This window comes from Nomia melanderi, chromosome 9, assembly GCF_051020985.1.
Source record: "Nomia melanderi isolate GNS246 chromosome 9, iyNomMela1, whole genome shotgun sequence".
Lineage (NCBI taxonomy): Eukaryota > Metazoa > Arthropoda > Insecta > Hymenoptera > Halictidae > Nomia > Nomia melanderi.
The window spans coordinates 8873424-9014690 of record NC_135007.1 but is presented as its reverse complement, the minus strand read 5'-3'; the positions used below and the strand labels follow the sequence as shown (position 1 = coordinate 9014690).

The window sequence follows — 141267 nt, the reverse complement described above, 5'->3', positions numbered from 1 at the left end:
CGGTGATGGTCAATTGTCCTTGATCAAAGATGAAACGTTGCTTCGCAGGGCCTAGCGCAAAGATGAACCGAACACCCTGGACCCTGGTCCCGGTCAGGGATCACGGTGACACAGGTGAAGGCGAGAGCCAGGAACCGTTGCAGAACTGAACCTCGGCGAAGGATGACGGTTATCCTTCCGAGGACGTGCAGCCACCGCGGTACCACACGAGCGATCCTGGGGCCCCGCGCCTTGCGTCCTATGTCTTGGTGTCTACGTTCGCCGTTCTACCTCGTGGAGCGTGCAGCAGGAGGCGTGCTGTCCCGGACTGGACTAGCCTGGGCCCCTGGAGTAGAGAGGGCCGGTCGCGCTTCACCTCCGCTTCACCGGCCTCCCTCCACACCGGCAGCGGCACTCCGGCCTCTCTCTTTCTCTCTTTCTCCACCTGGCCTACGTTCCTTCCTAAGCCTCGAACGGAGCACCGAGGCTTACCTGTCTCTGCCTCCCCCTTCTACCGCGACCTCTCGCGATATCAGTGGGCCGAGGGGGAGAGCGCACGGCCCGGGGAGAACGTACCGAACGCGACAGAGAGGGAGCGAGCCGGCTATGACGCGGATAGACGGAGAGACTCCGTCTAGGGCCGCACGAGGGACGGGGAGAGGCACAATGAAAACGGGCCCTCTCTTGAAACTTTCTTGAAGTCCTTTGGCGGACGGTCGCACCGAGACGCCCCCGCAGTGTACCGAGGTGTCGAGAGACTGAATCGCGACCTGCTGCGACTTTGATATCGATTAAGCGACGAGGAGATCGAACACTGCACTGATCTGGTATCGATTTTAGGGGTCTTTGAGTAGAAACATGAAGCGTGTATTTTCGATTGATAGGTGATAAGGGAGTTTTGACAATCGAGATGTAGAAACTGAGAATATATGAAGAACACTTTTCACAAACATAAAAATGATGATTATTCTCCTGAAGTTTGTAGGAATATAAAGCTTCAATCTATTCAAATTAAAGGAAAAGCGGTGAAGAAGATTTAACCGAAGATCTTGGAAAAATTGGAAACTCAAATAAGTTAATAACGTTTTCCAGAGCTTCAAAGTAGAGCACGTATCCTTGATACACGTGTGCCATACAAATTCAAATGATCATGTCGGGTTATCCTATTTGATGAAAACATATAATTTCGTGGTATCTTGAAGGTTTCCTCAGCTAAATAACTGGAGCGACATCTTGTCATCGGAGTCGACTAGTTTCTTCTTCCAATTAATCAAGCATCCAGTCAACACGTGTCTGACCAATGACGGAAAGAGGTCTCTGGCCGAAATTCCACGAGGATTCCGAGGTCCACGCGGAGTTGTTCACACCGTCACCGTTATGGGCGGAACCAAGCGGAACCACGCTTCCTGCACAGAACAAAACCGCCCTCCCTCCACGGTTAAATTGGACTTTGGGCAAAGTCGCTGCTTCTCGTTTATATTCCTGCACTTGGCTATAAATCAACGCGCTCGCCCATCGAGCCTAACGAAGCGCGTGGGCGTGTGAAACAGATCGAACGGAAGGCCATTGAATTTTTGTATAAATTTCTCCGTTCCGTCGGACGGATATGACTGGTGGCTGTTCGATGGCGGAAGAACAATATACTCTGACGAAACTCTTCCACGATACAATTAAGAATCGAGTTACTATGGAAATACTGTTTGGACACGTCAACTTGAAGCATTGGTCGGTCAACGACGCCGCCATTTTGATTATGAACGACGCGAAGCTAATGGAGTCCTTGCATTTTTCCTTACCTTTAAGAAGCGGAGAATATTTTTATATGTTTAAAAAGATTTTAAAGAATCTACTGTATGTCACAAAACGAGAACATACTAAACATTTATTACTAAAATATCAAACGAAGTGATAGGGTATACAAAAAATTACAGGATTTAAAGTATAACCATTACGATCAAACTTCATAACCTCCAAACTTTAGAATGTGTAACAAATTTAACTTCTAAATTATGTAATTCACTAACATATAATTTTAGAATTACAGTAAAAGAATTTTTGTCGGCATTATTAACAGCCAAGACTTCTACACATTACAATGATAAGACACATCTCAACTAAACATAAGTCAGACATTGCCACAATAATGATACGAAAAATTCATAAAAGTATACAAAACCGTAGCATGTTGAAGCCAACGATTAATTTTTCAACTACACAACCAATTTACTTGTGAAGTTCGGTTCTCCTTTTTAGGAACCCTTTAGATCAGCCTATCATCAAACGTGTCAAAGGATCAAAGGATCGTTTAGCCGTCCCAGTATCCATCACCGATCCCCTTATCACCGGCTGGTATCTCGCACAAGCACGACACGAAAGGCAGAGGCTACCGGACTTGGCTCGAACGACCCGGCGACGTGATCGTGACGAAAAGGTTCGAGAAGGGCCCCGCCCCTGGTAGGGCCCAACTCGTTACAAGGCGTCAGGTGCCCGGGACCGTTGACGCGGCCGTTACTACCATCCCCGTAATAATGTATGCCATTAATAAGAACACCGGCGAAGGAGGAACGTGCGTGTCTTCGAGGAGCCCGGGCCCTTCCCTGTGCGGGCCATGTGCTCACCTTCGCGAAGGGTGAAGGGCGTTTAACGGTCGAACGATGCACGAGTTCTTCATATCGGCGACGAACACCAGCTGATCCGCATTTCACCCCACGATCGTTTTAGGCCATGTGTTTCCCGCACTTTTTTTCTTGAGACTAGGCATTACCTAATGCCGCCATTTTCCCCTTTGTTCACTGCGTAATACCTTAAGGTTCTTAATCGGTGATCGAGTCCTGAGCTTTCAGATCGTTTACCGTGGTCCATATAGGATAATGTGTAATAATTTCTGTAATTTACAATGTTTCCTATACACATAGGTCTCATTTTTCTCATGGAAGATTATTAGTATCTAAGAATACGGCTGTTGTCAAGGCAACTGTGAAAGAAATCCTGAGGTACAGGGCTAAATAAATATTTGATGAATATTGATTGGTTTCGTTTAACCGTTGCAGTGAAGTACAATTGTTTACATTCAATGTAACAACGGAATATTTTCTTAAGGAAGAAACTTCTCTTTAAAACTCTGTCTTCTCTCCGCATTAACCCCTTAAGGTCTAAAGTCTCTTCACTTCATCCACCCTATTCGATTCAGTATATATTCTACTTGCAAGTAACATGAACAGCCGTTACAAACTACGCCGTATATCAATAAGGTACAAAAGAAAAGTATAATCGATAGCCTAACAAACGTTTAACCTTCTAATTTCTGCGCCCATCTATCATCGACAGTTAGCCATCATCAGGTCCTCTCCGGAAGCAATATTCCAATCGCCCTGCACGAATGTCCGAAGGAAAAGAAAGCGCCGGCAAAAAGTCTTGGAGGGGTGGAACGCAGGGTTGCCATTAACCTCCGGACCAATGATCTATTCCGGTCGGACATTACAGGGTCAGGCGAGTGGGAACGCGACGGGACCGTGCGGGACAGTTCAAGGGAACGTTGCACCTTACACGCCACCAGCCGGGAACAGGTGCCACAGCTGTTTCAGCAAGTGCAACGAACGGCGCGGATAGACATTGGGCTCGGCTATTAGAACTGTTGCCTGCCGCCCCTGCCAGGGCAAAAGGGGTGCATAAGCTATTCGGGCCGCGCACGGGACTAAGGTGTTGCGCGGTATACACCTTTTTATGGCACGACCGTTGAACCAGCCGGACAGGATGCCGCGCGCTCGACTTTTCATCTGCTATCGTTAAATAGCTTCCCCGGGACGCCTTAATATTCCTACACGGTTAAACAGTTCCGCGTAACGAACGGCGCTTGGGTTTGGGGCGAAATGAGGCCAGTGTTTCCTTGAATATGTTAAGAGTTAATTACGTCCGAGGCTTTCGAAGAGAGCCTCGTGAGAGAGTTATGGCGGCCAGACATGGAAACGGCCGGGACCTGGTAGCTTGACGAATATTTCTCGATTTCTTTCCCGATATTCGGAAATGGAGTACGCTGTGTCGCTGATAGTTGATTGAGACTTTTCACGATGACTATTGAACAGAGATCGTTTCAATTTGATCTGATTTGCGATACTAGAAGAATTGATTAGATTAAACAGGTAATTAAATGTGCGTCTGTGAATTCGTAATGAAAGAAATGCTATTGAAATAGTTCTCTCGATGTTTATGCAACGAAGAAATGTGTAACTAGTTTTTTATCTCCTATTGATTATTGGGATCTCCATCGATAGATAATGCATTTGATTAGCTTCGGTATTCATCTGATTGACTTGTTAATTATAGCAGTTATGCAAGGGGAATTACACATTTACAAAAACTATTTAGTTCTAGATGAGCACAAAAAAAAACAAAACGTTAAGTTCCTCCACGTTTTTAAACGTAACAATTTAAGAATACCGAACTTGTCCAAGTTCGTAATGTGTATACCTTTCAAATTCGAAGCTTCCGAAGATGAATTTAGAATTTATCATCACTTAGAATCACTTTCATAGCGGTTTAAACTCGCCTTCTAACAACACCCCTCAAAGAATGCTCTTTGGTTTGAAGAAACAAACAGGGAACAACATACAAACACTTATCACGCAATGTATACTTGGCCGATTCGCAGCCCTAACCCGATTCCCAACAAAGTATAAATCTTCCCGGCCGGAGTAATGGAATGAATCGGCGTGCGCGCACAGATACCGAATTAACCAGTTAGGCGTATCCATTAAACGGCCACATCGCGAGGATAATTCGCGGGGAGAAGGTAATTCTCTCTTCGACTCCGGTGGATAGGCTGAAGGGATCGATCCTCGTAGCGGAGGATCGAAATAAACGCCCGCAGCGGAGCGGGTAAGTGTGAATTGGTAGCCGTGAGCGGATCTTCCCTGCCCGCAACCGAATGAGATGAGAATGGCGATGCGAATTGGATACCGTAAAAGAAGAAAAGGACGGTCTAGGGACGTGAAGCATGTTGCTCCGATCGTGAACATGGAAATTGTCCGACCGATAACGTAAATAAAGATCTTAGAGGCCGTCGTATAATGAAAAATCCCTGCCTACCTTATATGTTTCGATTGCCATCATTGAATCGATCATAAGGGAAGCGTCGCGATCGCGATTAGAGGTGGAAGACGATGAAGCCTTATAAATGAAGCTTATAATTTGCGCCCATGGCGGTCGACGGCTTGAGTTACATGCCAAGGAATAGAAAATGGAAGAACAAGATGGAGTGAAAGCAGGACATTTTGTTTTCTACAAGGTATCTATAGTTTTAATACTGAAACTACGAGGAGAGTCAAAATGACCCATACCTCGTTTCCTCATTTTGTAATTATTAAACAGATTACAAATGTTTATCTGAGAATTTATTAAAGAAATTGAGTTAACAATGTGCGAACTGAATTATAAATCAGTTGAATTCTCAATAGATGCACTCTTGAAGTTTCTTTAGAGGAATTTCAAACAGTCGATTTAACTGCTCGATAGTTTTAGTGTTAATTACTGTGTGACAAAATACGTGTTATCAACTTTCTTTGCAACTAACTTTGACGAGGCTGACTGAAGCGCGTGATATTCATTTATTTATATGTCGTTCGATATGTGAAATATTGCAGAATTATGGACGTAAAATTAAGAGATTGTAATTATTAAGGTATTCATAGATTATTTATTACAATTTCACTATTAACATATTGTTAAAATGAAAAACGAAAGTTGACAAAGAAAATAACACAATAGAAAAGTTTCTAATGAAACTTCCAAAGATAAGAATATTGAAAATACGAATATAAGGTTGAAGCTACGAATCATTAGAAACCAATTCTATCCAAAGAAAGAACTCAATTTGGGGATGAATCCAATTTTACCCTGCATTCACTATCACAAGTCAGGTTTGTCATTACGCGTCCTGATATAATAACTGATGACAAGTCCGACTTCTGACATAGCTCGAATGATTAACATCCAATTAACTCTGAGGTACATAGGGATACTTCAGCAAACACACGTTTGTACCTGTAAATTATATGAACACACCTATTCTTTCATGCTATTCTTAAGAAGCATCCAAACAAGATCTTATTATTCTTCTGTGAACAGTAGAACAAGAGATACAAGAACAAGATATTTTATAAAACCTTCGTTAAAGTTTTCATTTCATCGTATTCGTCGCAATCTCAATATCCAATCCTAACTATAATAGAGCAAAGGGAAACGTCGAGTACCTGAAACGTTTGGTATTCTGGTAGGAACGATAAGAAGGTTAGAATTACGCGAAAATTCCCGTGAGAGGTGATCAGCAGAAAATAGATCATCATCGAGAATTCTAAGCCAACAGATAGGTATCATCCGGCTGGGAAACGATTCTACAGCAAACGTCGATGTAATCGTAGGTCAGCAAATGTAGCACCGCCAGCAGGTGCAGGTTTCCTTCAGCCCCGCCGGACGTAGGGTAGGTAATGTCTTTCAGGCCAGCTCCGTTTCCAACCCGCTCTCTCCCCTCCATTCTTTTTTTCTGCCTCCGAGACGCGCGTGTTCATTACGTCTACCGCCGCGCGAGAACCTTATCCCATAATCTTAGGGGCTCTCCGGGCCCCGTTTATTAATTATACTTGTTTCACGGCATAATTTGGTTAGCCCTGATAATTGGACGCTGATACGGCCGTGAATATAAATTTCAGCGGTGCACCGTGTTTAATTGAGACGCGAGCGTCGATTTTTCGTGTCGACGATTGAATTCGGATAGCCTTGATGCAGGCGCTACTAGCAGAAGAAATTACCGTGCGCTCGATTCAACTTAAATCGTGAAATTTGAATCGGCAGTTTCGTAATGCGAATTGCTTCGCGTACAGTTCATTTGTGTAGGATCCTTTTTCCGTCTAATCGGTCTGGCAGATTACTTCATTTTGATGAAGAGGGGAACGAGGAAGTGACTTTAGATTTACACAAATCAATTTCAACTTATTGCTAGTTACAAAAGTAGTGTTTACTTTTGTAATAAAATTATAACTTTTCTTTACTTCAATTGTAGATTTTCTGTTACTAGTTCATATTCAAGCTGCAATGGACTTTCCTTTACTTCAATTGTATGTTTTCTATTGTTAGTTTATATTCAAGCTGCAATGGACGAAGAAATCATTTCAGAAATTAAATGTTATTACTTATCTTTACGTAACTAATTAGACATCTATACAGTAGACGATCGCATTGTTTCATTTGTTACTTCTAAGTCCACCGTAATTTCGGAAGATCGATTCACCTCGAGAATATGGAAAGGCATAATGAAACGATAATGCGGCCGCGGAATTTCGAAAGTTCGATTGATAAGACCCGTTCAAACGAGAAAACTTTCCTTCGGGCAAGAATTTACCAGAACATATCGGCAATCGGCCGCATAGTCCTTTCATGCTTCCATCCGACGGTACGCTACTTATCGTTTCAACGCCTTCATTGGTATCTTTCGGCACCGGATTACGCAGCCGGCGGCAACATCCCATCTTCATCGTGCCGTTGAATGTAATGAGAAAATAACACGAAATTACACACTCCGACCGAGCGTGCCCCGACCGGTCTGCCACGTTTGGTCTTCGATTCGAACCGCCACAGCGACCAGGAGGAAGTTGAGGAAGGTCAAATGGACCCACAGCAGCAGATTCTACTTTGACCGTCATTAGTGAATCGTAAAAGTTACCGTAACATTTGAACGCGTAAGCTTTTTTCATCTTCGTCGGGCACTACCGAGTTGTTTTTAACCTACCCGTAAATGCGTTTCAGAATTAGTTTCAACGTGAAATTATTTGACAATTTAAACGTTGCCACGTGTGAAATAGGAGGTATGAAGGCATCGAAGTGTATTAAATATTGTTTATAGAATTATCAGAGATTCCAGTAATACAGTCGTTTTAATATGTAATTACTAGAATCAGATTTCTGTGTTACGCAAAGATTTTTGTTTTTCGGTTTTCAAAACCTTAACGTAACAAACCCAAGGAAGCAGGGATAACGCGGTAATCTGTACAACGATTCATTTTCTTGATTACACCGGAACGAATCAGTGAGCCGTTCTCAGTGAGAGATGAAACTTAATTATAGGAAGAAGTCCAGTGCATTTGTAAGAATTAATTTCTTTATACTCGGAATTAATTATCACACGGACGTTACAGATAAAATTACACGATAACGCGCTTCTGTGTTTGTTAGAAACCAGAATAATTAGTAAATGTCCCTTGAAGAATTTTAAAGCGATGTTTCGAAACTGGAAGAGAAACGAGTACAAAAGATAAAATAATATTGATCTCGAACGGTATTGACTAAAAGGGTTCATAAGAAATACCTTGTTCGATTCTGAATAATTTATCGATAACAGAGCTTTAATAACATCTTGTTTGAATATTCGTTAACATATCAAACGCGAAGACGTTGTTAGCCTCTTAACAGCTACTCAACCGGTCTATCTCTTCACCGCATCATCCAAACACACGAGAGCTTCTCGCCCGCAGCTACGTTTATAGTTGACACTGCCAGTGATCTTGGGTGCTTCGCAAGATGACACGACGTAAACGAACACGCGTGCGTCTTCATCTAACCATCTTCAAACAGCACCTTATTCAGGTATGCACTTCATATTAGCATCAAAACCCGGATCTCCTATCAGAATAAATATACCATATCAACTTTTTTGTGATAATTTGCAAACAGTAATCAATACAAAGTAAACATTGCAATATTGTTAATTATTCAAATGTCTGTAAACATGATAGCTTTGAAATTAGAAAGACGGAGTAAATGAACATCCGAAGATTAAATATTAGCTGATTATTTCCTTACAAATTTCTCCATCTATTTACTCCTTTCAATAAGACACCTTTATTTTGCAGAAACCTCAAGCGTCAAAAAACATCTCCAAGACTCTATCCCATTAGACTCTACAGCAGCATACACCTTTAGTACAAAATAAAACTTATTCAAACCATATTTACGCCACTAATCATTACAAAAAATCAGTTCTCATCATTCCATATAAAAAACAGTAACCTATTTTCCCACGTACATCTTCCAATTCCAACATTCATACCAAGAAATCCCCAATCCAAAAAGAATCAAAAAAGCTACAGAAACATTGCCCATTCATCAAAACCGATCCCAATCCCAAACACGCTCGCGCAAGCCATCTTCTGCTATGCCCGATAGTCACAGAGCGCCAAGCCAGGAGAGCCGGTTGACCATATCATCAGCGGGAGGTAGCGGACAGGCTCGTTTGTCGCGTGGCTAGACCGAGATCGGTCGGAAGGTAGCCGAGAGGAAACAGATCGGGTTCGCGACCCGGCCGGTGACCGTCGCGGCTCCGTTGGCCGCCGGTGGTGGGGTCATTCGAGTGCCCGGACCCGAGAGGTAGCTGGAGGGGTCCCGAACGTCGGCTGAGAGAGAGGGAAGAGGGCCCGGAGGGGCCCGAGAGCTACGGCGGACACGGCCGCGGGTGATTACGTCGCCTGTCGGCGCGGAACTGTCTCCTCCTACCCGCGGCGCCCACCGCGCTCCGATTGGCCGGGCTCCCTGCCGAGGACACGCAGCTCTCTCTCTCCTCTCCTCTCAACTCCTCTCCGCCGACGGGCCCCCTGCCCCCTCCCCGTTCTCCGTCTCGCTTTTTCGAATCGCCTCTTCCCCTCCATTCCCCTTTTTTCTCTGCCCCCCCCCCACCCTCCTTTAATTTTTTTCTCTTCTTTTCGCTCACCGACGCACCGCCGTTCGTCGGCTATCGGCGTCCTCTGCTCGCCACCGACGCAGACGGTTTTTCTGCTTTCCTTCCGACGCGACGCGACGCACGCCTCGTTTCGTTCACCTTGGCTCCCTTTCGTCAGGGCCCCGACATTCGGACCCCGCTAGCATGGCCGCCCTTCGCTTCCGCTTCGTGGTTTTGGTTGAAAGACTGAATTCTTCGATTTTGACGTTTGGGGATTTTATTGAACGTTGTTGTTACCTGTTGGAATGATTCTATTAGAGGATTTTCTTGGTTTGTTGGGTCGCTCGTAACGTATGTTGTTTGATAGATATATTATCTGTTTGTTTAACTTTTGGCTATGGGAGTAAATGGCTTTTAAGCGTTTGTAAGTATTAAATTTGAGTTTACTTTACTTGCGAGATACAGTCTGGAAGAGTTTACATTTACCGCGGCAAATTAGCAATTTCAATGTTCCGATAAGACGATTCAGCTTCCTCCTAGTAAGTGAGATAAATCGCAGTACAGATAAACCGGATTTCAAGGATTCCCTGTAGACCAGAGAGATACATTCTTTGTTAGTACATCTTCCTTTCAACGGAACAAGCACTAATAACCCTTTTCAAAATAAAAGCCGATCCAGCAAAATGCGTACAGGATCTATCGCAGTAAACATATGAATGAGAATTTCAAATCCCATTAATAATATACCCGTGGTTCGTTCTTAGACGCGTACGATCTTACCGTGACTAATAACTAGACTGCGGATTCTATGAATTTCAAACAAATTCAAGATTTCAAGAACGATCGGCTGAAATCACCGTGGATGCTTAATTAAGCATCCTCTTTAATACTTAACTTCACGGAGACCCCAGTTTACATCGGGAATAGAAAATGGGATTCTCCAATTCCGGTGTCGATGAGTCCGCGTAAATGATCCTGGATTGTGAAACGCATCCTTAAGTGCAGGATTAAGTACAATAGAACGCGCCGGTGAAAATAATAAAATTCACTCCATATGCAACGATCTAATAAATAAAAATATATTCGATAGACTGTACGTGAAATTGCGTCCGGTCGGCTCGTTCGCGTGCTCGTGTTACGGCACACGCACGCGTCCCGACGGATTTATCGGGTCGCATCGCGACTCTTTCGCACGCGATTCCGTGGAATGGTCGGCGCATGCAAACGGAATTTCACTCCCGTAACGAAGTGAAAATTACGCGGTCGCGAGCGCCTCCGTTTCTGTATAAATGATAGCTCCTCCGTTAGAGCATCACCCTACTTTCGTTTCAGGCGGAAGCGCGCAAACCCGCGGAGAACGGGCACCGGCCGCGAATTTTTTCGCAGCCTGTCGGCCGCCGCGTTTCCTGTCCCGTCTCCCCTACCGCCTGAAAAATATGCGAGGCCGCCCGCGCGGAATTTTCGCGCGTTTCGTAACGAGAGAGAAACGAAATCCACTCGACGCAACGGTCGGTCCTCTTACGATGATCGAATTCCTCAGAGATATTTTTATATGTTTTTCTGAATCCAATAGTATTTCGCGTTCTGATTTTATATTTAATAACGCGTGTAATAAATAAAACGTGGATATTCATGTATTTGTTAGATGTGCAGATTTTGTGACGGATGTAGAAGTGCTGGGTGAAATAATGCAGATTTTAAGCATTGATAATATAAATTATTTTATATACGAAGTAAAATAAAAGTTTCCGATTACTTTGTTGAGTTAATTTTCTTTTCTGCTTTTTTAGAGTGTATCGAGAAGTTATCGTCGTTACATTATGTTCTGTTTATTACAATTACAAAGCCTACCACTGTACATAGTTTATACGATATACAAAAATGTCAATTTTCATAATAATTCAGAGCAATATAAAGCATCCTTAATAATTCCTTTACAATTTGCGAAATGTCATAACAGTTTCCCCTTATATTTCGCGATTAATATGTCCAACGACTTAATCAGTGAAATCTACCCTGAAGGAACTCGTGCAACTTTATTCCTTCTTTCAGACGAACAACTTCTGGCGCGTTATAATTCTCATGCCGGCAGCGTTCGAAGCCTCTCACTATTGTTTCGACAACAATACTTCGATAAAGTCGTATCGATTGTGACTGATTAATTTCTCGGAATGACGACAGATTGACTATTCTATCCTTTCCGGTTCGAGGGCCCGACAACTTCGGAACACAATCGGCGCTGTTTTCATCGATTTCGTCGAGCGTTAAACGTTTTCTTGGTCAAGTGACCGTGACACAGCTTGCCCGTCCAGCGGGTACTCGCGAAGGATCGCTTTACCCGGAGCGATTTCTCTCGTGGCGATCGGGATCGTGCGATTCTCCCACGGCGGCGACGGCGGTGGCGGGCAGGACTTAGCGAATTGTAATTCCTCTAACGGATGATGACCGCGACAAACCGGTAAACAATGATGCAAAACCGGCCGTTCGGTTATGGTTGTACCGAGAAATTGACAATTCGCATTATTGCCTATCTCCTCGCCCCGAGAAAATCGCTTAAGACCGGCCGGAACCAACCTGACTGGTGAAATTGGTCCCGCGAGGGGATCGTTCTGCTAGGAAAATCGTTTATTAAGATTAGACCCGAGAGCCATGGATATTAATGGCTCATTCCCGTAAATTCGAACTCTTCGGTGTTCCCAGGTTACTTCGTTGCGCTCAGTAATGAACCAATCAGGTTACCATTTTGTGAGAATCGTTGCAGTGCGCATTACCGATGAAATCTTTAGAACGTCCATCTGTTTCTCAGTATTAAGGGCAAGTCCTGTTAAATTACATTTGCAAAATGTTCCTTCAAACTGTGATATTTAGTGTGATATAAGCTATAGACAGATTGTATCGAAGCACAATATTCTTAACCTAGTAATAGCAATAAGAAATTTCATAAATTCTCTGAAATCCAAGCATATATTTCATTCGAGTCCGTGTAAGTGATACAATTAACGTTCATTTGCTCTGAATTTATCTTCAGTTTACTCCTCCGTCATACCTATAAAACTACGTCTAAAGATCACGTTGATATTTGAATAGCTACTAAATTCATAAAACAATGACAAAGACCAAAGTAACGTTTAACTAGTTATTAAATTCATAAGACAACGACAAAGGCCAAATTAATATTTAACTAGCTGCGAAATTCATAAAACGATGGGCAAAGTACTAAATACATAAGCGAGCGATCGTATAACGTTCGAGATGCAACAACTTCAACGAAAAGCGCCAGCGCCCCACTAACTTCTTTTACAAGACCAAATTTATCGGGAAAGGGTGCATCGAGGATCGCCGCGGTAGATAAGGCCAGAGCTATTGCAACAAAATACAGATAGCGATCGATCCGATCCGGCGGCGGTCCGGCCCCGAACGAGATAAAGTTTAGAAACGAGCGCATCGTCGGCACGCTTCCGAAAAAGCGTTGCACCTGGTCGCACCTGCCTATCGATACGATCTGACCACGTCAACGGCGCTCCCGGAGAAAGCAATTTCACAGAAAGAGATGTATTTGCTTAGCGGGTTGAACGATACCATCGAATCCGGAGATTTCCAATGTCTGCGAGACCGCGAGGCTCGCCCGGTAGCGGTTCCATTGTGTGGAGATCGAGCAGATGTCGATCGCCGCCTATCCCAGATAGTCCGTTCGCTTTTAATTTATGCTCGCGGAATAATAACTCCGAACGCGACATTATCCGCTCGGATAATGCCGGGTTTTATGGCTAACGCGGCCGCTACCGATTTGTATCGATCAATCAGTCGGATGAATGTCTCGTAAATTTTGCGCCGGCGCGTAGCATTGTGTTCCCGATGATATTTCTTGGAAGATTCGTATCTAAGCTCCACGATTAGCGTACCTATAAAATCTGTTTTATTAACGTACTGCACTTTTTCGATGTTAATCTGTGGTTTTTGTTTGACGAACGTAGGCCAAGTGGAACTATGGACTTTTTGCCTTTTAGACTTAAATCCTAATTTCCATAGTTAATGAACGTGATCGTGAGTCTACATATTATGACAAATGTGACTGCAATAATAAAGTTACTATAAATTATCATTACCGAAGAAACTCCTGGATCAGCGATCTTTAGTCAACCTAAAATTTATTTCTCTTCTTATTACAAACACAAAGTTGCGTGTCTTGTAAAGCGTTCTTGCACGATACTCAAAATACAATACTCCTAAATGGAATGCAAGACACTTGAAACATATAAAACATATTTATGAAGGAGACATCTCTGTAATATATGAAAGTATATAGAGAATGCTAAAATATTCAAATAAAAAGCGAGGATCTCTCCGTACGTTCTTTTTTAACGAACCTTTAATGAACCTTTAACGAACCCCGCTTGAAATACTGCGGCCACTGATGCCGGAGGCAGATAATACGCGTGACGTTTACGGCGATCACGCCTCCGTTGATTAAAAAGACGCGCGATCGAGCCGTGGAAATCCACGGAAAAGGAGATTTATCCGCAGGTGGCAACGATATCGGCGGTTTCCAGTGGCTCGCAGTGTCGGCAGGACGATAAAGACTGAAACGAAAGTGTCTGGCGCGGCGCACCTGGTCGCACCTGTCTCGCGTCGCGCTCCGCTTCGAGTGAACCTCTTTAGTTTCGTGGGCACAGGCGTGAGCGCCGGGGGTTGTGATCCCTGGACCGTGACGAACCGCTCGCTCTCCGCGTATTTCTACGTAAACGTCGTCGACGTTGTGATCCTACCCTGCGAAAAGGAGAACGATCGATCGCGTGGGCTTGCTCGCTCGATCGTTCCTGCCGCGCCTCGGATCCCCGAACAATGGCCACGCCATAGTAGCTTCCTCGGGAGGGCTGTAAAAGGGTGGTTTTATCTGAATTCCGAGAAATTTCGTATCTTCCTTGGAGGAGTGAACAACGGAAATTTTGCGGATTAACATTAGTACCGCGCCCGTCAAAGCGACGAGTTGCAATTTCCTTGTTTCGCGATTATTGGTATTCAGAAAATATTAAATGTGTGGAACGATTTTAAAAGTAAAGAGTTTTAATCGAATGTTATAATGGATGCATGAAGAAACCGATGGAAATTTATTGTTACGATTTTTATAAAGTATTTATATTGAACATAGTTCTAGTATTAATGATAACTGTTGTATGTTCGTGAATTGTTAAATTAATTATGTGAATTTTGACATCGATTTTGATTGATGCAAGTATCTACGCGAATATATAGCCTAATCTTCTGTTTTTAAATGTTCGTAAATATAGTGTTAAGGAATGTGTTAATGTTTTAAAAGTTTTAAAAGATTTTTGTAGAAATGATTCTTGCGTATGTTGAATTATATTAGTTGTCTGAGAAAAAGGTCTGATAAATTTATCTCTGATGTAGGAACTACAAAAAAGATATTTTTGTATTCGTTAATCTACACAGCCTAATCGATTACTTTTTAATTGAATTCTATTTTCTAGACTTCTTTCGGCGATTGCTCGGTTATATCTCTATTTCACCATGAAATTAGCTTGAAGTCTCACGGCACCGTTGTCTGATCATCCAGAAAATCAACTTAAAAGCCTTAGCAATTAAAAATTCTTAGATGAAGTTGTCTCAACTTCCATTCGTTCTACTATTCCTGAAAATAATGGAATACAAATAATAATACAGTCTATGAAGTCAATGCACGACTCGAGTCATGCTTTTTTTATTTCTTCACACATACGTAACATAAATGCAATCGAGACATAAAGACAATTAACTCAAACCTCCAAAAACCACAAAACACAAAATAATTCTCTAATTCTTCAACTAGATCGATAGTAACAAAAACAAACTCGTAACCAAATCCTCTTACACCTACACTCAAATACCTCACCATGATTTAACAGAACCTCTCATCTTCGTCCCCTCCTCTACCAAAGATAATCGCTCGCCATTTAATTCGTAGAAATTTAAATCGTACACGAACATCCTTGCTCCGTCAAGGACGTTATCAAGTCTCAAGCAAAATGAAAGCGTTCGATTTTATTAAACTTCCTACCGGCCATTTCGTACAAATGTATAAAATCCACCGTACGTTTATAGGTAACATCATATTCAATATCAATTACACAAATGTGATTTATGATTTATATACAGAGCCACTGGAACGGAGAACGATAAATATCACGGGTTTTCCGTAACGAAAAGCCTGACTCGATCTCGCGTGTTCATTCAACGCGTTTCTTCTCTTATGAATGAGCTCGGAGATCTGTCATTAGCATAGTCACGACCCACGGCGACACCGCCGCGTCCTCTCGTACCGTTATCCCCGTTGCCTTGCCACCGGCTAAACGGCTTCCCGATGTAAATTGCCCCGCTACAAATTGCATAATCATCTTTAACGGATCGACTCCCGATCGTATCGGTACGCGGGATGCGACCGCTGAATCCCCGACGCCCACCAGAAAAAAATCGTCCACGGGAAAATTATAATATTTCTTTCCTCGTGAAAGAACTCTACCCGCGATCCCCGGCATTCCGCATGTTCCAGCGTAATTGAATACATTAAAGGCGATTTCGCGGCCGATATTCAGATCAATATTTAATAAGCACCTCCGCTACAGGGTAGGAAGAAATATAATTGGCCCTGTTTTCCCTCAACCTGTCGCCATTTTTCTCATAGCGGTCGTGATGTATCACGTGATAAGCTTCCCTCGCTGTCCACCAGGGAACGTAGTGCCCGCTAAGAAGGATCGTAAAGTTCAGAGTAATTGACAGTTATAAGACGATGTCTTAATAATTTGATACTGTCCTGAACCGTCACAACCCGGTGCTGGCTTAGTTTTTTAATATCCAGCGTGGTTAGTTTCAACGTTCTTGTGTAAAATGATCGAGATGGTACGAGTTTTAAAATTCTTTATCGAGATCTATAAATTACAGCGCTACTGCCTTTTCTATTTCCGTATGAATAAACCGTAAAAATCGGATTTATATTGCCTGTAATGGTAGATCATAGAAAATTCAGTGATGTCTATCAGAAACTCTTTTTTCCTGGAAATAATCATTTTTCCGTTCTTCTAATTACTGTTGTTTTACAGCTGGATACACGACTTCTATCGAACGGATTATTTAATGACGGCGAAGAGACGTCGACGGTTCAACAGGTGTTTGGTACGAGGCAATCGTTCCCCGCGACGCGTCGCGTCGACTTACTTCTGTTTTCTTGCCGGGGGAGCCAGTAAAAAGAGTGTAGTGAATCGGTGGCCGATAATTAAAGCGACGATCAAAGGAACCACATTTTCGGCCGTGAAAACGAGGAGTCCAGCATGATTAAACGGTCTTATGTCACAGGGTGGTTCGGCAACCTTGACGAACCTTATGATGATCGTGAATTCCTCTTTGCATCACTTTTTATACACCTCTGATACGCACTTTTCGCGTGGATTCATTCACTTTTATCCGCGAAATTGCGGATAAATAAGAAAATTTAGATGACGCGCAAAACATCTGTTCGTAATTGATATCATTTTTATAGACGTTAATCTTAAAAAGTCGTTATTCGATCGAATCAACTTCGAAGGTAATTTGCCTGATTTTATTCTGTACACATTTGCCTCGGCTATTGTTAATATCTTCATAATAAATTAATTAATACAGTATGATCTTAAAACATTACAATATTTTACATCTTGAAAACAACCAATTCATCCTACAAGAATAAGCATTAACAAACACAAATTCTTTAATAAAACAACTCATACCGAGTATATCAATAAACAATTTCCTCTTCAAGAACACCACGATGGGCACATTTTTAAATGCACCGACTGCATTCAATTCGTTACACGTCTAGGCAAGAATTCAACAAAAACAAGTATTCAGCAAAACACTCGAAGGATTGACTCGCAAGCCAAAAATCCCATCGAACAACTTAAAAACGTTCTTCCGCTGCGTTTTGCTGCGCACAAAATCGATTACTTATCGGTGCATCTAATACATCACGCGTCCCAGTTGTAAATTGCAAGCTCCGCTCGGACGCATCATCAAAAGTAGCAAAGGGAAGGAGAGTAGAAGCAGAAGTGCCCGTTGCAAAAAGCAACCGAAATCGACCGAGAAAAAAGGGCGGGCTGCTGATCGAATCACGAAACGCACGGCCAGGCCGAAAGTGATTTTCAGGTGTGAGATGTTCGTCCGGATCCTCGTCGGTATAATTCGGGGCGCTACTATGAGCCGACCGTAATGTCGGTATTAGCATCCACCCGCCCCGGTGTATTATTTACACGTGTAGATGATCCTCGAGCTCTGTGGTCGTGGCTCGAGTAATCGCCACTGTGCCGGGGGACTCCGGGAGAGATTAAATTGGGACAGGTAGCTGCGAGGTGAAGCGAAGAGTATCGGAGTCACGTGCGGCCCCCGCGCGACCGGAAATACGGTATAAAAGATCGAGGAGCGATCCTAAAGGCCCTCCGCAGCCTTCGCGTAACTTTTTCGTGGAAGCACCTCGCTGTCGAAGTGCGATGGATACATCGGATCAACGAATGTCTTTTTAATCCTTTGCACACGAAACTTTTTCCTCTAGGTTTATTCACTAATTTTTAATAATGCTGATTAAATCATTCCTATTAAATAGAAATAATATACGGATAGGTGGACGGAATTTTATTCCTACATTTCGTGTTTAACACGTTCCGTGCCACGGAAATTTCGGTTATTTTTTGTTTATGTACTGTATTGATTTTTTAAATAAAATATTGTTATATTCAAGTTTTTGGTAATTTTTATATATTTTGATATTGTCTCTCTATGTTTTCGGTGCTTTGAAACGTATACCGCTATTCTTGAGCATGTGTCCCATGTGACGTGTACCATATGTACTACATGTGGCACTGAACATGTTAATTATGTTGTATGATATTGAATATTGAATTTTATAGTTTTGTTACGCCGAAGCGAACAAGTAGTCACTAGACGTATGAATTACTAATTAATCGGTGGATTATTAAATTTCTCAATATTCAATGTATAATGATTAGATTATACGTGTCGATGCAAATGATTCTTAGATTTATTGAGAAGATTGAAAATTAAATGAGAATCTTTATTATATATGCATGCGTATGCTATGTATTGAACGTTGTATTAAACCAGAAAAGGAACAAGGTAAAAATGTTGAGAAAGTGGAAGGAGTTAGGTTGGTAATCAATGAACTGTGAATTTAATGGATTGACGAAGTATTTGAATTTCCGAGTGTTTATCAATCTGAAATTGTTTTTCGCGTATAAATTAACGACGCGCGAAATAAAACGCTAAGGTAAATTATAATTTTAGTGCCATCAAAGTTGCTCGCGTAAAACCCTTTGATTGGACTCACCTGATACCTCGTGGAACATCGAAGTGCCACGTCCATCGTGCGGCCGATGAAAATTATAATCTTACGCATTATTAACCGCCGATTAACGTGTCGCGGTGTCGAACGGCGTCCATCCAGGGAACAAGATGAAATCTATGTTACAAAACAACAGGTAACGCGAACAAGACGTGTTCGGGTGTAGAGCAATTACGACCAACATGGAAAGTGGTTCTCCCCGATAAAGGAAAAAATGGCCAGCTTAATGTTACTTTGTATAAAAAATAATATCGCGATACCGTCGCGATTGCGGCCGCTGTCAAAAAAGAACGGACGAAGGAAAACTGGATCGGATCCAGTTTGATGGAGCCACCTTCGGTAAAAACGTTTCGCCGTAAATGACATCCGCGTTGCAACTTAAATGTCACGCTGAAATTCATGGTACACATATACTTGGCTAACAAATTGGAGGCATTAGACATTTAATTAGTTATAATAAGGCCGGGATTTTTACCAACGATTAGCGTTCCGGGACTTTTACACCCCTTTCAATTAGATTGTAAAAGTATACAGCTTCTACTATCATGCTACTTTCCTGTAAACTATTGATTTACCACCGTTTTAATTTAAAAATTAATTCCAGCCAAACGAGCCAAACGATTTTCTTACGTTACACCTTGCAGCTTCTTTATATACAAAACGACTATTGCAATCAAAAGATTACGATACAAGTTTACATTCCATTTAATCAAATCGAAGTTCTATCCATCAGATCAATTATGTTCTATTATTCTTAGTAAAACGCTGTCTATGACACTGCAACACTTCATTCCCATGTCTACACATCAACGATGTTTATTAAAATCCTCCTTCCTCGTCGACATAACGCGAAGAAGTAACCAATTAAACAAAACTGTACTCTCCCAATTAATACATTCTAAACGTCACGCGAACAAAAAGACCAGTCCAAACTACAGTAACGTAAAAATCACGGTCGAGTTTTTACGTTGTAAGAATTTACGTTACATTTATTGCTGTATTAAAATGCGATTCGGATTGCAAAAATACCGAGGGAAACTGGGCACAATCGCGTCCGTCGGAAACGAGCTAGAAAAAGGTCCCGGGTTTTTCGATTCTGTCACCAGAGTTATTCCCACTATCGTCATTCGCGTAGCTTCCGCAAGAAGCTCTTCCAATAATTTCTTTGGAATCCGGTTAATTTTTCCGACAGGACGGAACACTCCGATCGTTCCAACGTCCACGTAATCCCGTGGCCGGGCTTCTTCCTGTAGCCATCGGAATCGGGCGTCCCCGCCTTTCATCTCGCCACTTTCTTGCGTGCATTCCGCCGGACAGGGGCGCGACGATCGGCAAAACCGATCTCAGCGAGGCCGAACCCGCATCGCGGATGCATACCAGCGTGACTCGTCGCGCGAGGTGTCGTCCGAATAAAAAAAAAATCAATCGAAAACCATCGGAACGCGTAAAGGCAACTAAAATCCGCCGCCTGTTTCATGATGTAAACACGTCTAATATGGAACACCACGATATTGTGGAACATGAGTAGCTACGTTCGCTACCAGCACTTATTTTGATGAGGGTCTTTTCAATTATATTTTCTGCAATCTAATAAATCTAAGCAAAATATTAGAAAAATGAAACTGAAACGGGTCATTAAATACCTAAATATAATGTTGTAGTTTATAATCTCCAATATTTATAGGATTAACTTAATTTTCATTATGTAAAATATAGGATTACGACTGTCACAAATATGTGACGCTGGTAGCGAACGTGTTAACCGTCGGAGTGGCAAGGATTTTTGCAAAAACCCGGTCGAAAAGTGCCAAGCTGCGCGATCACACTTCTTTCATTTCAATTCAGAAACTGAATTACACTTTTCTATTTTTACAGCAGAAGATTGTAGATAACGTGATCGTTTCGTTTTTTCTATTTCTAAGCGGGTAATAACAAAAATAAAAATAAATAATTAAAAGGAAGACAAATAAATAAAGTTAATTTGATTCTACGAACCGATAGAGTGACACTTTTAGACAGTGTAATCGACAAGCGCGATCACGCCGCTTGCTATTCAAACGGTTAATGTGTCAGTTACCATGAGAAACACTTAAATAGTAATAGAAAACAATCATGTTAATAGTTGGACATCAATTAAGAATTTGTCATTGATGATGAATTTGTCAATGCGAAGCATTATTGTGTTTGGTGGTACGTTAAATTTTCTGAAAGACAAGTTAAGCAGTCAAATTTCTTAATATAGAAAGGCCAACAAATTTGATTTTTTCATGATTTATCATTGAACATGTCTGTTTTTCATTATTCAAAAGCAATTTGCTGGAAATTCATTTTCTTTATAGAATAGATATTATTTTTCTATCGGAACACGCGGGTTCCTGATATGGAACCATGTTAGGTGCACATTCTTTGAACAAAACGAAGGAAACGATAATAATATTGACATTTCAGAAAACAAAAATATATTTTATTCAGTGTTACTAAATTCAGATCGCGCATGAAATAGTGTTCTAATTTACCGCCTAAAAGAAGTCCTCGTAAATCGAGGGTCAGGTGTAGATCCCAATGAATTATTGAAATCGATCTAGTCTGCTCGTGTTATACCGGTTTTCCCGGGAATATTGACGAAACTCGTTCCACGCCCTGTTAAATTGATAACACTGGGATGGAGTGATAACTGCGTCGTCCTTGCATAGGCTGGCTCGGATTACTTCGTTTTTGGCTTGGAAAATATTGCGGGGATTTATACTTCAAGCGTTTTGTAGGATCGTAAATTCGATCAACATAGAAGGAAATGTTTCTTCGTGTTTCTTTTGGAATTGTTGAATGCCATTTTTCTTGGTATATTCATTTATATCTTTTTTCTGCTCTTTTAAGTTTCGATGGAATTTGATAAAGTTTTATTATATTGGTAGATCGCAATGAATTTTACATTATCGGAAAGAAAATTTAGACTGAACTGACTTGTTTCAGATAATGGTCTTGGTTACGTTTTTTACTGTTCGTATTGATTACTAAGGTGCCATTTGTCATTTTATTTGAAATTGTTATTGTATTATCACTGAGAATACAACATAGTAACAAACATCTACGTTTTATATTTATTTCTCCTACCATTGTACGAAAGTAATTACAAAGAGATTATTTCCAATGTTGACGCTTTAATTATTGTAATTCACGCATCCGACATTCCTGTTGTCCTTTTATTTGTCACTGAATATATTTAAACTTTTCCGGTTCTGAAATCGCAGAGTAACACGTTGTGCCGCGAACGTCATCCGCAGCAAGTTATCTGTGTCAACTCGAAGCTCTGCGAGCATTGATACAGCCTGATAGTTCAGCTCTGATTCGCAGTGGTTCTCGGCGCACCAGCGGTACGCTGACTCCGCAGGAGGCTGCATACACTTTCTCTTAATTTATAATACAAAGAGGACTGATAAGAGCACTAGCTCGGCCGGAGGATATGCGCACGCTGCGTTTTCAGTTTGTCAAACGTTTTACGAATCGAAAGCAAGAGTCGATCGAGTAGCCATTGATCTACATCCCGGCTACCAAACCAATATTCTCGAGAGTTACCTGCGAGACGTCGACATTTGACACGGCGAGTTATGAATTTTGATGCCAATAACGCAATGATGTCATTCGTATGCGGTATCAATCAGTTCCGACCTGGTATAGGTTTCTTTTATTACCTTGAAGAAATACGGGAGCTAAAATTATCCGACACGTTGAATTTAAAATACAAAATTAAGAACTCGTTTTGCTAGAAATTCAGACAAAGGCGTTTTTATATATTTTATGAATTGAAATCTTATTTTGCCTCTTTGCATCTTCGCTCTAAATGTGACGCTGATGTTATAAATCAAAGATGCTCAACTGAAAGTCTTTCAAGCTTTTGATTGAAATTAGTTTGCTCCGATCGATATAGTCGAGTAACAGATAGACAATTAAAAGTTATTGTATGCAGATTATTCAGCGTTAATGCTGTAAATCGGTTAAAATCGTCAACATAAGGGATGACTGAGTTCTCTGTAATAATTTGATTCATTTTGAATGATTCTATTAAGTGTTGATTTATATAAGAACGCAGTCATCGTTTATCTCAAAATTCATAAATCAATTTCCCATGGAAACGTTCGAACGAGAGAACCATTTCTTCTACGCGCAACAACAATACGAAGTCGTTCGAGTGAACAACCAGAGAGAAACCATCGCCGTAAAGTACCAACGACAAGCATTAAGGTATCGTAAAAGCGATAATTCAGGGACTTTATCAACCGCTGCCGAACACGGTCGCACACTGTCTTTACGACTGATCGATATTAATGCCCATTGTTAAAAACAAGCAGCGATACCGATCAACGAGCCTGAACACAAGTTGCCGGGACACCGTTCCCGCGTTTCGACTCGAATTAATATGGCGTCATGGTTGACCGTCCCCTGAATGGGTGCAAATAATCGCGGCTATCAACGGTTATCGACAACGGCCCGAACGCGTTTCCTTTTTCATTTCCCCATTTCACGCATTAGGAATTTCACTGCGCTTGAGTTTCATGGCTGCGTCGAGGATTCCCTGAAGTATTCGAATTTTTATTACAACTCAAAATAATATTTTACTTTCTTAATTGCTGATGCACCCTTAACAAATTCTAGCGTACGATGCTGAGAAAGATTTCAACTTAAATAATATAAAATTTATTAAACTACCAACCGAAGATATCGTTTCTTTCATTTTATTCTGAGTTTAATCTTCGTACATTTTTAATTAGATGCACACACACATTAAAACCAATTGTTTAACGCAAGTACTATCCACTGTGCCTTCTATTCCTGAATTTTCAAAACTGTCCAAGAATATTCAATCTTTTTATAACAATAGTATTTCCTCTTTAACAGGTTCGCTACAAGCGCTTACTTTGATGATGGTCTCTTCAATTATAATATTTTCCTCAATCCAATAAATCTAAACAAAATATTAGAAAAATGAAACTGAAACGAGTCGTTAAATACCTAAATATAATGTTGTAGTTTATAATCTCCAATATTTATAGGATTAATTTAATTTTCATTATGTAAAATATAAGATTACGGCCGTCACAAATATGTGACGCTGATAGCGAACGTGTTAGCACTAAACATACCGCGATAGGTCGAATGACCGGATGTAAAATTCAATCAAAATCACCCATTCAATTTCATTCAATCATCCATTCAACTTTATACCAATTCCCACACTATTCGATGAACTAGTTTTCCAATGTTTGTCTTTCCTTCTATTTACGTTCCCATTAAGAAAAATCGATCATCTAACTTTACTCTTATTCCATTCGACTGGTTACTTTAATAATATTGTAATTATGTACAAAACTTTGATCCGTTACAAGTTAATTAAACTCTTCAGTCCACATCTAAACTGAGAACCACACGAAATCTCTTACATAATGCGTCTCTGGAAATCTCGAGGAGCCCGCGACTCGTTCCGCCAAAGTCACGCGAAAATCACACATTTCTTGTTTTGATCGGTCTCGGATCGAACCGCGTAATAATAACTCAGTGCCCCAACCCCCATTGCGAACAAGCAGTGAAAGCTAGGTGTGGAATAAGAGGCGTGACAAATCGTAGAATTAGGTCGATCAATGTACGAGCCGCGTAAGTGCGTCGAGCACAGGCGCGAAATTGCAGTGTCGCGGAACACGGACACGGCGTTGTCTCTATACGTACCCGTGTCTTGCATCTTGTCTGTCCTCTGTATCCCCGTGGCCGAGGTCCGTGTGTTGGAGGGATCGCGAGCGTGTCCGTGTGCCGTGCATGGACCAGCACGAGTCGCTGTCGGTGATTAATCCCCGTACACACGCCCATAATTCGCCCCTGAATTGCCTCGTAAACGGGCCGGCTGGGCGGATTAAATAAGAGCTTTTCAATACAGCTTCTGGTCTTATCTAGCCGATTCTATGTTATTAGCTCTGACATAAATTGATGTATACTCGTCCCCGTAGACTGGTTTCCGCGACCGTATTATATAGAATATTTCTTTACCATCTTTTTTTCTCTTCGATTTCCTTCCCTTATTCTGCCTTCTTTTTTTCTCGCGCCTCCGGCCGTTGCGGTTTCCTCCGAGACGGTCGCCCGGAGATCTGAGATTCAGAGCGAGATTTACTTGTCTCCCATGATTCGATTGTTCAGCTGCTCACCTATGCTGTTGTATGTTTTTATTTGGCTCAGTTGCGGAGTATAGATGTTTCTTCTGAATTCTTGTTCTTGCGAGGTGATTCGGAAGATTGGGAATTAAATGAGTTGTTTTAGAAATGAACCGTTTTTTTAACGGGTTTTTTGAAAGAAGCGTCGGCAAGTGTTTTGTTTAGTAAAGCAATGGAGGATTCCTTTAGTTTATGCAAAAGTATTGATGTTCTATTATTGATAATGCCTTTCAATGCATCGATGTATGTTAGAAAATCTGAAGTGGTTATAAATGATTACGGGAATTCTCATTCTTGTGAGTTGATTGGAAATTCAATGATCAATTGTTCTTACGAATGAAGTATCTTTGAAACAAGTGTTTAAAAGAAGTGTCGGCAAATGGTAAATGAATTTTCATTTTCTTACGTTGAATTCTCGTGTGTTAGCGAATATTTCATCATCGGTAAATCAGATATTTTGTTATTACTATCATAAACCTGTGAAATATACTTTTCTGTACCTTCGAAGCAAGAAACACACGAAGATTGGCATGTTAAACGAATGGTATCAAGTGCGATTTAAAATAGAACAACTCCCATATACGTTCATTTGTCAAGGGAGGTGGTTTCAGGAGCGCGACTTTACCCTGAAAATGCATTTCAACCACGACCATACTATAGCCAGCACGAGTGGCGCATTGTGGTGCACATCATAGACAAAGCCGGATTATTTTTCACGGTTGCAAAGGAAGCGTGCAGTGGCATTGTGCCAGTACCTGGTAACAGGAACTAGTAACAATGGTTGTGCTTTTTGCCTTCGTTCTTCGTGTTACACTGGTTTGACTAGAACTCCTAAGAGAACGGCCTATACGCGAGATGAAGGATGGCCGCTGAAGGTGCAGCCGTCAGATTAAGCAAATTTACGTCGCTCCGTCGTTTGTTAGATAACGCTTGTGAATCGCTTACTCTCCTCTCCGTAGTTACTGCTTCTTGGTAGAATCCCTTGAAAAACTAACAAGATTTCACTACGTTTCTTACTGTGTACAATATAGAAAATAAAATAAAAACGAACGTAGTTCATTGAGATTTCCTTTCTCTTCAACTTGAAAGATCTTTTAACCCTTTGCACTCGGAAGTCTCGTCTCAAGGGACATTTCGAATGGACTATTGAAATTTCCGAGTGCAAAATGATAATAAACCACTAATAGAATTTATTACTTTTATAAATTTAACACTAGAATTACCGAGCATTTAATAAGACTAATATGTAATCCCTATAAAAATTGTAACGATAGATTATTTTTAGTTTCTTTGGAAACTCATTGTAGTATTCAAGTGAGACTATTTATTTTCAAAATCATTTCAAATATTCCATGCTTTTAAGGTATCAATAATTGTGAAACAAAAAATCGAAACCAGTCATTTTGACTGGTACGGTAGTGCTAGTTTCTGATTTACATCGTTATAATGTAATACTTAATTGTAAACATTATTAACAATATAATGTTAATAACACACTATTTTCATTGTATATACCAGATTCAAGTCAGCCGCTGCGAATCTCGACCCAAATAAGGAAACTATTGAAATCGCTGGGAATAGTAAAAAGAGTGAAATGGAAAAAGTCGAAAAAGAAAGTGGAACAGAAGCAATCTGTCTGGCTGGAGCAGCACAGTCTGCTCCGTGATAGTTGCTTGGTCAACCATCGCATTCGTCTTCGCTCTTTTCACCCTCGAAATTCCTCACCCTGCCGATTCCTGCGCAGTACATTGCTTTCGAGTTTCGCCGCGGGTTCTAACGAGAGAGAACGATGGCGCACATAACGAATGCTCGTCGATGTGCATCGACGTACGTGAAAACTCGCGTCCGGATTGCACCTGACGCGACGTTATTAATTCGGTCGTGGCGCGCGCCGCTTGATATAAACACTGTAATTCATTACTGGCGAGTCACCCCGATGCTATCAAACGACGCTACCAATTCAATCGATTGCAAAAACATTGTTTTACGTTTGTCATTTGAGTGATTAACGATTCCTTAATTTCTAAAACGATTTATCACGAATCTAATTATCAAAATCATCTGTTCAATACTATTTTATTTAGTAAAGTAGTGAAAAACGTTTTTAGTTTTTACAAATCTCTTTACCTCCTTCCATTATTAATAACTTTTAATGCATTGATTTATACTAGAAAATCTGTCGTTAATTCTTAAATAATTTTCGAAAATTTAGAGTTCTTGAATATTTTTAACGATATTATTCTTGATAAAAAATCTTTTACTCATGGAAAACAGATTTATTTTTGATAATAATAAGAATCTGTGGTAGCAAGTAAGACAATTACACAGTATCTGCGTTAAATAAAAGTATATTAGATATTCTGTATAAATTATATCCTAATATATTTAATATGAAATTATCTAATATGTCTCTCACGTTGTATCTTTAATTAGATAAAATCCAGTTCAATAGATCGCTTCAACAATGGGGGAATGGAAATTAATTACGTTGTGCCTTAACTTCTTTGGTGTTGCTCGATGTGAATCCGTACTATTAATCTCGTTCTGGGGGAGAACAAAGATTTCTACGCCTAGGAAATCGCACCTGCTTTCGATTCACCGTGAAGCGAGCAAAAAAAGCTAGTGACTCAGCTCCGCAAAGAGAAATCAGGCGACAAATCGATCGGTGAACTTAATTCTATGGTTTCGTACACCTGCTACCACGATCCGTTTTCTCTGTTGCGATTTGCTGTGATTATTGATTAATATATTTCGTCAATCGCAATAATCATCAGAATTCCATTGATAAAATAAATAATTCACTTAACGATAGACTTTTAGTACAAAGTATGCATAAGTCGCGATTTAAAATACGGCCAGCGCGTAATTGAAAGAAAAAATAATTGTAAAAGAGAAAAAGGCTGATTAATGAACTGCAAAGATAAACGTATCATTAATACTCGAAAATGTTAGCTATAATATGTATAAAATATACGCCACATAAACTTATGTTACAGATCCAATTACTTTTATCTATTTTCCCGAACTGGACAGGTTCGACTGGTATTGAGAAATAGATACCGAATGTAAAAAGCTTGAAAGTACTTGGAGATTTTCGTTAGCTGCCTCTCGTTCGCGGGCCATTAATTCTTAAATAAATATATAAACAAATAACTTCGGGAGTAATACGTACAGCCGTAATATACAAAACAACATTTTCACGAATAGCAAAGAATAAACATTCGACAATGAATCGATCCTCCTCTAAGTTCAAGAAAAATTGAATCCGTTTGTTTAAAGTAAGAATCTCAATTTTACACCTTTTTGTCACTTGTGTATATATGTGTGACAGTAATCCGCTTCTTTCAACAAAGTTACGACAACTTAGGTGGGCAGGGGCGAAACAATTTTACGAATTTCACGGCTCGTTTTTTCCTCGGCTGCGAGCACACGGTTTTTGTCGCGATTAGACGAGCCCGCTGATACCCATGCCGAATCTGGTCTTCCTGTCCCACTATTTTGTATTAACTCGGCAGAAAAGTCCCGTTTCTGGTACCCCTACGACAGTTGCCCGTTCTAATGCCTCCCTTTCACTTCTAAATCTCTCTACATTGTTACGTAATATATATTGTATAACCGGTTATCCAACGTGCGCAGAATTATGAATATTAATCGGCGATGGCTCATTTGCGAAAAAATTAAATTACGCGCCAAAATGATCGTCCCGTGATTACGCGTGCCGCATGACTGGCCAAATTGCGCCTTGCTCTTACAAGATATCGGCAGCCTAGTGCAGGGACCACGAAATCCTTTCCTGAAGCACACATTTAAATAATATTTACTTTATTCAGTGAAGAAATTAATAGCGACAGATATCGTTGTAATGATTGCCTTCGAATTACATAAATTTTGCTTTCCAAGATGGCTACCTTTCCATTGCTTTAAGTACGGTACTTGTAGTCAGTGCTAAAATCCAGTATTTCTGTTACAGTCATTCATCGCTAAGAAAATTACGCGAATTACAATGGAAATGCTAATTGAAATGCTGATTGTCATTATTTCATTTAATTATTTTCATCGTATGTTTCTCATAAATGCCTACGTCCATCCTCGTATTATTCAATTCGTATCAGTTTTAACGAAATAGGTTGTAACCGAACGAAAACTAGAATCATCCGTTTGTTCTCAAAGAGAATTCGTCCCTGAAAAGTTTAATCGCGTTACAGAGGGCTCTGCTGTACAACTTCCGGGACCATCGACCAACACCAAAGCCCTCGACCCACGAAACGTAGCGGAAGCAAGAAGAAAAGAGATAGAGTGGGGAGTCAGCAAAGAACGAGGAGAATCACGAAATCGGCCCACGGATACGTCGACCGACGGGGTCAAGCTGGCCGGAGGAAAAGAATGGCAGCATTTAAACAGGGCTTAAAGTCATCGCGGACGTAATCGGCCTTCTCGATCTTCGGTGGTCCTCTCCCGGTGCCATAATCCAGGCCAAAGGAACGCGTCGTCCTGGGTCCTCTCGACGCTGGCCAGCATTGATCATTGTACTTCACGCGATCGGCTCATAATAGGCCACGTCGTTTCCATCGTTGCCCCATTGCCGATACCGAAGAATAAAGAGGCCGGGCCCGAGGGGGCCCACGGACCCCGTTTCTCGCCTCTTTGCTCGCGCCGTCTCGCTTCTGCACGCTCATTGTGTCCACCGATCGTGGATCACCGGCTACGTGTGGAACGCTCGCACCGCGTTTCCTCGTCATCCAGCGCCTTGCAACACCCGGCACCGGGGATGGTTGGTCCCTGATAAGATCGTGATCGATGGTACGCGAGATCGATATTTCGTCTGTCTTCGGTCGGCGGATTTGTCGGCCCCGAGACCCGGGGCAGCACGCTTTTCGGGACAACGATCTCTGGGATACCTCGATGAAACGTAATGCTCTCGTTAAAAAGAGTTGTCCTCTTTTCGTGATCGACCCTTCAGCGTCGGGGCACGGGATGTTTCAACAGAGGATCTAACAGTTTCAGAGGGTCTTTCGACGCTTGGACTGATTAGTATCTTTTTTTTTTTGACTGTAACGTTGAATACAATATCTTTTTCTATGGAATTTTGTTCACTTACGACTTATGAGATAGAAGGTTTTTAATGTAATGGTGTTATACTTTTTACTTCGATTCGTTTACTGGCTTTCGTACCCCGGAATTGCTAATTTAGGGGATCAAAGAAAGTGATCTGCTTATTCGATCTTGACACTATTAAAAATTTACCATCGATAGGATTTCATGTAATTTCTAAAAGTGCATATGCTACGCAAGTTTATATACAATAGTTTAATATTGTAACTGTAATTAAAATACTCGAGCAGGACTCGTTACAGCTATTCAAAACTGTTTGCTGGTCCACAGATATTAACACATGAACTGCCACGAGAATTTAGGGTATTCTGTATAACCTTACTTATCGTATCAAAACGAATGGTATTAGAATTAATTAGCAACGATTTGGTACCATAGCTGCCTACGTAACTAAATATTGCGATACATTCTTGTAACTGTTTCCAAGTAATTCCGGTCATCGATGAATTAACGAGTTCCGCTTGATCCGAAAACAAAGAAAGATCCGCAGGTTTGCTGATAATTATATTTTCAAACTACGGCGGTTGGAAAAGATTCCGCTCCGTGCGATTCCGAAGCATTCGACGCGGCACGGTTTTTGCGCAACGGCTGGACACCAGACAATTTCAAGACCGGCTGGGCTGGGAAAAGGCGAAACGCGGGGTGCACACCGTCCGATTAGCTGTCGCAACCGAGTCCGAGGGCTGAATCTAGGAAAAGCCGTGTAACGCGAAAGGAGACGGTGCCGCAGGATGTCTGGATAATACACATTATAGGCCAGCCATTATTACGCAGAAGCTCCGACTGTTTCTATACAGACGCAACGCGAGCCGGAAGGCCGACTCCCGCGTGTCTGCTTTTCCTGCATGAATGAAATGTAATTTAAGCTTACTCAAGTACCCGTATTTCCATTCATCCCACGAAGTGAACGTGCACGAGACGAGACTCCTACGGTCTGTCTGTCCGATCGTGTCCCCATGGGGGACGCATTGACGGGAACTTCGCGGACTCTGGACGTCCACTTTTCTTTGTTACGTCGATCAGAAATACGAAAGCCAGGCCCGTGATGAGTAAACCGGCTGTAATCGCTGGTACAACCGGGAAGCGGATAATTCTACGTGGAACGACAAGTCGAAAATGTGGAGTGAAATTTCGTCATTTGAGACATGGTTTTTGAAAAAATCAAAGGAGATAGTTGATAGAGAACACGTAACACTTGATTAGCCGATTGAATAATAGATGCGTAATATGAGGCTTGTCTCATAGATAATAGTATGGTAGATCCTCATGTAACACTTGCATACCGGTTACTGAAGATTTGCATTCTCATAAACGTAGGATCTAATCGCTGAATAAATGGGAGGGATGAAAGAAAATCGAATGATATTATATTTTCTATTAATAGTCAAATCTATTAATAATAATTAATAGACAAAGATAACCGCGGTAAACTATTTGTTACATTTTGTACTCAAAGCCAACGAGGAAATATGTAAATCATATTATGCTTAACACGTTACAATTTACTATCACCAACTGGAAAAAACTAAAATGTAATATCTAACATAATATATAAATACAAAATCTTCGGAGCACCACCAACATCTCAAATCACAAATGTTTTTTCCGGCGTGTCGCCGCAAAAGAGAGTATCACGTAACAGGACTATAAAGACAGTAAGAGTGGACGGTGGGCTGCGGTTCGTACCAAAACTGTATCGCCGGTGAAAGTGGGCGCATCCTTTGCGAAACACGAATTCTGAAAACCTCTGCGGGCTTTAATCGTGAGCCATCGAGTCGGCGTGTTTGAAATGGGGGAGCGTGGCGCAGGGGACAGGAAAGGGGTAAAAATCGGTGAGGAGGAATCATGGCTGGATGCACTCCCTCCCTATGTTCACGCACTTTTACCGCCGGCCAGCATCGGCGTCGCTTCACCATTTTTCGAACCAGGGGAACCGACGCGACGCGACGACCTGTTGAGCCCGTTGTGTTCCACCGACAAGAATCGCGTGAATCGGCTCGATACATTATAATGCAAACGCGAATGTATCCGAGGTAATTATACTGCGTACCTTTACGTAAATTTAACCCCTTGCGACTCGGGAGGCGACTCTTGTTCACCACTTGATTTCATGTAATAAAATTAGAAAATCTTGTGTGCAGGGTGTTGATTTTAACTGGAGCATCTAAATTATTTCCGCTGTTATTGAAAGTAAGAAAAATTGACTAAATAGGATGTACGTGGTTTTAAGGTGCCCATTTGATGGTGTTCAAAATCCTGTGAAGGTAATTTTATTTAATAATTTTTTCTTACTTTCAGTAATAACGGGAATAATTTAGGTGTTTGAGTTAAAATCAATATCTTGTATAATATTAAACTTTGTATGATGCATCAATACGTGAAATATTTAGACAAAATGGTTTTTTTTATTAATTTATATATGTTTTCTCATTATTTTGCTTCAATGAATGTCAGTGACAAATTTTCGAGTGCGAAGAGTTATATTTTTAAGAATAGAATTAATCCTTGCGTTGGAAAGACGTAGTACGCACGTTGAGATATTGAGATATCGTACTGTATGAATTCCGTGCAAGTTTGCATTCTGAAATTTCCCATGAATGCATAAAAATCCGTCGCCTATAACGTCTGCGCGAACGTTCGACGTTTACAACGAAAGCAAGAATTCGAGGGGGATATTTCAGAAAATTTATTCGCAACTATAACGGACCCGCAGATGTTCATGCAAATTCGTGATTTTCAGACACGGTAATCACTGATTCATTTCCATTATTATGGCGTTATTTAATTGAATATGTAGAAGACCATTAGCTACAGGTTACGCACGTTTACATTTTAATGTGTTCAGCGAATCCAGTTTCGCCGCGGCCTCATTAAATGCGTTGTCAAATGATTAATCGAACTGATAGAGACCTCATTACCTTTAATAAGGACGTTATCGGAATGAAGATCGGATTGAAAATTAATAAACCACGTTGGAGTTCCTGTACGCAGTTTCACTTACGTTCGAAAATATTTAGATATGTTTTTTACTTAGTTTCATAATTATATATTTACATATTATTAAATATTATAAAACCAAAAAGAAGTATGTCCCTGGTAAATTCTCCATAGAAAGTACAGTTAAGCTCATAAATCTACAATTATCAGAATAGAATGGTCCCCCTGTCAAAATTACGAAAAACTATCCATCGCAAGAGTTTTATCGAACATTTCTACTTAGAATTTTTCGCCATTGCAATATTTATTTCCTGCAAGAGTGTTTCAGCAAAGTACAAAGTCGCAGCAACGTTTGCACTTTCACGTGGCTGCAGTTTTCCACGGCGAAAGGGGGGAAGCTACGCGCAGACGTAGAAACGTGAAAATCAAAGTGATCCACGAAACAGTATACTTTCCTGCGGGTGCGTCACGCTGCTCCACTTTCCCTTCTGTCTTTTCATTTTAATGACACGCATCAGAATGATTCGTAATGATTGGTGCGTGGCCGCACGACAAATTACATTTTGCATAACGTCCCTGCGCGATCCTCAGCCACTCCACGGTTGCAGCGGTATAAAAAGAGAAAATCGGCGGTCCCGTGGCCGACAGTTTCACCCGATGGGACGTCCAAGGATGACGATACTCGGGGCGATCGCGATCGTCCTTCTAGCTGGCGGCGTCCCGCGATCGCTGGGCATCGATCGCGAGAACGATCCTTTCGGATTGATCGAGAGGAAGACACGAGAAGCGCCAGGTGAACGAAACCATTGCCGATAGCAATGGGAGATTCCATCTTTCATTAAACCCTTGCTTTATAACAACGTGTTAGACTCTTAGTGAAGATTTCCAACATGATTCAACAAACATAGATATTACTCAATCCATTCGAATTCAACGTAAATATTATTCTTCTACGATCAATTATTATACTTGAGATCAAACATAGACAGAATATACTTACAATTTTTCTCTTCTTCCGATAAATTATTAATGACAAAGTAGTTGCATCGATCAGAATTGAGAAAGGAATCACAGGGCAAGGGGTTAACTCTAGAACTACCGAGCATTTGATACGATTGATGTGTAATCCGGACAAAAATTGTAACCATAGATTCTTCTTGGTTTCTTTAGACATTCGTTATAGTATTCAAATGAAACTATGTATTTTTATAATCATTTCGAATATTCAGTGTTTTTAAGATATCAATAATTGCGAAACAAGAACGGAACCAGTCATTTGGACTGGTATGGTAGTTCTAGTGTTAAATCTCGCGAAACTTGTCACGTGCTACTACGTTCTTTAAAACTGATAAATGCATCGTGTAGAAGTTCCGTCGCTGATTTCTTTGGAAACAAATATTAGATTTGATAGAGTTGAAAGGATTCGTTAATGTGTGTAATATCAGTATCAATATAAAAGGATCTTAGTGGAAAGATATTATTTTAAAGTACTTTGATTCTATATTCAATCATTTGTAAAAATTTTAGAAGAAATTTGACGTATTGCAACTATTGAGACAAACGTTAGTTAACACGTTGACCGCCACGATGGTCTCCGATGACTCGTTCAAATTATTCGAAAATAATTACAAAAAGAAAACTGATGTCGTATCAAAATATTTAGTTACGTACGTAGCTAAATAATAGTATAACTTAAGAATTATGGTACCAAATCATTAATAACTAATTCTAATACCACTTGCCTCTATTCTAATAATATATGATAATATAATGTTACACGAAACGCTCTAAATTCTCGTAACAGTCAACGTGTTAACCTTTTTTTAGTTTTATAGTTGAAAATACTAGCCGATGGAACATTAGCAGGGCTAAACAGTCGAGAGAATTTTCCGTGAAAAGGTACTTTATTCCTTTTCGAATACTTGAAGTTTATTTTCTGTTCTCTTTGTTTAAGTACTGCGAGTAGGTTACACGACATTAAACATTTCTGCGTTCAGAATAATTTTACCTTTAATTACATTGCAACCATCGGACAGTACCATTACAAGTGGACTATTAAATTCTGTGGATATGGTATTCATGAAAATTCTTGAAATTCAAACGAACATGCATCAGCTGCAATTTTCTGCTTGACCTGTGCTCCAGGCGTTGCGGACGAGGCCATCAAAGGGATTTTCCGCGTTATCTCGAGCGGTAAGTCCACCGAGAAGGACGACGAGCGGTTAGTGAACCTCGTTAAAGAAGAGATAGTTCGTACGGCGCAGAGTATCAAAACACCGACGGGCTCGATCGAGGCGGCCGCCAGGAGAGCGCAACGATTGGTCACTGAACTGACAGTCGCGTATACGACCATCATTTACAAGTCGAAAACCTCTGAGGAAGCCAGAACGAATTTCACGCGGTTCCAGACCACCGTGCAGAAGATCGTGGACTTTATAAAACGCGGACAGTTCGTTGTCTGAAATGTTACTGAACCTTGACGCGACTCTTCAGTCAAGATTTCAATGTTACCACCATTGTTGATTATTATTAAAACCTGGACATATTGTTTAAAGTATTCTTCGATTTCTTTTTAACCATTCTCAGCTCTATTGCGAGTTTGTGGAATATTTTAATCGAATAGTAATGTTATTTTCTTAAACAGAATTTCGATGTTACTACCTATTAGTATTTATTATTAAAACAGATAATATTGTTTAAAATGTTCTTCGATTTCCTTTTAACCATCCTCGGCTCTATTGCGAGTTTGTGGAATATTTTAATCGAATAGTAATGTTATTTTCTTAAACAGAATTTCGATGTTACTACCTATTAGTATTTATTATTAAAACAGAAAATATTGTTTAAAATGTTCTTCGATTTCTTTTCAACGATTTTCAGTTCTATCATGAATTTATGAAATATTTTCATCGACTAATTTTATTTCCTCAAGCAAGATTTCCCAAATTTGAAATGAACATAAAACAGTTGTTACTAATGCGTGTATCTTGTTGTCTTTCGATTCACACGAAATATTCGATTATATTGAAGGAGGCAGGCAGGCTTAATAGAGCGAATCCGTAGAAGATATATTAAGGCAACAAAATGAAGTTGACTAATGCAACATGGGCAAGCGGTACAGAGACATGAACCTGTTCTCTATTAATATGAGCCTGATCCATGAGAAAATCTTGCTTTGCCACTTGATATTTGCAACATAGAAACACGATTTAACTAGCGATCCTACGTTAATTACTCGGGCGTTTTGCGTTTCGCCGAAAGGAAAACGCGAGGTAGAAAGTAAGGAAAATTGAACGCCATATTTTTTCCTCGTGACACTTAAGACGCCGCTCATAAAATTTCTCGTCGTAATTTTCGTGTCATACTTACCAAACATTCTCAAATGTTGGAGCATAGATCCGTTTTCTTAAAATATCACTACACACAACGAGTACATAAATTTTCCACTGCTCCTGCTTAACTGTCAAACGTAAAGTTTACCTCGGCAAAAAACGTCGCCAGAAATAATATATCATTTAAATACTCGACGCATTAACACCCGATCGCAAAACAGTGAAATACCAGCCGGCGAGTTACGCGCGATATTTCGTAGCTGAGATATATTATCAAGCGGCCGGTGGTGCGCGACAAGAAGCGGGCTTCGAAAGAAAAGCTCGTTTAAAAATCACTGGAAGCAGGGATTTTAATCGGCTCCAGCAAATCGTAAACTGTTAACGACCCTCCGGTACGTTCACCGTTTTGCAATTAGCATATGAGTTAATTAAGGAAACCCCGGTATATCTCACGCATCCTAGACGCACACGATCTTCGCTTCGGCCGACGGCGGCGGCGAGGGACGAGACGAGAGAAAAAAAGAAAAGAACAACAACCAGACGGAGTAAAAAGGAATTAGAAAAGCTTGAGAGTCCATTGTCCGAGTAGGTGAAAGCGAGCCGTTTCCAGATTTGATCTCCGATTAGCCTTGGCACGATTCGATGGAAATCAACGGGCGTGTACCCTCTTCGTCCCTGCTGGCCCCCTTCCCTCTCCGCCAATCACCCCACTTCTAATTGCGCTGCTTTTTCCTCGCTTTTTATCTCTGGCCGGTGAAAAAGGAAAAAGAAAGACGGAGGGGCGGTTTTCTTATTTCCATGAAAATCGGCCAGGCCCCGATTTCAACGACAATGGCCGGCCCCGGGCGTTTTAAATGCAAATCCGCGAAAGGAAAAACCGTAAGGGCATTATAATTTATATTACTACATGTGGCAGCGGCACTTCCGGCGAGAGAGCATAGGCGCAGTTCCGGTCAGCTCGGCCTGGAGATCCTACATCGCCAGATTATGAGCCCATGCCGCTTTTACAATGGATCGTCTGCCTGACTCATACGTCAGCCGGAATAATTTCGTTGCCGCGCTCGACGCTGTCGACGGGAGAGGAGGAACAAAAAAAAAACGAACAAACAAGTCGGATTCCTCGACCGATAGGGGCGGATTTCCTTGCCACGCGCTCGATCCACGCGATTCGGCCCGATGACATCGATGATTGATACGGCTCCCCGTAGGACATCACCGAGGATGAATCATGTTTGCCTTGGAAGGAAAAAATTTGGGAGATGCAACGGTGTATCTGGGGTGATTGGAAATTTTATTTTAAATACAGAGAACAATGTGAATCGGTTCTGAAGAATGCGATTTATTTAGTTTGTGGGGGAGTGTTTACGAAAATCTATATTTTGTTCTGGTCTGTAAAAGTTAATATTGGTTATTGCATGCATGTAATATATAGATGATTTTAGTCATTAATTGCAAAATTATTTCATTTCTTTCATTTAAGAACTGAGGAACAATGTAGGACTTTATCGGTTATTAAAATAACTTTCCGAAAACATTTAGAATCGCTGATAAATTTATTGAAAAAATCGAATCACAAAAAATGTAGTATTCTCGTTGGAAAAAAGATTGGCATACGAGTGGAAGGGGTTAAACTATGTAAATATCTAATTAATCTATCAATTAACACTAAAGTTACCAGACGACTCAAAATGACCCATTCCTGATTTCTTCTTTTTGCGATTATTGAAAAGATAACAGATGTTTCTCTGAAAAATTATTCAAGAATATAATTTAGCAATACAGAAACTGAATTGTAAATCAACTAAGGTCTCAATAGATGCGTTCTTACAGTTTCTATATTACAACAGTTTCGAAATTACTAAAAGTCCATTTAATTGCTCGGTAGTTTTAGTGTTAAGAGTCTCATTGTCCCAACGATTCCAAAGTAAAGATCGAAGCAAGATCCGATTTTCCGAGGATTGAGCTCGATCGTCCAAGTTCCAGGATTCGCCAAGGACATCACCTAGGGTATCGTCGGGTCGTGCCTCCTTTGAAGTTACGACGGAACATCGGCGTCCGTGGATTTTATATGGGAAACTGATTCGACCACGAAGCGGAGGATAATATAACACCGGGGCATTTTGTTTTGTTGCGCAAGAGGATAATAAACATCGTTCGGGCCTGCTACCGTGCCGACTAGATAGCCTACGACGATGAAACAATGCGGCATTGTCCAGGCAGCCTGAACCGCCAAAGCACAGCCGAACCCAAGCACCGTGTTAAGTCATGAACGGCGTTACACACGGGCTTAGAAACGTCGTACTGCGCCGGCTAACCGAAGACCTGACCCTCGAAACTATGGTCCCGCTGGAAAAAGTCCCGATACTGGATTCTATTCAGAGGGAACGTACGATACTGCTCCTCAGGCTACCACTCGATACATTAGTCATGAAAGGGGATGCTAAACGATCTTTAAACTACGACAACGCCGTTGCGCTCTCCTCGTTAACTGGAAAGTTTCCGGAATCCTTTGTTCGTTCATTAGCTGCTCCAATTTACATTTAGAAAAGAAAAACTGAATTATTCCTTATTCTTTTCGCTGGTTCAATGCGGAGAGAGGAAACATAGATGACGAGCTGAGATCTCGGGAAAGAAACAGATTATTATCATTATATATCTTACGTTAGTATTTTTACCGTGAATAACATGGACCATTTAATGTGAAATATTTGAGAAGGAAAGATAATTTATATTTTCACGTTTGCTTGTAATGAAGATTCGAGTTTCCTCATTTTCATCCGATTCTTAAGTGAAAGTGTACTCTACGGGAATATGATTGACCAAAATAACATTGTATATTTGTCAAGTGAATTTAATTCATGAATACAATTAATTTCAATTAATTATGAATGAAGTATGAATAGCTTCTCGTGACGGATGGTAAATTTATTTTTTCCTTGAATAAGAAAGAATTGATAAAGGTGCGCTTAATAAATCGAACTTAATAAATCGAAGGATCGAAAAAAAGGGGAGTGAACGAGACTAAGCACACCGTACGCTGAAACTGCGTTTAGCCACAACACCAAAAGAAGCGGGAGCAGCAGCATTCCGCAGGGCATAACTTAAGCGAGCCCCGAGCTCACGAAGAGAAGAGACGGGTCACGACGCCATGTGTGCGGCCTACCAACCACACCCACCACCTATTTATTTATGTCTACCTCACGGCTTTTTGTTCGTACTATCGAGCTTTCATTGCGCCGTTCCACCGCGAACAATCGGGGAGCCGCCTGCTCCACCGGAAAAATCTCTTCCCGAAGGAATCGTCCTTCAGGCCTCTACGTTACGAATTATTTGTAAAGGGAGAGAGCTTCGCCCCTAGCTTTGGTACGTGAACACCGAGATAAAAGAGGAAGCCGACGTTTTTCTTTGTTTTTATGGTAACGAGTTTTTAACAGCGAGAACTTGTTTCGTCAATGTGTTTATAGTGTAATACAGGATTGCATATCGAAGATTTATACAGATATTGTTCACTACGGAAGTATGAATTGGGTTTCAAAATAAAAGAATTAATTGCTTAACACGTTTGCTACCAGCGTCACAGATTTGTGAAGATCGTAATCCTATTTTTTACATAACGAAAATGAAATTAATCCTATGGATATTGTTATTAGAAATTATAAACTACGACATTATATTTAGGAACTCAATGACTCGTTTCAGTTTCATTTTTCTAATATTTAGAAATAAACGCTGATAGCGAACGTGTTAACCACTTGCCTTATGATTCCTTTCTCAACTGTGATTGACGCAAGTACATAAGTACTTTGTCGTTAATAATTTATTGGAAAAGAAGAGAAATTCTAGGCATATCTTGTCGCTAAGTTTGTTCTAAACTATAACAATTGATCAAAGAATAATAGGAATAGTAATAATTCTAAAGAATTGAATAATATTCATGTTTGTTAAATCTTCTTTGAAGTTTTTAGTGTGACATGATATTATACGATGAGGGGTTAATGTAAGTGTTATGTATAAGTAATTTTAAGTGAACTGTAAAAGTATTCGTATAATGTCTTTGTGGGCTGGATTGCTCGAGGTAAGTTCATTATTTGAATAATTTCATTGATACTTTTATGGAAAGATTTTTCAGTACTTGTCAGCAGTAATGAGTATTTAAGTTAGTGAATTTTCCGAAGTTTTCATGGGAATTTCTCTCCTCTTCCGGAAGAAACACGGAATGTGTAAAAATGTATCGCGCGTTTCTGTCGAAATCGTGAGGACGATGGCGGGCCTGATAAACTTTGAACGAAACGCAGGGGAACTTTATAGACAGAAATGCGGATGCGTAATGCTCCGGAGCATATAAAACCATTCGTTGATTATCTGAATCGCTTTTGTCCTTTCAAGCTGACCCTTACCTTCGTGGGAACACTACATTCCCATTTCCCAACAGTCACAAATAGTTATTTATCATTTTAATTAACAAAACATCGATATCCCTTTAAAAATAGCTCTATATTCAAATACGTATTACAACGACAAAATGATACAACATTATTTAATAAAAAACATTGCGAAAACCACTTGGCAATTATCAAGCATTATACCCTATGAAACTATTTTCACCTTTTACCTACCCAGAAGCATCGACTCGCTAATTCAACTGATAAATCACAATAAAACAATAGATTTCACAGGAATCGAAGAAAAAGGTTATTTAATAGCTACTTATAACCCAGGCCAGCCTATCATACCGATAACATCTTACTCGACGCTGGCCCCGTCTCCGACACGTCTCGCCGCTTATCAATAAAACCATTCATCTTGCTCGCAATTATTGCAACGAAAAATCTATCGAGCCGCTCCTCGCTCGCCATTAATTGCTCGTGCGCGAGCGTTAAGGCTGGAAAAGGCATCCAGTTAACAGGTGCGCGGTGCTGCTGCCACAGCGTAACGAGCTAAACCCGAGGAACGTTACTGGTGGACGGAGGGCAACAGAACTCGGGAGCCGGGATGCTCTCGATTTTATGGTCCAGTTGAAACGATGGTGCTACAATGTTGCAGTTTTAGACAGTTCGCGCGGTATTTAACGGTTTCACGGCAAATCACGGATCCGTTGCCGTATTTGTGTACATACGGAGCACCGGCACTAACGGTAAAACAAACACGAGCAAAATTCTATGGCCAGCGATAATTAACACTAAAACTACCAAAATGACCGTTTCTGATTTCTTCTTTTAATTGTCAAAAAGATAATAAATGTTCCTCTGAGAAATTATTAAAGACGTTGATTTATACGCAAACTGAACGGTAAATTAATTGAAATCTTAATAGATCCTCTCTTGGAGTTTCCACAGAGAAATTTCCAAAAGTCAATTTAACTGCTCGGTAATTTAGTGTTATACGCGCAACGTCGGGTCAACCGCGCGAGCTTTTACCTCTTTCGTTTCAGCTCCCCTCTGCGAAAGATTAACTGGCCCGATGATCTCGCACTGCCTCTGGCCAGCTCTGTCCCCTTTTAAAATTCACATTTTACTTAATTGGATTAGCCGGCGCGCTGATTTCCTCGTCGGACGCCACACGGATCTCCACTTCCGGCAGACGATTTACTTCGGCCATATTGCGGCCGCGACCGGACCGTGCGCGATAGGTTTCTCACTGTCAACGGCCGGCGAAAGGGCGAGCGTTGATGTATGCATTCTTGTAATTGACGTTTAGAACGATATTTGATAGGCTATTGAACCGTCCCGGCCGAGATTCTTTTCTCGCGGCCGGCAAGCGCGGAGTAGGTGATGTTAACGACGACGCATAAATTATTCGCGCAGTTCTTCGAGCGGATCTTCCATTCGTCTCTAATTTATAATATAACGGACAGGCCGCGGTACCGTTGCCGTGTATTTTGAAGCCGGCCCCGCATCTCCTTCGCCACGGTATCCGGAAAAAAATTACGGAACCGGCATTCTTAGGTCGAAATGAAAACTGAACGCGGAACGCGGTGACTCGGAGAGATTTCAATTGAAACTTGAGAATCGTTTGCGCGCCATTTTAAAACGATTTTTTGTTACTTGCGAGAGCTGAATGAATGTAACCTTGAATAACTGTTCTTCTATTGTTTTAATCCTGTAATTGACTTGATTTGTGAAGTATTGAAATAGGGAAAACTTCGATTGATGCTTACTTTATAGTAATGAAAGTTGTTTTACTGTAAGAGCTTGAAATAAGGTGATTCAGAACTGGGGGATCATAATAACATCATTCTTCCTACTTCCAAGTCTCTCTTGAAAATACTTATTGTTCGCCATTTCATTCTAATTTAGGTATATACGATAACATTGATACTTCGACTGCCACGTCACCTGAATTCGGGTGACACCATTTCTTAGATAAACTGAAAATTAATTTTCTTAGAAACGTATCAGACAAATCGGATTTTGTTGTATGTATGAGATATAAGAAAGATAGAGTTATATAGAATCTTGACTTTTTAGTTTCTAGTTTATTAAGAAAACTGTGTCGATTGCGTGCAAGTTTTCATGCATTGATGAATGATCTTATTTGGCAGTCAACTTGTTAATATTTATGTGTCCTCCATATTTCTGCTATGAGCTCTGGACACATTTCTTTCCTTCCAAGAAACCGTACATTATAAAGAATTATTTTCAAACTGAAGAATATCTAGAGTACTGATCCTACATCGAGGGTCGGCGTCTCCAGTTTCCCACGATGAAACCTCGCGCGTCCATCCACCCCTTCCCCATCCCATTCCGTGATATCCAATCATTGATTTCATAATTACAGAAAACCTTCGATGCTCGTTACCTCTTTCCAGGATCCCCTCTTCGCTGCTAATTTTCATCTAGTTAGACGCCGGTGTTCGAGCCTCCCTCTCCATCACTCTTTCACTCCCTGTTCCTCCCGCCCCCGGCTTCAGCGTCGGCTTCGCCGGTAACCACCGTTCTCCTCCGCCCCGGTTGCTATTCCTTCATCTAGCTCGAACGACGATCCTCCGTGCCGCAATGTGTAACAACGACTCGTCACACTCTGCTTGCCGGCGCACACGATAATTGCCCTCATTATAGTTATTTAAAAAGCGCTGCCGCCTCCTGCGCGTCGATCGAGCCGCGATAGAAAGACGCGAGCGTGTGCTAGCTAGCGCGAGCGCGCGTCAGCGCGAATTAATAAGGATAAAGGGGAGCCGGTGAAGAAAGAGGGGAGAAAAGGAGAGAAAGAGCGAGAAGCAGAGTATAGGAAAGAAAAAAGGTAGTAGTAGAGGAGAAAAAAAATTGTGTACGGTCGCGCGCCTTCGTTTCGCGATCGTAACTCTGTCGCGTTACCATACGCAGTTTCAGCACTCCGTTCTTCTCTCCCCTTTCCACCCCCACCGCCGACGCAGTCATCTTCTTCTTCTTCTTCTTCTTCTTCTTCTCCTACGTCTTCTCTTGGTTCGTTTTCTTCCCCTTCGTGTCTTTTTTTCATTATCCGGTTGGCCATTGTTCCGGTTTGGAGGTTTCGAACGAACACAACCGGCGATTGTCGGCTCTTGCCGTCGACCGACCGCCTCGAGATAAGGACGTGATTCCTTTATTAATCTACTCTTTTTTTCCTCGCCGAGGCGTTCCTCGAAACGGGGATGATTCAACGGCAGCTACTACGTAATAAGAGATTAATGGCGTTTAATTAGCGGCCAGTTCCGTAATTATCATGTGTAATGAAAATTTTCCCGTAATTGGGGAATTAAACGCGCCGCGAGATAAATTGAGGCTGATTATAGGGGTTGGGGCTTTTCCGTCGCGGACGCACGAGCCAGTTGGATTGCGATAGATACCCGTCATTTCGTTCTATTTCTTTCTCGCTTCTTCTCTGGTGTTTTTTTCTATCCTGTACCCCTAATAGCGACGCGAGTCACGAACGACTAATTAAACCGATGCTTTGGGTGTGAGGGGTTCGAATGTTTTTGTTCTAATGACCGATGAGAGCTTCCAACGAATAATCGTGATCGATAATGTCCTTAACTCTATCGTGGACGATCTTTAACCAAAGATCAAACGTTTCGATAAGATTTTTTTCTGCGTTTGACCGGTTTTACTTCGATTCTCATCGTTCAAAAGCTAGGTGTATAATCCAGAAAACGTAGACTGTACAAAATCTCACAGTTCCACAGAAAACTTTTCAAGGGAAACAACGTCTACATAACTTCATTACAAACTTCAGTTAACAACATATTCATGCGTCAACATATTATCGCAAGTATCTATGAAACAAAACCGTTTTCACCGTCAATTTCTACAGTGCTCCTCGCAACCGTGAAACAATGGAACAAGAAAAACAAATGGAATAGAAATCCAAAGATCATTCCGATGAAGGAACATTCGGTCAAGCGTCAGTAAAAAAGTCCGCCGACGAAGTCTAGCCAACAAAATGGTGGCCGCGGAGAGAAAGAAGGACCGGCGGATTGAATAATCAAAGAAGAAAAAATATTAGAAAGACCGTAGGCTCGGGAGGGGTAGAGGAGGAGGAAGTGACGGCGGAGGAGAGGCGAGGAGGTGAATCGGAGGAAAGAGGAGAGACAGGCAGCGCGTGGCAGGCCTCTCCCCCATTCGACCCTCTCCTCCTCCGGCAACTAATGCCTCCATCCATGCAACCACCTCCGCCAGCCGAAGCCTTAACTACTTTCTTATTCGCTCGTTTCAGGCCAGCCTTACGGGGCCCGTGCATAATGCCCCAGCGCTCCTTACGCATGCTGAACGCCAAACACACCCCTTCCTCCGCTTCGCCTCTCGCGCCATCTTCCTCCCCCTCCTCCTCCTTCTCCTCCTCCTGTTCCTCCACCTCCGCTTCCCCGGAAGACTGTACCCCGAGAGGAACTGCGGGTCAGAGACTGCGAGGCATATTCGACGCAGACTCGTGGCTCGTGCCTAGATCCATTGGCGTCCGACTCGCAAAATCTGGCTGAAATATTCTTCGAGGGAATCGCGCGATGTTCAACGTTTATCGAAACAGTTTCAGAGAGTTTTTCGATTGTAGTTTGAAAATGGGAAATTGGGCTGCAAATGTTCTGTGGTATAATATTGCAGGTAAATAGTATACTACAGATTCTGTTGAACACTGTAGGGAATTCTAAGAGTAATGTTAATTTCTAATTTGTATCTCGTAGCTTTATTATTTTCTGGCTCTTCAGAAAATTATAGCAGTTTTATATAATAGTGTTCTATAATCGGTAAAACTAAGATAATATAAATCAGAGTGAAGCTAATAGAACTATACCGAATTACTTTTACCTGTTGAAGCTACATCACACAAATCATCATCTTAACAATAACATTCTATACCCTTCTAAAAACACATCTCCCTTTAATAACTAAGAATCCTTATATAAATTAAATTCCTATAAGTATCCTTTGAAAGTACTCTATCTTTTCTAAATTTAATCATTAAAATCACTCTCTACCCAATATTTATAAAGCTGCTCCTAACGAAGATCCTTCAGTCGTTTAGTAACATTTGACAGAGTTCTCTGTCGAAAGGACCTGTACGGTCCACGAAAGAAAAATCTACGACAAAGGGGAACGGGGATGCCCGGCTTTATTCGGGCGACGCCGATGCACTAATATAACAAGAAACGTGGCGGCTGTTGCGCGGAGCGTACGGGAGCGAAGTAGCCTCGCTTATGGTCCGGTGGTGCTCGAGGAGCATAACAGCTCGCGGAGCATAACGCCACGAGCCATCATATCCTCCTTCCAGAAACCCTCCGCGGTGGTGTTCCTCCTACCCCGTTCTCCTTCGTTCCAGCAACAGCTCCCTGCCTCCTGCCCCACCGGTTGCCGCGATAGAGCACGAGTCTTTTCTGAGCGTACACGTCACGCGTGTCCGTGCCGCGATCTCGGCGTGTGGGGGTGTACTCTAGGAAGTGGAAAGCACGCATGCAAACAGCGATCCACAATGAGACAGTGCTGCGAAAGAGAAGGAAAAAAAGGAACCGAAAAATTAAGCGAACGGTGACCGAGGCATTCAATGGAAGAGGATTTATCATATGGATGAGCCTCGGCTACGAGATTGCCTTTGGAAATATTAAACCCCCACGGTACAATTTTTCTTTTCACGGGTCTGCCCTCTGAAACTGCATTATTCTGAATATTTCCCTGAAACAATAGGTGCTTACGCGTTGTATTAAATTGAAATATAAATAGCGTTTTCCATAGATAGTGGAAAATTATGGAGCAATAATTATATCATGATGATTGTATATAAATTAAATAACCGCCGGTGAAATTGATAATAATTGAAAATCCGCCATCCTTCAAGATTTAGCTTGTGTGTAAATCAACGTTAACGGTACTTTCCAATCTAATTGCGGATCTTTTTTGTTCTTCAGTTCTTTCAATGACTTTTACTGTTCCTACGGAAGACTTTTTTGAGATTACGATACTTTCAGAAGATAGTTATTATCTTAAAAGTTGCGAAAGCTACTCATATTGAAAATAATAATAATAAAATACTGTTTACATTTCATTTTGCTTGCTTCAAATACAGAAAAATTCTAAAATGAAGCCTTGGTAACTGTAACCACCCTTATTGGGAACACATAAAGATCACGTAAAAGATATAGAAAAGCATTTTCAAGATAACAGTATCTACTTGAAGTGCACAAAATTCACAGTCACGAAAAGATTACGGCTAGCTACGCCCCGATAGGGTGAATCAAAGGGAACAGGAAGAAGAGGAGTAGGAGGCGGAGAGAAAGAGCAGCAACGGCTCGCATGCACATGGACGGGATGCTTATGGAGGGTGCATCTGTGTTGGGGCGAACGTTCGAGCGCGTGCACGTACGTTTATGCACAGGTATTGCCGGCTTCCGCGAACTAGATCGGCCGAGCAGATATTAGGAGCGCGTCTGCCCCGTTGCCATTGCGGCAAGTGCTGGTCATTGTCCACCGGCGGACACAGGAAGTCGACGGCGACCGACAGCGCGAGGGGGAAGGCAGAAAAACAGAGAAAGAGATTTTTCGGTAGGATAATCGCGGAGAAACTATGAGGTGCTGATTATCGCGCCCGTTGCGACGACAGGATGATGACTCTTGATATTTGTTCGGACTTAAACCCCGCTTGACTTGGGTAACAAATTCAATAATCGAACCTCTCTCGAGTTGAACTGATCAACCCCTTATTTTAACACGTTGACGACTATGACGGTCACCGATGACCGGAGCGTCCAAATTACTAGAAAACAATTACAAGAAGAAAACTGATATTGAATTAAAATGTTTCGTAACACGAGTAACGGAATAATAGTATAACTTAAGAACTATGATACCAAACTATTGATATTTTTATAACTTATTAATATTGTTCGTAACAATACGGTTAGTCGAATTTTGAGGTATTTCCTAATTTATATTCTCGTAACAGCATACGAAACGCTGAGGAAACAGGAAAACGATTGAATCGAACTGATCAATCCCTTACTTTGCGATGACGAATCGAGTTCATTCTGAACGTTTCGGATTGAATTTAATAATTGTGAATGATGTTCGTTTCATGTGAATTAAAATGGAGTACGTTTTCACTATTATCGATGTTCAATTTCACGAGAAAAGTTTGAAACGAAATTGCTGCACACTTCCTTATGTTTCGGTAGAAAATCAAAGTTTGAAACAAAATCGCTTTACGCTTTTTACGTTTTAGATGAACATGACTTATCGGTAAGACCTGTAACTAAAATGGCGCTGCATTTCTACGAAGGTGCGAATAAGAATCGCTGCACAAATCGTCACAGTGGAAAGCTATCCTTTCCTTCTATTCTTTTTTCCTTTTCGAAGAATTTACGGCGCTGTTGCGACAAATAATCGCTGCCCGTCGCGGGCAGGAAGCTGACGAGGAGGTTGGCCACGAAGAGATTTTCGGTACGATAATCGTAGGGAAACTCCGGACGCCCATTGTGACAATGGCCTCCCGAGGCGGCGCGATAATTACGACGGTAATAACACGGCAAAATAGAAAGAAGCGCTGGCTATCTTCTTCCTGACGTTGGCTATCGAATGTTTCTCTGCTGACCGTTGCTATTAATTACTTTCCTGCAGTTCGTCGTCTTCGTTTCGGACGAGCGGCGTAATTGTGACGATTAAAAATTATTATTACATCTCTGCCTTATCCTTTTTACTATCTTCATTCCTATTTTCCTTTTAGCGTTAATTTCTTTCAATTAACATCAATTCTCCGACATCATGCAACTTGCTGCAAGATGATTGTACCTATATCAATCTTGCGGCAGCAATTCTGATTTGACTATTCAAAAAGAATTTCTTTTACAATAATGAATTGATAACACAAAAAATCCTGTTTTTCAATGAATGAAAGCTGAGAACCTAAAATGCTTTTTATTCGCAGTTCTACTGTCCTCTATATTAAACCGATTGAACCGTCAGACAAAGGTAACAATCAACAACAAAATGGCAGGTCACGATTCTTAAATCTTTATCAACATTTCTACTATCTTTAGTCACTGTCTTTCTCCACTATGCATTACAGCACAAGCTTCTCACGCGAGCCCAACGCTAGGGCTAAAAGTTTCAAGGACAAGGTGTTCGGAAATTACTAGTTTTCCACCTTTATCCTCCTTTCGCCGCAGTTCCTCGATCTAGAAGGTATTAATTTCCTGCTTTTTTCCTATTTTTATTACGCGCAGACAAAGGCCACTTTCGAGGAAGAGTTCGAAGGGAGGACCAAGCAAGAAGGGTAAAAGTAAGTGAATGAGTGGATCGAAATGGAAGTTGGAAGGAGACGGATCGTCAGGGCGGCACCTGACCGGAAAGCGTCACAGTCACCGCATTCAGCCTCGTTCTTTCCTTTCCCTTCTCCTCGAGGTTCGCCTCTTTCGTCGACCTTCTTCCTCCTTCGATGAAGGGTTGCTCGTCCCTTATGGCTCCTGAACCGAAAGCCTTCGAACCAAAACAATCCTACGACTGCAAGTGAACTTTCAGTTCATCGTTCTAGCACATCGTCGTTACTACACGACAGACCGTAAATCGTTTACACTTTTGGAATTGTTTTATAGATTTACAAGTTTTCCTGTAAATACTGTTTCTCCTTAACATTCATGCTTCACGTATTGAAAATATCGTATTAAGACATTCTTATTTAATATTATTATGGGAATCATTGTACGAAAATTAGAAATTAAGCATGCATCATTTGTTCATCAGAGTTGCTGATAATTATAGGAGAAGACATTAAAGTAAAAAGAAGGAATTGAATAGCAGATAATCGGTAAGTTCATGGTACATCGACAATTTTCAAAATAGAAAATACTAGAATATAAGTGATTCGAGGAAAATGATTACTTACTAGAAAGGAAGAAGATTTAGTTCGAATCTTCCAAATTTATTAGAGGCTGGAGAATAATAGAGAAATTTAAGGAACAACGTGGCATTTCTTTTTTCATCTTCCTCCTACCTTTTAAATTTGTCGAAAGAAAGTTATCCGCATCGTGTATGCTAATTAAATTATCATTACCAGGGATTATAAGTGGGCACAGAAAATTACATTTTACCAAAATAACGACTGACTCTCTACATAATTGAACAACGATCTGGAACATCAACAGCTGCTACCGCACCTTGCTTCTTCCGATCCGCTAAAAAGGAAAGTTCGAAGACAGCAATCACACCGAACTAATCGCTACTTTTCACTTATAACTATAATTTCCATCGTAAAGAAACTTGACGAGTCACCGATATAACGGCAGAAGACCGGTCTCGGACCGAACATCGATCTATAAAAATGTATGACGGTAGCCAAACGGTAGCTCTACGAAGGGAGGAGACAAAGAATGAAAAAGAAAGAGAGAGAGAGAGAGTGAGTAAGTGAGAAGGGCGTAGAGGGGGAAGGGAGAGAAATTAGAGAGAGACAAGGATGGAACGAGTAGGTAAGGACACATAATAGCAGGATGTTACAACGCCCGTGTCCGGTACATAAGTATCTGGTTTCATAAATGAAAGTGTCTTCATTCATAGATACATATTTCCATACAATTGCCGCTATTGGTTTGTATCTTATGATATCGTCATTATGTGTGGGCCGGCGCATTACATATGTACATAGCACCATTATATACAAATTCCTAGTAATGCGGCACTACTGCTGCATTAATGATAAAGTTGTCCCGATATTGTGATGTTACAGGGACATCCGTGGTCCAGCTCAAGCGGAAAAGCGGGAAAAGCGTCGGCACCATCTTTCTTTCAGGCTTGTCAAGTATGTTGATACACTTGCAGAATGATAAAACATCTTGAAGATTGGTTTGGCGGGCGTTTAATGCCATGTATATTGGAAGAAGCAATAATTAAATAATAGGAAGATTAATAGTATTGTAATATTCTATAATTTTAAGGTAAATTGGTTTGATATTAGAAGTCACAGCGCCATCTTGGTTTGAGTCTTGTTAAGATTAATAATAAAACAATGTGGAGGTTAGGTATGTCAATTTTCAAATAGTATTACGCGATGATGGGATTTTAATTGGAATCGATTATAAAACACATGCTGTAATCAAGTAAACAAAGTAAACGAAGCTACTAATTCTGTTTTCTTGGTAATAACGTGTGAATCCTCTCATGCATACCTACAAGCTCCTAAATTAAAATTACGTTAGTTACCCAGCAAAATAATGGAAAGTAGTTTAATAGTTTAATATAACAAAAGGTCTGTTTCATTTAATTTTGAATAGTTCTCCTGGAAAGGTTCGTATCGAAATAATTGTCAATCGCAAAAAAATTTTATCATAGTACGAATGCATTTTATATTACGATTCGTCTTTGCATTTAAAAATACGGCCTGTAATAATAAATTGATGGTTGTAATCATAGCTACCGTTGAAACATGTGTTGTGTACAGTTTATGAGGAGGGTACAATTCAAATGAACTTTCTTTGTTAATTAATGCAAGAGAAACTGCGATGCGGTGGATTAAACTGAATTCAATTTCGTGTGTGAGCGGTGTAATTAAAAATGAGAAATGAATTCAGTACTGCATAGAAATGTAGCAGAAATTGTTAAGTGTGATTAAATTGCAGTTATGTATGAAAAAGGAAGAAGAATAAAAACGCACGCATTAGGTTGCTCCGAGAGGTGTAATCCGCGATAAAAGTACACCAGATATAAACTCGATTTAACAAATAGGATTTTGTATTCAGAATCATAGAGTATATTTTCCAGCACGCACATTACATTACCGTTGCTAAACATATGCTTATAGGTACGCATTGCTATAATAATTAATAGGTATTACTAAAAACAATTCCTTAGGAAACATGAGATTCTTCTTTCTTCCGCGGTAACCTACTTCAAGAATCTTGATGTTAAGAGTTAATAGAATGAAGAAGTGTATAGTATACTTAAAAATGGTACGTGCTAAGAAAACTATTAAGTGTAATAAAATAACAGTAGTAGAATATTTATTGCTTTATAACTACTTCGTTTAATCAATGTAATTTCCATTGACTTATACACATCTCTTCTGACGAGGAATTAATCTATAATCCCTTAGATAATAAAAATCGATTTCTTTAAAAAGTTACTCAAACCTTTTAGCAACTGGAATTGTTCTGGGAACCAGTTTGCTGAATAGAGAAAATCAAATGTAACTCGGTACTAACATCAACGATATAATCCTTACAATTTTTACAGGTTATTTCTGTAAAATTATTATACACCATCAATCTTACAAACCGGTATTAGTAATTGTTAGAATACCTACTATATCCTCATTCTAAACAAGGAAACTTCGGCTCGGATACCAATAATTTATAGCAATGTGTCCAAGGTAGTTCTTGAAAATCTATATATGTGTTCCTAGACATCCGCAATTCATTAATCGGACCGAGATAAATTCAAGACGAGGCAAGTCGAGCGCGTGCTGCTCGAAGAGGGGACGACACAGGAATCCTGTTACGCGTTCCCTCGTTATATCGAATAAATCTACCTCGATGACGCCACCGCGCACGATGGACGCGCCCTGTGCGCTAGGTAGGAAGTCATCCTTCCTAGCATCCAGAGTCCACACAGGAAATCTCAGACGCACCCACCGAAACAGGCCCGCCCCCTCCGTCGGGGCCGATTTAATGTTTCGTTTCCTCTGCGACGATAAGGGGCTACAATTTTATAGAACCAACCGCCCCGCGCGCACCGACTCCAAAATAAATGGAAGACGTCGCGTACGGATTTGCAATTAGACCCTCGTCAACAGCTCGCCCTAGGTAGATGCAGATAGTCGAAGCGAGAAATCGGTCAAATCTCGTTCGAGCTGCGATGACGATGCTGGAAATAACAAAATCATTCTGGAGAATGTTTTATTGAGTGTATTAATGGAGAATCATTCAGTCCCTGAACTCTGATGATCAAAGTCGGGCGGCTAGTCAAGGTTTTTTTGGCAGAATAGAGGCTGTAGGGGGGGCAGAACTGGCGTGTTTATCGTGGAAAAGGTATCTTTGGAATAAAATATTTTCAAAAAACACTGTTAATGGACGACGTGTAGAAAAAAATATGTAGGAAAAGATGTCTTTACTGCTTTTGTAAGACATTTTAAGGCATGTTTAAAAATGCAATGCTTTTTAAGACTCTTTTGTAGTTTAAAACAGACGTGGTTAAAAAGAAGCAATAGAACGCAAAAGATTAATTAAAGAACGCTTTAATTAGCTCATTATTTCGTTACACTTTAGTATTAAATAGACATGTACAATTCAATGAACAAAAATTGGAATCAAGTGCAGAAATGTTTATTCTATTAAGTAGTATCTCATCGATCTTCTCTTCAATCTTCGTCATCTCTACTGTATCTCCGTTTTCAACCGCAAGCAATCTATTTACAACAATATCGTTCGTCGAATTTTGAAGAATTCCCCAATTTATATTCTCGCAACAGCATATGAAACGCTGAAAGAACAGAAAAACAATATGTCAGTAGCCTTAACATCAAGAAATATCTCACTAAACAATAAGTCCAAACATCATCGTAACGAAATGTGATAGGCGGAACAATCTAAAAATAGTAAACTAACAATTTCTGCAGTAATGGCGGACATGGACACTGAAAGATATCTGAGGCGAATCGGTTCAGTTCAGATTCGACAGCGAAAAACTAATAGTTAAAACTTAGAGTCGACATTGTTCTTTACAGATTTTTAATAAATAGACATTCAGCTTCATTATAAGTAAAAAAAATGTTGAAAAACTTAAAAACCTTCGTCTTATAAACGGAAAACTAAACGAGAAATCGATCTGAGAAAGATCCGATTCGCCCCAAATCTACCCTAATACCTGAACACAGTAGTAAATTTTATAAAACAGTGTCATCTATAAGACTGTACGTTAAAAACTATTGGAACCAAATATAATAAGCGCAACGAACTAAAAGAAATGAGCTACCAATTTCCGCAGTAATGGCGGACACCGGACACTAGAGGATAACTCTAAAAGTGTTGCTTTTCGCGAAGGCACATCTGCCATGGGGTCTCGTTAACGAGAATGGACGACGGAAAGGCACATAATACCTGGCCGCAATAGTAAATTTTATAAAATAATACCTTGTATGGGGCTGCATATTCATTTTTCCGGAGGGTCCTCCCTGCGGTTCCCGGTGTCCGGCCTGAGTCCGTCTACATATGTATGAGCTTCTGGTGGACTCGCTGGTCATGCCTCGGCGAATGCGAGCTTTCTGCCCTTTATTTTTGCCGGCCGTGTCTACCCCCTGTTCCACGGGAACAAACAACAGGGTTGACCCCGAAAAAAGGGTGGGCAAACCGGATGATTAGCACTCCTCGCCTTTCTTCCTTCCTTCCATGTGCAAGCTGCATAACGATGCTTGAGTTCGAATTACTTCGAACGCTCGTATTTCTGCTCGCGGCGACACCGAAGGAATTCTCGAACACGTAAACGATAGAAAGAACGCGGACGATTATTCCTAACACGATTAGAAATCGTTGAACGTTTAATAATCAACGCAATTTGCATGCCTGGGGGTACCTGCCTGGCGGAATTTCACATTTAAAACAGATCCCACCCCCTTTCGATCGCCCTCATAACCAGTTGAATAACTTTGTAAGAGTAATTTCCGACTTTATCGAAGTTTTCGTTCTCACGCTTCGAATAAGTGATATATTCACGCTTTAGTCGACGTGGGATATCGGTTGGTAGACTGTGGACTTTATGCTAATCGATGTTTTTATATTTTAATTGCTAATTACTGAAATTGAACCGAAGCTCATTTACTTTTTCAACAGCTTTTGTAAGCATATATTTCATTGCGATTTTTACCATTACACATAATATAAACGTGCAATATTTTTTTATTCCTCTCTGCAGAGGACATTTTGAACTCCAATCTTCTCGCAACATCACCAATATATCATGTTCCCTTTGTTTAGCAATCATACATAATCATTTCACATTGTCATCACATTATTTCGAACTCTCTATTTTAATAGTACATAACGTTCTACCATAATTTCATCATTTTCTTTCCAGGTTTCTTTCAGTTCGCCTTATCGGACAATTGCTGAAAACCTGGATCTATTCCTGGAAAGCCCGAAATCAGGTTTAGGGGCAACGTTATCGATCGCAGTAAAACCGGCGATTCCGTTTCTTTCGGCGTCCAGTTTTCCTCGGCGTCTAAGAAAAGCAACGCGCTCGCTCGCTCGCTCGCTCGCTTGCATTAAAGAGCAATTAGCCGCGGTTCGCGAGCACGCTGATGCCCGGAAGCGATAGAAGCGGGCCGCGCGTGCCACCCTTACCTTTTCTTCGTCTACTGCGAGCACGTACGGGTACCTGTTCGTGTCCGCAACACATCCGCGCGTCCCTGCCGAGGCGTCTTACCTGCAGACTCGCATCGCAGGTACCAAGACTTATCCTGCTGCCTTGAAGCCAGCTCGTGGAATTATTCACCGGCGTTGCCAGCAACGTATGCGACGAGAGAAGAAACGGTTGTCACGTGCTACAGACGATATCAATCCCGCTAACGAACTCAAAAATGAACTACATCTGATCCTCGATTTACGCGAAAATCCGTTCGACGTGGATTTGTTTTACGCGACTGAAAATCCCGCAAATAGAGTCTGTACAAGAGAAAACAAAATATTAAAAAGAAAAGCTGGTATAAGTTTCGGAGATATATGTGTATTTCACATAGTCAAACAACAGGAAAAATAATAATGACATTTCAGGAAACAAGTGCATTCTATTCGGTGTTACTAAATTCAGATCGCGCGTAAAAACTACAGTATAAATAATGTTCTAATTTACCGCGTGAATTGAGGAACGAGTGGACGTAAGGAATTCACTAAATTCATTAAATCGGCAAGTGGAGAAGACGAGTTGAATACTCGTAGCTCTTAACTGTTTCGCGCACCAATTGCTAATGCAATTTTCGCTCGATTACCTGGTACGCGAATCCCTCGGCAAAATGGTGAAGAATATTGCAGAACAGGAATAAGTATTCCTTAGTAATCAAAAGCAGCTGTTTTCTTTCGAAAAGAAACTAAAGAAAATCTCTACTGGTATACCGTTGTTCACGGTTGATTTTTAAGCAGAAACAAGGAATTCTCATCTACCTTGATAATATCAAATTACTGGTTACGTCGATTTCATGTGACATCGAAAGTTCTGTCAACAGGATTTTAATGAAAATAATTGGTAGAAAATGACTTTATTATAATTGCCACGACGTGAACGAACAACGATGAATGAAGACACAGAAGAGGGGGGATTGTGAAAATTCGAAAGATCGCAGCGCACTCTTCTTTATTCTTATACAATACTCCCTTTGCTTGTCAGCGTAACAGCTCGCTCAATTACCGTCGCAGATAATCATTATCACGGAAACTGCATCGCCGGGCCTCATTGCCCCAATCCTTAATTAACCGGCAGCCAGACGATAATTGGTGTACGGGCCGGTGTACGACACCCGATCCATTGGCGAGAACGAAGGGCACGTGGTGAATAACATGTACCCCGGCCAACGGGTATACGCACATTCTTCTTTTTGGCCTTCTTTATGCGTACATGCGCAACGATGGAATTTTAAGCAATCCCAGATAAGAAATTGCTGGCCACCTTTTCCGCGTGTATCACGTACGATTACGTGCTGCCCTTTGTAACGCGTTCGCTTTACACCGAGCGAGGTTGTATAGTGTCTATAATTGTACGATTAATATGTAATCATACATAATGCTTGAGCAGGTGATAAGAACGGTAGTCGAGACAAATTTAATCCTCCGAGGCGGGACCATATCGCGATTCCGGAAGTATACGTTTCTTGTAATTCTGACTTTCACGCGAGGACCTTCATCATTCTAATGAATTTCAAACTTCCGTTCTTTATAAAATAAACATAGGTAATTTAATGTTTCAAGAATCTTGGGTTCTTCGCGCGTTTCATGTTACACGTGAGAATCGTCATTACACTTCGCTGGATATCGATTCATCCTAATTCTATAACATTTCATTTCATGTAAAAGTATAATCGTAATCGTAATTGAGTTACGAAATCTCAAAGGTTACAGAATCGATACCGTGGCACTATAACTATCTAAAAGTTCAACGTAACTGCTCCATTACGGTAAAAATACCGATCTTTACACATGGGTACATACATACGTAGCTCCGCAATCAATTTCAAAATCGGAACTGAACAAAAGGGCAAACGAGCAATCGCAATTACAGTCGTCGTCCACCTAAAGCACCCCTAACTAATGATAACTGTTCGCCGAAACTGGTTTAATTTTTCAGTGGTAAACTGGACATCGTAAATCGAACATTTTGAAATTCCCTTTCACAGAAATTACACGTTACCGGGGGAGGTCCCGCCGCGCCGTATGCAAATCGGATCGTAATAATCGTTAGACAGTTTAATTATTGGGCTGGTAAATGTCCCCGATTGTAACTGGGAAAAAATCTTATCCGTTGAAGTCTCAGGTAACGTTCGCGAGCGGGCAACATGGCGTTCTTCTAACGTCTTCCTACCGATAAAACGTAGGATGAATTTAATACCGTAACATGCACGCGCGTGTTGCACACGCAACGATCACGCATGCTACGGTTAATTGTAATTTATGCTCGGGCGACTTAGGTCTACATCTCGCGCCGGTTACTTCATTTATATACTCCGCACTTTTTGTCTCCGCTCTTTCTGTTTGATTAATTTCGCGAAATAACCTGTTTAATTAATCGACGGCTAACTCATGAAACACCGTATCCTGCCGCGACATTATTCACCTCGCGATGCCTCGGCAAAGGCTGGTGTGTACTTACCTCCTGCAAATCCCGGCTTCCTTCTTGTTTTTGAAAAATTGATTAGCCAGACCTACTTAATGACTGGCCAATGTTTCGATTATATTTTCTCGTGCAGTATCGAGTTCCCAGACTTTCAATTACGTAAAAGTGTACTTGAAATGTAGCGCAGAGAATAATTTATTCCAGATCTCTGTACGAAGCGGGGAACCATGTTTCGATGTCTTCGCGAAACATGACCTGCAACCACATATTTCTATGAAATAATTTATAAAGAAAGAATTCATATATAAATACTTAATCTAATATGACCTGTATCGAATAATAATTATTAAATATAAACATGAATATCCGTAACTGTTGTTCAAACTTTTTACTGTACCGATCTAATAATATCTCTCTGCATTTATAAAATACCTATCTGAATGTTTAAAATAAAATAGTATTTTGTTAACGTACGAAAGGTTTTTTACAATAACTCAAATTGTAACGGCCTCTTTGTACAATCCCACGAGCTCGAACGTATAGAAAATATCTTTGAGTCTATAAGTTTTGGATTCACAAGAGCTGGATCACGAGACGGTAAGAACATCGAGGGCGCTACTGGAATGAACGTGCGCGGTTGTTTCAGGCGCTAAATGTCTGAATCGACGTCTTAATGTCTTTATTCTCGGGTTTACGTCTTTCAGCGGAACGCCTCGGTTTTCTGCGGATCTCGCTTTGTCTCGATCAATGTTCAGAAAAAAGACCGTTCCGATCGAACCCAGCCGGAGTAGACTGTTCAAGGATACCTACGAGCAAGGGCCGCCGATTATTGAGCGGCCAAAGATAAAAGGTTTGGCTCCCATAAAACAAAGTGTACGCGGCTCCACTTTATGCTGATCGATTTGTGGTGATTTTATAACTTCTCCTGTCCATAGTTGTTCCCGTGAAGGTGCCGCGGTTCAAACAAGCCGCGATATTTTACATCCGCGCTGTAAACGCAAAATGGAGCTTTACATATTCAGGGTGGAGGGAAGGGCTTCACAGTGCTTTTTAAAATATTCCTTTGTACTTTAACGAACGTGTCTCTTTAAAACATTCTCAGTACTTCGTCGTGGTGTAGGTTCGATTTCTAATAAGCACGTCAATTTTATTTGTGAAAATATGGTTTTTTATATTTATTACTTTACTCTCTTTGTAAATATAATCATACACTCTGATAAAATAGAAAATATATTCATCTTATATTACCATAAGACTATATCAGATACAGACAATAGGAAGTGACATATTTTATTTCTAGTTCTTCTATACTGTATAAATAATATTACACAATTGACAGTTCTAATCTTCACCAGAACTGTGAGTTTACGCAAGTTTTCAGAACCCGGAGAAATACCAATGGAAGTACTTATATTAACGCGATATTTCTTCCGTGACTATTTCTTCTAAGAAGAAATATTCTAATGGCAAAGTACGCGTGTACCCAATATATCGTTGGTTACGTAGCTGCCGTAGAACATATATCCACTCTAATATTTGAGGCTTTGCACTCAAAAGTTCTAGAATATTTTTCACGCCTGCATCGCTTGTATAATCTATTCAATAGAGATCAAAGAACAGTAAAAATCATCTTATAGACTTTTTGTGATGTGTTAATTCGAATAAATGCTTATATCTGCTAGTACGAAAGCAGTAATGAAATTTCAAATAGGACACTTCGACTCTGTCGAACCTTCCGATTCTGTAGAGAGATCTTCAGCTGCCAGAGCAAGAACCTCTTCACATACACGTTTGTACACCCATGCATCACCTTTTAATCTTTTCCTTCGAATACCAACTAATAATTTATCGCTCGAGATACCCTCTAGTAAGCAAACTTCCAACTCGAATGAGCAAGCGTTCCTGGAGGAAAATGGCCGTGTTGTATCTTTGTCTTCTTCTGCGCAGTCCTCTGTTTCACCTTGAAGAATAAACCTGTAAAAATATTTTAAATATACAAACAATGTACACATTTATTATTGTTTAATTATTTTCTTAATATACAATCGGGTGTTACCCTTTTTGGTGACACATGATTCCTTTCCGCCGAAGTGCTCGACGTAATTGTGAGAGTACATATCTCGGGTCATCACTGGATGTTGATGAAACATTGAAAAGACCCTTCAAATAGAATAAAACAACAACAGTATAATGAATCTAATTTGAAAATATTCACTGTGTTTAGAGGTTGAGTAATCAGGTACGAACTTTGCCGGAAAGTATGTTAGGTTGGTCAGGATCAATATTCTCATTTTTCATGCGCCTCTTAGGCGTAAGGACGCACCGCACACGATTTAAGCCACGTTCTAGACCCATTATTACTTTTCTGGCGCTTCCTGGTGTAGAAGACTGTGATCCTCTAAAAATGATTACCCTTTTTATGTTAGCAGAACAATAATTGTCTTATTTTATATATCGTAAACATCTACCGTGTTTCTGATATTGGAGTACTGGTTGGAGTAGAAACGGTTCTATCCTTTTCTGCTGCTCTCTTGATGGGAACTGTAAACATTTTCTTCGTTGATATAATAATATTCATTATCTAAAACTTAATTACTAAACAAGCATTGACACGTATAAGTTAGAAGGAATTGTATTAAATGAGATAAGGAATAGTAAAAAGGTGTTGTACCTTTTAAAAGGAAACAGGGTAAAGAATTCTTACAAATAGCTATTTGTAACTCCAAATTGTGTTTGTTCACAAGTCGTTGTTCTTCTCTGACTAATTATCTGGTTTTCACACAACTACAGCAATTAATGGCACTTGGAAACTTTCATTAAAGTTTCTAATTAGGTAGCTACCATCACCTAATTAGAAATAAACTTCAGAAAATATATTGTAAAACTAAGTACCATGATTGTAATAGAGCACAAGTACATCTAGTTTTCATGGAAAGGGATAATTATTGTAACTACAGTTTTATTTAGTACAAAATATTTTTTATGAATGTAAGAAGACATATGGATTATAACTTAGGTCTCTGATATAAATTATTAAAAGAATAGCAAAACAAACATAGCAATTTTCTGTAACATACCAGGAGAACACATATCATCTACTTCTTTACTTCGATGTCGTTTCCTTCCAGGTATGTATGGTTCCATGAAATTATTAGCTATGAAAAAAACAATAAAAAGAAACTATACATTGTACATCTATCAACAATACGTATAAAAATAATAATAAATTACCTGTTTCCGGTGTTTTTGGTATAACATTATAAGTTGTTTCTAATACAGGAGATTTCCTATTAGGTTTGCTTCTTGGAGAACAATCAAGTTTTGTTATAATATTATTTATTCCTCCTTCATCCTATAAACGATAAGAAAGACCATATTTTATCTTTAAAATTTATGTTTAAAAACGTGTTTGTCAGATAATTGTAAAATATTACTTCTGGCTTAAAATGAGATTTTGCAGAAGATGATATCCGAAGTGAAAGTCCACGAAGTTTCCTATCCAAAAGTAAAAGATATGTAGCAGTCTTATAATCAGTTCGATCACTTTTTACAAGTTTCTTCCATATATCTGAAGCATGTTCACCGCATATCGCAGACATAGTACTCAACACGTCATCATCCTTTTCGAACTGTAAATATATATGATATTCGTTAAGTATTTTTTGTACATAAAACTGGAAACTAAAAACCGCTTACGTTAGTTTTATGAACAAATGAAACAGGATTTAGAAATCCTGCTGTAATCCACGGATGATTGCACAACTCTTGTATACTAATTCTTTTTTTAGGATCTATTTGTAGCATTGCTTGTATCAGTCTTTTACTGCTACTTGAAAGCCAGCTTGGTTCGTCATACTTGCCACTCTAGAAAATTAAATTATTATAAATCATTTTCTCAGTAAAATTCTATAAGAAACTAAAAAAGCTTACAAGAATCTTTCTATATAGACTCTCTATACTGTTATCGTCAAAGGGAAGGAAACCACAAAGTAATGCATACAGAAGTACTCCCATACTCCAAATGTCTACTTCTGAGCCTATGGATAAATAGGATAAATTTATTTTAAACATAATGGTACGAAAAGAAGCCAAAGAAAGTAATAAATACCTAAATACTTTTTTCCTAATATAAGTTCTGGTGCAGCATAAGTTGGGGAACCACATGATGTTTGCAAATGCGATTCTATCCCATTCTTTGGCTTTGCACATAATCCAAAGTCTATAAGTTTTAAGTTTTCATCCCTGTCTAGTAAAACATTTTCCTACATACAAAATAATATTGTTTGTCATTCGTAAATGTAATCAATTATAAAACAAAGCTTGACTTACTGGTTTCAAGTCACGATGCGCATATCCTAAATTATGTAAATATGCTACAGCAGAGACAATTTGACGAAAGAATTTCCTTGATTCTGTTTCAGATAACCTATTTTTTTCCACTGTAAATAAAAATGTAATTATAACATTCTAGTAATTTGTTTATCTTGTTAAATAGCATTTAAAAAAAATAATATTAGTAATTTAATTAATTTAGAAAAATCTGGAGAAAGTTATGATTATAAATGTTACCTATATGGTCAAATAATTCTCCTCCTGAACAATATTCTATCACCATAAAATAGTGACTCTCTGTTTCTATTACTTGATATAGTCTACAAATGTGTTGGTGTAATAAAGTTTTCAGCGCATCAACTTCTAATTTAACTCTTGGTAAATCATCCTGAAGATTGAGACAATTAATTCAATTACACTGAATTGAGCTGACGTTTATGTGAAATTTTGAAACCACTTACGCCTAATGCTGTTTTGTCCATTATTTTAATAGCAACTTTTTCGCCGGTTGCAACATGCGTAGCAAGTTTAACTTTCGCAAAGCCTCCACTTCCAATAGTCTTTTCCAGATCGTATAAGCCTTTAAGGGCAACATATCGTACCATTGTAATAAATTTACAAACAAATATATCAATAATTCTTCACTCAACGACACACTGTCAATCACATAACTTTTAAACTTACAATTCCTAACGTAAACAATTTTTAGAAGCCAATCAGGATAAAGTATTTCATACAGCCAACTTCCCATCATCAATGCTGCCAATCCAAAAAAGAACCGAATTAATAATTACTATCAGAACTCGAAGGTAGCCTTGTACGAAGAGTTGGAAGTAAATCTTTTTAAATTTAATTCGAAATAAATCTTTTTATAGAATGCGAATATTAAACAGTTCGTAAAAATAATTTCATAGACATAGGTTATTATGGATTTTTTTTTAATTTTGAATTCTTACATAAAGTGCTAATAAAAGGATTTTTAAAATTACAGGGAAACGTACAGTTAATAGAACGACTTAAGTATCCGAAGAACGAATCAAGAACTTACTCCAGCGAATTTACACAGTTCAAATACTCAGTCCTAGTAATTAGTTATAACTCCGAATTTTATGTAAAATTTTGTAATTTTGCAAGAATACAATCGCAAAAGTACAATAAAACGTATGTCACAAATTTCATAAGGTACAAAGAAGTACGTGCGTAACTACTCACAAAAAATGTTCAAATATAACTTATACATTAGTGACTTATAGTAAAAGTATCTTTAATTTACAGTATAATGCTATACAATTAGAAGACACATTTACTGTTCATTTAATCACTTCAGCTTATACGTATCAAAGAATTCTGTGTAACGATCAAAGAATTATATTCTGTAACATAATGTATCCATATGACAAAATATAAAAGGCTGTCACATAAGTACTTATGAATTGTAATTTACATGTAGACGTTGTTATTAATATTTTGCAATTCATAGCAAATATAAGACTACATTGTCTATGCACAAATTCAAATTCATCAGGACAAAAACCAAATTCAAAGTAAAAATTTGCAGACGATACAGAAGATGTAGCTTGCTTTATAAATTATAGTTTTCGGTGTTGCGGAAATAATAAAAGGAAAAAATAATTAGTCTTTGGAGTGTTGACTACTAGAACTAGTTGAACGAGAGCGGCGTTTAAATTTTGGTTGATTGTTAGAATCCGACATGTTACCACTCTTTCTTCGATTTTTGTCTGTATCGTAATTTGAATTAGAATTGTTTGTCCTTTTGTAATCATTACGTCTATCATAGTATCTATAATTCTCTCTGCCTGGTCTGTTCATTCTATAAGAATCTCGCCTACGTGGATAATAATTCCTTCTATTTCTTCTATCACGGCTATTTCTACGATCATAATCCCTGTCTCGGGATCTTCGACGATCCCGTGATCTCGAACGACCACTTCCACGTCTTCTACTCCTGTCCCGTGAATCACGTCGCGAAGATCTGTCGCCGTATGATCGATGTGAATCACGCTTTATTGCTTTCTCATTTTTATGCTTTCCATCTGTTTTGTCCTTTGACATAGAATCATTTATATCAGAACTAGTGTTCAAATTATCTTGATCCTGTTCCACGTTTTTATTGTCATCCTTCTTTTCTTCCAACTGATCATTCTCCTTGTTCTCGAGTTCTTCGGATACTCGTGTATCAGTATCAAATTTGTCCATTATCTGACTATCTTCGTCCGGATTTTCTGTGAACTTTTTGATCCTATCTGCCTCGCGCTTTTTCGTTTCCTCTTCTTTTTTTAAACGTTCCTTTTCTAATTTCTGTAACATAATTTGATGCATTGTAATTACAACCTTATTGCACACGAAGAGAAAATCGATGACTGTAAAATGTTTAAGATCGTGTACCTGAAATTCATGTAATTTGATAGTACGATTTTGAGCCTGCTTCCAGTGCGGCGGTGTTACGCTTCTTGAACGACTACGTGAAGGTGTATGATAGCGCTGGAATTTTGTTTATGGATATTTAGTTTTATTATTAAATTACAAAAAAATACCATATTTTATAAGTTTTGTTTTATTAACATGTTACGAAATATTTGAAAAATGCATACATACCGTGTACCATACATTGTATATAAATACTTACAAATATTCCTCTTCCTTTAAATACGCGACCAGTTTTTCTATGCGATCGTACCCGATCTCTTCCATAATGTTGCCTAAATTCTTTTTGATTCGCGTTATTCGTTGGCCCTGCTCTGTACAAAAATTTATTTGCTGGCACTTCCGGTATTTCATCTGGATCGATTTTTGTTACTGACACAAGTGGATGTGGTTTTCCGAGATCATCTTCATTTGAATCGTGTATTTCGCCATCTTCCGACTTTGCTCTTTTTTTACTATATTATTAATCAAAATTGTTATTTCAAGTTATTACTAATTCAGCTTTAAAGTAAATTATAAAACATATACTTTTTCTTGGCCTTCTTTTTTTTCTTAGATTTTTCTGCATAAGAATCAGAATCTGTATCCGATGAACTACTGTCTTTTGTTTCGCGTTTCTTCGCTATAAATAATTGTAAATTAAATTTTATTACATTAGTTTCCTTAACAAAATTTTAATGAAAGTCAAACGTACCTTTACTCTTGACTTTTAATACAAGTTCTCCACAATTCACAACCTTAGCATCTTGCAATGGACGGGACATACGGTCTACTGGAAGTCCCTCAATATGTGTAACAATTTCCTGGCCAGACACTACTTCTCCAAAAACCACATGGACACTGAAAATATTTACATTGAAATTTTAAATATACAAACAGCTTTTGAATTATAAAGTAATTATAAAAAATGGATTTTTACTTACTTGTCGAGGTGAGGCGCTGGTTGTGTTGTACTACAACAACAAAATATGATTAAGGGGATGAGAGATGAACAGAAAGAGCCAGCTTTCATTGGTCATTGTGTTGTAGTAGTGGTGTGCAGACCCTTCCCTCATGACTACACAGAAATATGGCTAAGTTATTCATTCCTCCAAAGATATTCTTATTTCTATTCTTTTTAATATTCTTCGGACGTTCAACATGATTCACATAGACTATCAAATATAAAATGATCTTACATAACAACATTAATTGAAACAGGATAAGTTTTATAGATATCGACACACACCCAAATTTCGTATCACTTAATTAATTTATCTCCTCTTACTGTTTTAAAGCTTTTTTCAAAATATAATTAAAGCCTAGAAGATTGTTAAAATGTGAGGATAAATATATGTATTAAACTCCTATTACCTTTACCTTTTGTAGTTGATAAAGAATACATCTGCCAGCAGAGAAACATAATTTTGAGCCAGTAGAAACATTAAAAAATAAAATCTATATACAAAACATTCTTTGTTTGCAATTGTAATTATTAACTTTTAATAAGCGCATAACTTTGATTAATAATAACATGCAAACTAAATTTTTTAGTAAAACAATAGAATGTATTAATTTTATATTTTAATTTTGTCACACCATCTTGCAATTTTTTTAACTAGTGTGAATTAGCTAATTAATTTTTTTATATTCTTCAGATATATATATATGTATACTTATATAAATTTAAATAATTTAAATATGTTTTTCTCTGTAAATACTCACATAAAGAATTGTGAACCATTTGTATCTCTGCCACGATTTGCCATTGATAACAAAAATGGCTTGTTATGTTTTATAATAAAATTTTCATCTGAAAAATGTTGTTTCACATATTTTAAATATTTATATTCCAAAAGTTTTCTTCTCATATTACTCTTAACCAAATCAATGTTTATCAAGTTTACCTGCAAATGTTCCGCCATAAATAGATTCACCTCCTGTTCCGTTACCTACTGAAAAATCACCACCCTGAATCATGAAATCTTTAACAACTCTATGAAAAACAATTCCTTTGTAATGCAATGGTTTGCTAGTTGTTTTCCCAAGTCCTTTCTCTCCAGTACATAAACCACGAAAGTTTTCGCATGTTATAGGGCACACATCAGCAAATAATTCAAACACTATTCTACCCATTGGAAGTCCGCCTACTTCTACATCAAAAAATACTCGTGGATTGACATTCATTGTGGTGAATTCTTTTATAACTGCCTGAAAACATTCACAATTATAAAAAATTACAATCTATCCATTCAGTTGAAAAATATTTGTATAAAGTACAAAGCTCTGAACAAATTCTTGTCACATGCATATAATAGTATAGAAATTACTAAATAATATTACAGAAAGAAAAAAAAGAAAAGCATTATTTCCTGTAAGTTCGTTGACGATAGCGTCAAATACAATAAAAAGTAGATTCATACAAAACGAAATATAAAATGTTACCGTTACAAGAAATAAAAACAGTCGTGAAATCCAGAAAAGAAATTTCCAGAATAAGGTTAGAACTGCTTGATCCAGCCACTACCCTAACTCAGTGAACTGTGAATTCATTAATAATATACTACAACTCTACCATTTTGTCTTACGGTAGCGTACGTTTGTTATATTACTACGTAAATATCGACAACATATAAATGTAGTAATGGAATAATCAAACGCGAAATTAATCACTCGGTGCCATATTGTTGAATCTATGAGTATTGTTAATATATAGGGTGGTCTGTGAGAAATACATATAATACTACAGAGTGGTCATATTTGAATAGATCTACATACTAGTTCTACAAGAAAATAATTCAATGAAAATTCATTGATATTTAATGAAGAATTTATTGACGTAAACAAAATTTTAGTAATATTTTTTATTATATGAAAAAGTGAAGATATTTTATGTTTTTTTAAAATAGCACTATGTATTCTTCCTGTTAGATTATTATATCACATAAAAAGATGAATTTAATAATATCTACACATCATGCTAATTATTGGTCTTAAAATAATTTAATTTATACATGAAGTTCAATTCATAAGTTAATTTATAAATTGACTGACACGTAATGTTAACGTAATACAATCAGTCATAAACATAAATAAATGAATATAATTTCGTTATATATTGTCAGTCAATTAATAAATTATACTTAAAATACAAACTAAACTATTTTTAAATTCGATTATTCAATTTTTTTATATGGTAAAAAATATCAAATGGTTTCAAATTCTTTTATGTAAGAAAGATACTTTCCGAAATTATCATTTATATCAAAAAATTATTTATTTTATACTAATAACGAATATTAATAAATATTATTAAATGGTCTTGTTACATTATAAGAAATAAGTTAAATATCATGACAATCAGTTTATAGATAACTGTATGTATAAATGTATAATTGCCAACAAAAAATATAAACGTAATTTTCTACTATATGAACAAGCTATTACTTTCGTAAAAAAATTAAAGTATATATTTCTTATTGTGATAAACAGTAGAAAAAGTATAATGTAAAACAGGTTACAATATTTCATAATAAAATCGTTTAAGAGTATCAAAGTACATACAATTTTAAATGCTTCAAATTCCTTATCGCTATTTCATTGTATACAGTACATAAGGTATATTTCATTGGTACATATATTCAGTATTGTGCGAATAATAAAGTGGTCTTCACTGCCACTTAAATGTGACGAAAAAATGAATATAAAATGTTAATTTCTAACGATATATTAAGGAGATATAGAAATGTCAGCATACATGTTTATAAGTTTGTTCGCATGTTCAATGGTAAATGTTAGTAAATTTGAGGTGATACATATCAAATACCACAAAAGAATTACTGACTAGAAGAATCAACAGTGTAGTATATTGAATTAAATGTGCCCACAGCTCGAACAAACTTGTAAATACAAAATTCAGAAAAAGCTACCACATAATTAAACATTTATTGAGTTTGATTGAGGCAACGAAGTTATTTATCAGTATAGACGTGATTAGACATTTTTGTGTGTGAGTTGTAAAGTTAAAGTGGTTATAAAAATTTGAAACCTTATTTGAGGAAACTGTGTCGTATGTTTATTAGTATTTTTATTCATTTCAAGTCTTTGATTTTGAGTTTGATTTCTAGTGTTGTACAATTTTCGTCTCTATTTATACCATTTTCAAAGTACTTAATTTTTAAGGTGAGCTGTTACATTACGTGTATTATTATTTATAAATTATATATTTTACATTAAAAACGTATTTAAAGAAAGATTTTTTCTTGTGAAACAAATATGGATATTACTAAATGAAATGACTTCTATGGAAATATATTTAAATTAAGAAAGATATAGTAGATATATACAAATGAAGCAGTAATAAGATAGAAATAAATACAAATAATGTTATATGTAACAATAAATCTTAAAATTTTGTAGGTGCATGGACCACAAAACATCGAAAAAATATAATGCAGTCCCAATTAGCAGCAACTCCTCGAAAATTACCAGTCTTTGTGTTTCCCCAAAGTATCACTTTCTTTTTAGACGATCAATCTACTCACAAACAAGTTTTGACTTTGTATAATCCATATGACTTTCCTGTAAAATTCAAAGGTAAATATTTTATGCTTATAAAAAACTAACAATTAATAAAAATCACTCGAATAATTATTCTTATAGAAATTATTATTATTATTACAGTATTGTGCACTGCACCAAATAAATATAAAGTTGTTGATCCAGAAGGTACAATCAAAGCAAGATGTTGCGTCGATATTGTTGTCAGACATATATCACTTTTATTAAACAATTGCAATGTTATCGACAAATTTAGAATACAAATGCAAGAACATCCAACTAAACAAGTAATTAACTAATTTAGTAATAATATATCAGAAATGAAATTATAATTGTATTATGAAATTAATATAATTTAAGACTCTGGAAAAATTAATAGGCTATAGGAAAACGAGATGTTGAAGCTAAACTACTTCCTAGTACAATGGATACTGCTGGTAGATCTACCCCTGATCCAGAAATGTTTCAACAGCTTCCTATAAATGAAAACAGGCAGCAGCAGTCTTATGCGCTTATAGCTCAAAATAAAGCAATTGATAGTAAGCATATATTTTTCATATATAAAAAGACCACATTACTTATGTCACATTAATGCATATTTAACAATGAATGAATAAGTTTAAACTTATTATTTGATTAGTAATATTATTATTTGCCATTACAGAAGATACATTCAAGATAAACATAGAAAAGCATTTATATCTTTATGAAATAAATAAATATGAAAAATTAAAATTATATTCTTATAGATAAAGGTTACTATTTCAGTTTTTGGAGTTAATTTTTGAGTTTATATCTACATATATTTACTATTTTGTATTTACAATATCATTCAGTTTTAATAGAAAAGTATTTATTGCGTAGGTTATTAAAATTTAGAGTAGAATAAACACATGCATTTTTTTATCATGTACAACATATTATAATTGCTTTTATTTTTCTGATTTGCATTAAGAATGACACAGACAGAATAAAACTATGTATCATATGGACATAAATTAAAATAGATATATAATTTTAAACACTTAACATATTTCTGATTCTACGTATATATATACAGTCATGTTTTAATTTTTAGGAGGAACAAATTATGTTGCACTGATTGCTGGAATCATCTGTATAGTTGGATTATTACTACCTACAGAAGGAGAACAGAACAATAGAGTGCCTGATTATCTTCATCTCTCGATAAACTTTAAATTAATATTTTCATTTGTACTAGGTGAGTTTATTGATATGTTCTTTTAGTTAAAGATTATAAATACAATCTTTTTCCCTATTACAGGTATGGTTACAATAATTATTTTAAGGTTATAATTCTGGGATTTACATATTCGAGAAAAACTTTATACAATGATTTTAAGCATGGGATGAAAAGCACAATTAATATAAGGTTTTTTGGTATTGTCTCTCTTTTGATACTGAATATACCTAACTCTAGTCTACAAACGCTCAGCCATCACATTATATTATGAATAATGCTGATCTTTTATTCTTTTAAAGCTTTTGACATTATAAATTCTTATCCGCGTTTGTGCTTTATTACCCTATGTGTGTCCTATGTAAAGAAAATCTGTACATAAGAAATTCTGATGGTGTTATTGTCTTTTTCTATAAAAAAAATAGAATATTTATATAAAAATTAATATTTCGTTTCCATTGAAATGATTTTTATATAGAATTATATATAGAACATATGATTGAGATGTACTTATGCATTCTATCAAAATATGATCTCATGTACAAATGTATAAATTTATTGTGTAAAATGAGTTTTGAGATGTAAGTACCCTTGAATAAAAATGTTTCAAATACAAAATAATTTTTCAATTTTTGTAATGAAATTCCACTTATAACAGTGGATACAAAATTTCTTATGAATAGACATAAAAGTTATATATATTTTTATTTCATTTTATTTTATTTTATTTTAGAAATAAGAACTTTTTATTATCAACATGTATTTATTATTTACATAAGTTACAATGGAACATTTGTGAATAAAATGTATTTCCGAATAAGATGTCCATTCAAATTTTTTAGTCATAAAATATTTTTCTCCTAAGAAAAATCTTCTCACAAGTATCAATTGGCTAAATAGAAAAATATACAAATAGTATTACACTGTCATGTATTAAATATATTTGATAACAGTTACTTGATTAAATTACCTCAAAATCCATCATGAAAAGTTCAAAGAACTGAGTCAGTATCAGACAGTATTAGAACCGATGAACATTTTTTAAACTTTCATTGTGTGTTTTGTACTCCATAGAGGCACTGGCTGGAAGATGTAATACTCTCCTTAATGTGTCTCTAATACGTGCAGTAGTTGCATAATCAGATGCAGTCTTATTCCATACACATATTATGTCCTCCTAGAAGGAATTATTAAGAATAATCAATTATTTTCAATAACACACAGTAATTATTTCTTCGATATAATACAATTTAATTTACTTGAAATCTTATAGATACCACAGCTCCACAAATTTCTTCTCCAACCATAAATTGTTCTCCTAATATAGCTAATATCAAATTTTCCCAACATCTAGACACTAAACCCTTTCTTAATCTTACTACCCATTTACCACCTTTCTGATTTGCTTCATCCTGAAACAAAGAATACAATAGAATGAAAAAAAATATATATATATATATTCATTAATTATAAACATGTTAGAAAATAAAATAAGATATTAAAAAATACATACTTCCCACATTGGTTTTATCCCAACTTTGAAAAGATGAAAATCTGTATGTGCAGCCAATTCCGATGGTCGAACTAAATGACTATACAAACTCCAAAATTGTTCCACACTCGCAAACCTACCAACCAATTTTAAGTTTTGGTCATAACTTTGTATACTTGGTTGTTTACCAGGACTGCGTCGACTATACCATAATGCGTATGCATACTGTAATTTGTGCTCATTTGGATTAATTTCTATATGAGGCTACAATAAGTATATTCTATTTAATAGATATTTTATTAACGTCTAAAGCTATATTAATAAACAAAGAGACAATTTTTACTCACTAGTGTATCTTTCTCAGATTTTTGATTATCTTTTGACTGTGTTTCATCATCCCCACTTTCTTCATTAGCTTTTAACCTGCAAGTACTACTGTCATTTACACAACAACCTTTAACAGAAACTATAAAAATTAGCATGGACTTCTTAGAATAATTTTGAATATAATTTCTCTTGACAAACAAATTAATTTATTTGTAATATTTTATTTACAGATTAATTTATTTATTTCATATTTATAGGTAACAGCTTCGCACGATTGTTTTTCAATAATTGAATTTTCAATAATAATGAAAAATGTAGTAGTCCCATGGCAGTCAATCATTTTAAAACATAAAAAAAAGGAAAAAAGTAACAATGAAAACTGTAATACAAACAGAGAAATACTTAGTGTCTGACAAATGTCAAGCCATATCACATGTTTCGTACTACTGAATTTTCTGCAAAGTATTTTATAAACGTCATTGACTAATGTGTTAATTTGCTTGTGTAAATAAATGTAAAATGTAATATATAAAAATTATGTTGATAAAATTCATTTTCCATTCAAAACACATCTAACCTCTATCTAGCCCTCAGAAAAAGGCACGACGAAATAAGGAGAAGGCTAGTTGCACTTACGCCTCGAATTTATTGGACATGTTTTGGGCTGTGATACAATTGTATATAGAATATTAAGTAAATACTATAAACGGTATATATTTCAATAAATACAAATAAAAATATAAACGCTTCTCGTTCTCTGTTCCCTATTCTCACGTTCTCTCATATGAATGTTTTCGATAAATTGTTGATCTCCCCACCACTTTCTTTTTTGTCACTTTGTCATCAGAGATTTTACATCCAGATGTTGGTCATACCAATAAGAACTAATTATATAGGGTATTCAAAATTATTGTTACTTAACATAATATTTGTAAGTATTTATATGTATGATAAAAAAACACAGATAAAATTTTTTTAAATCAACAATTTTATAGTTGTTTGTTAATTACACAATAATAATCTTAAAAATAACAGTAATACAAGTAGGTATTGCATTATATTACATATTAATAATATATTGTGAAAAATGTTATACAAAATGTTTCTAGTAATTGGGATAAACCATAACTTTGTTTTAAGCAAAAATAGAGGAAGACCATAGAAAAATTTATCATATTACGGTATTACTTTTTTCGAAAATGGACCAAGGCAATTACACTTTTTTATTAAACTGCACTCTATAATTTTATTTGCATAAATACATTCTTCGTGTTATTTTATGTATAAAAATAAAATTTGAATATTTACCGTGAATTTTTAAGGAAAATAAAATATCTTGAAAAGTATTGAATTTTTAATAATCATTTCCTATTTCTTTTGTACCTAAAATGATGCGAGAAATCAATTGCAAAAAATATAGAGTTCGATTTAAATCTGTTTCTGTTACTATAAATATCCTGTATATAAATCGTAATTAAAATAATAATATTTAGTACGAGTATTTATCAAAATTATATATTTGTTACAATAATTATGTCAAAATGATGTACGGCTTAACATTAAAAAGTACATAGAAAAATATTTAGACATTTATTTCGTTCTTAATTCTAGTTGAAAATTCTAATTGTAATCTATTAAGAATTTCTTCTCGTTGATACATCACTTCTCTATAACACAATTCCGAAAATATGATCGGACATTCATATTGCACCGTTTCAATGCACTTCGTGTCGTTAACACCGTCTCGATCGAATCTGAATTGTGAAATTGATTCCACTAGAACATGAATCAAAATTTCAAATTTAATCGATTTAAAAGTCTAATCGATTCGTCGGTATCATATCTAAATCTCAAGGACTTACAGCATCCGAATTTAGAGAAAAAACATGTATGATGTTTTGAAGTGATCAAATAACCATCATTATCTCGCCGTATAGTATAATGTCCTTGTGCAACATTTCGAATAATTGGTATATGACTTAAATGTTCTGTATATTCAACCGAATATTTCCAGTGATCATAATTACCACTATCTGCGATCACATTAAACTCTTCTCTATAGTTAAAAACAATGATTTCGGTAAATGATTAAAATAACGATTAAATGATTAAAAATTATTCGTGATTATTGTGTTCACGCACATTGTTGGATTTAATTTCTTCATATTACTGAAATCGGCTACGTACTCCCAAACGTGTATGGGATTCGAATTTTGAACGATACCTTCAAAAATTACTTGATGCTTTTTCTTATATATACAAAATATGTAAAAAATGAATAGCGCTAAGGTAGAATATAATATGTTTCTCGTTTTCCACTTCATCGGGTTAATGCCCATTTTTAAAATAAAAACGGAAGTTTGTTTTATAAACACAGTCAAATAACTGAATGTGTATTTATATGAATCGTGCGTCTGTCCTAAATTTAGAGAAGTTAACTACTTTATATTAAATTTTCAACAGAAAAATAATACACAACACTTACTTGTATACAAAATTTAAAACAAATCGGAAGAATTTGAACTTATAGTCTTTTTTTTAATGAATTTAGCAAAATGAACCAGGTTTTTTTTAATTTCAACTTTAAGGAAATTTGATATTGTGAACTTCCGCTGGTGATAGTGTTCCAGAGATACAGTTTTCGTTTTAAATATCTGAACAAGCACTCCGATGTTAGCTGTACAAGTACTGTCTCGCCTGTAACTTGCTTTTTTATACGCTGGCAACTTGTGTTGTTCCCACCACCATTTTCTATCTCTGTTATTGCGCCAACAAGTAGAAGTGAGAAAAAAAGAACTAGTTACACGATGCTAGCTTTCGGCAATTGTGCGCCATCAATCAGCTTTCATGTGAAACAAATTCTACGAGCTTAGTTCAAGTACTTATTTATTTATTTACAAATAAGCTACAATAAATTAAAATAGCATGAATCATTTTGTGTAATTTTTTCATTATTTTACATATGTATATTTATGTATGATAGCATAGTATTGTATAGTATTTTCATTTCTATACGCATGCGCATTGGAAATTATAGTTTTCGGAAAATGTCGAAGTTTCGTCTCTTAGTTTATAATCATTTATATACGGTGCACGATGTTGTCCAAAACACTCTCTAATTTTGTACGACATATGATATTAAAAAATAAACGATTATTTCATACATACGCAATAGCACCGATATTTAATTATAAACAATATAATTTATGTCCAAATTACTCATATTTACAGCAAACTCCTAATTTTATTACACAGAAAAGATGGAAAAGCAAAAAAACGAAGAACCATGTTAGTATATTATTAATTTTTAATATTATTTTTGAAAAAGGAATTGCATTTACCTTTTGGCATGAATATATATGTATTTAGAAAGATGATGACAGTGAAGACGAAGAAAGTGAAGACGAAAAGGACTTCACAGATGTAGATGATTATTTAAAAACTGCGCAGTCAAAAGTAATTGATATTAATGTACCTTCTCCTCGGTTAGATATTGTTGCTAAAGAAGGATTTGGAATGTCACGTGCGTACGTTATTAGTATTATTATTATTATTACTTAAACAATTTTTAAACAATTATTAAAGTGTTAGTGTAAAATATACAATTTTGTTATTTGTATGATATTAAACTAATTTGAATTTACATACATGATACATACGTTTTAATATACATAAATTTATTGACATTGTAGCACTATTTTAAATTTCTATGTGTAACTTTACAACATATTTTCTTGTAGCAAGATAGATCAAGCATATTATGACAATAAGATACGCATCAATGGAAAGAAATGTTTAAAGAAAAGTGTAATGGTAAGGGTAATTTTTGAATCATAAGAAAAAAATGTAAATGCTATGCAGTGCCATTCAATGAATTAAGATGTTAATAAAGTTAGATAAGACATTATCAAAGATTAAGTTGTTTTACATTTTTATATTAGAAAAGGATTATATGATAGTGTGAAATTTGTGTTTATTATTTGACTTTATAATGCTTATATGATCACCAACTTTAATAACATTAAGATTCATTGAAAGGCATAACATAATTAAGCAGGCAAATTAAATTATTTTTTTAATATTCAGGTTAGGGTTGAAGATGAAATTGATCTCATAATTGACAGAAGAAATACATTCTTAACAGTACATCGTTGTACTATATTAATGGTTAATGTAAGTGAAGGAAGCACCAAAATAAAATTACTTAGAAATAAATCCTTACTAATTGAGGATTATGATTTAAAGAATGCTATATCATGATTACTATTTTCAAGAAATATTGGGTAATGTAAAAATTTAAATATTTTCAATATAACTTAGCAGTTCATTAAACCTGCAAATATAATTACTTTTAACAGTTTTAGATAAATGTAAATGTAGTTCATTGTATAAATTTATTAAACAATATTTTAAAAGTACATAATACTAAGAATAAGAAAATAATTACTTTATTCATATCTTAATAAATTTCAGTTTTTTGATAAGGCATTTTCTATAATTTTATTGCACTGAAAAGATAATAGTAATTAAATATACAGAATAAATGTTGTAAATAATAAACTAATAACGAATCAATATACTTACATAACTCACACAAAGTATGCCATTTGACAACAAGTCATTTAAATTCTTTAAGACATTTGTAAGATTCGATGTATTCTTGATTTTCTATAAGCAATTTTGTTTAAATCTTGTTGAATATTTTATATACTTCAATCAATCATAGTTTATTAAAAGCTAAACTACTTACCTCTAAAACATATTTTTTATCATCATCGTTTAAAAAGGGTAAAATTGCAGCAGCTAAGTGGGATTGTTGGCACTGAAAACAGTATTTTATAATATCACTGAAATATAACGTATGTACAACTGGACATGAATGCAGCAGTTTTAACGCTTCAACGCAATTGTCTATTTGCTCTGGACTTGGATTTAAATCCATTTTTCTGAATGGTTCTGAAATTACTACTTGCCATCCTAACAAGTAGCCATTACAATTTACAATCACACTTATGTTTCGCACTTGTAATAAAATCTTTTTTAGTTCATTAATCTAAAAAAGGATAATAGTAATAATAGTAATAATAGTAATAATAGTAATAATAATAAAATATAATAAATTTTACAGTTGTAAGTTATGCATATGTGATTTTATACATATAAACTCTTACCATTAAAAATTTAGCTAATTGCGTTAAATTTTTATCCCATAAGGTATATTCGTATACTTCAAAGTCTATACATATTTGGGCAATAAGAATAAGTGCTTGTTGCGAATAATTTTGTGTCTTCCATAATATTTGTACTAATTCATGCTTGGAACTTGTTTCAAATGTATGTACATTGTATCCAACTCCTAATGATTCTAGTCTACCTATATACTTTAGAGACTTCATATATTCTCTGAATACCAAATGTTCCAGCATATTAAATAATAGAACAATTGAGTTACAAACATCGTATAATTAAAAACAAATGTATATACATATATACGCACCTAATTGTTTGAATATCGCGTTTAGTTAAATCTTCTAATTTAGAAGCATCAAGTATGGTTTGCAATACACATAGAGCTCTGTAACGAACTTCAGGACTGTGATCTTCATTATTTTCGCAGAAACCTATATTTATTAGAAAATTTGCTGACAATTCAAGATCTCCATACTCCAGAATATAACACAGTCTGGAAATACATTATGTGTATTGAAAGATTTCGAAGAGTATAAAAATTAATTTTTCGACTACAACTCTATACCTTAATAAATTATCATCAGAATTCGAATTTGGTTCAGAATTTGTTACCATTGAAAACGTGTCCGTTATACTTTGATTAAATTTCATATACTTAATATCTGGCTGTAACCATTCTTGCAACAATTCCATTCGCAATTTAACTATATTAATTGAACATAGTTCACTGATCGCTTTAACTGCAGAATTTATATCTGGTCTATGATCTGTAATGTATCGATATCTTTGTGGTATGCTTTCGTCTGTATACAATTCACGAACTAACTTGTATGGATTTCCAATCAATGATAAATAATTTGAGGTTCCTAAACCATGTGTACGTAAGATATGTTCTGATGTAAAGTGTAAATACTTGAATTTTATTTTCTAAAAAGAATCGTGAAAAATAAGTTAATGCGTTTAAATATTATGTGAATTGAAAGAAGGGAACATACCTCAAGCATTCCTTCTTCAAACTTAGTAGATTTCTGAACAGATAGTAGAGCATATTTATAACATTCTTCGACAGCTGCTACTTGATCAGCACCTAGTAAATAAGAGAATTTTTTTATTTGAAAAATGTAGAAAGTAATTTATAGTCATAAAATCTCAAAATACCTGGAGGTGTATGATTGACAACATAATATAACGCTGCTGTGCTATAATATAATGCATTCGGTCCAGTCATCTGTTCTATACATTTTTTTATATCGTTTAATAAACTACTGTTTTTCGGACAGAGACTCCATTTGTTTGTTTTGTGTTTATTTCCCCATGTACGTGTTATTTCTCCTTTAATGGCTAGTGTACATATGATATGGGGTTGTAATTTAAGAATAGGCGCTATATCCAACCACTTTTTGTAACTTTTTAAATTCAATTCTGGAGCTAAAATAGACAAACTAATGAAATATGTATAACATACAATATACATGATAAATGATCTATAATCTGTATAAAGAATGTAAAATTAAAAAATGTTTTACTTATAAAAGTCCATAATTCAATTTTAGGCAAAAAAGGTAATCGCCATACAGATATAGGTGGTAGAGATGTATATCTTGGATTAAGATGCATCCATTCATCGCGTTCTATTTGCGTCGGTTGACTGATAATAATTGGAAAAATAGAATTACATGTACAATCCATACAATGTAATGGATTATTACATACGAAACTTGTTTATTACCCTTACCTATTTCGAGTATAATTTTGTAGGAAACAAAAGTAATTTCTATGTTCAATATTTTTGTCTTCTATAAGATCCATAAGGATTATAAATATTTCATAATGATAAAAATTGACCTAAAATAATATATATACATATTTAGAAGATATCATACTTCATAACATTTCAATAAATTAGATAATCTTTTTACTTGTGATAACATAGTAATGATATAATTTTTTAAGGCAACTTTATCTAAAATTTTAGCAGCCACCATATTACACTTTCTTTTTAGTTCATATATTTCATCCTCGTCGATATGTAATTCTAAAAGTATAATTACAATTAACATTAAAATCAAATAAGAAAAAAGAATAATAATCATATTATGTTTTACCTTTCTTTCCATTAAGGTTGGATATATTTAATTTTGGATTCCATGATTTTACTATTGTTTGCAAATATATCAATAAGCAGTCTTGTATATTAAAACCAAAGTCAGTACAAAAATCTTGAAGTAAAGTAATCATATTATCGCCATTATAATTCATAATACGTTGCAATATGTCCCTTTTTCCTATTGCATCACTTGTTAAAATTTCTGCAAATATATTTCATAACACGCATCTTGTCAAATTTCAAAACAGCAACAAATTGACTTTTATAAAAAGAAGTGATTCCAACCTTTGTATGAAATAGAATATTTCAATAATTTCTGTGCCCAAGAGTGCAATATTTTATTATCCTTATAAGTTTTTAAGATTGATAGATTTTTACACAAACGGAAATATTCATACCCAAGTATTGATATTCTGAAGTGTCGAGTACAATCTAACTGATATCTAAGAAAACATATTTTTATAGTATTCTTAGTTTTTAGATTTACATTAAGTGATATACATACATTTTGCAAGTAGAAGAGATCCATTTGCACGTCTCTAATTCGGGTAACATAAATAAGCAGGATAACCCAAGATAGGGATCAAATGTTCGCGAACTTATTACCTTTTTTAACAATATTATTAAAAATTGATAATATACTGTTTTAATTTCTGTTAGTAAATCAGAATTTACGTCTATTAGAATATAAAAATTGAAATATAAAGTCTTCATAATCTGTAGCAGGCAATATTCATTATGCTCCACTTTTAATTTCCTCATTTTATCAAGTAAATTCTTTAACGACTCTTGATTGTCATCTATTTTTAAATATTCAGCATCTATATTACAGGAGTTTAAATAAAGTTGTTGCATGGAGATCATATCTCTAAATAATGATAGAATTAATTCGTCTGCAGCAATAGCTAGATCTTTATATATTGTGTATAACTTCCAATCCATTTTTGACATTTCTTCTTGTTTTGTATCAAACACACTTGAACCATGTTTGTTACTTTTATTAAAGCACTCCTGATACAAATTTATTCCAACAAATAATAACAACATAGACTGCAATTGATCTAAAACAGAATTTAGCAATTAATAAAAATAATACCTATAGACTAATTTCAAGATATTTTACTTCACAAAATTTTATGTTTATAATTTTGAAGTTAACTAGAATAATATTGTATGCATACCATCTGCACAAACACATAATGTAGAAGAAATTAAATTTTGTATAGTGATGACAATATCTTCATCCATTTTAATATGTTGTAACATCATTAAACACATTTTGAACATGTATGGACATTCATTTAATGTTATACTTATTCGTTCTTCTTTACATCTAAGCAGTTGTGCATAATAAAAAAGTCATTATATATTCTTTTAATTTCTTTATGCTCAAATATGTACTTATTTACCTGGCAAAATATTTAAATATATCTATATTTTTTGTCCACTCTAATAACATACATACAGCATCAATTTTTTGCATTTCAAGTAGGTCTGCTACTTTTATAATTTTTGTATACACAATAATAAAATTATCATTCTTTTGTATATTCTCTGAAATATTGACACAGGGAATTAAAAACGTTAGCAACCAATTGATAGTTTTATAATAAAATAATTTCTCTTACCATTGCATAATTTTTCAATATAGTTCTTCAATATTTTCTTTTTTTCTGTTGCATATTCTTTTATTGAAATGTTAATTTGAAATTCCTTTTTTAATACATACATTGATTTTATTTCGGCTATACTAACAATAATGCTATCATAGTAGTGAGATTGAACTTTATATTTTTTTGACATTCCCTGGAATTGTAATTTCACCCAACCCAACATTTCAACGTAATGTTCAATAGATTTAGGCATATTCTAAATACAAAATAAATATGAGTAAATGGTATTTAATCTTTAATCAATCTGTTAAGATAATAAAATGTTACAAGTTACCTTCAAAGTTAAACTAGCTGAAACATGATTTACAATTTGAATGCAGCAATGTAATAAAATATTAGCCTCCATAGAGTTTAATAATTCCATTACCTTTGTAACATTCCTACAAAATAATTTCTATGAAATTCAGATAAGATTTATTCAGATAAATTCTTTCGAATTTATACTTTTAATTCAATTTGTTTACCCTCTAGACAAATAGTAATTTGTACAAGATGACAATGCCTTCTTTTGTAATAATGGATCATTTTTAGTTATTTGTTGAATATCCGAAATCATGTCCTCATGATTTTCTTTTATTATACGATAAATTAATTTCTTTAAAAAAGAGAATAAATACATTAAATTTAATTTTAACTACCTCAATGTAAATTATTAAGTTACATATATTTTTAGTGCTTACTAACATCATTTATACCAACATGCTCGTATTTATACTTCTTTAATATAAGCTTTATTGAAACGTAGCTAACTTCTATTCTAATTTGAGATGCTAAAGTGTGGTCCAGATTACTACTTATTTCTGCCAAATTCACCATAATTGAACTCCATGGTACTGAAGCATTTTTTAATATTTCTAGTGTTTGTTGCAATCTAGTCTAGAATATAAATTAATTGAATTAGAATTAAATAATACATAAATCGAAAGTAAAGAATTTAACATCTATTTTATTATTTATCTTTTATAAGTATACTTCTATATCTTGAATTAAACCAATTATCACAACAACACGTCTTTCCCATGGAGCTTCTTCGCCTGACCACCAACTTTTAGAATTTCTCATTATTTTCTACAAAAATATCATTATAATCGAAATTCAGTATTTTTATTACAGTAATAAATAATGCGAACCTGTATATACGAAGAGAGAGTATAGTCATTTTGCAAAGAATTATTCAGCATATATTGTTTTAAAAAATGATTTATAAAATCTGGAATAATGTCAATATGTATCTTATCCAGTAATATATATGATACTTCAATAGGGTCTCCCATGTAAGCATCAAGAGATATTGTTAATCTACAAATTTTAATCAATATACTATGTATATATGGATGTACTTATACAAATGATTGAGAAACAATATATTACCTATATGTAACTTTCAATTTTTGTATATCAGACATGGCTTGTATTAAAGAAACAAATTGTTTCAAATTTGAATCATTACTTAAGTATTCATGGTGAATAACTAAAGAATGATGATTCTCTTCGAGTCTGAGTAATTTTATAAATTTATTACTAAAATCAATTCCAATTTGAGGCCATAAATTATGATGTAATTGTTCACATAATTTAACTTTCTTGCATCCCCAGGAAATAATTTCACATATGGCATCAGGAATAAAAGATAGTAAAGTAGGTATAAAATGTGATAACCATGGCCAAAGCACAGATGGAGATAATTTTTCATCAAGGGTTGAAAATATATCTTTTACAAAATTCACAGATATATGTTCCATTATGTCTGGGAGATGTCTGGACCAAATCAGTGTAGCAGCTTCCATTTCTCCCTATAGAAAAATAATTTTAATAAATTATATTACTCTGAGAATAATATAACTATGTAATGATCTTACTAGACTTAAATATGTCATATATTCTTTCATCAAATTCGCTCGTGAAAATCTTATCCATTCTTTCATAGTATCATCATCATAGCAATCAAAATCTTGTTTAAATCCCCAAATCAAATGAAATGTTTCTAATTTATGCAGTATACTATTAATTGAAAACAGAAGATTCAGATGATCTTCGGATACCATTTTCTAAAATTAGTAATATAGAAATGATTAATATGAAGTATACTAATACTAATTTATATACATATCACTATATAAAAATCATTTACTGCAGTATTTTCTGTTATCTTTGTCCGCGCGTATAAATAAATTTTTTTCATTTCTTTATATTGTGGTATAAGAGCCTTACTACAACATTCTACTATATGTTGCACATTTTCTATTTTATCTAATATACTAAGAAGATCATCTATTTGAATTAGATTGGAACCATTTTTTGTCCAAGGTCCAAACTTAGATATTAATAATGATGCTTTTGCAAAGTAAATAGATTCTGTGGACAAACTGAATTTTTTTGCAAAAATTTCAGCTTTATCAAACTGCTCTTTTCGTATTAAACGTTGTAACTGGTATTCCGGTAGACTTTCAGATACAGTCTTTATTCTAATTGTATCTATATACTTAATATTATTCTGAAAATTGTTTATCCCTTCTAAAAATAAAATTATTTCATCACGGGGATCCATGATTTCCACAAGATATACAGAGATAGGTACATCTATTTGAAACTTCTGTTCAAAGTCTATAAAAACAAATTAATCAATATTAATGAAAACATAGAATTGTAACTCATATCAATATATATTTTAAGTATATAAATGAATGTATACCTGGAAATGAAAGAAGACGCAATGTACATACATTATGTTCTCCATCGTTTGCTGCTAAAATAAGAATCTGACATAAACTACTATCAATATTTTCAATTATTGCGAAGTCTGATACTGGTTTTTGATATACTTTTAAACCAAGTAAAGTTCGAGGACATACCATATCCAATGTGTTATCCATACATAAACATAACATTGCACTATAATCAACGTTTATGGTCTATTATTATTAATTAGTATAGTATTACTACCATAATTCATGAGATTTAACTCATATATAATATTTTGAAAAATATTGATAAAAAGTTATACAAATACTTACATATTATTCTTAAAAAATTTTACTTTAATATAACTAGAAGATTTTGCATTAAAATTAATATAATGCTCACTGGGCCATAAAAACAACATATTTGAACACAATATAGCTATTGATATTTCTTCATTTATTACACCTATAGCAGCATATATTACCTATAAAATAATTATGTCAATATGTTTTGCCACAGTGTGTAAAAAATAAACATAAATTTCAAAGTACCTCATTATTAACAAAACCTTTAAACAACTGTGCACATTGAACTAATTCTGCAACCTTCTTTACTGTTATATCATCATTTTCATTTGAAATAGCAGCTTCGATAATTTTATAGTTGAAATTTGATACTCTAAAATATTGTTATTAGCTGTATTCAACTATTATATTATAATTTCATATAGTTACCTATAAATAGTTCCACTTTTTGCAACAAGATATACATTAATATATTGATCACATTCATGTTGTAGAAACATAGTTACTATAGGATCATCATCTTTTGTTACATTTCTATAATTAAGAAGAAATGAGTGTTTGTATGCTCATATAATATTTGTATATTTTAATATGGTTTTACACTTACTTTGTAAAAATTACTTCTTGAGATAATAAATGAAGACAATATAAAATTCCATTTGACAATACAACAAACAGATATAAACCATTGTCAGAAATACAGTAACATGCTATTAGTAATCCAAAACTGACACTCAATAACATTTCTTCACACGTTTCATTTTCAAATATAGTAATTGATTTATCAATTGCCACACAAACTCTTGAATATTGCACAGATGCTAAAACATTTGGTTGTTTCGCTACCTTTCGAAAGTAAAGAATTATTATATATACGTTTAAATTTCAATTGTACAACAGGAATCATAGAATGAGTAAACATATGATAATGTATAATATCTTAATTTTACATACAAGTTTTATTAATAAAATTAAATTAAAAGACTTATATGGAATTCAAATCAATTAGTACTAACTGTTTGAACATCAGTATACAAAATCTTGTCTTAATAAAGCAATAAACAATAACTTACCTCTCCGTCAGATTGTATCGTGGCCAATGTAAAGGTTTCGTACAACGAATCATTATTTTCTGCGACTATTCGTGTACCAAAATTCACTGTTTCTTCGTCTTTGTCAAATCCTGCTAATACTTTATTCCACAACGCCATTTTACCGCGAAATACTTACGAAAATGTTAACGTTTGCGCGTAGATTTAAATACTTACATGTCGCGACATCTGCATAAAAACACAGACGAAGTATAGGATAGACATAGCAAACAATGTTAAATTTTGTCACACGCTCTCGGGGGACTTAGGACCCCCTTCCTATTTTCATGTCACACCTTGTCATACCGACTTAGGCTGTTTTTACATGGCAATTCTATAAGTGATAAGAAATTAGAATCAAAAATATTGAATACAGACTTAAAACGTATCTTTAAAATTGTGCACTATAAGCAATTATGAGTATATATAAAAATGTGATATTGAGACAAAAAAATAAAAAAAAGACACGTCTTTTTCTTATTTATTCATATTTATTTATGCTCTGTTGGTAACGTTGTAAGTGACATGAGAATAGTAAGAGGGCTGCATTATCTCTCGGCCCTGGACAAAAATTTACATTGCATACTAATCTACCTATATCTCGTCGGTGAGGCTGTGCTATGTACTTCTGTCATAACAATACACTAATGCACACGTGATTTAAGTAAATTTTATTAAAATAATAATTGTACGAATTATTTTATTCTGTGATTTAAATATTAGAGCAATAAAGTGCAGTGAATATGTAACTATTCATTTTATAATTTAAGTACTTTTAATGCGTAAATGACAAATGAAAACTTGAATTAAAATGAATTTGAATTTATTTTATATAATACTAAACCAATGAAGTTATATATTTGTGTATAACATTTATGTCTAAAATTCATGTGAAGATAATTATTTATAAAAATGGATATTTTGAAGGCAGAAATAATGAAAAAACGTAAGCAGTTGGAAGAAAGCAATGTTTTGGTAATATTTTATATCATTATATTTTCTGGATATGAATATTTTGTTCAATTGGTTCAACTTCATCAATATTGCAGCAAAATAATAAAAAGTATTTCAAAAGGAGTGACTTAATATCTAAAGATACAGAAATAAAAGAAGTGCAAAACAATAATGACGAGGACATTAAAGTGAATACAACTCAACAGCAAGAAGAATGTGTAATGGATGGTAGTTCGGAACACTTAACTTTACCTAGGCATGAAGTAATTAAAAGATTACGTGAAAGAGCCGAGCCGATATTATTATTTGGAGAGTCAGAGATTGAAGCTTTCAAGAGATTAAGAAAATGTGAAATTTTAGAACCTGAAGTGAACAAAGTATTTACATTTATGTTGGATTATATTAAATTTATCAGTTAAATACGTAAAGTAGTTTTTATGTTTTCCTCATTTAAGTTTTTCTGAATTGTGCATAATAACTATTTTGTGCATCATTTTTTGAAAACATAATAATATACTTAAAATTACAGGGTTTCCGAAATGACTTCCAAGAAGCTATGGAACAAGTAGATCAGGCATATTTAAATGAAATACTAGCTTCCTCAAAGCCCCAAGATCGCAATGGAAAAGGAGATGTAAATGTACCAGATGAAGGAGTTACTTATGAAGACTTACAAAAAATGTCTATTAAACTAAATAAGGGCGACAGGGACTTTGATTTAAATGTCATTACACAATTCATACAATTTTTAGTACAAATGTGGGGTATTCAATTAAACAGTCGAAGTACAGCAGAGAAAATGAGTACTAGAGGAAAAATGGCTAGTGCCACTTATGCACAAACCAGGGAATACTTAAAACCACTTCTTAGAAAATTAAGGAATAAATCCTTGCCAGAGGATATCACTGATAGTTTGACTGATATTGTAAAACATTTACTTGAACGCAATTACATATTGGTAAATATAAAGATCAATATAATATCTAATTTTAGTGTAACAGAATTAATAAAAAAAATAATTGATTATAGGCAAGTGATGCATATTTACAAATGGCTATAGGAAATTCTCCGTGGCCTATAGGAGTAACTATGGTAGGTATTCACGCACGTACTGGAAGAGAAAAAATTTTCTCCAAAAATGTGGCACACGTAATGAATGACGAAACTCAAAGGAAGTATATTCAAGCTTTAAAGAGGTTGATGACTAAATGTCAAGAATATTATCCAACAGATCCATCACGTTGCGTAGAATATTCCAAGACATGAAGTATATAAAGAAATATATATTATGGAATGTAAAATATTTAACATTAATAAAAAAACGTGAATGTAATATTTAGTTTATTTTTACATTTGTATCATAATATACATAAAATTAAGGAACTCATTTTACTAAGTAAATAATAATATTGTATTTTTAAATAATATCGTATTTTTTCTTTGTACTACACCTTTGAGGTAATTTATAGAGCATTCTTAAAAATAAGAACACTATTTTATACTGTATTGAAAATGCTTAAACAAATGCAGTGTAAATAAAATGATACTTTGATATTACTCCGCTTCATTAATTTCTTTGAAATGTTTTGTACTAAATTTTATTTCATTTCTGAAGACATTTTGATTGACTTATTTACTGCAGCTTCAACTGCATTCATCATTGATGCTCTATAAATTTATTTAAGAGAAGTTATAGTGATTCAAGTAAGTATGGTTTATTATTGTTAATTTTACTTGTACTTACCTAACTTGACCACATTCCATAGCATGAACACCTGTAATTGTTGTACCTCCTGGAGAACATACTTCGTCTTTCAATTGACCTGGATGTCTACCTGTTTCTAATACCATTTTACCAGCTCCAACTAACACTTGAGCTGCAAATTTTGTTGCCATAGGTCTTGGAACACCCATTTTTACAGCACCATCTGCTAATCCTTCTATGACAAGATAGGCCTGGGAATTGTTAATTATAAGTATATTTTAGATATTTAATAAATATAAAAAGATAATAAAACTTTTATTCAACTTACATAAGCAGGACCAGAACCTGAAAGGCCACCTATAGCATTCATAACAGATTCAGGAACACTTTCAGTTATACCAATATAAGAAAATAATGTTCTGATCATGTCTTCATCTTCCTTTGTTGTGTTCAAAGAACAATATACTAAGAAAGATGATAATGTTATACAATCATTGTTATCATTCTATTTATAAAATATTTATTTACCTGTTATTCCTTCTCCAACCATCATAGGAGTATTTGGCAAGCATCTAATTATCCTAGGATAATTTTTAGGATAGTTCACGATCTCTTTGAGTTTCTGAAAGCATTTTTAGTTGTACGAATATTTTCTTCAAAGTTTCATGAATATTATTAACATGATTTAGTTTTTACATTATGTAAAGTATCTAAGGGAATGCCCACAAGTACTGAGACAAAAAGTGGAGAATGTTTCTCTTTCTTAATTGTTGCTTTTAGTCCATCGAGCGCGTCATTAAGCATCTGTGGTTTTACTGATAAAAATATGACATCACAATTGTCATATACTTCTCCATTTTTCAATGTAGCATGCGCACCTAACTCGGTCCAAAAGCCTAAAGTTTTATTTGTACGTGCAGATACCCAAACATTATTTGGATCAAAAATACCTGTAAGAGAATAATAATAAATTATCTGAAAAAAGAAACAATTGTTTCCATTATTTATAAAGTATTACAGAATATATACCTTTCCTAATCAATCCAGCACCAATGGCACTTGCCATATTTCCACCTCCAATGAAACCAATTTTAATTGATTCAAAATTATATGTAGTCATGTTGATTTCTAATAATAAATTTAAATTAAAACATTAAATATTAATTATTATCAATTGTAAAATATATTTTTTTAGATATTTGTATTTATGAATAACGCTGTTTTATTAATTAATAAATTCAAATTAAATGAATTATTCATACGTATATGTGAAGTACAATATAAAAACTTCATTTGTTTCTTATTCTCTTTAAATTCAATTAAAGAAAGCTTAAAAAAAAACTATAAAAAAATTGAAAATTGAGATGATCATAAAAGACTATAGTAATCTTAGCAAAAACTATGAAAAAAGTAGATAAATAAATATTAACCGATAAATTATTTAATAGGGAATTTAAACAGAGAAAATCCTTTTAAATAGAGAAATTTTCTACACTTTTAAGATGTTCATAAAATACAATATAAATACAATATGCATTGGTGGGAAATACTACATATTTAGAAGCATATGTATACTAAAAAATAACCTATTCAATTTTTTAAATATGTGCTTCATACATTTTTAGTTACTCTCAGTTTTTTATTTAATTATAGTGTATAACACATTATATATAGTAGAAAAAGAAACAAAAAGCATTTAACTTGATGTCTTTTATTTCTACTTTACCCTTTATCAGATTCGAGACTGTGTTTATTACGTTGTGTTAACACGTGTGATGTTATATTGTCAATGACAATTAATTATTATCTTTTGTATTTAATAATAATAAAATTAATAATAAAATGTACAATATGACATAAACATTTATAAATTAACTTAACTATATTTAAAAGTATTAAATTAGATCTATTATAATGGGGAATTGTATACGGAGATTACTAAAAAGGTTACAGAAGAAAAAATGCTCTGAAAAGTAATGTACATTTTAGAAAGTATCAACAAAGATCAATGAATGTAATAAATTTTCATAATGATTTTCTTTTAGAATTATTATTTTATTAATTGTCGGCCTTGATAATGCGGGAAAAACATCCGTTTTGAATCGTATAACTGGTGGTATGATCCTTAATATTAAAGATAAGTTCTTTTTTTTAAAATATAAATATTCTGTCAGTTTTGAGAGATTAAACGTATTTAAACGATTTTACTGAATATTTATGTCTTCAATTTAATTTATTATTTGTTTTAATTTTCCGGGGCTATTTAATTACGTTGGTAAAAAATCTTTTTAAAAAGGACACAAATAAATCATAACAAATGTTTACTAAAGGTAATGCTCTTTTAGGGGAAATACTATTTTTACATGCATAATATATAAGAATATTGAAAACAGTCATTGTATTTTACTACTTAAAACTGACAGAATATTTACATTCGTCTAATAATCATAGCTATTGTAATATTATATTCAAATATATTAAAATCCTTGACATTTCTGCAAATAACATACATTGTTTTAGAATCAGATGAAAATGTATTACCTACAATAGGATTTCGAACTGTGTCTTTAAGGTATAAATCTTATATAGTTAAAATTTATGATATTGGTGGTAGTTCCCAAATTCGATCGTTATGGACAAAATATTACAGTGGCGTAAGTAATTGATAAAGAATTCTTAACTATTCCCATAAGTAGAATTACATTTTAAAGGAATATAATAACACAGTTTTTGTGTATCTCTTTGCTAACAAAACAGAATTTTAAATATTCTTGTCTCTTCATTGCATCTTTTAGATACATGGTCTTATATATGTGGTGGATGCTAGTGATATTTCCCGTCTTACAGAAAATAAAGTTGTATTTGGTGAATTAGTTTCACATGAATGTATTTCAGGAAAACCATTATTATTGTAAGAAAGTTAAATGTATCTTTACGCTTACATATTTTCTTTCAGTCACAGAACACCTTTCGTAGGCTCAATACGCACCAATTAAATTTGCACAAATAATTCATTTATGTGTGATGTTCACACTATATTTAAATAACATATATTAACATTTACATATATTATTTTAACGTTATTATAATATATTTCGATAATAGGCTTGCAAACAAGCAAGATATAAATGGATCAATTGATGAGTTAGATCTTGTTGAAAACTTGGATGTAGAACATGTAGCAAATACTATGAAATGTCCCACAAGAGTGGAAATATGTTCATCCTTAGAGGGAGAAACTCAGTTGAAAGATAACACTATAGGAATTAAAAATGGATATAAGTATGTGATCACTCTTTATATAAGTTTTTTAAACTTACTCAAAGTTTTTTTTTTAATTGGCAATGAATTTATGCAGATGGTTATTGGATATAATTGTAAAGAATTACACTGTATTAAACAATAGACTTAAGGATGCACAAAATATTCAAACTGTAAAAATTACCGAAGTACAAGATACAGTGTCTGATACATCATCAGGAATATCATCACATTCTAATCCATTTAAACCAATTCAAGAACTAATCGCTAAAAAGGTAAAATTTATATTCTTTTATTTTTATATTTAACGAAAAAACATTTTCCTATATTTGCTGTAATTTCAGCAGGAATTTCAACCGGCAAGTCGTTTACATAATGGTATGTAATTGTCGATATGTGACTAATAAATAGAACTTTATTTATAAATTCTTTAAAATATTTATAGGGGTAGTTGGTGGAAACAAATTGAAACAAATGTTTATGCATAGAAATAAGACTGCTCCATTTACTACTGAGGAAACAGTCTCTGAACTTGGAGATATATCGGATAACACTAAGCCTATTAAAAAAATGTTGAATACTCATAAGAGTGTTCAAACTCTTTCACCATTAAATCCAGTGATACAAAACGCATTTTCAAATACAATTATATCAAAATCAAAGCGTCCACATACAGCGCCAGAACATTCACAATATGTTATCAATAGAGTAACAGTAATTAATATTCCTGGACAAGTTACACAGGAATAATACTAATTACACTTCGATAATGATAATAATAATAACAACAACAACAACAACAACAACAACAACAACAACAACAGGGACCATTATGAACAAATTTGATGATAAAAAGATATATGAAAATTGTGTAACACAGATATTTTTAAAACATTTTTATTTCTTGACTAGAAATCGACTGATGATCATTTATTTTAAGTGATTTCTATTTTTAAATATAGAATAAAACAATTACGAGTAATGTTAATTTTACATTGTGACTGTTTCTTTGTGCATGATGAAATAACAGAAAAATAAACATTTATAGAAAAATATTTTGTAAGTATGTATATGTATATAAATTCATACAAAACTTGTCTTTTTTTTATATCTTAACTTTATTGTATAAGCTTGTATACAAGTTCATGTACACAAAAATTTCACAAATATATGACTTACACAATATGGACTTAAAATGTCTATAGTATAAAGATATTAAAAAATTTTAGATTATATTATAGTATTGCATGAAATTTCATACAAAATGCTGTAATGCCTGAAGCATGTATTATCAGCACATACTTTTATCACAATTTACAATAAATATTGTAAATATTTCGCAACATCGTTTTATATCGTTGAGCAATTACTTTATAACATTAAGTAATAGACTCTAATACATTGAAAGATTATACTGAAAATTGCTACAATAAGGAACAATGTATTTCACATAATATGAGGACAACAATCATTTTCGAATCAAGTACTTTCTATAAATCACACTACGTACTTAAATGCAGCAATAAAGATATAGGAGTTAAACAATCAAAAGTAACATTAAAATTATATAATTGAATTAGTAAGTATTTAAGAATTGCATACTTTTCTTATGAAAGACTGTTATATCACCATATCGAAACTTTTCATAGATTTATACTAATGCCATTTCTTTATAAATATAGTAATTTTGGTCATGGTAACATCGCACTTTTTTCTTCACATACTAATCTATTTCATTTACGATTATATTTCAAACTACGAAGCCACATAACATTTTATATTCCAGCTGACAATTCCAAAAGTATGTGCATATTGCATTTTCTAATGATCTAATTACATAGAGCATAAGTTATTTTTTCTCTTTTTTAACGACAGATAAAACTTGAATATTCGTTGTAATTGCACCTTATATAATCACAACTACTTTAATCAGGCAAGTAATATTACGTTTAATACTAAATTGAAAATATTTCATTTTTTTTAAATGTAAGATAGGCTATTGCTTGTTATGTAAAGACACAAGTTTTGTCATCTCGACATTTTGTACAAAGCAATAAGCAGATTATATGTATTAATTTCTTAAACTGCTTTCATGATGGCTAAAAAATACATTTTTGTAAACATACGTTACAACGGCGTAGGTAGTATACAAATTACCTATCAAATTTTGCTTGAAAGCAGCAATCACAAAGGCAATCAATTCTTATTATATATCACTTCTTCGCTGCAATAATGACACAACTCGAAATTTAATGTTTTTTGTGTTATTGATATAGAAAAAAACATTTCTTATAAATTCACAACACTGAATGATAATGATATAGTACTTTTGTTACAGTTTAATATCATGCCAATTTGCATGTGAGTACAACATTCTTACAAAATTATGATTCAAAACGTACAAACCCGTTTTTTCAGAATGTTATAAGTATGGTGGTGTCACTTTTGAAGCAAACGAGCAATAGTATAACACTGCCAACTTACTTTTATTTTGCATTTGTACTTACTTCATACTTCACTTATTCTAATATGCTGAGTATATTCTGATAAACTTTTATATGACCGTTATTACATTCATTCCAACTTCATATAATGGCTTAAAAATGACTGAAGTTTACAAATAGAGATTATATTCATACAAATATCTAAGTATAAATCCTGTGAAAGATATAAGCTTTATAAAATTTGTTCTTAAATTGTATGAATACAAAACTTTATGTATACTATAAAATGTATTATATAGTATTGCTATAATGCTTTGTCCTCTAGGGCAAGTTTTGCAGAATATAATGGCAGTTTGTGTATGTAATAAATGCTATCTTTTAAATGCTATGCACTTTAATCACACTATAAAACGAGAGTAGCATAGACAAAATATCACCATTTAACTCTCAACAATAGTGCGATCGTTGCAATAAAGGTACATACAATCTCATGTATAAAACGACTACACCAATCCATTTTTCGGGAATGTAAATTTTACCAAGCGAGTTAGCATTGATGTAATACATGGTATTTGTTTCTGTTGGTGCATTGTTATGTTGTCAGGAGTATTGGACTCGAAATCAATAGAAACTCTCTGGCATACAAATGTGAGCAAAGTCAGTATATCGTATCGAGTACCGTTTTCACGTAATTCTGAGCACAGTGCTTGCATAAACCAAGAACCACGAGTAGTATTTCTCCAAGAATAAAATCCTGTAGTTTGAATATAATTTTGGTAATTCTTAAAAATTTAGTTACAACATTTATTTATAACTTTTAAAAAATATATACCTGGTATGGTAGAATAAGCAATTAAAAAGTCTGCATGAGATGGTATACGAAATGAAGAAGCTGGTTGACCATCAGTTTCAGTACGATCTTTCAGTGTTACACCACCATCCAATTTATCTCCTTGACAAGCTTGTATAAAAAATAATTTTGGTTTCCCTATTAATGTTGGACACTTATCAGCTGTAAAATGACCCCAAATAGAATCAGGCTTGTACGAAGTGTCGTGAGCATACAATAATCCTAATTCTCCATGGCTTAATATAGCTACAATTAGACAGTCATGTTGAGAATGGTCCATACTGGCAACTGTAAAATCGAAATCGTGGTTTTTTAAAAATGTGTTCAATGCATCTTCCCTTGAACATTAAAATCTCAAACTCAAAAAGGAAGTTTAAAATTATAAAAGGGTAAAACATCGACTAAGTACCTCTTTCTAAATTTCTCACTATATCTCTATATGTTGAATTATGAAAATCATTTACTTCGAAACCAAGATTTTTTAATGTATTAACAAGATTTTCACAATCCACATTTGTTCCAGATCTAGGTTTGAGATGTGCAATAGTGAAAAATTCATGATTAAAAATAATAGCTAATCCACGTTTTGAGTGATTCATGTTGTAATGTGTGGCATAACGTTCTGTGGGTGCCGTTTGTAAAGGGCCAATGAGGGGACTGACGCTGTTTCTGTAAAAGAAAGAGCATGCCTAATATCTGGGTATATTTAACTAAATATTAAAACATAAGATGGGAATAACATAATTTTAAGAATTTATAGATTATCTATTTTTCTAATGAATAATGAATGCTTTAGATAATGTTCGTTTGTATTTCAACATTATTAACATATCTTTATTATTGTTTAAGAAATGATAATAATTTATCTATTTATATTGACGTTCCTTGCTCTATTGTCACATAATATATGACATGTGAGTAATCAAAGGCATTCTCAAACAATAAACAAAATAGATAATCTTAATTAAGGTTAAAATAGTTTCATGCAATCACGTTATGTTTATTGGTTCATTCACATGTTACACAGAAAATAACGCAGAAATATCGAAAACATCAACATTCTTTCAATATAATAATTATTGACTATATACTTTCAAGCATATTTCGAACATACCTGGAACATCCGAAAGCATCTCCCACATCATTACTAATTATATTACTATCGTTAGAATCAGCCTCTGTTGAACACATGGTCCTGCTTTTGACAAGATTTTCAAAACAAGAAAGAAAAATATTAGTGTAAAAATGCACTCAAATCACAATTTCCTGACGCAGAAAGTACGAATAGTGACGCACTTCAAATGCGCGTCGTAACGCACATACACCAATGGTCAAAATAGTTCTCCACTCTACTTCACAATCCAGGAATTACCAGTTGAAATGAAAACCCTTTCTCTTACATCGCGGTATTCAATACATACTGTAAATATAGTATATTTTCACCAATATTGTAGTATTTATAAAATTTTTTAGATACCACATTATTTATTAACAATTATTGATTAAAAGGAATTTTAATCATGTTTTATTTCTTTATATGGATGTAACGATAAATCTAAATAAAAAGTCGTTAGATCAGTACAATTATATTATTTAGTGTTTAATTTAAAAAATCAAATATTAATTATTAACTAAAATTATATATGGTTTTACTAATATTAATTATTAATTAAAGTCCTTAGTATTAACCTTACTAAACAATAATTATAGTTTACCATATTCTCGATTAATATTTAATTTTATTAATAGAGTAAATAGATGTATAACATTTTCAGTAAGCAAGTTCAAAGGATTTATAAGAAACCTAATCAAATTCCCTGATAATTGATTTTTATAAACAAGCAATAATCGTTAAGTAGGTGAAAAAAACGACAAAGGCAAAGCTGATAGATTTCTTTCTTTTACCAGTAAATCTGGGGATCTATATACATAACATTTAACCTGTCAACCGCTGTATATTTTAGTAAGGCATTAATAGTAAATAGCTTGTGCTGTGATATCGTATGATGGTTGATTGAGACTTAGTTGAAATATATCATACTTATTGTCAACAATTCAAATGCATTGTTGAAAACAAAGAAACATTTAATCAGTTATTTGGTTGGTTGCTATGCGACACAGACTTAAGATTTAAGTCGTGTATGCGCACAAGCTTGAAATACTTACGTAGTACGCATCGTGAAACGGTGGTTTTGTTCTATATTACAACGGTAACATAGGGAATGACATTATAGTGGTAAAACATTTTCTCACAAAATTTTGTTTTATCTTTAAAATTTGCCAAAAGTCCTTCTCGCAAACATTGTTCTTGCTTAAAAGGAAGCTATCTGCAAAATTTCAGTCCCATTGGATCTGTCGGGTTTTCGGAAGTACAGCCAAAAATTGTATTTCTGTAGTTAGTATTATCATACACGAGGTATATTCTAGTAAATTTTGCTTTCCAACATGATTTATTAATTATTATTTGTGAAATATCCAATTGAAGTTCCTACAGTATTGGCAGTACAGGTACTAACATTTCGTGTGCAGTGATTTTATAACGAAAAATTTATGAACGTTGGTGTTGTAGGAAAAATGAATATAGATTGGTAATTTGTAGATATCATATATTATTTATACCTACCTTTAAAATTTTAACTGCAATTTCGACGAAAATTCTTAATACTTTTGATAATAAAATTTTGAAAATATTTAACTATATTTTACAGCAGATAGTAGTAATCTATTGCTAATAAATTTTTAAATTATATTAAATTATGAATTATAAATGTTGTGTAATTTATGGACATATAACAAGCAAAATAGATTTTACTGTCAAAACAAATTGAATATCTTATTATACTATAAAAATCTATTATTAATAATGCCATAAAAAATAATCTACCTATTTATTTGGTACATGACTAATTTTTGTAATATTCGTGCCATTATGCAAATTCTGATGATTTCCATATTATGTACCATTATAATTTTATGTATATAGTATTGCAACAGTTCATATTTTTAAAAATATATTTCTTTTAAATGGTCAGATCATAGGAAAAATGATCTAAGAATGGTACAAGCTTTCAATATTTTATGACTTTTTTATTGAATGTTTCTAACTGATATTGAGAAACAATGTAGTGTCTGTCATACATATTATAAACTGGTCTTTATGTATTAAAATTTTTTTATGTGAATGTAACCAATGATATTTGTGTTCATTTTTTTGTAACACACACTTTTTGTATTAATTTACACAAGTCTGTACCAGTCACTTATGGCGATTGTGATAAATGCAAAGACAATCAGTTTTTGTATTGACTGATGAAACATTATTACTTATCTATGAGATTTTGATATGAACTATGAAAATTTGATAGATAGTAATTTTAAGTAAATTTATAAAAGCATTTATTAGTATAAAAACGTTGTTGCAGGGGCAAAGAAATTTGATCATTTAATTTATTGCATTCAATGTTGAATTTGAAACTTTTCTTTTTGCTAGATGTCTGTATTAATATATTAAATTAATTCATCATACATTAGACCTTTCTTATCTATCTGTCTACTGTAATTTTTATCATATAGTACAATTGGCTATAGTAATCATATACTCAAGGAAATATTTCAAATTCAAAATTCAATTTAAGAAAATGTATTTCAGTTGTTTTTTATGCACAGATTGCAATTTTATTTATTTATTTTGGATATTCAATATTTTCAATTTTGATTCCCATTGATAACATTGAAGGTAGAAATAGTGATTTAATACTTATGAATCTATTAAAGTAATCTTTGCATACTCAAAATACATGAAAAATGTAATTGATATTTAAAATTTTCACAATTTTATCAATTTTTAAAAATTCTTTATATAATCAAAGCTTGGTCCATATCCATTTTGATAATTAATTCTACGATATCTAAAATTTATACAATATTTCCAACCAATTAACGGTACCTAAACTACATCAAATTTTTTATGAACTCTGTTAAACAATATCTGATATAGCAATAACAACAAAGTGAAAATATTGATTATCCGCAAATACCTGTTATTTCTTTAAATAGTCTGTGTTTTACTTAGTTTGTCAGACATGGTAAGTTTGCCATAAGAAGGTACAGCCTGTGTTATGTTACATGAAAATATTTTATTTTCTTAGTGCAGTTCTTCAGGCCTTGGATAAGACAACATACATGACCTTTGATCGTTTAAGTGTTCTCAGTAGCGCACTGTGGGATCGAATGATAGGCCTCTTAACAAGAGATAAATAGGTATGTAATCATAAGGTTGTAGAGATTTATAATAATCTGAAATTCCATGAAATTAAAATTCATATTAAAAAAAGAAACCCCATTTAATATAAATGCGTAATGTAATAATATTTACTATTTAATAACACTATTTTTCTCCTCTTCATGATGTTTCATTTCATTCTTAATATCTTTGCAATATAAAATTATCTATATTTAATACAATGAATGTAATTCATTTGTGCAGTTATTTATATATTTTAATTATAAAGTTGTAAATGATAACAATAGATTTGGTACTCAGAGTTCTTATTCATTCAAATTTTATTTTATAATTTGTGTATTGATATTCCTGGAAAAATAGTAGGTTTACTCTATAGCATCAGATATTTATAAACCTCTACAACTCATAAACCAAGACCATGTACTGTGTATTTTAGGGTATTATTAGGTAGGTATAGGTAGACATTGCCTATTTACAAACGCAATGATGTTGCGTATGCCTACTTCTTGGCAATCCTAAGTAAAGCTTATGGTTTGAATAAACTTTTTTTTAGATAATTATGTCTTTAATAAGTAAGTAATAATTCTATCAGAAATAACAGTGCAATAATTGAACTGTTATGATCCTGCAGCCATTTACATGTTACATTTTCTAGTTTTAAAGTATTTTCATACAATGCTTGTATGTTTTGGTTCTGAGACATTATTAAGATAATCATTTTACTATTATAACTGGCCAATAAGTATCTGCCACTTTTCTTATATTATTATATCTATTTATCATATATACAGATAATATACAGTAGTCGCGCTTAGTATAATTAATATTATTATCCTATTTTTAATAATGTTATAGTAGTTATACGAATAGAAACTTGACCGCATCTAATCCTTCAATGTGCGCTAGTGTTGCACACTGGAATATAAATACATTTTTATATAAAATTTGTATAATCTACATGAATCACTTTAAGTATATCTTCTCTTTTAATCACAAAAGATACAAATGTAATAACTACTACGCAAGCGGGGGGCTATGGGCGGTATCACTCTGGCAGTATATCATATAAATAATTGAATTGAATTTTCACCAAATTAGAAATTAATTGTTTTTTTAAGTGTGCGGTGATCACAGAATTAATTTTTTTATGCTGATCCAATCATCTTTATTTTCGTACCATCTGTATGGAAATTATTTCTGTATACATTCATTACTTATAAAGTTTGATTCATTTATGAAATTTGATTTGTTGTATTGTATTATTAAATGGTTCTACAGTTTCATAGAATCATTAATTTAATTGATTTAGCTTTCAAGAAAGTTCTTTTACATTTTGGATAAAATAAAATAAATAATCTATTAATTTATTTGTTGTAGATAGAATTATAAAAGGAGTATCATTTCTATTTAAAAAATGAAAATAAATTGTGCACACAAATGTTTCTGGTGTATCTTCAGAGATTTTACATTTTGTTGCATGTTTAAAGTTATCAGTTAAGAACTTTATTTTTTACAATCTTTACTAGTTTTTAATTACACCCTACTGAAAATAAAAGTTGTTTCCTCACAGAATAAAATACATGTTTGCATTGAATCAAAAACTTAGAAGATACACCATTTGAGATATTACGTAGTATCCAGTGTGAAGCCCGATATGCCCTCGATTATTGTATTTTTTTCATCTGTTGTTACTAATTATCTAGAGGAAAGGAACACTATATGCGCTATATCCATCAATAAGCAGGGTGATTCACAACAGATGAACGCCTTATCTATTTTCGATTAAAACTTATTTACAAAAGTTACTGTACACTTGTAATTCTGTTGTGATGTAGGTCCATCATAGCCTTGAATGCGAGTAGACCGGTATTTGAGGTAAAGATCGTATTGCAGGGAAATTTTGTTCTCAAATTGAAGCCTTTGAAGTAGCACAGCACATTTTGTCAAGCAAATATTCCAAAATCATAAATCCATTAAGAACGTTTACGCTTCAGAAGGTACTCTAAGAATGATCGTTTTTCTTTCTTAAAATTATGTCAATATTGTGCAGATGTTGAGCTCCAAGGCCCATATTTTCATGTAAAACCCTTGTAAATGTGCTATACGATTTTTAAAAATTCAATGACAAAAAGTGTGTTGGGTTTATCTATTGAATTAACATGAATCGACATGAACATTTCAGTACGTTTTCTGAATATTGTCCGTGTAAAACTTATTTCCGAATAAAAAGGTGGACCAAATGGCAATGTATATAAAATATATGTTGTGTATAAGTTCGTCAATCGTATCGCACATTTATTGTATCAAACAAATACGTTTGTAATCTTAATCCGTATGTAAAACTTCATATGGAAAAGATTGCTCTACATTTGGTATTAAAAAATTCGTATTTACCTTCATTTGAACACAATTAATATAATTGTGGTACTCGGTGAATCAGTTCTGGAACATATGCCCGGCACAATGTTAGAACGCGTCGCTATTGGAAATGAAAATTCCCAATATCAAGGACTAAAAAACGTAAACCGTGCAATAACATCTTTACAAACAAGCACGCTACGGTGGTGCTTCGTTTTCCGCTATTTAATTAAAAGTCATTGTTTCACATTTTCTTCTTCCTTTAAATCTAATAATATGCCCTAACTTCGTCAATAGGAATATTATATAATTAGAGCTAAGATTGTTTGTACCATTGAATTAGGTGAAAGCACCCACAGTGTGACCCCAATATGCTTTGACATCCGCCACTACAAGTATTTTCGTCTGAATTCGAAATATATTTGTAGTAAGAATATGCAAACCTGCCTTCTTTATTTTTTTTTTGTTCCTGAATGTCAGGGTCTTGATTTGATTATTTCTCTAACAGATTCCTTGTTTCTATCTTTTATTCGAAGAGTGCCAATATGTCATCACTAGATGAGGGGTTTCCACTGCTAGCGCCGCTGCTGGGAGGGGTATTCAGATCTGGTGGATCTAAGTATGAAAGTAGTTCCATCGGATCTACAACATTGTCTGGCAAGAGCTGTAACATAAGATAGTATGGTTAGTATTATACAGAACCGACATTTAGTAAGAATTGAAACGTTCAATTCTCAGTTTATTGATTTGCAACAGAGAAGAAGAATACAAAGAAGTACTTACATTCAATGCTTCCTGACCTGTGCCCTCGCCATCTATCACTGCAGCTGGATCGAAATTTAAATCTGATGGTATATCTGCAGTATCATTATTAATGTTTGTACTCGTACTACCAGACGTGTTATGATTCCCCGTAGATTCCTGAGATGCAGGAGGAACACTAGGTGGCCCACTATTACCACCACCCGGTGTGTGAGGTGTGTGAGGAGTATGTGGTGTGTGTGGTGTGTGGGGCATCTGAAACGTGCAAAACGGGCATGTACTACTTCATAGAATATTTTATAGTGTTACAGAATAGTTTACAGGCGTAGTAACTTGAAATTTTTAATCTACCTGATCGTTCAGCGATTTTTCCATAGCGTTGAGAGGATCTAGAGAATTAACCGATTCGTTCAAGTGCGAAAGAGGCCCCGTTCCGTTAGAATAATCGTTACTGGCGTTCGTATTCGTTCCGGAATTAATATCGAAGGATCCACCCGACGAATTTCTATGGTTAATGTTGTTGTTTGTATAAGTGGATTGCGTATTGTTCATCATAGAGCCGCTCACGATGCTGCTCATGTCAGGCGGTATGTACGGACTCATTGCCTGGTTCATATCCCAATTATTCATAGTGGGCATGTTCATACTTCCAGGTGACATTGCCTTGGTCATTCTCTTGCAATCGCTTTCCTCTTCCGATTTAATACCGCTCATGTTTTTAGCTGGCTTCCAATTCGCCATGGAGTCTATCGTTACCTCTTCTACTTCTGCAGTATTTAAAGTGTTCAAAATGCCCCACATATATTGGTCGACCTCCAGACCTTCCAATTGCGCAGGTTTTCTGTAATAAGTGTACGTAACGTTAGTTTATTAATTAATAAATGGAGTTAGATTGAATATCATTGAACTGTAAATCAACTTACGTGCACACAGGACACCTCCAAGATCCTCTTTCACAATTTAATTGTAGGTACGACTCCAAATCGAAGCATTGTATGTGCTTGCAATCGTGTCCTCTTGCTGGCAGTGTAATACGTTTAAAAGTGATAGGACATTTTAAAGATACCTGTAATGTAAGAATGATATGAATAAGAATGAATCAATTGCAAACAAATGATTCAACATTTCAATAAAAAATAGCGTTTGTATACGAAATAGTTATTAATTATATATAAATTGTATACGAAATAGTTATGGAATCATATTTAATATTGAAAGAGATAAAAATGTGGTTGGTGATCAGGCAAGATTGTGATCATAAATTTTATGATACAAACACAGTACTATATTACGAAATGTGTCTCACCTTAAGTGCTGTTTGTTCCACCACGTCTTTCTCCGATTGTATTCCATTATTTGAAATAGTATTACTGAAATTCCGTTTGATTTTTGTTATACAATGTTCTGCTGTAAGTAGCCTTTTGCGTAGTAATCCATGGAGCACACTTCGCACGCTTGGCCGATGGACTAATTGAAGCACGAACAAATGCGACTGTAAGAAAGAAAAATGACCAATCAATTCCATTGTCCGGTTGTGCACCTTTTGCGAAAGCGTAATTTATTGCAAAAATCAAATCTTACACAACAACACGCCGAGACGGTGATTTGTATCGTGTTCCTTCCCGGTTGACACACGTCCTTCAGGTATAAGGGCTTATGAGACGTTTTATTCTCACCACGATCGATAACTAGCGGCGTAGCGTTCACGGAAACTTGTACGCTCGCCGGCCAATTCGTATTCATTTGCCTATCCTCATGATGGAAACACTTGAGCTGTAGTTCAAGATCCGATCGCCACATTAACGTTTGGTGCACCGTGGACTTCAGTTGGAATACGTGATTGCTTACAGCCAAATTGTGTTCTAAGCGGAAGGGTGGAAGAATGATGCCATCCCTCACTGGGAATGTTAATCTTAGTTCGTCGTCCTCTGCGATTTGACAATCAAAATATTCCATTAGCATATAGGATATCAATATCTCCCTACAAGTGTCTAAGACAGTGATGTCCACAGGTGACAGTATCTTTTCTGAAACGTTCTGATTGGATAGGTATCATATAGCGCGACAAGTAACGGCAAAGATGTTTATTCTCAACGCTAACAATATTCAGGTAAAGTATTCTTGTCATCTAGTTTTGTTTTTACAGAAATTACAAAATTTCTTCCGTTTACAATATTTTTTAACTACTGGAGAAACGAATACAGAGCAAGATACTCGAACACTGGATCTCAGTTTGGACATCACTGGTTTCAGCCGATCAATCAACTCGACAAACGAAAAGCGAACTCACTCTGAAGGTTAACTGGTGACTTCATCTCATTGAAGTTAGGTTTAATGTCTGGATTCGGACTAATGTAAGGGGGCATGCTGGTGGCAGGCGTGAGCGGCGGAGTCGGGTTTCCGGGGATAGGACTGTGTTGATAATTCAAACTCCCCGCGCCCGTCGTTCTCATCGCCGCCACGTCCTGTTGGTACTGACTGGTCACCGCGGCGCTCGCCCCGTACGAGGATGCACCACCAGCGTATCCCGTGTTCGGTTGATGACCGACGAATTGATTGCCAACAGTGGTAGGTCCCATGCTAACCGGTATACCGTTGCTACCGTAGTATTGGCTGGTCGCCGCCGCCTGAGCAGTGGTGTTGTAAGACGGCGCGGCTTGCCTCATGTTCGTGCTCCGTATCATCGTGTTGGGCCCGAAGCCGGCGGCCGTGGGATTCATGCTCTGCATCGGCTGATACTGGGGAAAGTTCGGCCTCGCTGCCGCTGGGTAATTGGTCGGATACTGCGACGTCGCCATACCGTTGAAGTTCGGCTGCATCGCAGCTGGATTCGGGCCAGCGTAAGGACCCTGTTGCCTCTTCTGCGTCATGTGCATCGCGGGGTTGGGGTAAGGCGCTAATCTCCTTGGATAGCCTTGGTGGGGTTGAGCCTGGAAATATGAAGATCACTTTGAATAACCTTGGATGCTTTTAGCAGGAGTTAATGATACGGAAGTTAAAGAAGAATTAGTTATTTAGATTGTTGCACTCTCGGCACGCTTCCAATAGTGAAAAGGCTTAAAAACATGTAGAAACTGGGAGTAGGATCAGCTTTTGCTACTTCAATTTATGACAGTTTAAAGCGATGAACGTACCTGCATGCTCATTTTGTTCATCTGCATGTTGTTAGGTCCCATCATATTGTTCATGCCCATGTTACCCATGTTACTCATGGAGTTCATGGGTGTCATCGCGTTCATACCAGTCATACCGTTCATACCTCCCATCGACATAGGATTCATCGAGTTCATGCCATTCATACTGTTCATCGAATTCATGGAATTCATAGAGTGCATTGGGCTCATCGTGCCCATGCTATTGAAATTGCTCATCCCGACTGGCCCCATTCCGGCCATTGGTCCTCTTTGGGCGTACCCTGCGTTGTACGTTTGGTGGGGGATTCCATGTTGGCTCTGCATCTACGATAGAATTAATATCAATTATTTTTAACATTCGTAGAACTTAGTACATTACTGAAACTAAACATTACTGAGATTAATTTCTATTCGAACACAGTGTTGTAAAAGCAGATCAGTGACGAGTATTGCAAGTATAAATAAATTGGCAACAAATAGATACAGAGATTAAGCAACATAACGAAACAATCGTAAAATCGTGTTTACTGCAACCATAGATAGAGTTCAAGATGATGTAAGAAACTTTACCTGATTGAATTGCGAGGGGATGTCTTGGCGGTCCTGCATGGCCACCACGCTGGCAGTGGCGGTGGCCGTAGCGGTGGCAGCTGCCACCATCGCCGCGGCACTAAATGTCGAACCACCACCCCCGTTCTGGGGTGGCACCGCGCTATGATAGCCGGCTGATAACACGGGCTGCACCCCAACGCCGAGCGCCGCCGTTGTTGATGTTGTTCTTGCTGCCAATTTCGGGAAAAACGACAACGACCAAGTGTCGTGCGGCTCAGGCAATTCACCGATTACCGGGGTGCTGAAACAGACAAATCAGAAGTCCCGTTTAAACCAGTTCAAACATATCGAGTACCTATTGAACATTCTATTCTCTAAAATAACAAACGATTTCTAACTCGGCGGAGAACAGGTAAACAGCTGTTACCGTGGAATCACACGTCCAGATAAACGGTAATAAAGTTGTAATAATAACTGGACGACGGTTTTTATCAATCGGAGCTGGTAATTCGAAACGGTTCGCGATAAATGAATTCAGTAACGGGCCAGACACACATCGATGCGAGTTGCAATATAGATATCGCTTTGTAGGTCAAATTCGTGTTCGAACGGTTCCGTACGAGTAATCGATTGTATCGCAACGTTCTCTATTTTCTGCAGTGCAGCGATAATATACGACAGTTATTCATGACTGCTGAATTATTTGAGAAGGTCATCAGCTTAAATCGCACGATGCGCGGCAACTCTGGCCGAACCGTACCTAAATCGACAGTTACTAATACCGGTTCATTAATATTCGATCGCGAAAACAATCGCCGACAAACAGTGAAAAAGGCTATAGGCACGCTTCTGTTTCTACGTTGCAATTTCCGATAGACCAACCTTCGCCGATTTGAATCACCGCGTAAAACTCTTATCGCGGACTTGTAAAAAGGGGAGAGATAAGCGAGAACAGGGAAAAGCCACTTGGAACGCGTCGGCGCCCCACAGAAACAATACCAATTTGTTCGCCGATCGATGTTTCGATTTGGATTCACGAAACGTTCTGAATTAAATGTCGATTTGATAGCGTTCATTTTCGTAGCACGTACCGGTACGGGAAGTCGAACGAGGCAACGCTTTGTAATATGGTGCCCTTCCATCGATATATTCAGGGCCCCGAATATTGTTCGTTCGAGTAGTATTCTCGTTTCTATCCCCGTTCGAGAACGCGCGAACCCCAAAAGACCGAAAGACAGACCGAACCCCGCGCACCGTTCATATTCCCAGCTGGCCAAGGCCCCTATTGGTTTTCTGTGGGAAATGCACGTGCTCGCTATTCACACACCGTAGCTGCGCTCTATAATACCGTTCTGCTACAAACACCGCTTGCCGGTGCAATCGCAGTCGGGGAACGCTTGGCGTTCGATCGTTTTCGTCTTGCCCGACGCATTCACAGTGAAAAAATCTCGACGATGCGGCGTCTTCAACCCACCCTCTATATTCCATAAATAGGACACGGCCGTCCAAATCTTTCCTCCACAAAAAATACTCTCGCCGAGCGTCCTCGTTCCATCCGAATCTCCGTATTCGTGTATTCGCACCCGTTCAATTTGTATATATCTTCGAATGTTTCTGACCGATGCATCGAGTCTTTATTTAGCTGAACCGGAGAACGTGTTCTGCTATTAGAATTCGATACTTGGCTACCGTACGGATGGATTTTTCCAACCTCGGAATAATACGTTCGTGAATCTTGCGCCATTATGCGTGAGTAAAGTCCCAATGGAAAAGTAAAATGGAATTTATAATACTATAAATGGAAGGAAGTCGAGTACTACACGGTAGACCGTAGTTATTATGCGGTAATTGAAGTTAGAACGCCCAATGTGATTCGAGGGAAAATTACACGGAAACGTGGAAGAAGTTACGGGCAGGGTGTACGATGACCATTGTTCTACGCGAACCTCGAAACTCGGGGAATCACGTAAAAGAGCGCAACGCGGCGTGTCTGCCGTGAGATCGCGTTACCACGTGGCACAGGGCCGAGTGCTGCGCGTGCTCGCCGATATTCGTAAAACTGAGCGGTGATGTATGTCGAAAGAAACAAAAGCATCGGCGCCCTTCAATTTAAAGCTTAAAGGGATCCACGGATCTGTCTAATTTAAATGGATAGCGTTCAATGGATTTCGCAGCGCGCTGGCTCCCTCTGTACGCAGTTTTCCGAAGCTCCTCAGCATTCAAATACCCGTAACTTCTTGTGTTCAATTATTTTTCAATACTTTAGCTATGTAACTATATCAATTTTCTTTATCTATTAGAAATTTTACTTCCTTACAAGTAAAATCGACTAAAATACAATTATGTTCTTCAAATATAGAGCATATTATTATTGAATAATTAAATGTTAAAGTATTGGTCGTTTTCATGCTAATAACTGTATTGTGGATTTTTACATAAATTATCATTTCCGTAGTATATTTTATTCGTCTCAAAGATTTAAATTATTTCTACGAATAAAAGTAAAATAAAAGAATACATTGTAAGTACATAAAGATCCCTATTCTACTGACGACATTAAAAGTATCCCGCCATATTTGATAACGTCATCCGTTCAAAGCCGTTACGACCGAGCAAGGAAGGGAACATCATCCGATTATTAGAACTAGAAAACCAAAGAGGCAAGGATCAGTGGATCTCGTTAACCATTGCTAAATAACTTTTTTCGACACTCGGTTTGACCCTGCCAGTTTTCAAAGTCAACGGAAGAGAGAAAGAGTGCGAGAGAAAGAGAGGGGCGTCTCCTCTCGTTGCCCGAACGAAAGAGAGCCTTTTCCGCTCGTAGTGTCCTCGAGACACGATTATGGCGCATCGAACAAAAACAAATTCCGAATAATAGCCTCTCCGTCGAATTCAACGCGTTCGAGGTAGTGGGGGCACGTTTACTTACACTGTCGTCCGTGCGTCTATACATGCGTGCACACGCGTGTGCCCGTATATAGGGTGTTTATAAACGGATACATTTGAGGACATTGTTCAAACTGTCAATAGGAAGCTTTTTTTGACGTTGTCCTTCGAATATTTCTGTCGGGTCCTTTGAGTTTACTTTAATAGTCGTGATAATATTTCTTATATAAGGCTTAAGTTATAATAATTCTGCGAAAATGATATGTTATATACATATACACTCCTGAGATCAGTATTCTTTCTCGATTCCCCGTAATTGTACAAGCACAAAAACATTTATAAGTATTTTTAAAAAATTTGATTGACTTCTGCAAATTCTTTATACGTCACCAGCGAACGCGTCAAGCATATTAAGACACAAAAACATCGGTAATGCTTGCACGCCAAAAATTCCATTTATCGCACTCTGCTGTCTGTGAACGAAATCATTCTCGCGCTTAGTAGTCTACCACGGCTCGATATACGAGTGCAGATTCGTTTGTACACGCGTATTCGATTATCATTACCATTATCGCAAAATCAATACCAGATATACAGCCGCGGCGAAATTCCTCATAAAGGTACTTCGTCGATAACGAGCGGGTTATATTCACACTGGTAACGATTATGGAAATCCCGAGGTCTACAGGCTGAATTAAACAAAACATAAGAACAGAAATTGAATTTTCCTAATATTATCAGATCGCGGGTCCGCGTGTACGTGCGTTCATATTTTTACGGTCCCGTAAAAGTAGAATTAATTAAAAATTTTTCAAACATGCTGCTACATTAAATACAAAACAAAAATTAGACGATACTGTATTAAAATTTTTACTCTAGTCTGTTTCATTTGAATGTCCTCTAACGGTATAAAATTTAGAATATGTACACTACCAAAGATATCTGGCTGCATCAAACCGATTTCGATCAAATTATTGTTTAACTCCGTTTCTACAAAAACTCGATGATACGTGATCGATTGATTAAACAAAAATCAAAACCCTATAACTATAAAACAGCAAAAAAGTATCTTACAAAGTACTTCATCACAAACCCCAGCCTTCGAAATGTTAGTCACATTCCTACATCGAGGTACAATTCTTAAACGCGGTTTGCGGTGGATAGTATGTTGATCGCAATTCGTTCACGCAAAGAATGCATCCAATTTACGAACTGGTTACGGCGAACGCGTCTCGATCCCCCAGGATCCGCTCGTGTTAGTCACTTACCGCTCCGAAATCTTCATAGTCATCGTATTAGATTTCCGAAACACCCTGTACGTATGTATACACGTAACGTACTTACGTCCAGATATAGCACGTACAGGGAGCATTTCGAAGGTTGACGTCATCCGAGTCCCACCCCTTTTAAATTCATGCTGAATGCAACTTGGAGAGAAAAAGAGGGAGAAATAGAGAGAGACAGAGAGGGAGAAAGAGTAAGGGAAAAAGGAGAGGCAAGCGAACGAGCGAATACGAGAGCGAGAGAAACGGAAAGAGAAGAAGACCCGTCGAACCTATGTGCCTTTTTCCCTTCGACCGTCTCTGTTCTCCCTTGCGCCGTCTGTATATTCCTTCTCCCCTTCTGTCTTCCCCTCGAAACAGCGACCGGGGGCGGGGTGGGCCCCTTCTGTAAAGCCCGCAACGGGTTTCTATTCTCGGATGTCAATATTTCGTCAACTAGAGCCCACTCGGCACGCAACAAAAGCCTCTGCCCCTGCGTACAGCTTGCGCGCGGCTGGCGTGAGAGAAAGAAAGGAAGAAAGGCCCGTCGGCGTCCCGTGTTCCGTTCGATGGCGGGTCTGGAAAGAGGATGGGATCCGAGGCGCGTCCACGGGTGCGAACGCGCGACGCCTAGCGGGAAACCGAATACGACGCACGTTAAAACGCCGTTTATTAACGCTCGCCAAAGGATACGCGACATCCCCGCAGCGAGCAACGTTCAAATCCTGTGATCGCCCCCCATGATTCCTCTTTGATACTTGAAAACTGTTGGGATACATGGTATCGACTTTAGAAGCGGACACCGTTGACTCTTTGTTCCGCTGGGAATTCACTTTGAATTTGAATATCTCCCCGCCGTTAATGGTTTTCCAATTTTTCTTGAAAAGTGGCGAATGTTCTTCCAGGTTTGTAGGGTGGCTGAGTTTTCTTTTCTGGCGAATAGGCGGTAATTCGTTTTGGGAAAGTATTGATTTGGTTTTTGGAATTGATAATAAGTGGATCGTGGATATGAATGTTTGGAAATTTGTAAGATGCAAAGTTAATTGGAATTTTGTGAAATTTTTGGTTAGAAAGAATAAGTAGTACTGAAATATCGAAATTTTTGTTTGTCCACTACGTTGAAGGATAAATTTGAAAAACAATTATTTTATTTACCGATACGACTTCATTTATGACCTTTTCGTGATCTTTTTATCAAAGTATTTCAGTTTCGAAGAACTGGCGTAAAACTGTGTACAAATTTATAGTTGTATCGCTAATTTTATGTATCTGTACCGAACATATTAACAGAGTCAACCGAAGCGTACGCTTTATTTCGGGTTTAAACTGCAGTCTACTTTGATCGCAAAACCCTTTTTTTCGCGTGTTGCAATTTTTCTTTCATTTTGGGGAATACTGCGTGAAAGTGGAAATTTGTGGGAACATTCATAACCCATTTACTACAATACGCACAAGAAGTATTGAATTACTGATAGTGGAGCACCGACGACCATAATATAACGTTCTTTTAAGAAATGTAACCGTAAGTGGGTCAATGCCGCTTTCGGAGACGCAGAAACGAGAATTCGAGAGACTAGCGATTCAGTGTACAGAGGAGTATACTATTTTCAATCATGATACCTAACCTACAAATCGAATTATTCAACTATCTCAAAAAACAAAAAGAAATCTTACATTTTTTATCAAATTAAATAAAAAAATTCTTTTTTCCCTGTAACGTTGAACTTAATAATGTTAGTCAATATTGCAGTCTCAAATATAGGTATATATGTGATAATTAAATGAAAAATCGATACATTTTTTTTAGAATGGAATGTATCATAGGAATTGTAGATTAAGTCCTTCGAATGATTTTCGTGTGAAGTTGTCGCGCGCGCGCAAAGTTGCGAACGTTTCGAAATCATTCGCATATTCATGCGGACTATCCCAAAGGCTATTTCCCCATTTACAGAAACCGAGGAGGCGACTAATACTACCGATGCGTGTCGAGGTGGAGGCGAATAATATCGAGCGAAGAATCCTTGTACGAGATAAAATGGGCCTCTCACGGTCGTCGCGCGTCGACATATAATAGCCGCGTTCTCCTCGCTCGGTACACCGTGAACTCGTATCTGAACCTGGCTTCGGTAAATCCAGTACCGATCATTGTCACCACTACCACCACCCGCAAACTTTATTTATATTTTTGCTAAATGAAGTAGCCGAGTATAATTACCAAACAAACGAATACGACCCAACTATCCTTCAGCGGGATAACGTCAAATGGAGAAAAATAATTGTTAAACGTTTTAACGTCAACACCGACTACACATGTTAAGCCTGGATTTGAAAGTTAATCTTCGAGTTTGCAATTTTATAGTAAATAAAGAAATGATTAAATATATGAAACAAATATATCTACGTTAAACGGTTCGATTTGACATAGAAAATGAACCTAGTTGAAGAAAAAAAATATTTTAAGTATGTCACCAAGTGACAGCGAAGAGCACTCGCGGAATCAATACATGTAATTAAGGTAATTGTTAAACAATGGACCGTGGCAGCCAGCGAAACCTAGAAAATCCTGTCGGAACGAGTCCCGAGATCATTGTCTCCTAAGAGAGTCGACCGTCACCGGAGCGACACGGCTACCAAACAAATCATGCACCGAGCGCACCGAAAAAGAGGCTGACGCGGTGAGACCGGCCATCGAAGTCGCATGACGCCTCGTTGAACCGGTCTAAACGCACCTTTAACGGGAGCGACAAAGAGACGGTGAAGGTGTGCACGAGAAAAAGAGAAAGAGAGAAAGAGAATGGAGGGGGGGGGGGGCACGAACACGCCGGATGCCGATCGCAACACTTCACTAAAATCAGGACAACGAGAGAAGGAGGATGAGAACGAGGATTCGAGAGAGTCTCTCGAGCGGCAAGACAGCGAGCCTACGACACGTAAACAAGAGCGTGTGGCCCGAGGTCGGATCGAGAAGAGAATCGTGGGAGGAATTCCTTCTCTTTCTTCCCTCAGCTCGGAAACAGAAGTGTAAAACGGAGGAGAGAAAAAGGGAGAGAGAGAGAGAAAGAAAGGGAGGGAGAGGGAAAAGCTCGGATCTCATCGAGAGGGCTTTGATCTCTGCTGGGTGCATCATATCGTTATTTTCGGTGCGAGCCGCGGAGACAAAAGTATTTTCGCAGAAATTCTTGCCTTTTGTTTCAAGGAAAGGTCAACACACCCGATCGCGTCCGTAAAAGTCGTCTCCCGCACTAATTCACCCTTATTGACGAGTCTTTGTAGAGGCGTCAGGCGCGTCACGTCGCGCGGGGCATCCCCGGACAAAATTATCATCTGAATATAGATGACGGTATAGAACTAATGCGCGAGGCGTTCTATAGGCTCTGTTTTATAGATCGGTGAAACTTTCGAAAGCGTTGGCGCCCGATAGAACGTTAAAAAGTCACGCCGCGCAAGCTTTACTCCCGAGTAAATTGGCTCCTCCTACTCTGGATCCGTTGTCAAGGAAACCAAGACGCCGAGCGTGACGCCATTTACTATTATCTGCGTTCGAACCCAAGAATCTGGGTTCTTTATCTTTTGTTACTACCATTGTCCTTTGTTGCCACTGGCGGGTGGAGCGAGTGTTAAATTTGCCCCACCCGTCGATCAACACGTTGAATGTATATTTTTGAACTAATCGTTCACGAGGAATTGCACAAAATTGCGTAGTAAACGCTGGCAAACGATTATTTTGTATTAAATGTACTGAATTCATTATTGAGTTCATTGATTTCGCGATAATGGAATTTCGTATGAGGGAGGGGAATGGTGGCCATTTTGAAACTTTAAGGTGCTCTTAGAAAAAATGGCGACTTTGCAGATTCTAAAAAGTTAGGTTATGCAACAGGACTCTATAAATGATTAAAGATGACTCGCTAGGTGAAATGATAACATTACTTCTCTTTGAAATTTTGTTCAGAGAAATGTTCAAGTTCAACCGAATTCTGGCTAAGCGAATCCCATGATTTACGATTGTGTACCGGAGAATAGAAAGCAGCGCAAGGAGCAAGTTACATAAAAATCAAGGCCACGTCAAGGAGGAACCGAAGTTTCGAGTGAAGCTTGACACGTGCCTGTTACCTAATGAGATCTCGCGTCATTATCGTAAATATTTTCATTTTCAATCGGTCATCTTTGATGACATCGATTCAAATTAGCCGGCTAGACCGACAAGAAAAAAAAGGACGTCTAAAGCTGTTCGTGCGCGCTCGACTCCGACGAATTTATGAATAATAATTAGCAGAGAATAAAAGTGAATGAACAATTTGCCCGTCGATTTCCCCCGGCACGCTCGATTCGTTGAATCCCATTCGGCAGTGCTTAATAATTGTTCATCCCGCTATTGAAACGCGATACGAAAAATCTGTTAATCTGTTTGCCGAGACCGTTTTGCGTTCATAGAAGGAAAAAGCACGCATACCAGGTATCGCTTCCATAATTAAAAAGCAAAAGATTCCCCTAACTACCGATGTAGCTCTTGAATTTCAATTACGGGTATTCTCGAACAAGAGCAAGAAGGAAACATGCATTCTGCTGGTCCCTCGAGCTCGCTTCGAGACGTGCCCAACCTCCTTAGAGAATTTCTCTCTCTCTGCCTATGAGAAGATTCTGTCATTCGCAACAAACACTCGTGGCATTTCGAGGTGGATAGGATAGATTTTTCACCGATGGAAAAGGTCGAACGACAGAAGAAACGACGACGGCGACGGACGACGACGTCGAACTCTCCGATTCGTTCGGGCGGCTAGCGGGCCGCCGCTTTTATTTACACCATCCTTCAGCGACAGGGATTCGCCTCGCCTTCTAATGATTAATTTATCGCTACCATCGTGCATCCTAACGCGATTCCGTGACGGACTATCGAGTGACCTTTAATCACGCCGCGTTCCTTCGATAATACGGACGACGGAAATATCTCTTGGGCCCGTTGAAACGTCAATTGCCGTGCGCAGTTTCGAGAAATTCGGTTTCGGTGATTCGTGATACCGATGCCGACGATCAGTTTACAAACTCAACGATTAAGAAATTTAAACAAAGACGGTGCGCCGCTTGTGCTTCGTGGAATTCGAGTGCGATAAGCGGAAATGTCGACTGGTCGAGATAAAGATGGCCGCTGTTCGACCGTTTTGTAAACCATGTCGATGATGCATGGAGGTGTAGAATGTTAGCGTATTCTCGCAGTTGTTCCCCATCAATTCTAAAGTATTATGTTCCCAAATTGTTTATAATATGAAAGAAGAGATTTAAGAATAGTTTTCCTGTTCGAAGTCCTTTTTCTTTTGATTGACGTCTCGGAATTCATCGAGAACACGTGCGACGCGCGTCATTTGGGCGTGCGTAAAACGGAAGTAACATATGCTGTTAGTTGCAAGGAAGCCTAGAAATCAAAAAAATTCAACCACGAGGACTTCCAGAGCCTTAGACAACTTCCTTCCGTTTGATTGTAAATGAGGAAGGTCGTACAAAGAACAGTTGCCCACAATGGCTGTCCGATAATAAGCGTAAACATACATAAGCAGAAGAGAAATCTTTGCTCCAAGATGGCGAAACTATCTTAGTATTCGTTTCCTCGTTACGTGACTCAACAGAAAATCCAAATATTAAATTTTAGTTTATATTTGTATCGAACTGATGATAACGAAAAAAATTCAAATTACACCATTCAATTTTTTAAATAAAAATTCTTCGTCACCTTTTAACGCTTCATACATTTTTTGAAATTTTTCTGTTGTCTTCGCAGTATCCACGTTTGTGGTAGTGTCCGCTGATCGGCAGTATTTGCAACGAAGGCAAGGCAATAATAAACATATTATGCAACTGGACAATATATAACTCTTATTGTTATTATATAAGGATCATAGTCCAATTCTGGAACAATAGTACGACGATTTAATAATTATGACCCGTAATATATGTGACTGTGCATAAATGTGATGCGTCGCAAAACAGTTTTGTAACAAACATCGACCATTGGTGTCACGTTACAGTTGCGCGAAGTATGCGAGTCATATTTGAAAATTTGCAATCGTTGCTCTTTCAGATAAATTTTCATATTTTCATATCTTTCGCGCGGAATTTGCGATCATTTTTTTTAACGTTTCTGTTTTGTAACTATTCCTTTCGTGTAATTGCTATTCTTTTTTGTTCTTTGGATCAAAATGAAAAGTTACTAAATTCTGGTAGCCCCACCAAATACGACGTTTGCAACAAGCGAATTTTTCAGGTAAATTATCGATGGAGGGGAAGTGGAGGTCCTTGGTACAGCAACTCGCGAGACGATTATGAAATGTGTGTTGACACGTTCACAATTTTTGGACGTGATGTCCGAAAAGCCAAAGAAGCCGCTTTATCTTTTGTGTCAACTAAGGCGTGGAGAGAAACACCGAGTTACTAATGAGTAAGAATTGAATTTCTTTCGAATGCCGTCCATCACGCTTGTACAGTCACGTTTTTTTTTTCTAACATTGATTTCCATTGTCGCGCAGTCCGTTATCTATCACAACAATAGTATTGTAACGCCAATTCCAGTTCGTATACAATGAAGTACACAGGAATTAACAAATTAAAACTAGCCTGCCGAGGTCAACCGTGTTTCTGTAAGTTACATCACGCGCACTTCCGAATATCTTGAAATATGACGGAAGTAATTTATCAGTGATTCAGAAGTGGCGTAATATCCGCATCTACAATATTCCCATTTTGTTCCGTGAAGTATATCAACCCGAGCTGACACCAACAGGCTCTCTTTTTCGAACGAAATAGAAAATATCTGTGCGTTGAAAAAGTTGAAATTAAATGTCCTTGACACATAATGGTCGGAACTGTCGAGTATCCCGATAAATTCGGTTCGATTTCCACCAAAAATTATTTTCATCTTGCCTACGTGCGATTATTCGATTAAAACAGTTTCGATGCTATTTATGCCAACCTTTCGAAATCAAACTTCGAAACAATTATTGGAAATGCTTATACAATACAGTATATAATACAGTGCATACTAAAATACAATACAGTTTAACATTTTACAGTATTAGTTTACAAGCTTTCTTGTACGAACTCAATGACTTGTATGATATAAATTGCGCAACAAATGATCAATCAGATTACAATATTACAATCGAAATTTGTTATTCATAGAATGTTTACTTTAAACATATACGCTATCTAGAATATCGATAAATGATTACTGCCTCTAAGAATTTCACATTATCGAAATTACATTTGTAGAAATTCATTCCTTGCCACGTACAGCGCACGCGTTCTCTAGATCGATTCGAAACAATTAGAAATTCCCGCGTGAAAAATTCGGACGGAATTCCCCGACAGTGGTGCCAACTTGTGCGCGTCAAACATGACGGGCCATTTACGGGCTTAAGTGCATACTTCGCGGTTTCAATGTCGAAATCGGCCTTTTGTATCGGCGAATTGTTACACGCTTTACGTCACGCTGCTTTCGGCGTGCAATAAATCTTCGGAGGATGCATTTCTGCAAATAGAGACGAGGAGCGCGTGCACGCGAACTCGAAGGCCCGTCCCGTCAAGGATTCGGAGAAAGTTGTTTCAGGGCGTTGATTGGCGGATGACGAAATCACGGAAGCCGCCGACCAATCATTGCTCTGGAAACTTTCCCAGAACACTTAACCCCTTTGACCGTTATATAAATATCACCCGATCCGGTGCAGCGTGGTGTTACAGCAACATATCCAACACGATGAGATAAAGGTAACGCCACGGCGACAACAATTCGTTGTCGGCTCTCTCTCTCCCACGTAGAAGTATGGCGAAGCACGTAACGCGCTCGCGAAAGCCATGAAACGGGCGACGATCTCGCGTAGAAAGCACGTCGGGGGACCACGGTGAACGGCGTTGCCGTCGATTCGTTTCTAATTGTGTCCGACAATTTTGAGGTTATGAATGCGCTCGAAAGTAAGCGGTAACTTTGAAACTCCGTAATAGATGGCACTGGGGTGAGTCAATACGTTTGACACGTTCGAAAGCGAGAGTCCAACGAAGTTTCGTTCGAGGTATTTATTCCAAGAATTATTGAAAATTAATACTTTCCTAATGGTCTTCACTTATCGAACAGTTAAGGAGCATTGCGTACGGGGCGTTTACCGATACTGTACCCGCGAGGTTCAACGAGGAAGCAATTTATCAGGAATTAGAAAGGAACGCTGGAAATCACCTTATTACCGGAGAAATCGAGACAATTGTTGCAAACTGTAATGTATGTGCGGCTGAAATACTTTCTTTGGCGTTTATAGTTCGACGCGTACGTGTGCATTCACGTATAGGTTTAGAAAACAAGGAAACAGAGAGCGAGAGAAAGAGAACACGCGCACGTCTATAGGTTAACTCGAAACGTTCGAATAACAATGGCTATGCTGTCGACTTAATCAAACCGAATAATCGCGATTCTTGTAGAAAACTTTGATATAATTTATATACTGGTGCGCCTGGTAACTTGAAGTGTGTCAGGGTCAAACTGGAAGCCATCGATGAGCGAGATTGCTTAAGAAAGATTTTTCACGGGAACGCTCAAGGAAGACCTCGATCGAGAGTGTCCCTAAAGTCATGAATTGCGATTTACTTTTTTTTCCCCGCCCTGTTGCTGTTTTACACGTTATCAACTTTTTTGCTCGATGAATGCATTACGGCTCGCGTAAAAATATGCACGACACGTTCCATGTCTGATCGAACAATGTATTTACTGCAGCGCTTGCATCGTTTTGATACGATCTCACGTGCTTCACACGTACTTCATTACAGCGGTACGCTCGTTAATTTCAAATAATCGCGCGCGCGTATTCGCACGTGCGCGGAAACGGCCGTTTAAATATATATCACGAGGGACACTATATTTCCACCTACTCTTTACATTAATTATGCCGGATTATAAAGTCTACCGCTCTCTTAAGCTTTTCTTCCAGATAAAAGCTACGAGATAATTATATCTCAGCGACGTGCAAGAGGGATGATTAATACGAGGCGTTAAATTAAGGCACGTGTCCCGCGAAACGAACACTTGCCAACTAGGGGCTGTTAACACCCTAATAAATATCCACCGAATCATACTTCTTAGTAATTCTAATCCTCCTGAATATTTACGTCTAACGAGAATGTTTAATTTTAAACATTAAAATGAACAAAGGAACAATATCGCTTAGCAATGATTGGTCAGTAATTCTGGGTTCTTTTATGAAAATCTTTTATTCATTCTTTAATTTTTCTTTTTGTTTTTAAGAAAATGCTTTCATCGATGTTGCTTCGAACTTCACGTAGAAAGTTTATTCCCGCGTGCGCTTCGAACGGGCGATGTGTGGGCGCATGCGCACGAAGAGCCTCGATTACCGCGCACGCTGTCAATGACAGCTGATAGTACGCAAGAATAAGCGAGCAACTAAAGTTGTGACAGCTGATATTACCGCGTCTTCCTGGATAAGGTGAGCTGCGACCTTGTTGCGCACAATCGCTTCCGTCCAATCAACGCGGCCCGTTTGCGATTGTATTTATTTTATTAACCGATCGCGCCGACCGATACGATTTTTCGCAGTTTCGTATCGCACGATTACGGTCGTCCCTCGAGGCGTTAACGTCTTTCTAAACACTGAAATAAATCACGAACGCGTTATCGTCACGGTGACGATTAATCTTTCCAGCGGAAACTCGATATACAATGTGTCTATCGGTTATCACTGAACCATGAAGGAACTGTTCTGTATTATATTTCTTATAGCAGTCGCGTTTTAGCCACTATACGGGGTGTCCTGAGTATCTTTGATTATTTCAAGAGATATTTCAACAAAAATTTGAGCACGAACAGGATTTTTGAACGCAAAGGAACTTTGAAAAATTTCATTCAATTATTTGCGGAATCGATTAAACTATTTTCTTTATCGAAAGAATAATTGCGACACAAAACTACCTATAATTCGGGAACGATATTGAATAGGGCATACAAATGTATGAAGTATTATTCGCATTCGTTCGAAGCGTTGATTGTACGGAGCACCCAGTATATATTAACTAACTCAAAGGATAAGCTGACTAATGTATGCGACGCGAATGACAGTTGATAGTTTACTGCCTTCATGGATAAGGTGGTAGTCGACCTTGCTGACCCGTCGAGCACCGATTGCTCTGACTAATTGTCGCATCTCGAGCGCAAGTGGACTGATTTCATTTCGAGGCATCTTTAACCGCAACGTTAGTCACCTTCTACGATTTATCGGTATGTTAATAGGCAATTTGATGTAGCGACAGAAATTTTCGAAACTTGACGCGTTCGTTTCTGCCATTTTGTTTTCAAAGATCCAGATTCTCAATGTTCAAGTGGATAGAATATTACCTTTTCAATTAGACACTGAGAAACGAAGAAGATACTAATACTACGATGTACATTATGCTAACTGAGTTTTTTTAAATTGCGAACAAAAGAGTAATTATCAAGCTAACGACAATTTTATGCTAATTCAACAGTTAGCATACACGTGCCGGTTATAGTTGTCGCCTAACGAATGGCAAATAATATTGAATCGTCATTTCGATGCTTCGCCCGAAAATTGGTTCTTATCGCAGTGATGTGAATAGTGTACCTAGTTTGAAACATAGTGTTATAGATTATTAGAAGCCAACAACAAGTACTACAAAGATTTTGAAATTGATGTACATTATTCTACAAAGTGAAAATTTAGTACGAAGTATTGTTTCATAACTAGTGCATCGAAACTTCAGCGTTGGCTAAATCGCTAAACGAAATTTAAACTACACATGTTTAAAATAATACAGAGGTGGCCAATTTGAGGAACAGCGATATAACCAGACGTTAAGCATACTTCCCTCATAGAGCACCACCGAAGCGTGAGTTAGAGTAATCTATACACGGTTAGGAATATTGACGTTCTTAGCCCTGGCGTTTGACATAAGTACACGGAACGAAGTTAGGCGGTTGGCGCTTTAAGCGGTAGAGTGCACGCATGCGCATTAGATCACCTCTCCGCACGCAACACGATTGATAGCCAAGAAACGAAACGTACCGTGTCGTGCTTTCCACAATTATTCACAATTCTTATCACTTTAATCAATATTTCCTTAAAAAAAAACGAAGGAAAAACGTTTCAGGCCACTTCTATGGAGAACATTATCTTCGATCGGCGTGTTACCCGTCGTACACGGTACACGGAAGCGGTTATTCAGATCTAATGGTACAAAGCAACACGGTGACGGAAGATATAACATTTTCTTTTTATTCGAATGTCGGTATCGAACAATTTATGGGAAACGACGACGCATCAGTGGAATTATCTTTAGTTCGGCAGGGACTTTATTTACATCGCTTGGCGCCAGTGTACAATCAGTCAGGCGGAAAATGGTCCACAGCAACGTCCAACGGTTCGGGGAAATCCCTACGCGCTGACACCCGACGCGGTCAATTTGAATTCACCGCTTCGATTCGTGCGCCGACCGAGCAGACGCACAGTCCCGAGACCTCATTATGCAACAGACAATTATGAAAATTTAATTACGCCTCACCTTGAGCGCGCGTGCGGGAATATAATGTCCGAAGGCTGCTCCATTGTCGTCGGACCGCGAGCGTCACGAGCGGCCGCTTCACGCCGGCAAAACAAACGTTTCATAATCCAGCCGAGCGGATTCCGTCGCGTGTAAACCAATCGTTTTGCGCAAGCAATACGCACGGCCGTCTATGAAGGATAGAGTCGCGCAGTTCTCGGCTACTCCACGAAAAGTTTTCTTGCTTGCGTGGTGATTTCAACGGACGGTTGTCGAGCGTTCGCGAAACGTCCCGAGGTACCGTTCCCCATTGCACTACGATTCAGAAACGAACAGAGAAATTAATCGATAAACGCGATTCAAATCATCGATAAGTCTTATCGGGCCGACTGAGCGGGCACTTCGTCGGCCGTTCGGAACGTGGCAAACGAAACACGGGTATTTTACATCGCGACGTTACGGTTACGCGTTTCTCGGTTTTCTTAACATTTCCGTTTTCCGAAGCGTCGGCGACAGAGGGGAGAGCAAAATTTTTCTACGTGCCAACGCTCCAAGGTGAACTTACAACGCGCAGCTACGTCTGACATAATTCTTTGTCAGTTCTGAGGCGTCTGTTCGACGTCCTTGACAAACGTGTACCCTCGCTCCACAAGCAAGGAGTGCGCAATCAAAGATGACGATATTATTTCTGACTCGTTGATATTTGCCAATTTGGTAAATAGCCGGTGCGTTGCTTGCCGAAATTTCGGCAAGATCGTCCGGGATACCCGCGTGCCATAAAAATTTTGATAGCCGTGCTATGCTCGAAAACTACGGCGCTCTTTCTTTTTATTGCTCAAGTCGACGTGACGTCGAGATCGCGAGAAAAAAATTTCACGGCTTTCTAAAAATAAAAGGAAAAACGAAAACAAAAAGGATGGAACGGAGAAAGAAGAGAACAGAAGAAACGGACTGCTTGGGCGGCGAACGAATAGTACGCTAGAGTACAAGAGGTATATGAATCGGCGAGTCGACCTCATTTATTTGTGGATAAGGGCAAAGTGTGCGCAGCAGCGTGGCTCTCCCTGGTGCATCCCCACCAGTGATCCACCGGGTGATTCCCCCCCGAGGTAATACGTCCCTGGGAAGCACGGTATGCGCCATCGAGTGTACGCTTATTTTAACAAACCTATTTCTGATATTGTGCCACCGCGAGAGAAGACGGAGGCCTGTGTATCGAGAATTAGAAGGCTTTCAACGAAACCGATTTACTTCTCCGCGCGCGCGGACGACGCAATAACGCGAACCGGCCGTGCATATGGCCAGAAATCGACTAGTCGCGTTTGGCTGCATGGTACGCGGTACGTGCACGGAGAGCACATTCGACAAATACCCCTACCTTCCCCCCCTTCTGCCACCCTCCCGTCGCGCGCGCGAGAGCGCAGCTCGAAACAGTGGTTCTGTCTCGATGGCGTTAGGTGAAAGCTCGACAGAGTTCGTGGAAGTAGCGCTGGACACGGGTTAGATATGCGAGGGGGGCAAATGATAGTTATCGATGCGATATGTTCAATCGTGTAAGATTTTACGATCCCGAAAACGTACACGGAACATTGTATGTATAACGTTACCCTAAACGCTGTAGAAAAATGTATTACTTTCACAAAAGTCTTTGGCTGATAACGCAACGACCTTGATTCCCCGAGCAATGTGGGTCATCGAGAAAATAAGCAATATTTCGTTGCATTTTGTAAGTCATGGAACGAGGAGGGTATAAAAGTGTTAAAGCGAGAAAGAATTTAATGTGTTCTGAAGCGCCAGCAAAAATACGGCGGTAATATTATAGTGTTTTATAGCTAGGGAGTAGAGCGGGGCGCCGCAAGGCTGCAGTTTCGAAGCAACGGCACATAAATGTCAAGGGATCCTGACATAGTTTTTAGGTTACCCGAAGCAACTGTTTATCGGGCGGAGAACTGCCTTCGTCGATTATATTGTTCGTGAGCCGCTCGCCGGAGCACGTACACAACGAAACTTATTTCGGAAAACTATCGTTGATAGTACAGTGACTCGGCGTATGACTAAAGGATTAGATACCTCGGGCAACACGGCGATGCCTATTGCGCGTTTAATATTGCCAAGATTATCTCAGCGCGCGCCGGATATAGCATATAACAACGCGAATACGTTGCTCGGTGACGCGATTCCACTCGATTCGATTGGATTCAAAATCGCGTGGATCGGCCGTTGCTCTACCGCTCGCTGGCTAGCCGTCTCTCGCTCACCTTTTCTTAGACTTTTTTGCCAGCCGATAACGACGTCGGTGACAATGTCACACCGATTATCGTCACGCCAAACGAGATATCGCGATCGAATGAGAGGCTGTCTCCCGTTTACTCGACTTTAAATCCCTTCCCCGCGAGTCACGCGATTAACCGATAAAATTTTCTTTCTTTTGAGGTTAACGCGCGTGTTCCGCAACCGCGCGCGCCGTTCTTAGTCGATATTCAACGATACCGCGGAGGAAAACCGTGGTCACTCTTTCTCTCTCTTTTTCTCTCTATCCCAACCATTTCTTCCGAATGAATTATTAAGGTTATGCACCACCGGCTAGCGAGGTTTCCGATAACTCGTTACTTATCGATAAAATTGTACGAGCGGTTTCGAGAACTCACGGTTCGATAGCGAGACTCCGGCGTAGGAGTGTACAACGCGTTTCTCGATCATCTTCTGTTTCCTGTCAGCGATGCTACGCGTAACGAGCCAGGCAGCAGCTATGTACGGCGACACATAATCCATATTCGCGATAGTGGAATATAAAAGTATTTTTACTATCGGCTTTATAGCTATTCAGTGGTGCATCGCCGCTTCGTCAGTCTATAGTCGTTACACATAAAGGTGTTAATACGTTAAGCATAACACCGTCCCGTGACCCCACAGGCGATCGAAGATTATACAGTGGACGTGACTTTCCGCCTGTTTTCATGTCTCCGTCTACACGAAGTCTTTTTCCCTCTCTCCGGTGGTCTTTCGTGCTCTTTCCTTCTCACGGTTAACCGGGATCGGCTCGAGAAACGAGTAAGATAGAGTGACACATCTTTAGAACAATCACCCGTTGTGAAAGCGCCTTACCGGTTAGAATATCTACTACTGCAACGTAATAACGAGCAAGTGGCGAGTCGAGAAATCGAGAACCATTCCGTTCGCGAACTTTTATCTTAACCCTTTATGGACCAAAGATAAGTTTAAGATATCACTTTCATTAAAAGACTACTATGAACACCAAATACGCTTAATTTGTTGTTTTTTTTTCTTTTAATTTCCTTTGATTTCATTCGAAAAATTATTATGGACGTTTATGTTCTAATAGTTGTGAAAAAAAAATATTTCAAACGCAACAGTAAAAGATGGAGTAATGCGGGACATAAAGGATTAAGCACGATTCACATATTTAAAATATCTCGTACGACGTTCGTTTATTTCGATACTCGTTCGAATGGTAATACTCGAAACGATAGATTCATGAATACCACGGTACGATCGAAGCAAATCGTTTCACTCGTTTCACCGAATAGTTATTGGTGACCAACTAATTTTATCGAACGGGATTTATCACGGAACAAGGAAATCGAAACGCGATCAAAGATTTCATTCATCGAACTAGTATCGAAGCAATCGCGACACTCGTTGAAACGATATTCGAATTATGCTCGAGCAACCACTTGCGTGAACGTGATTATAGTTAACACACTTCCACTTACCTAAAAGATGACACGATGGCGCATTATCCTTGGTAGATGTACAGCTCGTCCACGGTATAATCCAATCCTCCTTCGTGCAAAACGGAGTACAAGAATTGACAAAAAGAAAAACCACTAGAATATCACACTAACGAGCACACTTCCCCGCGTCCACGGAATCTGTCTACGTTAATCGTCATCGTCCGTCACGACGACGAGCACGGTCACCACGCTGCTTAGCACTGCAACGCCTTCGTCTATTCATCACTTCGTCATAACAACGACAAAACGAGCGAGAACGCTCCACGGCTCAACTGAACGTGTGCGGAACCCACCGGAGAGTGTTGCACGCGCGTGCGACCCGCGATGCGCCGTGAGAGAGGGTAAAACTCCTCTGCTCGTGGCCGACACCGGTGTTGTGTCCTTGCAACAGCAACGGCAACAACTTTATATCGAGTGGTTACGTTAATCGTAACTGGCGAAACGAATGTCAAAAACCGCAACACAAAACCTATATATAGACGTCTATATAAATATATATATGTCTATATATCTATCTATATATAGATGTATAATTCTATTATTCAGATTGTTTCCTTTCTTTCGTTGCACGATGTTCTTTTTATCTCCACCACGTTTGCTTAGTTTTCTCTCTACCCTCGTCCGAATCAATGCTTTTTCTCTCTCACACACTTCTCAAAGGATAACTTTTCTTTTTTTCATTAATATCCAACGGTCGTGCAACTACGCGTGCCTCGGTCTGTCACAGAGACGGGTTGTATGTCGGAGGAATCGATGGCACGGCATTGACAACAATGGATAATGACGACGAGGATGACGAGCGGGCCAACAGAAAATTCGGGGACGATCGCGGAAACATTTGAAGATCGCCGCGTGGATGGTCGCCGTCGATGATACTCGCGAACGGAGAGAGAGAGCGTCCTCTCGGTATTCGCGGACGGCTGACTCTGACTGCTCGGCTGACTGACTACTCCGCGCCGGGTAGCATTGGCCCCGCTAAACGGTTGAAAGTAATACTGTCTAGTGAGAGGCTGTTGGGGCCAACATCGGTCTTCCTTACTCCCTCTTTCGCCGTCCTTGTCTGTCTCACTCAGCCGGTCCCTCTCTCTTGCACCTTCCGCGCGCTCTCTATCGTCCGTTGTGTGTATACGCTCGGTGTATCTACGGCGTGTGTCCCTGTCCGTCGATTCGTCGTCACGATCGTGTATCACCACACGAAAGCCTCCGGGTCCGGTGGTGTTGGTGCGCCGTGTTGGTGTAGTGGTGACAAGAGCATCGGGCCACGCTGCTGGATAGAACTCGCCGACGTGTGTTGGTCGGTAACGCGGATTGATCGCGCGTCTGTGTAGCGTCGGAACGACTGAACACGACTAACACTGTCCGGAGCGTGTAGTGGTAGGTAGTCGGACGGTCGTCAGCGGGTGGGAGTAAGTTACACGCGCGCACGTATACAAGCGCAGGCGCACACGAACGCCATTTAGCAGGAGCGCGACACTCGCACCCAACGCACAGACGCACGAACACTGCGGTACCACGCGTGTGCCGCCACCGCTCCACAGAGACGCAGCAACGGAGTCCTCTGTCGGGCGAAGGGGGGATGGTGGGGATATACAGGCGGGCGACTCTACGAACGAGTCAACCTATAGGTGAGACGTGGCAGGGGAGAGGGGAGAGGATGCGGTTCGACCAGGTGGAGGGGGACACACGAGAGAGAAGGGGAACGAAGACGATGGAACGGAGCGAGATCGAGAAGGACGCGCAGGGGTTGGGTGGGGTGAGAAACGACGGAGAGTTGAACAGTGGCGAGGGGTCGCTCCTCCGGCCGAGGGGTTGTCGTGCCGGTGGGGAGGTTTGACCTGAGCTAGTTCCCCTCCATTCAATCCACGGCCACAATATCGGTTATAGCGAGCCACTGTTGCCAGATTGTGCGCCTCGACGACGGCGGCGGTGGCGGCGTGTGGGTGGAGCCACGCGATAGAGGGAAAAGGTCCCCCCTGTAACACCGCCGACCGTGTCCTCTTCTCTCTCGTCCTCGTGCATACTGCTCGATCCGAGAAACGAGCACGTCTGTCCGTTTCTCTCCTTCTCTTCCTCTCTGTTTCTCGTTCTGGCCGTCTCGCTCGCGCTCTCTCGCTTCTCCATGCAAGCTCTCCTTTTCTCTCCTCTTTTTCTCGTTCTCCCTTTCCGCCAGTAACTGACTGCCTTCTCTCTTTCTACACCGGCGTCCTCCGTCTTCCGTTCTCGGCTGCTCCCGCGCTGTTGTTGTCGCTACCGGGACGCACGCAGACCCCTTCGAAACCAAGGTGCATGTGGCATTTCTACGTGCGCCGCCCGGAACTTATGTACCAACGGTATGCGTGCCTCTCCGTCGATAGTGTGGTATATCGTTGCGGCACATACTGGCTCCGTGCCGTTGTATAGCCGATCGCCTCGAACGGGATGTTTAACGCGATCTTGTTACAAACAAGATCGATTAGTCGGGCAAATGGAAATTACTTAGACAATTTGCGGAGTACCTTATAAATCGTTCCTTGAACCTGCTGGCGTTAAAAGTTGCTGTCCTGAACGAATGTACTCGTTGCCGGCAATTATATCTGTGTCCATAGCCCTTTTGCGTTCCGGTCGTTTTGAGATGGTAATCATTTCGTCAAATCGAATTTCAAAGAGAACGACTGCGGGTTATGCACAAATGTGCCGACGAGCTAATAATATATTTTGAAAATGTATATAGCTATTGAAATGGAATATGACATTTTCATTTATAATGAGCAACAGAATGCTTTGGAAGCCATTGGTTCATTCCTTCCGAGGAGGTGTTATCGATTTTTCTTTTGATTTTCTTTGTTGATAATCTCCAAATTTCCAGAGGTTTCTCCTGATTTGCAGGATTTGCATTTCATTATTCGAGGAGTTTATAAAGTTTATTATATTCTTGCACGCGCACGTTCCGTTAATTCGTCTCAAAGTGTTTTTCAACGGTTTCGGACGTAGATCGGGAATGTCGAAACGGGATTTCACGTTAAGTTGACCCGTACGTATGTGCCTCTGATATACAAGCTCACAAATGTGTACGTGTTCTCGTGCTCGCGCGCGAGCGCTCACGTATACAGAGGGACGGGTTCACGCGTTATTTCTGTGTTTGTCTGCCGATGAATACGAGGTTGCTCTTCGAGTCCTCGTTACGTGTCACGGATGTTTAGAATGATACGTCTGTGTATGTTTCAGATAATCACGGTCATCTCGAGTGTCTCTCCAGCGTCAGCCTCGAAAGATCGGTCGCAGCGTTGCCTTGTCGCAGGTTATAGATATGTCGGTGTTCGTATATAATAAAATAAAACGTTATTTTAACACTAAATTTACTGACATTTATTGTACAGTTTGTTCTATTGTTTTTAGAAAAATTGTTATCCGTTCATTTAGATCTTAGAAATTAGAGGTTTAAGAGTAGACAATTAGGATACATATTTGCATAACTGCGTTAATAAAAATCGACACGAACATTTACTAAATAATGCATATAAAATTCAATATGAGTCAAATTGACTCGTTTTGTAAATCTAGTGTTAATTATTGAGAATAGTTTGTAGCTGTATAAAATTATCACACGTTTTTACTTTATTAATTATAAGCAAACAATAGCAAATATTGATTTAATTTTTTAAGAAATGTACTACATATTGCTTGCAATGCAAATAGATTTTAATTACGCTTCTGATGATCTTTTTCTTGTTTTATATTAGCGTGGTGTATTTGACTATTCGCAAGTTAAACTGCAATTGTATTTGAGATTGTAGAACTTTCGGACGGTTGCTTGGATATCAATCGGGCAACTCCATTATGCATCACGAAGGTTACCCCAACCGACTGGAGAATAAACGCCGAATAGGGTGTTAGCTTGAGTTCACGGGGCGTAGGGGAAAGTGTAAGTATTTCGGGGCACCGAACGTATTACCCGAGCCTGAAATTTACATGGTCTTAATAAATCGAGTGTAAGGTGTGCGAATCAATCATTTTAACGCACTAATTCGCACCAGTAAATTTGCTGCAAGCACGATTTTATTTAGAGAGACTGTTTCTTGCCACAAACCGAATTCTAAGATAAAGAAATACACAATGTCCTGTTAATCTAGATTAAATACCTTTTAAGACTAAAAGAATTATTTTTTTTAAATTTGCTCATAAAATATTACAGTATTTCATTATATCGTTTCAGTGTATCGCCGTTGATTCAACCGTGTATTGAGATCCCAGAAAATTCCGCTTCGAGATCGAGGGCTGTGTCAGCCCCGAGGAGTGCGTGTCACTGTTTAAAGGTTAAATCCGGCGTTAAAAATGATCTCCAGTGCACAATGCAGAAGGGTTTCATTATAATCGGGCGTAAAAATTACTGGTATGCTCTGCAGAGCAGTGCCAAACGGAGAACTACAGTACTTCGGCGTGCATCGAGAGCGAAAGGGCCCTCATCCTTACACCACTCCACCATCCCACGCCTAAATCCGTGCCTGGGAGTCGTTACATTCTATCTCGGTTGCTCCACCGGTAGAATTGTTCCTCGTCTCCCTTCCGTTAAAATCGCCCTTTCTTTTTCCTACCCTCGGCTCGGTCTCTCTCGCGCTTGGTAACGCACGCGCGGGCTCTCACGACCGCACCACGAGTTATCCAGTGGCGTCACCACAACTTATTAAACAATAGCGGATGCGGACCTTTAATTAAAATAATATACGTATATGCACTCGTACGAAATACGCCGGTGTGCGCAGCGGCATCGTTTATAAATTCGTCGACCGGGGAACGGATTTTCCTCAGGCATTGTCCTTTCCGCCGTGTCTGGGAATCCTTGAGATTTTTCAAGGCGTGTCGCGATCGACGTTCCCATTGCTGTAGAACGCGGTCGAAGGAGGAAGCAGAATGGAATATTCACGAATTACATTCATTAGAGTAATGTATTGGTTCAAAGAATTAACCACCCTCGCGTAATCGCCGCTTTTGAAAATTGTAGTGGATCGCTGCGTATGAAACCGGTGATTTCAACCGTGTAACACTTCCTTGGTTCGTGGAATTATTAACATGAACATTCAACGGTGACGAGCGGAATTTTTTTACTCTTGAATAGAAATTGAGGAACACTTCATACGCTGCAACCATCCTTCCCTTTCGAAATATTTCATTACGTTCTAGTTTTCATGATCGGCAGACTTAAAATATTTCCTTGTTTCAGTAATTAAAATGTATTCACTAGAAATACATAAATGGTTCGGTTAATTGTATAACAGGTATATGCATCGAAAATCATATTTTTCGTTTGAATATTCCAGTGCGAAATGGCGTATCAACGGGCGAGCATCAAGTGTACAAGGATTGTGCCATAAGTGCGCGGTTCGAACAGAACGGAACGAGGTGCAACGGAGTGCTTGGAAACCATATTTCCCGGTGTCAGGTATTCCGTCCTTTTTCTTAAAATTTTCCAAGCCGGGAGGTAAAAGGACCGGACTTTGGCCAAGGAAATACAGGTTCCTACACGTTACACAGGATATAACGGTATGCTTATTTTTCCTACCTGCCGCGACCCTTAAGTACCTATGAACGAAGCGCACAGAGGCAGGTAAGTATTCCTTAATCTATCCCTGAAAATGCCTGGGTTTCCCAATAAATTCGTCGAGTATTTTCAGCGTACTTCTGTCAAAGCGTTTATGACCGGAACTCACATTACGGTGGAACAATAAACCCGTGCAGCGCGGTTTCAGACCTGACCAAAGCTGTGGCTGGTACCGAGCGAGAAATCAACGATAATTCGTCGATCATAAGCACGAAAGGTACGAAGCTTTGAAACTCTTATTATTCATTTACGATTCATCGGTGAGAAACGCTAGCTCTTCGGACTCCGATAATGATTTCTTTTCTGTCTGCCGCGCGATGATCAGCAGGACGCATCGTGTCTACGATTACGCGATCGGAGACACGGGTGAACGATGATTCGCTCGTCGCGCATTGTGCGCAGCTGGATTATCGCGGCTTGACTTCGCCGCGAACGGTGATGTTCGAACATTTGCTGAAAAGAACAGGCCCATCTTAAATCCTAATTCCGAATGAACTCCAGATTAGAGGCAGTTCTCGATGAAGTTGTCTTTTGGTATGGTAACTTTTTGGTTCCTCGTAACTAATGAATTACGAGGAATACACCGTTTAAAGTTCGAGGATTGACAACGAATTATCAATCCTGAACCAGTTTAAAAATCAATGTCGTTGAAAGACACGTAAGTTCGACAGAATATCTGAAACCGTGTTCGAAGAGGTTCGACGAGGATTCAAGGGGGATCGCTTAAACTTCGAAATTTTGAGGCGCATTATGTGTTTTATGCAGACAGCAGTTTTTCAAGCAGTCAAGACACGAGCGGCGCGTTTCTTCAATTATGCATAACGTGATTGTCGACCGCAACGTCGACCTCCGATAGTCGCCGCGTGACGAAAACACGCTATAATTTCGTCGATTACACGACGACAGGAGAATTCGCGTCGCGGTCAAGTAATTCGTCTGCGCTCGCGGAGAGTGATGAAGAGGGAAGGAGTGGGAGGGGGAGGGGAGAGAGAGGGAGAGAGAGAGAAGAAACAGAAAAAAACGGAGAAAACAACGGGCCGAGCGTATCGCCCGAGGAAACTCCTTTTGCTACCGAGCCGTTTGACCGATCGAGTTAAACCTTCTAATACGTTAATCGCTTCAGTCTACCGCGATTGCAGATAGAGTTTCATCACCGAGAGGTATTGCTTATGGTACGAAGCCTTAAATGGTCTTTCGCTACGAGCGATTTGATACTCGAGGCTAATCGCGCCTCGGTGTACGTTTTCTTCAGTTTTCCTGCATCCTTGCGCTACGGGCGTTAGTTTCTCTCGTACGCCATTTTTAGCTCGTTCTCCGGCGCGTATAAAGCAATACCACTTTCAACCAGTAATGTCGCCCGAAGACCGTCCGAAAAATTGGGAAAACCAAGCCTGCTGAACAGGTGGTCGGGACTGTTTGTGCCGCACTAGTCCCAGCGCACTGTCAGAACGAACAGTGCCTTACGGTCATAAACGTGGAAACTTCCTGCACACCGTCCGACAGTGATTCTCGTTAGAAACGGTAACACAGAGTTCCTTCGTTCAAGCAGTAACTAGAATCGCCTGTAAGTTCGATCAGCTACCACGGACTTTCTTACATTTTACAGTGCGCTCACAGTAACGAGGAACGTGATTCTATCATGTGTCCTATCAATGAATTACTCGCTTTTTCCTTCGTAAAACGACAACGCAATTAAAATTGCCTTCGATAAAAATGCCGTACAACGTTAGAGGACAGCAATAATAAATATCGCTAAGGATTAACGCGTTCTTGACCTCGTCAAAAGATGTTCTCTGATTAAACCCCATGAAAATGACACTTCGTACTCCATTTGTCTTCGTTACGAATTACCATGGGGCTGCCATTATCCTCGGAAATGCCTGCCCTGTATAGTGCAAAATGAGGTTTTGCTTTGACGATTAATGACGATTGAATATTTACGCGGAGTATTTGTTAAGCAGGGTGTCGCGACGAACATCACGGGGCGAAGGTGTTTAAGCTGAAATTACAATGTCACCTGTTAGGTGACATAGCGACGCCGCGCATCAGAGGAACGGAAAAGATGTCGTACCGTTTGGCGGAACGCCTCGTGGTTCGAAGGTTCGTCGATGAGGCGTGTGCAGCGTACCCGGGAGACGGTTTCGACCGTAGTTCCGCGTTAATTATGTATTCAGAAATCTTCCTTTGTCATATCTCGCTGGGAGAAAAGAAACGATCGACCGAGGTTGCGTAAGAAGGTGTCACATGTTCGACGCGTTATCATCTGCGTCCGCGTACACCGGTCTCGCGGCTAGATAATGCGCCGACACGGTGCGCTGGTGTGATCGGCGATTCAGCTTCGAAACGCGCCCGAAGAAGTCGACCGATCGGGAATCCGACGCGACGCTGTCCATCGATTCGCGTCACCGTCACGCTGTTTTCGTCACGCGGCGTCCCATCGCCGCGTGTAACGCAATTGACGTCGGCAATCTACTTTTTTTTTTTCGATGTGACAAAAACTGGTACCCGTAACCGGGGAATCGCACGATCGTGACGGAACAATAACGACGACAATAGACGATCTTTGTCCGGAGCTAGTAGAAGTTCAAACTGATATTCAATTATCTTTGAGGTTCAATCAACTGTGTCAACTGTGTACCGGATACAATTCACGACGACGATAAACAACGTCGTCGTCGACGATGACCGGGGCACACCGGTTTTTTCATTATCCACGTGCACGGCCGCAATCGCGCCGATACCGCCGCGCGCGCTACACGAACGATAACCGGCGGACGTTGCGACGTGCCTCGGCTACTCAGTGCTTCACCGAGCAGTGGCGATTTAGCATGTAAAACTCTGTGGCAATTGCTTTTTAATGAGTAATATTACATTTTTTCATAAACGCACGCGTTTCTTAATCGTCTCTTGTTCGTATGACCGCTATTTTATTGACTAATCAAAATAAATGGGATTAACTTTGATTTTTTCTGTAGAATTCTATTGCTGGTTCAATTAAAAAATAGGATTTTTATTAGAGAACACTAGTTTCTCGAGCACTCTGCAACACTCGATCGTATAACACGGTCACGTTAGAGAACGATTTATCGTTGCACAGCAAGAGGCTTCTTTTCGAAGCGTACTGTAGCACAGGTGTATCGGTTTCTCGATGCAACAATGTATACGAAGGGACCGAATTTAATCTATGATAGCAAACATTCCGAGGAGTATGCTGTATAAAAGCATATCCTTTCGTAGAATTTTCAAGAAATCCTAGGAAACAGCGGAGAATGCTCGCGGAATGTTGCGAGCTGGAGGTGTTAAGGTCAAATGAAGGTCACGCGCGTGCCATTAAATACAATCTCTGACGCGTTAATTGATGCAATTATTTCCATTGAAAAACCCTGTTAACCAATTTATAAGAAAAACCATTAGTCCAGTGGATATTTTAATATTTTTTGGAGATTTTTAACGTTTCTCTTGGGGACGAAGATGGCCGGAGGAGGCGAGAGAATCGTCGGCGTGTCGCGTCGCGAGGTTCCCGCGTGTCAGAGGTCAGTGCCGGGCTCGTAAAAGCGAGCAGCTTGCGCGAACGCCGGCCCTCCGGGATCGCTGGCCGGGTTTTGCAATAAAATGGAAATTTTGCGACCCCGATCGCCGGGGCCGGGTTCGCAGAAAAGGGATTGGCTGTCGCGGGAAACCTGCTGCCGCGCGAAACCGCCGTGGAGGAGATTTCAGCAATCGGACGTCGTGATTAGCTAAGCCTTAATTATCGTTCACCGGTCGGTCGGTAAGGAGGGGGTGGAGGAGGGGTGGGTGGAGGGGCGGGAAAAGTTCCACGGGAGTTGATTCGGTAGCCACCGGAGAATTTGAACGTCGAACGAAACGCGCGAGCGGAAGGCTGCTTGACCGCGCACCGTTCAAACGGACAAAGGATTTCCTCGGGACTTCGCGCTTCTTCGTGGCTCTACGGTTTTCGTAGACCTCTCCACGTTACGTAAACGCGTTGTTTTCGAGATGATTATAGCGGAATTGATTAGCCTTTGACGAGATTCTCGAGTTTGCAACACCACGATAGAAGATACCCTAAATAAGGACTTCGCTTGGTACGCTTTACTTTCGGATGGAAGTAAAGTCAAAGAGTTCGAGCAAGGCTCTTCAAATGTAAAATAATTTTGGGACAAGTTGTAGCTAAAATTAGAGCAGAAATTAGATTATTCTATTTCAAAGGTTTCATTTTTTATTCTATATTTAAAACCTGTTATGAAAATATTCATTACTTTCATTTTTTCATCTTCGGTATACAAACCAGTTCCGTGATAAATCTCGAGCGTTTAAAAAATATTAAATTGCAGTACGCAGAATTCTAGTACGTAAACGTCATCCCCATGGAAACATAAAATAGTGGACATACAAATGATGACCATTTACTTCCTATGTTTAGATGATAGGGGTTCTACCGTATGCAAAACTATTTCAATCATCGTCCTATTACGCTAAATGTTCAATCTTTTAATATAAAATTAAAATGCAGTGCACGATATTGCCAGCGCACAGTGAAATGGCGGAGTAACGAATGATGGTCATTTATTTGTTGTTATCATTCTAATAACACCCAACGCGCGTTCAACGGTGTCACAGGTCCTTGTTAACGAGGACCCGGTCGGCTCGGGTATCGAGGACGATTCTCTCGCAACGGGAGCCGCGATTCCCTGAAAATATAAAGTTAAATGAAAAAACTTCTCGGTACGGATCCCTCGGCCGAGGGATGCAGTAGCACTTAACCTTTGGCACGAGCGGCGAAGCTGCATCGCACTGCAGCGGCCGCGTACGCCCTCTTCTAGCCGAATCGATATTCTCCCAGTAATGCAGGTAATTTATTGCTTAACACTCTGATTACCATGTGAATAACGGGTGGTACGCGGATAACTATGCTCGTGTCGGCGTGCTCGCGCACTGCTGCCCGCCGCATAAATTCATTGGGAAAACGCGCTCTCGCGCGCGCACATCATACCAGGATAGAGGGTCATTCTCGAAATGATGAAATTCTATGATGGTTTTGCGCAATTCTCACCTTTCTTCCCCCGCGACTCATCTCGTTCCGTTTCAGTCCCGTTTATCGGCGGTCTCGATCGCGACGCTAGATTGTGGCTACCGATACGAGTGTTTTGAAACCGACAGATTAATCGTATCGTCCGAAAATTTTTATCGACACGCGAATCGTTCCGCGACACGCTCGTCCTTTTGTTCCCGATCGATTCCCGTCGATCGTATTATTGATTTACAGTGTTATTGGATTTTCGTCGTTTCAAGAAAGTCGAGCTTTTAAGGATGCTCTTGAAGAAATGCGGACTCATGGGCACTTTTTGATGCACGTATCTAGGAAAGTAGCTTATCAATTTTAGAATCTAGTAGTTTTTTTACTCTAGCGAAATGAACGTTTCAAAGAGTCACTCGTCGATCTACATTAAATTTTGATTGCCAAATTTGGTATCTTTCTTCAAGCTTTACTAAGAATTTCGATGATTATTAAATTTATTGAAATTCAAAACAAACAATACACTTTTTACGACAAACACTCAAGATGACAAGTATCTACTTGAACTCGCGTATTGCCCAGGCTTCTTTAATGAATTCCAATATAATATAGCGATAAAGCATCGAATGAGTAAAAATGATATGTTCCACAGTAAGTCAATACCTACGAAGTAGTTAATTTCTGCAGCATTCGTTAAAACTTATTTTCTTGAATGAATTTTATCTACCTATACAGTATGTATCTATAGCAATAAAACACCTTCAAGCCATAATATTTGCGGCACTGCCCCTTTCGAAAAAGAAGAAGAAGGAAAATTCGAAATATCAACGAATGTTCGCCGCGCGGAAAGCACCGATGGCGCGCTGTTAACGCATCCGCGAAAACGCGACATCCCCGTCGTAGCCGACGCTATTAATTCCAATTTTATCACTAACTATATATCTAGCTGGCCGGGAGGATGAGCAGCGGGTGTGCGGCGCACCTTCCGCGCGACAAGATTGTTTGTTTTATGGCCGCAAATAATAAGTACGGCCGGTCGTTAGCAAATTGTCGTCGCCGTTGCATCAGGTTTCCGTCAGCCAGCGGCATCGGCAAGGTTGTTGTGGGGAAGTCGTTGAGGGCGACGGACTTATACGGTAGGAAGTTATTCTTGACCTGCAATTTTAATAATGCGCAATGCAAGCTTCTAGGCGTTCATCCTTTCTGCACCGCTCGTCTATTCGCGATCGAAGTGCCCACACGCCTTCCATCGTTCTGCGCAGGGCGATTCTAAATCGACGACAGAATATTTACGAGTGTACTTTGTATATTGAGATTCACAGCAAAAGTCTTGGCTAGTATTAGTCTACATAGTTTTTTTGCAAGAAGATTTTAGTTCCTATCTTATTTTTTAATGTTTTCGATTCTATGTGACTGCTATCAGAGATGAAGCAGTTAAACTTTTTCAGCGTTTGATTGATCAGAAAATGGAATTGAGTTGAAACAAATTTGTTTCCGTCGATCTGTGTTTGAATTTATTTTCTATGCCCTGAAAAATATTATGTAGACTAACCGGTAATTTGATCATATTTAAGAGATATTTACCTGACTGGAAAATTAAAAGCCTATATTCAAACAATATTCATTTTAATTTTATACCGTCATTCGTTATTGAAAATATTTGAAATTAATTTAACATAATTGGATATATATATTGTGCTATTAATTGATGTATTTAATAATTACTACTAATATTGTTTCTGAATCACTTTTTAATTAATTTTCATTAGTTTCCCCTTAACTTCCCATTGCGGCCGAGTTTGCGGTTGGAGAATAAAATGAACAGCGGAAGGGGATGGAAAATTAATTACCGATGGAGGAGATATAGGTGAAACGCGTGCGCGAATGAAAAAATTCTGTGGCCCTGACGAGATAATAAAACCAAATGATTTTGTGGATATTGCGCGGGTATACCTAAGTACACCCTGCAGATAAACACACGTTTACCCCGTGTAAAAGCCCCGGCTCGTGAAATAGGGGGATGTTTAGCAGCAAGGGATGATTCAAGCACCCAGCCACCCGCCTGGCTCCCACTCCCTAAGCTGTGAGCTGTCCATTCAACCGGCGCTGCTAGGGCCGCCTTTCAAAGTGGGCCGTCTTTGTTCTAGTTATTGGTATATATACTGCGCAGTAACTGACGAGAGAAAGACTGCGTTTCTACAAGATTCTCCATTGGCAAAAGAAAACTTCTCTCAACGAGTCGCAAATGATATTTCATAGTTTTCTTGTTTGTGCAACTTTGATTCGCAACTTTTTTTCAAATATCCCCGAGCAAGGAAACGCAGAATAAAATTTTTGAAATATGAAGATTGGATGTACACTATGGATGTACACTATATCGTTGGTATTAAGACATCTGTTGTGCAGATGAAACGTAAACATGATACATTTCACGAGAATTTCATATTTCACGGCGTCCTCTCTAGTTTGTATGAACTAAACGTAGTACGCTGAACATAGATAGTTTTTAAAAGATATTTGTTCAAACTTTCAAATTATTTCGTAATCTTGATTCAAATTTAATCAGAACATACTTTAATAGCGTGAAAATTCTAATTTCAATCAAAAATTCAATACAACTGCTTTGAATTAAACTGTTTGACTAACTTCTCTTCTTGCAATGAAGTACTATTATCGATTCGCTACAAGGAAAAATATAATTAGATCTATGTATCAGTAAGCGGAATAGAACTCGTAACAATATTCCGAATAAATCACCAGACATGACAATAAAAACTTTCTGAATCTCTTTTGCGATTTGAATATACACTTCAAATATAAACAAAATACAAGAAGACAATCCAAATTCTGCACAACTCCTACAAGAATTCTCGTTGTTTTCTAATTAAAAATAACGAAAGGTACCCTATGACTATAGAAAGGCATATGATCGATGAATAATGGACCCGTCTGCATCGGGTTCCTCTGCACCAAACCGTCCTCAGGGCCGGCAAGAATATTCGGTATCGATCCAGCGGCAACGAAACCAATCAGGGCGGTCAAGTCGGGCAATTTAGTCGAAAAAAAAAATGTTCAGCTTGACCGGGTAGCACCGTCGTTCACGGATTCTGACTAATTAGTGGACATTTTCGCTGCGGTGAACAGAATTTCGGCCCGGTTTCCGCGGGGCCGGGCTTTTCTGGTCGCGCGACACGTCACGTACGGCCGAGTGTCGCTCGCCCGGTGATCCAACGAGATCCACGGCCGGTTATTAAAAACGGTAGAAACAGGGATCCCCCAATTAGTCCAGCGTTTCTCGAATCTGCTCGGCGGGTCGCGCGATACACGATCCAATTACGATGCACCGATTGCTCGGTACGCCCAGGCTGGCTGCGACAATGCGGCCGCGTAATTATTTGTCCCGGCGAGCCACGCTCGGCCATAGAATCCTGAGGCATTGGCAAATTAGGCAGAACCTTCGATGCCAGAAAGAAATGGGTCCGAAGGCGAAAGGGTGGACGGATTATATCGTTAAGATGAAAAGGAATGCCAGGCAGGGACGATCTTAGACTCGCCGGGGATGGCGCAGCGCGACCGGCGAATGAAAGGAAGCTTGTTTACCGGCAGACTGAATATACTTCGGGATAAAGATGTTTCTAATCGGCCTGAAAGTGTCTTCAGGATGGGTCTGAAAAGTTTCTAACATTGCCCGTGACAATGGAGGGATTGTGTTCGATTGGCGGGATAGTAATGGGGGTTTTAAATTCTGTTAGATTATTGTGAGATGCACATCCTCATAGAGGGTTTTGGTACTGTTCGTGGTGCATAGAAGATGGTCCATTGGATATAAGCTGACTCATCAGAGTGGTGTATAAGTGTATATTATGGTATCGTCTTTATTGTGTAAAGTTAAATTTAAATACAAATTTGTTAGAAGCTTTGAAGCTTGATTGAATCGTCTTAGTAAAAGGCAAGCAGATAGAGAAGTTTATTGGTTATAATAAAACGATGTTGTCGTATGTTACGATAAGTATGGTAATGTATACACTTTTATACATTAAATAAACATTACATTACAAGACGATATTTCCTGTTGTTTCACGTTTCTGGCTGTTCCGCGGATCCGCGAAATCCACAGTTTCAATAATAAGTGATAATAAATACCCGTTTCACGGCGTAGCCAGTAATTCCGGACATCCATCGCAGCTAACTGACAACCTCGATTCGGAAAATCGCGTGTGTTTCTGGCGTCGGGCGAAAAACCGAATGGAAAGTCACCGCGGCGACGGCGGCGGTGGTGGTGGTGGTGGTGGTGGTGGTAGTGGGCTTTAAACCGGGCAAAATATCGAGCGGTGGCCGAAACAAGAAAATGATAGCAATTGTGCACGGGACGGAAATTGCGTTTCGGGGCGGAATCGAAAGGGCCGCCGCCGCTGCGACGAGAGAAATAAACGAACCTAGTTGCTGGTGGAGGGCGAAAGATGAAAAAATCATTTCTGTAAAGCAATCCTTTTGTACGGGTTACAAAGAGTCCTCCACGAGATACGTGTGCCGGTTGGAGAGTGGCATTAATAAATCAGCCAATGACGCAAACGAAGAGGAGAAAAATGACGGTCTTCGGGGAGACAGGTTACAAGAGGAGAAACCCGGAATTCTTGGGGGTGAGGCTCTCTGCGGTCGGCGGAAGGGAAAGCTCCGAGAAAATTTGAGCGAAGGAAACACTAGGCCAACGATGCGGGCATCGCTCGGCGATTCGCCGGCTCATCGTTATCGCTGAACGAAAACGGCGTTAATTAAATCGATAGAGCGGTCCGATATGATAGAAATAAAAAGGGGGCGAAATATGGCGCGCAGAAATGACTGGCGCATCTAGTCGGAGAGAAAGAGAGGCCGGAGGCTTTTAAAAAAATTGAAGAAACCCTGGGAACGAGAAAATCTTCGGACAAAGGAAAAGTTTGAAGCTGAAATGGGTTGCGGTAGTGAAATACGACGTGGTAAATATTACTTGGATTGTTTAATAATTGATGGTGAAACAGCGAATGCTTGGAATAATGGTTTTCAGTACAGATTGTTGAGAACAAATATAATATTATTAAAAGATGTCCCAATGAAATTAGAATATGTTCTATATTTGACTTTCGAACATTGGTTTTTATTATTTTGTATACATAATAAACTTTTTAAATTCCATGTGCTTATATTTTATACATAGTAATTATATAATTATGAAAATTGTATAAAAAATATTGTTAAAAAATGATTTCAATATTCTATCCATCGAACTCAAAGACCACCATTCAGCTTTCCGCACTAAAAAAGAAAAAGAAAATAAATTTCTTCGTCCGCCCACAAATAACCAAGGAAAGTCTAAAACCGAGCTCGAGCTACAAAAATCCATCCCTCGACCGATACATAAAATACCAAAAGCAACGTTCCCTCAAAAAAAAGAGGGAGCGATCCTTCACCGTATACATCTTGCCCAAGAAGAATCAGCAATCTCCCCGAAGAAGCGAAGGATAGAACCGTTGACGAGCGGGACGCGTCCGATAAGTTCGACTTCGCGAAGACAAGGGGTAGAAGTACAAGGCAAACAGGGTTCCCGTTCGCGCAGAGAGGAAACATCTAATCCCTCTCCTCTTCCTTCCTCTATTCCCCTCCGCCCCTCTTTCTTTCTATATATATACGAATAAAGAAGAAAAAGAATAGAAAGAAAAAAAAGGGAAA

At 37.7% G+C, this 141267-nt stretch overlaps 14 protein-coding genes and 1 long non-coding RNA gene across 38 annotated transcripts in view; 6 read left to right on the top strand and 9 right to left on the bottom strand.

Moving 5' to 3' along the window:
* sv (paired box protein shaven) overlaps positions 1–299 on the bottom strand; it is a 199451-nt gene extending 199152 nt beyond the window's left edge. For all 8 annotated transcript variants that reach the window (XM_076370608.1, XM_076370609.1, XM_076370611.1 and 5 more), the window contains exon 1: positions 1–299. This exon is cut by the window's left edge and continues 898 nt beyond it. The gene's annotated coding sequence lies outside the window, so the exon portion shown is untranslated.
* Positions 300–33960: 33661 nt separating this feature from the next.
* Positions 33961–35769, top strand: LOC116427789 (uncharacterized). Its single transcript, XM_031978554.1, has 2 exons — positions 33961–34100; positions 35453–35769. Exons 1-2 carry the CDS (start codon positions 33965–33967, stop codon positions 35767–35769), a joined length of 453 nt encoding a protein of 150 aa, XP_031834414.1. The 5' UTR covers positions 33961–33964.
* A 23275-nt stretch (positions 35770–59044) lies between these two features.
* Positions 59045–63006, bottom strand: LOC116427783 (maternal embryonic leucine zipper kinase). Its single transcript, XM_031978544.2, has 13 exons — positions 62672–63006; positions 62448–62598; positions 62208–62317; positions 61987–62140; positions 61809–61915; positions 61575–61742; positions 61313–61507; positions 61110–61230; positions 60956–61033; positions 60347–60419; positions 60126–60276; positions 59935–60038; positions 59045–59852 (listed from the first exon to the last, which is right to left on the bottom strand). The coding sequence occupies exons 1-13, from the start codon at positions 62813–62815 to the stop codon at positions 59582–59584; spliced, it is 1827 nt and encodes a 608-aa protein (XP_031834404.1). The 5' UTR covers positions 62816–63006; the 3' UTR covers positions 59045–59581.
* A 125-nt stretch (positions 63007–63131) lies between these two features.
* Moca-cyp (nuclear cyclophilin protein Moca-cyp) lies at positions 63132–67374 on the bottom strand. Of its 4 annotated transcripts, none has more exons than XM_031978545.2 (9): positions 67210–67374; positions 66542–66845; positions 66360–66447; positions 65579–65608; positions 65350–65495; positions 65184–65277; positions 64858–65110; positions 64617–64712; positions 63132–64529 (listed from the first exon to the last, which is right to left on the bottom strand). In XM_031978545.2, exons 1-9 carry the CDS (start codon positions 67210–67212, stop codon positions 63843–63845), a joined length of 1701 nt encoding a protein of 566 aa, XP_031834405.2. In that variant the 5' UTR covers positions 67213–67374; the 3' UTR covers positions 63132–63842. The 4 variants fall into 4 exon arrangements, with proteins under 4 accessions (XP_031834405.2, XP_031834406.2, XP_031834407.2 ...); XM_031978546.2 differs by having other exon boundaries at positions 67080–67373; XM_031978547.2 differs by lacking the exon at positions 67210–67374 and having other exon boundaries at positions 65579–65712; positions 66542–66604.
* Positions 67375–68163: 789 nt separating this feature from the next.
* Positions 68164–72738, top strand: LOC116427805 (motile sperm domain-containing protein 1). 4 transcript variants are annotated; one of them, XM_076370906.1, is made up of 6 exons: positions 68164–68252; positions 69054–69230; positions 69318–69481; positions 69574–69733; positions 70273–70416; positions 72472–72736. In XM_076370906.1, exons 2-6 carry the CDS (start codon positions 69086–69088, stop codon positions 72504–72506), a joined length of 648 nt encoding a protein of 215 aa, XP_076227021.1. In that variant the 5' UTR covers positions 68164–68252; positions 69054–69085; the 3' UTR covers positions 72507–72736. The 4 variants fall into 4 exon arrangements, with proteins under 4 accessions (XP_076227021.1, XP_031834434.1, XP_031834437.1 ...); XM_031978574.2 differs by lacking the exon at positions 68164–68252 and adding an exon at positions 68259–68427 and having other exon boundaries at positions 72472–72738; XM_031978577.2 differs by lacking the exon at positions 68164–68252 and adding an exon at positions 68259–68816 and having other exon boundaries at positions 72472–72715.
* On the bottom strand, positions 70366–73047 carry LOC116427806 (eukaryotic translation initiation factor 4E type 2). Of its 2 annotated transcripts, none has more exons than XM_031978578.2 (6): positions 72851–73047; positions 72235–72319; positions 71909–72151; positions 71655–71807; positions 71366–71572; positions 70366–71287 (listed from the first exon to the last, which is right to left on the bottom strand). In XM_031978578.2, the coding sequence occupies exons 1-5, from the start codon at positions 72868–72870 to the stop codon at positions 71417–71419; spliced, it is 657 nt and encodes a 218-aa protein (XP_031834438.1). In that variant the 5' UTR covers positions 72871–73047; the 3' UTR covers positions 70366–71287; positions 71366–71416. The 2 variants fall into 2 exon arrangements, with proteins under 2 accessions (XP_031834438.1, XP_031834439.1); XM_031978579.2 differs by having other exon boundaries at positions 72235–72310; positions 72851–73046.
* Positions 73048–73713: 666 nt separating this feature from the next.
* On the bottom strand, positions 73714–75706 carry LOC116427808 (uncharacterized). Of its 2 annotated transcripts, none has more exons than XM_031978585.2 (5): positions 75556–75706; positions 74700–74971; positions 74357–74652; positions 74077–74270; positions 73714–73990 (listed from the first exon to the last, which is right to left on the bottom strand). In XM_031978585.2, exons 3-5 carry the CDS (start codon positions 74551–74553, stop codon positions 73797–73799), a joined length of 585 nt encoding a protein of 194 aa, XP_031834445.1. In that variant the 5' UTR covers positions 74554–74652; positions 74700–74971; positions 75556–75706; the 3' UTR covers positions 73714–73796. The 2 variants fall into 2 exon arrangements, with proteins under 2 accessions (XP_031834445.1, XP_031834444.1); XM_031978584.2 differs by having other exon boundaries at positions 74357–74633.
* On the top strand, positions 75239–86208 carry LOC116427807 (mitochondrial transcription rescue factor 1). 4 transcript variants are annotated; one of them, XM_031978581.2, is made up of 5 exons: positions 75239–75502; positions 75584–75741; positions 75955–76027; positions 76301–76497; positions 86190–86208. In XM_031978581.2, the coding sequence occupies exons 1-4, from the start codon at positions 75311–75313 to the stop codon at positions 76472–76474; spliced, it is 597 nt and encodes a 198-aa protein (XP_031834441.1). In that variant the 5' UTR covers positions 75239–75310; the 3' UTR covers positions 76475–76497; positions 86190–86208. The 4 variants fall into 4 exon arrangements, with proteins under 4 accessions (XP_031834441.1, XP_031834443.1, XP_031834442.1 ...); XM_031978583.2 differs by lacking the exon at positions 86190–86208 and adding an exon at positions 77018–78687; XM_031978582.2 differs by lacking the exon at positions 86190–86208 and adding an exon at positions 77015–78687.
* rod (kinetochore component rough deal) lies at positions 76598–85521 on the bottom strand. Of its 2 annotated transcripts, none has more exons than XM_076370902.1 (31): positions 85245–85521; positions 84779–85017; positions 84601–84705; positions 84418–84544; positions 84199–84350; positions 83877–84076; positions 83316–83788; positions 83044–83232; positions 82556–82977; positions 82315–82483; positions 82157–82252; positions 81869–82060; positions 81649–81779; positions 81459–81564; positions 81140–81380; positions 80921–81065; positions 80693–80844; positions 80017–80572; positions 79797–79954; positions 79510–79713; positions 79324–79439; positions 79140–79249; positions 78931–79052; positions 78563–78832; positions 78400–78491; positions 77970–78331; positions 77712–77897; positions 77386–77617; positions 76965–77267; positions 76799–76882; positions 76598–76722 (listed from the first exon to the last, which is right to left on the bottom strand). In XM_076370902.1, the coding sequence occupies exons 1-31, from the start codon at positions 85380–85382 to the stop codon at positions 76684–76686; spliced, it is 6111 nt and encodes a 2036-aa protein (XP_076227017.1). In that variant the 5' UTR covers positions 85383–85521; the 3' UTR covers positions 76598–76683. The 2 variants fall into 2 exon arrangements, with proteins under 2 accessions (XP_076227017.1, XP_076227018.1); XM_076370903.1 differs by having other exon boundaries at positions 84779–85013; positions 85245–85388.
* Positions 85834–87766, top strand: Prp18 (pre-mRNA processing factor 18). The gene is made up of 4 exons (XM_031978570.2): positions 85834–86237; positions 86312–86593; positions 86746–87174; positions 87246–87766. Exons 1-4 carry the CDS (start codon positions 86175–86177, stop codon positions 87480–87482), a joined length of 1011 nt encoding a protein of 336 aa, XP_031834430.1. The 5' UTR covers positions 85834–86174; the 3' UTR covers positions 87483–87766.
* P5cr (Pyrroline 5-carboyxlate reductase) lies at positions 87541–89798 on the bottom strand. Of its 3 annotated transcripts, none has more exons than XM_031978572.2 (7): positions 89648–89798; positions 88951–89049; positions 88618–88871; positions 88450–88543; positions 88250–88386; positions 87961–88172; positions 87541–87884 (listed from the first exon to the last, which is right to left on the bottom strand). In XM_031978572.2, exons 2-7 carry the CDS (start codon positions 89039–89041, stop codon positions 87815–87817), a joined length of 858 nt encoding a protein of 285 aa, XP_031834432.1. In that variant the 5' UTR covers positions 89042–89049; positions 89648–89798; the 3' UTR covers positions 87541–87814. The 3 variants fall into 3 exon arrangements, with proteins under 3 accessions (XP_031834432.1, XP_031834433.1, XP_076227020.1); XM_031978573.2 differs by having other exon boundaries at positions 89539–89685; XM_076370905.1 differs by lacking the exon at positions 89648–89798 and adding an exon at positions 89352–89521.
* Positions 89746–92201, top strand: LOC116427801 (uncharacterized). 2 transcript variants are annotated; one of them, XM_031978568.2, is made up of 8 exons: positions 89746–89894; positions 89967–90037; positions 90442–90575; positions 90717–90832; positions 91027–91203; positions 91280–91457; positions 91527–91560; positions 91628–92201. In XM_031978568.2, exons 1-8 carry the CDS (start codon positions 89836–89838, stop codon positions 91930–91932), a joined length of 1074 nt encoding a protein of 357 aa, XP_031834428.1. In that variant the 5' UTR covers positions 89746–89835; the 3' UTR covers positions 91933–92201. The 2 variants fall into 2 exon arrangements, with proteins under 2 accessions (XP_031834428.1, XP_031834429.1); XM_031978569.2 differs by having other exon boundaries at positions 91530–91560; positions 91628–92200.
* Positions 92202–92500: 299 nt separating this feature from the next.
* Positions 92501–95742, bottom strand: LOC116427803 (caspase-1). The gene is made up of 4 exons (XM_031978571.2): positions 95591–95742; positions 94886–95145; positions 94459–94764; positions 92501–94380 (listed from the first exon to the last, which is right to left on the bottom strand). Exons 1-4 carry the CDS (start codon positions 95665–95667, stop codon positions 94130–94132), a joined length of 894 nt encoding a protein of 297 aa, XP_031834431.1. The 5' UTR covers positions 95668–95742; the 3' UTR covers positions 92501–94129.
* A 1154-nt stretch (positions 95743–96896) lies between these two features.
* LOC116427810 (uncharacterized) lies at positions 96897–101975 on the top strand. Its single transcript, XR_004235158.2, has 4 exons — positions 96897–96984; positions 98625–98736; positions 101614–101761; positions 101834–101975. It is a non-coding gene; the product is annotated as an uncharacterized LOC116427810 (long non-coding RNA).
* tna (Zinc finger MIZ domain-containing protein tonalli) lies at positions 99473–126478 on the bottom strand. 2 transcript variants are annotated; one of them, XM_076370904.1, is made up of 10 exons: positions 124952–126478; positions 105544–105826; positions 104974–105297; positions 104130–104769; positions 103421–103767; positions 103146–103331; positions 102763–102905; positions 102191–102680; positions 101861–102094; positions 99473–101741 (listed from the first exon to the last, which is right to left on the bottom strand). In XM_076370904.1, the coding sequence occupies exons 2-10, from the start codon at positions 105631–105633 to the stop codon at positions 101604–101606; spliced, it is 2592 nt and encodes an 863-aa protein (XP_076227019.1). In that variant the 5' UTR covers positions 105634–105826; positions 124952–126478; the 3' UTR covers positions 99473–101603. The 2 variants fall into 2 exon arrangements, with proteins under 2 accessions (XP_076227019.1, XP_031834426.1); XM_031978566.2 differs by lacking the exon at positions 124952–126478 and adding an exon at positions 109680–109735.
* Positions 126479–141267: the final 14789 nt, after the last annotated feature.

What these genes read in the sequence shown, in the direction of transcription:
- LOC116427783 (XM_031978544.2), bottom strand. Translation starts at nt 62,815, where the DNA reads ATGGTACGATATGTTGCCCTTAAAGGCTTATACGATCTGGAAAAGACT. An exon ending in GTCTATATAGAAAGATTCTT is followed by an intron (nt 61,743 to 61,808) that starts GTAAGCTTTTTT and finishes TTAATTTTCTAG; the next exon opens with AGTGGCAAGTATGACGAACC. An exon ending in CTAACATACTTTCCGGCAAA is followed by an intron (nt 60,039 to 60,125) that starts GTTCGTACCTGA and finishes TTCTATTTGAAG; the next exon opens with GGTCTTTTCAATGTTTCATC.
- LOC116427805 (XM_031978574.2), top strand. Translation starts at nt 68,343, where the DNA reads ATGTTAATTTCTAACGATATATTAAGGAGATATAGAAATGTCAGCATA. An exon ending in CTTTCCTGTAAAATTCAAAG is followed by an intron (nt 69,231 to 69,317) that starts GTAAATATTTTA and finishes TTATTATTACAG; the next exon opens with TATTGTGCACTGCACCAAAT. An exon ending in AAGAACATCCAACTAAACAA is followed by an intron (nt 69,482 to 69,573) that starts GTAATTAACTAA and finishes AAAAATTAATAG; the next exon opens with GCTATAGGAAAACGAGATGT.
- tna (XM_031978566.2), bottom strand. Translation starts at nt 109,702, where the DNA reads ATGACTATGAAGATTTCGGAGCG. An exon ending in TCCCCTCGCAATTCAATCAG is followed by an intron (nt 105,298 to 105,543) that starts GTAAAGTTTCTT and finishes ATTCTATCGTAG; the next exon opens with ATGCAGAGCCAACATGGAAT. An exon ending in TGAACAAAATGAGCATGCAG is followed by an intron (nt 104,770 to 104,973) that starts GTACGTTCATCG and finishes TCATATTTCCAG; the next exon opens with GCTCAACCCCACCAAGGCTA.
- LOC116427789 (XM_031978554.1), top strand. Translation starts at nt 33,965, where the DNA reads ATGGGACGTCCAAGGATGACGATACTCGGGGCGATCGCGATCGTCCTT. An exon ending in GAAGACACGAGAAGCGCCAG is followed by an intron (nt 34,101 to 35,452) that starts GTGAACGAAACC and finishes CCTGTGCTCCAG; the next exon opens with GCGTTGCGGACGAGGCCATC.
- P5cr (XM_031978572.2), bottom strand. Translation starts at nt 89,041, where the DNA reads ATGACTACATATAATTTTGAATCAATTAAAATTGGTTTCATTGGAGGT. An exon ending in TGCTGGATTGATTAGGAAAG is followed by an intron (nt 88,872 to 88,950) that starts GTATATATTCTG and finishes ATTCTCTTACAG; the next exon opens with GTATTTTTGATCCAAATAAT. An exon ending in GGTTGGAGAAGGAATAACAG is followed by an intron (nt 88,387 to 88,449) that starts GTAAATAAATAT and finishes CATCTTTCTTAG; the next exon opens with TATATTGTTCTTTGAACACA.
- rod (XM_076370902.1), bottom strand. Translation starts at nt 85,382, where the DNA reads ATGGCGTTGTGGAATAAAGTATTAGCAGGATTTGACAAAGACGAAGAA. An exon ending in TATTGAAAAATTATGCAATG is followed by an intron (nt 81,066 to 81,139) that starts GTAAGAGAAATT and finishes TCAATATTTCAG; the next exon opens with AGAATATACAAAAGAATGAT. An exon ending in AATTAGCTAAATTTTTAATG is followed by an intron (nt 77,268 to 77,385) that starts GTAAGAGTTTAT and finishes ATCCTTTTTTAG; the next exon opens with ATTAATGAACTAAAAAAGAT.
- LOC116427803 (XM_031978571.2), bottom strand. Translation starts at nt 95,667, where the DNA reads ATGTGTTCAACAGAGGCTGATTCTAACGATAGTAATATAATTAGTAAT. An exon ending in AGTGAGAAATTTAGAAAGAG is followed by an intron (nt 94,765 to 94,885) that starts GTACTTAGTCGA and finishes TCGATTTTACAG; the next exon opens with TTGCCAGTATGGACCATTCT. An exon ending in TGCTTATTCTACCATACCAG is followed by an intron (nt 94,381 to 94,458) that starts GTATATATTTTT and finishes TTCAAACTACAG; the next exon opens with GATTTTATTCTTGGAGAAAT.
- LOC116427808 (XM_031978585.2), bottom strand. Translation starts at nt 74,553, where the DNA reads ATGGGCATTAACCCGATGAAGTGGAAAACGAGAAACATATTATATTCT. An exon ending in AAGAAATTAAATCCAACAAT is followed by an intron (nt 74,271 to 74,356) that starts GTGCGTGAACAC and finishes TTTTAACTATAG; the next exon opens with AGAAGAGTTTAATGTGATCG. An exon ending in TTTCTCTAAATTCGGATGCT is followed by an intron (nt 73,991 to 74,076) that starts GTAAGTCCTTGA and finishes TTCATGTTCTAG; the next exon opens with TGGAATCAATTTCACAATTC.
- LOC116427806 (XM_031978578.2), bottom strand. Translation starts at nt 72,870, where the DNA reads ATGTCCAATAAATTCGAGGC. An exon ending in AATCTGAGAAAGATACACTA is followed by an intron (nt 72,152 to 72,234) that starts GTGAGTAAAAAT and finishes TACTTATTGTAG; the next exon opens with CCTCATATAGAAATTAATCC. An exon ending in GGATAAAACCAATGTGGGAA is followed by an intron (nt 71,808 to 71,908) that starts GTATGTATTTTT and finishes TCTTTGTTTCAG; the next exon opens with GATGAAGCAAATCAGAAAGG.
- Moca-cyp (XM_031978545.2), bottom strand. An exon ending in AATGGTTCACAATTCTTTAT is followed by an intron (nt 65,609 to 66,359) that starts GTGAGTATTTAC and finishes TTGTTGTTGTAG; the next exon opens with TACAACACAACCAGCGCCTC. An exon ending in AAAAAGAAGGCCAAGAAAAA is followed by an intron (nt 65,111 to 65,183) that starts GTATATGTTTTA and finishes TTAATAATATAG; the next exon opens with TAAAAAAAGAGCAAAGTCGG.
- LOC116427807 (XM_031978581.2), top strand. Translation starts at nt 75,311, where the DNA reads ATGTTGTCCAAAACACTCTCTAATTTTGTACGACATATGATATTAAAA. An exon ending in GCAAAAAAACGAAGAACCAT is followed by an intron (nt 75,503 to 75,583) that starts GTTAGTATATTA and finishes ATATGTATTTAG; the next exon opens with AAAGATGATGACAGTGAAGA. An exon ending in GTTTAAAGAAAAGTGTAATG is followed by an intron (nt 76,028 to 76,300) that starts GTAAGGGTAATT and finishes TTTAATATTCAG; the next exon opens with GTTAGGGTTGAAGATGAAAT.
- Prp18 (XM_031978570.2), top strand. Translation starts at nt 86,175, where the DNA reads ATGGATATTTTGAAGGCAGAAATAATGAAAAAACGTAAGCAGTTGGAA. An exon ending in TGGAAGAAAGCAATGTTTTG is followed by an intron (nt 86,238 to 86,311) that starts GTAATATTTTAT and finishes TCAATATTGCAG; the next exon opens with CAAAATAATAAAAAGTATTT. An exon ending in TAGAACCTGAAGTGAACAAA is followed by an intron (nt 86,594 to 86,745) that starts GTATTTACATTT and finishes TTAAAATTACAG; the next exon opens with GGTTTCCGAAATGACTTCCA.
- LOC116427801 (XM_031978568.2), top strand. Translation starts at nt 89,836, where the DNA reads ATGGGGAATTGTATACGGAGATTACTAAAAAGGTTACAGAAGAAAAAA. An exon ending in TTTGAATCGTATAACTGGTG is followed by an intron (nt 90,038 to 90,441) that starts GTATGATCCTTA and finishes ACATTGTTTTAG; the next exon opens with AATCAGATGAAAATGTATTA. An exon ending in TCAGGAAAACCATTATTATT is followed by an intron (nt 90,833 to 91,026) that starts GTAAGAAAGTTA and finishes TTTCGATAATAG; the next exon opens with GCTTGCAAACAAGCAAGATA.